Source organism: Bicyclus anynana, chromosome 7 (genome assembly GCF_947172395.1).
Source record: "Bicyclus anynana chromosome 7, ilBicAnyn1.1, whole genome shotgun sequence".
In the NCBI taxonomy this organism is placed as follows: Eukaryota; Metazoa; Arthropoda; class Insecta; order Lepidoptera; family Nymphalidae; genus Bicyclus; species Bicyclus anynana.
In genome coordinates this window covers 14,341,112-14,463,007 of record NC_069089.1, presented here as the reverse complement: position 1 = coordinate 14,463,007, position 121,896 = coordinate 14,341,112, and the positions used below count along the sequence as shown (strand labels likewise).

The following is a 121,896-nucleotide window of genomic DNA, read 5'->3' as shown; positions in this document are numbered from 1 at the left end:
AAAGAAAATAATAAATTCTGGTTGTAGCAGAAGAACCTCACTTGCAAAATCTAGGCCGTAACGCCGTAACGTAGGTATTTTACTGAATTGGTGATAACTTTATAAAGGAGGGTAAACCGTTCCTTATCGTAACGCGTTACACTGTTTCTTTGTATGGCTTCACTTTCTCTCACGCACGCGTTAAGTTACGGCGTCCTGAGACGCAAACATTTTTATAATTTTTGGCCGGTAATCTTCATCTAACTATCCTTTCTTTTTGTTCAAAATATGTAGGTACCTAAGTGAATTAAATCTATTTTTTTTATTCCAGTTAAAATTGCAGATTCATGGTTTTCGGTCATAAAACTTAAAATCGATAAAGTTATACGATACCTACTTTCAAAAAAGTCTATGTACGGGTGAAAAAATAATTCCTTTTCTATGCTGTTAGAATACGCAGAGGGGTTTATTTGTTTAATAAAGGTTTAATACTATTATATGGTTATGATTTTTAACGCAAAAATTAAATAAATACGATTAGTTTTGAAATTACTAAACGAAATTGCAAGAAAATTGCTGTCAATGTCAAGTCAAGTGTCAAACTGTCAACTGTCAAAGTGAGAAATCGGTGAAAACAAAACAAATAGAGTTTTAATATTTATTTTTTAAATTCTTATAATAGAAAGAAATTATGTGATTTCAAGGATAAAAAATAATATAAAAAGAACGTTCTGTGGTGGGTTAAAATGAAGGGGCTGACCAAATACAACTATAGCTATTCACCTTTGAATTCCGAGCCCGGGTAAGTAGTACATAAAATAGTTTTCTTTTAGATTTATTATATTATGTAGTTAAAGGATAATTTCAAAAACATATAAATATAGTATGTACTTAGTTATTAATATCAACCAAATATGAGAAACAGTGAGACGCGCAAACGTTTCTATACCATATTGTACAATTTATAACACCAGTTTTTTAATAACATTGTAGGTAAATAAATTGTAATATCAAACATCTAGTATTATATTACCTATTATATTCAAAGATATAGCTTTAGATAGAATTGCAAGCAGGTAAGTAACTCTTTAAATGCTTACTAATTTTGAACAGAGACAGGCAGTATTAAGGCAAACTAAAAAAATACCAATTAGAATAATGAATCTTCTCTCCACCACACTGTTACAATGTGGATTGGCAGATTTCACACATTGAGTATTAAACGAGGAACGAGAGGAAATAGGTTTCTTGTGTACACAGGTTCCCACAAGATATTTTTGTTTCATAATTTCATTCATTTGATATTTAATTTCTTAGGTTCTGTAGGTTCTAGGACCATCATGTGTGGTAGTCAATTTACAAATTATAAAAAAAAATAATAACAAGCCCTTTATTCTAAATTTGAACTATTGAGATGTTATTAGCATAGGCCTACTCCAGCCTTTTCCACTCTGTTCAATAAAGGGCTATTGGTAATAATAATATCTAAATTATTATTATATTTTCATGGCCTCCATAGCGCAGTGGTATGCCCGGTGGATTTACAAGATGGAGGTCCAAAGTTTTGAACCCTGGCTGAGCTGATAGAGATTTTCTTAATTGGTGCAGGTCTGGCTGGTGGGAGGCTTCGGCCGTGGCTAGTACTCACACCCTACCGGCAAAGACTTACCGCCGAGCAATTTAGTGTTCTGGTATAATGTTATGTAGAAACTGAAAGGGATGTGGATTTTCGTCCTCCTTCTAACAAGTCAGCCTGCTTTCATCGTAAATTGCATCATCACTTATCATCAGGTGAGAATGTAGTCAAGGTTCAACTTTTTCAACAAACAAAAAACCCTTTTTTGTAAAAAAAAAAATAGGACTCCAGTCCTTTGCTGTTCTGTCCAGGGTCCCTACCAGTTATAAAGTAAGTATAAAAGTAGTTGGGAATAATATGCTATCCATTACAGTTTGTGTGCTGTAGCATGGTGCGGGTGACTGTTGCCTGTATGAAGTTAATAATTATGTACTATTAACGTGAATTGTGGCAACTTTCAAGAGTGAAATGTACTACCCGCACCATGCTACAGGGCACAAACTGTAGTGTAACAGATTTCTCCAAGCTTATTCTCATCAGTATCTCTCTATTTTAATCATTAATTGGCTAACAGGGCACAGACTTTCTTTTATACCCTTTTATAGAGCATCATACTCAAACAGTATTTGACATCTCGCAGCCATCTTAGTTTTATAATTCTGTGTTATTTTTTTTTTATTCTTTACAAGTTAGACTACAATCTCACCTGATGGTAAGTGATGATGCAGTCTAAGATAGAAGCGGGCTAACTTGTTAGGAGGAGGATGAAAATCCACCCGGCATTGTACCGGAACGCTAAATTGCTTGGAAATATGTATTTGGTATGGACTGCATCCATAGAGTTGTTTTTTTACTTATTACCCTATCAGGCCTTAAAACAAACAACATAAATATGCACTTCATGGATGCAAAATTGCACTGCCTACCCTACCAACAGTGCAAAATTTTATTAAGTACTTAAAAATCTTGTACACACTCTTTGTGCACTTTTCAACCTAGTCCAAAAAAAGGAGGAGGTTCTCAATATGACGCGTGTTTTTTTAAAATGTTTGTTACCTCATAACTTTGTCTTTCATTAACCAATTTTGAAAATTCTTTTTTTACTTTTATTAAGTATACTTGTAGATTGGTCCCATTTAATTTTCAAGAATATTGGTTAGTTATTTTTGCATTAAAATCAAAATAAATAAATCTTTGAAATTGGTTCTATTTTTATGTTAAAAAGATTATAACCGAACAGTTTGATTATTCACTTAAAATGCATGTCTGGCATGGGTAAGTGAGTTCATAAAGATAAATAGTAGGTATTTTTTTTACTTTCCATATATGGCATACAGACATTCTGCACACAGCTTATAATATAAGAAAACTAAACATGTCACTGCCAACTCATAAATTATATTGCCATCATGGTGTTGCTCTTTGGGATTGTTGCAAAAGTAATCAAACCAATATAAGGCCTTGTTTACATGGAACTAGTAAGTTACCCACTTCTTATGAACATTTTATTTGGTAAAAACTTGCGGCTAAATTTTAAAGCAGTTCTGTCCAAAAAATTTAGATCTTTATTTCATTACTTTATTATAAGCAATTTATTTTTAATTTAATTTCTTTAACTTTGTTTAAAAATATCAATATTAAATATTTTTAGCTACACTAATACCAAACAATATGCGCCAAACTTCGAATCTGCTCTGAAAACTCGGCGTTTAACTGTGCTGTGTACTAAGGGCTAAAACATCCCTGTTGGTTTATAATGAATGCGCTTTCAACGTGTTGCAATTTAAGAGCGAACAAAAGCCGTGATAGCCCAGTGGATATGACCTCTGCCTTCGATTCCGGAGGATGTGGGTTCGAATCCGGTAAGGGGCATGCACCTCCAACTTTTCAGTTGTGTGTATTTTAAGAAATAAAATATCACGTGTCTCAATCGGTGAAGGAAAACATCGTGAGGAAACCTGCATACCAGAGAATTATCTTAATTCTCTGCGTGTGTGAAGTCTGCCAATCCGCATTGGGCCAGCGTGGTTGGGCCAACTATTGGCCTAACCTCTCTCATTCTGAGAGGAGACTCGAGCTCAACAGTGAGCCAAATATGGGTTGATAGCGGCGACATTTTACTGTCACCATTCTGTTTGGTCTGAACCTTTGAAACTTGGTACTTCCCAAATCCTCCACAGTCCAAACTTTATACTCGTAGTTACCTTCTACGGTCTGGCCTTCGCAGTATTTTAAACTGAAATCAAATAAAAAGGAGGTTCTCAGTTCATTAGAATCTCTTCGTAAAAGCTTTGTAGTAATGAAATTTTTTAGTAGAAAAATGTATGTAAATTGAAAACTCGTCCAGTATGTACGCAGCCTAAGGTCATTCGATATCAGGGTTTGATCGTTTTCATTATTAGAAAGCCATAGTATGTAATACGCTATCAACAATGCTTGTTTGCCTTAGTGGGGGTACTCAGTGTATGCGTGAGCGGTTAGTTTAGTGAGAGGCGCGGGCGTCGCAAGGCTTGCCGGCCTTTGAATTCCAGTGACATTCCAACTTGAACTAGAATAAACTCTGTGTCATATAGTTTAAAGTTTATTTTCCGTTGATATTGTTTAGAATTTTTGTGAAACTTTTGCTAAACAGTGACCCCGGTGTAGTGTGACAATGCACGAGGAAAATTCAGTTAGTGATGATTTGAAAAGGCAGGCTGCTTTGTTTTATAATTCGACAGAAAGGTTTGTGTTTTTTAACGTTTTTTTTTTTAAAAACGGCGTAGTTTTTACCGGCAATTGCTTGGTGGATTTTGCAAATATTAGCTAATAGAAGACTCACGGTTTCACCCGCATAGTTCCCATTCTCGTGGAAATACGGACAGTCACACTCACAATGATATTTTTATACTAGAGACAGGGCACTAGCTCATTAAAACTGAGGCGGACAAATGTGCATAATTGTCTTAATTTCATTTAGTCGCTTATTAGACAACGAAAGTTATTTAAAAACGTGTTACCTACAGCCTTTCTTGATAGGTACTGTTTACCAACAAATAAAATAGAAATGAAGGTAGAAAACACCTGTCATTTCATAACTTATTTATTTTAAAAAATGTATGGTTTGTTTTTACAATGTTATATAAAATACATTAACCATATCTAATTGTTTAAGCTTATTAATCAAATTTATTTTCATTAATTTACGAACAAGTTAATTTTAATTATTATTAGGTGTGAAATGACTAGTGATTTATACCCTCATTTTTAATTTGTTTGTTAGTAAACAGTACTCATCAAGAAAGGCTGTAGATAAATATTGTCTACAATGTCGAGTTGTGTTTTTAGGAAGTGTAAAAACTATATATACATAAATAATGATAAATAAATGTAAGTAAACACATAATTGTGCATGTGTGCGCTTAGTGGAGACGCTAAATTCGGATCACTTTCTGTGGTGATTTGTAGACTCTGTAACATTCTTCATTCATCTATAGTATAAAATAAACATTACACACTCACACATAACGTAGATAGGTATATATTGGTAAAATAATTTCCAAAAAATGTCAATAAGATCCAGTGATTACCTCCTCCTACTATTTCACAAACATTACCTCTTTATACGAGAACTATATACTCGTAGGGTCTAGGAAACGGGATAATGGATATTTCCGAAGTGGTTTTCCGTTTACTGGTGGGCGTATGATTATGTGAGTGTACTGTTATAATTTTGACGATAACTATTATTGTAGATAACTTAAATAGATTGGTATGCCTCCTCTAACACTACAGCGTCTTTATCGATTGAGTCTAGTTGATACAAAAAGTCGTATACAAAAGACCTATGCCTTTTGTATACGACTTCTTTTATCTATGTTTCCTTTTATATTTACCATTATGTCTTGTTAATATTGAAGCGCCTGCGTAATTTCATCATCATCTTCAAAAGAAACTAGGCATCAGGCCTATAAAAAATCTATAAAAGAGGGATTTGTAGCTTAGACCCGCCATGTTAGTTTAGTGCAGATCGGCGGGAAAAATAATAAAAAAAATTATATTCAGAGATACCAGTTTTATGGGGATGTACGTTCGTCTCTATTGCTTTCATAATAAAAACTTGCGCATTTTTTTTTTGGTGACATATTCTTAAAAACGTGAATTTTAGTATCGTTTTCATAATACAAAAACTTGTTTGAAGTTCTTAAAACGTGGTGTGGTAATGTTTCGAATGAAACTTGTTTCATAGCTGCTTTTTAAAATCATATAACTTCCAGGAAACAGAAGCAGTTTGAATATCATACATATCTACGTTTTAATTGATACCTATATCAGTAGTAGAGACGTGATAGCCCAGTGGATATGATCTTTGCCTTCGATTCGGAAGGCGTAGGTTCGAATCCGGTCTGGAGTATACACCTCCAACTTTTCAGCTATGTGCGTTTTAGGAAATTAAAGAGACTCGTGCTCAACAATGAGCTAATGATATCGGTTAAAAAAGACGCCCGCGAATTCGCACTTTCGTATTCACACTCAGTAAATTAGCGGACGCTCCGCGGTTTCCCTCGCGTAATTCCTGTTTCCTTGAAAATACGGAGATAAAATATATCCTGATTAATTGCTAATAATGTAGTCTTCAATTGGTGAAAAAAATTTCAAAATCGGCTTAGTAGTTTCGGAGCATATTCATTACAAACAAAAACAAAGTGAATGGAAATGTGGATGTATTATCAAATTAACGAAAATTATAAAAAAATAAATGCATCCATTGTGCTTTGAAGTGCTATTAATATGCAGAATCCACAAGCAAAAAGACTATTAAAATACAAAGTATACGCTTTTGTACAAGTCTTGTTACACAATTCATGATAATTTTAACGATAAAACAGCTTCGCAGAATGTTTAATAACATACCAGCAATACAATACACAACTGAATGCATCGATGCATCCAGTTTTTTGAACATTATTTTTTTACCGCTTAATTAAATGTAATATGCAGAATGCAGAGACCAATTAATTAATTACAAATGCAACATAAAAGTGACAATTTTTCATCCGTTATTTAATTCTGGTAATTCGGGCATCTGCAAAGGGATATCCCCTTAGCAGATGCCCGAAAAATTATTATAATTATAACTCTATGAGTTTCCTAGGTTGATCCTAGTACGTAAGATACCCGGAGAACGTGCTCCAGGAAGACAGCGAAGAAAGTGGATAGATGATGTCAAAAAGTGGACCAAGTTAACTTACACACAGCTTAATAATATTGCAACAGACCGAAAGAGTTTTCAAACACATGACTACCAAACTTCAGTTGGAAGAAGGCACTTAATGATTATGATTTAATTCTCAGTCAGACATCATGATGTGTTCAGTTTTCATCCCCTAGTGATCCCTTCTGTCTCGAACTACCTGATTGGTCCATTGGTTAGCCACTCAGCCTCGGATCACGAAGCTAGAAAATACTTAGCTTTTCTTCTAAGTGGTTTTCATTATACTTTCCAAGGTCGGTAGTGCCACGCGCCGTGCCTCGTTGGACCCAGACATTATCATTTACATCTGCCCGGCATTCTGTAAAGTGACAGCGATGTGACATCGCTCATTTCCATTGCAACGTTGTCGTTAGTGACATTTTATTTTCGGCATCCCATAGGAGTAAAGTTCAAATTCTAATAAAACTTGTTTAAGGCGAATATTACATCGACGAGTGTAAATTAGCGAAATCCCTGATCGTCAGAGGTTCAAACTATACCCCTAAACCCGCCAAGTCGCATTATAGCAGCCCCTTCTAGAATGCCCTCTAAGGCGAAATCCGAGTCTCAGAGGAGACGCCCTTATGGCAGTCCTTCCGCCTATCTCTTCTGCTTCTGCCTTCGGGCCCCATCAGGCGATGCATCTGCGCTCGCTCAAACCCCCAGTGACGTCCCTCTAAAGGAGCCTACACACTCAGAAAAAAAAATTGGAGCAGCGATTGAAATCGATCAGTCACCTATAAGTTACTTTTAGTTTTTCAGTTAAGTGGCTACATTTCGTGTTTTTGAAGTACGTACTTAGGTTAACTTGTTTTTTTTTTCATTTTATCATGCATAGGTTTAAAATGTAATACCTAATATGACACAATGTTCAACGAATGGATAATGTCACGCAGTCACGTTTCTCAGTCACACCTGGGTATGAAATACCTAACAACAAAGACCGGGGCTTTACATTTTTTTTATAAGATTCAATAAATAAAGTTTATTTTTATGTTTTCACAGTTAAATACTATTTGATGAATTTCAGTAGATAGACTACAAACCCGTGGAAAAAATTAACCTGTGAAATGAAATAAAAAGTAAATCGTACGAAGCTAAACTATATTCTACTATAAATTATAATAAATAATAATATCAGATCAGATCATATCAAATAATGAAATGAGGTATTATTTGATATCACTTAATAAATAAATAAATCACGAAGTCGTGAGGTGCAACTCATTTACGAGAATACGTGAGAAATGAGATTCTAAACAGGGACATAAAGAGAATACAAATGTAATTATATAATAACCAGCGGACGCCAGCGACTTCGTCCGCATGAAAATTTATGTATATATACACTTTTCCGCTATTTCACCTCCTTCTATTACTATTTTTGCGTGTTTTATATACTTAAAATAAATAATAACTCAACATGAAGTATGTATATTTAAAAAAAACTTCAATTTATTTTTTTCAAATTTCCTTTAACCCTAGTAAGAGTTCTTTAGGGAGAGAAATTTGGTAAATCTTGAATTACATAATTTTTAGGATTTTTCTGGTACGAGTTGTAGGTACACATACCGATTTACACAAAATATGTAACGTAACTTGAAAAATATAGGACTTTCCATACAAACTTTCATTTTCATATCCTATAGTTAACCAACCTTCTTTCGAGTTACAGAATAGCGCTAGAGATATTAATTTCCGTGCGAAATCGACGTCTAGATTCGTTCCGAGGTTTCTAATTCTGTTTTTTTCGATTCGAATTTATACAATGCAGTCTAATGCTAGCCATAGCTCCCTGCGTACATGTCTTGTATAGTATGCCGCGTGTGCCGTTTGCTTTTTAGAAACGTAAGAATAATTGACCGTCAATGGCGAATATTACGTTCGATCGACCCTAAAAGCACCTTTGTATTTCATTTTAGCAGACAGATTGTATTTAAGTACTAATGAATTGTATCTGATAATTAAAATTATTATTAGGTAGGTACCTACTCTCTTAAGAGTTCGTTCCTCTAACATTATTTTCGTTATTAAATACGAGGAAATGACAAGGTCACCGTGTTCTCCTGACGAATGTCATTTGAATACATACCTACGTATGTCAATACAAACATGATCTTTTTCATTGATGTCCTTGTCATATACGTACTCGTACTATAGTTTATATGTATTAAGTAGTCTGTACCATCGAATTCAAGTTATTTTACTTATTATTGATTCGGATAGGTACAATATGAATATGTATCAAGTATCATCAAATCCTCAACTTTTTATCATTGCGAAGGTTAATGATCTAGACTCTAGAGGCATACGGAGAAAATAACGGTTTTCGTTTTACGTACCTAGTAGACACCTACTTAGCTTTTGTTTAAGTAATAAATGATAATCGCATTTTTCTTTAGCTTATTTTTGTCTGTAAATAAGTTATGATTTACATAATCTTATACGTTTACATCTCGCTTGATCTATAAACGACTATAGCTTGGCAACTTCATTCATAATTATAACACTCCTGATGGTCCGTGCGGGGGGGGAGGTGTAGCGATGAATGAAAACCCCACGACTGATGCACCTCACTTCCCCGCACACAAGATTTCACACCCGCACAGTCTTTCCCCGCGTCACCCGCATATCATGGGTGTGTCATCACTCATCAACGAACTTGCTAGACTATAGGCACTTACACTAAACATTTTTGACATCACATCCAGGCCAAGACCCGCCAATGCTCCAACTCGGGTTGTCGGGCTTAAACCACAGAAAACATATGTACAAGTACTTAAACTTAATATTATTACTGTAAGAGCTAGGCCAGTGGATATGACTTTGCCTTCGATTAGGATGGTGTAGGTTCGAATCCGATCCGGGTATGCACCTCCAACTTTTGGCCTGACAATTATCCTGCCTGCCTGACAATCTTAATTCTTTACGTGTGTATGTCTGCCAAGACTAATAAAACATAAAAATGAAATTATTCTAGAACCATTTTTTTTATTACGTTTTTGTTAACTGTCTCGTTGGTCCAGTGCTTAGCCTGTGTGGATTCGGATCACGAGATCCTGGATTCGAATCCTAATTCGGGTCATGGAATCACTTTCTTCTAGGAAATTTGCAGTAAAATTTCTCAACCAGGAGTTGGAAGGTGGTGGCGTTACACCCACTTGTCTCAAAGAGCACATTAAGGAGCTGGTCCCGGTCATCTTCATCAAGGTCACCCCGCCAACCCGCATTGAAGCGCCATGGTGGGCTTAAACTCCATATTCCCTCTCCTCCAAGGAGGAAGGCCTGGCTGTGAATTGTATCATTCAAATAATAATGATGTTTTTGCGTATTTTTTTCAAATAATAATGACGTTTTTGCGTACATCTCTTAATTAATACGGCTTTATTAGCTTTACTTGTAACTAACTATGTATGTAAGAAAATCTTGGAATCGTAATTTGACCCACTTCCCGGTCTCCGATTAGGATGAAATTTTGCACACGCTCTGAGTTCTGATGACTTGCTAAGAAACGTCATTAGGAATCCAATATGGCGGACTGGCTGTTTGAATTCCACCCCCATGATATTATGGATATCAAATGTAAAAGCAATGGAATAAAATAACACAAGCTGGAATGTATAAACTGTATTTCAAATAACTTATTACTCATTCTTAAACAAATCGTTACTTTGGTAGATGGATAATACATTAATTAAATTTACTTCACGCCACTTAATCACATGTCCGCCTCTTTTTCATAGAGTATATACCACAATACCAAACCAACCTCAGAATAAAACCATAATCATTAATAAACAGTACAGATTAAAACATTTATCTGGAAGAAGGAGTTTTTATATGTTGTCTTATGTATTTATAATTATTTAAATAATTAAAAATCTAACATTCGGCCATACTGACTACACAAGTTTGTCCTCAAACTTTGTAAACACAAATAAATTCTAACATTACATTATTATAAAGATTCACTGAACTATGTCTCATAGTATTTAAAATTTTAATTTATGTTTATTACCACAACTCATTAATTCTCCAATAATTTCTAATTATAACAAAAGTGAGTCCCAATTAATCTATTATTATTACTACTTGCTAAATTCACTGATTTACAAGTAGTAAAATTCAATTTTGTCATTACAGATATTTTCTAATTTTAAACCTTGATTTAACAATATGTTGAAACACCCTACAATACATTTAATTATTCTTTAAGAATTAATATAATTATAGTTTAACAGATTTCTCATTCAATATTTACAAATTGTGAATACAGACCTATACAGATTTTGATAGTGATTCTATTGATAAAAATCCAAACACTTAAATTCAGTTAAACTGGTATGTTAATTCTTGTTTTTACAAATTTGAAATAAATTCAATCTTCAATCACTTCCAGACTCAGTCCAATTACCCAAATTCATGACAAAATTGTCTGTCATTTTGTCATTCCTAAACTAAACTAAAAGTTATGTTAATATAAAGTTATAACTATGAAACCTCGATTCTACAGAGACAGTTCTTATAATCGCATTAGATCATACAAGTAAATCATGTACTTTGACGAAAAAACAACATCTAGCGAGGTAGGTCTTATGTATGTCTGAGCTTCCAGATGACAAGAGGGAGCTTTACTCTAGACAGAGACTTATTAAATATTGTAATTAACTTAGACAGAGTAGTAGATTAATTTAAAGCATTAAGTACATAGACGATATGTAATATTTACAAATGTAATGTCTTTATCTTCTAATATTTGTCTGAGCTTCCAGATGACAAGAGGGAGCTTTACTCTAGACAGAGACTTATTAAATATTGTAATTAACTTAGACAGAGTAGTAGATTAATTTAAAGCATTAAGTACATAGACGATATGTAATATTTACAAATGTAATGTCTTTATCTTCTAATATTCGGCCATCCTTACTAAAAGTTTGTCCCCAAACAACACAAGAATATCATGAAATTATGACATTACTATAATATCAACTATAAATAGAACAATGTTAACAATAAAATTTTATAATTAATTATCACACAGCATTCCATAAGTTATTTAAAAGAATCCAATCAAACTATAATGAAATTCTTGATTTCTTCTATATACTTTTATCATAAAAATGTTAAATAAGAATAAGAGTGATACATATTATAAATAAACATAATGTTCATGTGAAGCTTTTGTCAATCAACTTATCTATTTTCATCATTTCAAAACATTATTTATATTTGTCAAATACGTCATCATCGATTCATGGCATCTGCACCGAACCCCTCACCACCCAGTCCAGAACTAGTAAAGTTACAGGACTTTGTGATCGTGTTAGACTTCCAGATGATGTGTGACATCTGCACCGAACCCCTCACCACCAAGTCAAGAACTAGTAAAGTTACAGGACTTTGTGATCGTGTTAGACTTCCAGATGATGTGTGACATCTGCACCGAACCCCTCACCACCAAGTCAAGAACTAGTAAAGTTACAGGACTTTGTGATCGTGTTAGACTTCCAGATGATGTGTGACATCTGCACCGAACCCCTCACCACCAAGTCCAGAACTAGTAAAGTTACAGGATTTCGTGATCGTGTTAGACTTCCAGATGATGTGTTGCATCTGCACCGAACCCCTCACCATCAAGTTCAGAACTAATATAGTTACAGGACTTCATGATCGTGTTAGACTTCCAGATGACATGTGATAGAAGATAATCAAAATATAAAATCAGATATAAATACATATACATACATTTTAAAACGACTTCAAAAAAAAGGAGTTTATCAATTCGTTGGAATCTTTTTATATTTATTTATTTATTTTATTTTGCTGTGTAAATAATCAATAGAGAAATTACTATACAACAAATATATCCATAATCATTCACAAAACAAATAACGGTATATTAGTCGTCATAACACTACTATACTATAATACTATCTAAAATATTATCGATAACACCGGCCGACAAATGAATACTTTTTGAACGTTGTTTTGATTTCAGTAAAAATTATCAGTAATTTATAGTATTTTGAACACAAAAATACCTGCACAATTACTCTATCACATCAATTTTTTTTTACAAACAGGAAAACAAATTTTACTTTAAAAGCTTCTAACATACAGCAAAAATAACAATATCTGTATGATTGTCTTGCTTTCACTATATCATAGGTAGTACCAAAAGGTAGAGATTGTCTTTTGCTGTATGTCCAGTGTCCACTGCCTTAATTGTTCAACACGATTAGTACAAACTGCAGAGTCCACGATTTTATTTGTATTTTGAAGTCAAAATAAGCTACATATTTATTATACATATTTTCCACAAATTTTTCAGTTTTTGCTTAGAATCATAAAGTTTCAACAAATGTAACAAAATATATCTGGACTATTGTGACACTTAGAGAAGACGTTATGTTTATCAGACGTTTTCCAACAACAAAAAAAAACCATTAACTAAAATATATATATATTTTTTTTTAAAACAAAGGCACTATAACAGCTTATTTCCACGAAACGCGTTATAAATAGGTGTGTCGTTGTTATAACTGAAGTAATTTCTCATGAGAGGTTGCTTAATTCAAAGAAAGAGTGCCAAAACTCGAAAATTTCACTGAAAAATCAAAACTAGCGAATATATTAATTTTACTAAAAATCTGATGTGATATGATAAAATTAGGTCTGATTTCGTAATCAGCACTACAAAATCAATAGAAAAAAAAATAATTATATCTTGGACAACGAAAATCGTGTCGGCCTGTGTAATACATCTATCCTTATATTAAAATTTTACCAAAACACAAATCGTCATCAGTAAGTCATAATTAATGAATAACATCATGGATGTGAGCAAATATTTAAAATATATGTATATATGATATCAAAACTAATAAATCTCAATATAATACATAATTATAATATCATCATATCATAAATAAAAATACTAAATTTAAATCGTGTGTTATCAATACATAGTGTAACTTCTCTCATCTTTGTGATTTGGGTCAACTGTCGAATAGGGCTGTGTTCAACCCGATGATTATCATGAGAATCTCATATATCCCATATTCATCAATCAATATCCATGCATCTCGGATCTGTAATCAAATATTTTCACACAGTATCACATAGCTCAGTCACTTAATCGTTCAGATAAATATCATACTTGTTTGACAAATAATTTAATTTAACATAACTAGCATACCTAGCATCCAAGAGAAAATCAGTCTATAATTGAATGAACCTTAGACCCGGTACATAAAATGAAATAAAATGTTAAACATGTGTTAATCTATCAATTTACTTTAATTCAGACAAAAGACTCTTTCTCTTAAAGAAATGCTTTTTTTTTAATGATAATAAAGACTTCTTGAAAATATTGCGATTTATGATTGTAATAATTTTAGTATGTAATCCAATCCTAGTAGTTATCACTAGATAAGAAAAGATGATATTTGACTATGTATTGTATAATTATCTTCAGACTACCCCCTTTTTTGTAATAATAGTAGCATAAACCTGTCTTAGACCAGACCACCCCCTTTGTTATATACCTCTAGTTTGCTATCAGAGGTTTTACCTATTCATTAATTTTAGTATATTCTTTTTTTTTTAATTCTGTTAAATTTCTTTTTTTTTTTTTTTTTGGCTATATCCATTAATTATTTTACTGATGTAATGATTTAAGTCTCTATATTGATTCATACTTGATGCAGACCACCCATCAGTTGCATGCAAGTACCAACAACTCGGTGGCGTGCACTTTGTAGATGCACAAATGTACTGACTACCTAAGGACCCAATACAAATCTATATTCAAAACCTATACCACTTAATATGTTGGCCAAGGAATTTTCTAATTTTTTTTCTTTTTTTTTTTTTACCTTTAGTGTACTAGTATACCCTAGTTAAAACCTTATGCACATATCATTGTAACCATCCGAATATATAATTCTAACCACAACCCCATAATAATTACTAATTTTCATAATTATACAAAATGTTGCAATCTAATAAAATGCTAGAAATAAACAAATGAGACATGGATTAAATACACTAGTGTATCTGCAAATAATAAACTGATTGATTGAATCTAAAACAACAGCAATAGTATGGTTAATTTACTTGTATGTAGAATCTATACATCTGCACATGACCATTAATGAAAAGAGAGCCCAACGTCACCCACCCACAAAACTGTCAAAATATGTCTTAGACAAATATTTTACAACCTATTTATGGCAATCTGTGTCTCTTTACTTGAAGTCCATACAGACTGGGCTCTAAGACAATTTGTGATCAATGATATTATTATAATTAATTATTTATTACTCAATTGTCACACAAGTAACTTTTTAATATCACCCTAAAAAAAATCTCCAATTTAATTAATTATAAGATTTCATTAAGATGAATATCATAATATCTCTTAGTACTCTTGTAGATAAGCCGAATATAATAATATTCATGGATAAGAATCATTTACTGTGTTGCTGCAGATTGTTAATAAATGTTCTATACTAAATAGACTGAAGGCATGTTGTCAACGCTTGAATAGTTAAATAGGTTTTCAAACATAACTACAAATTTATTTTTCAAGAAATCTATCAATCCAATTTCTTAAAAGATTTAAAAAAATTTATATTAAGTACATACAGTAATCTACATAATGATATATCTAAGCAAATCCTATCTGAAAATATTGTAATAGCTGTCTCAAAACTTGTTATCAGGTACCTACATCAAGGCCTAAAATAATACTTGAACCATTACATAAAACTTCATATATTTTTAATTTTTATGTTATTCAGTCATAAAAACTCACATATAACAAATGTATAGTTTGAAGTTACAGGCACAAAAAAAACAATATTTTAGTTAATTCATTTTAGTCCCATGTCAGCAACGGATGTAATGTAGTTCTATAATTAAGATTTCTCAATATTATATTATGTCAGTGTCCTACATCCTAACAACCCTAGAGTGGTCTGTCTTCATACGTTAATTTCTTGAGCAGTGTGTATGTGTGTGTGTGTGTGTGTGTGTACTTTTCACTTAAATGATTTTGGTTTCCTAGATATAGTTGAAAGGTTTGAAATTATACACGCTGGATTTCCGAGCAAATTATTTATATTAATTATTAATAGATTACAACGTTTTACATTTACAAACGAGTTACAAGCGAGACCAAGGTTGGAAGAAAAAAAAAGAACAAGTCATTTGTCATTGTCAACGAGTATAGAGCAAGTGAAAAGAGATCACAGACACATAATGCAGACTATATTGCCTATTGCATTCTATACACTAACACTCCCCCTAGAATGCAATCCTATACCTTTACTACAATACATATGTTTATCAAAAGGTGTACCTTTAGTAAGTATATCAGCTAACATTTCACTACTTGAACAGAACTCAAATTTAATTTTACATTTGTTAACATAATCTTTAAGAAAATGGAATCTTATGTCAATATGCCTCGTTCTCGGCTTGTAACAATCATTTACAGAAAGTTTGATGGCACTTTGATTGTCGCTGAAGATTAGGAGGGCGTTCTCTTCATCTTCTCCGAGTTCACTCTGCAGTTGACGTAGCCACAGTGCCTCTTGTGTTGCCGCTGCCATTGCCATGTACTCTGCCTCGGCTGTAGACAGTGCCACTGTTTGTTGTCTACGGGAGGACCAAGATATTGCTCCACCCTGAAACATAAAAATGTAACCCGTGCAGGATTTTCTATCCTGCGTATCATTTGCCCAATCAGCATCACAGTATCCTAACAGCTTAGAACCATCTTTGGTGTAAACCAGCTTGTAATTTTGAGTACCTTGCAGATATCTCATAACTCTTTTTATTCCTATCCAATGCTCCATACAAGGATTTTTTATTAAATCTGCTTAGAGTGTTTACTGCATAAGCAATGTCGGGTCTTGATGCTTGTGCAAGGTATAGCAGACAACCGACAGCCTGATGATAGGGAAATGTTTCATTAGTTTCCTCAGTGCATGGGTTAAATTTCTTACCCGGTTCAATGGGTGTTTTAACTGGTTTGCATTCCAACATATTAAATTTATTTAAAACTTCCAAAATATATTTTTGCTGATCAATCATTAATTTTCCAAATTTTCTTTCTCTTGTAATGTTCAAACCTATACACTGCTGTATTTCACCTAAATCCTTCATAGAAAATTTACTTCTTAACTTATCTTTTATTTTATTTTTTGTGTCATTATCAGCTGCAAACAAAATTAAGTCATCAACCCAAACTGCAATAAACATCATTATATTTATATTATAGTAGATACATGGGTCAACTTTTGACTGCTGAAATCCTATATCTTGTAGAACTCCATTCAATTTCTTATTCCACAATCTGCTTGCCTGTTTTAGGCCATATATTGATTTATGTAATAAGCATACTTGTGCACCTTTCTCATACAATGGAGGTTGGTGCATATATATCTCAGTATCTATGTCTCCCTGCAAGAAGGCAGAATTAGCATCCATTTGATCTATATCCAGATCATATTTAACAGCTAGTGCTAGTAGGAATCTCACAGATGTGTAGCGTACAACAGGGGAATAAATCTCATCATAGTCTATGCCCTTCCTTTGTTTGAAGCCTTTTATGACCAATCTGGCCTTATAACAAGCTATTCTACCATCCTGGTCCGTCTTGGATTTAAATACCCATTTACAAGGAATGACTTTCTTGTCCGGAGGGTGATCCACTAATGTCCAAGTTTTATTTTCACACAATGCAATGTATTCTTTGTCCATTGCTTCCTTCCAGTTGGTAGATTGATCGGTGGATAAAGCTTCTTCAACTGACTGTGGGTCGTTCAGGTTGCTATAGCAGAAATAACTAGAAGAACTATTCTCATTATCTTTATATATATTTCGTTTCCTACATGTTCTCAATGTAATATTGCGAACCTCTTCTTCTAAGGGTAAAAGTCTGTGAGGTACATACGTTTCATCAAGTTCCCCATAATCTGTCTCATATTCACTTGCTGATTCAGATTTATTCTGATCTATAGTGTCCTCACTGGGTTTGACAGGTGTTGATGATCCTGCAGAACAAGGAACAGGTACATCTGGTACACAAGATTGTTGACTGTCACAAAATGACTGATCTGTAAATTTAAGGTTAGTAATATTATCATTATGTTTACTATCTTGTTCCAAGAATGTGACGTCTCTGCTTTTAATCATTTTTCTAGTAGTTGAGTTCCAGAACCTATATCCTTTTGAGTCATCACAATATCCCAAGAATATTAACTTTGTTGATTTGGGATCCCACTTAGAACGCTTCTCTTTGGGAACTTGTACCATTGCCTCACAACCAAATATCTTCATATGAGAAATATCAGGCTTTTTGTTTGTCCACATTTCATATGGAGTTTTTCCACCTAATGATTGAGTAGGTGACCTATTTATGATATATGCTGCAGTAGCTATAGCTTCTGCCCAGAATCGCTTATCCAGTTTTGAATCAAATATCATACAACGTGCTCGCTCAACTAAAGTTCTATTCATACGTTCGGAGAGTCCATTTTGCTGTGGTGTATAAGGTATGCTTGTCTGGTGGACAATTCCAGAATCTGTAAGATATTTCTCAAAGTCTCTGTTACAGAATTCTGTACCATTGTCTGTACGGAGACATTTAATCTTCCTATCTAATTCATTTTCTACTTTATGTTTAAAATCTTTAAATATTTTCAATATATTCAATTTATCTTTCATAAAGTATACATAAACTTGTCTAGTGTAGTCATCTACAAAATTAATGAAATATTTCATACCTCCAAGTGATAAAGTCTCCATAGGGCCACATAAATCGGAATGTATGATTTCCAGCGGTTGTGTAGCTCTGGAACCCACATTTTTAAATGGCAGTCTGGATTGTTTACCTTCACTACATGTAGTACAAGTTATGTTGTTCTTATTTGTGTTAGTAGGCAGCGACACACCTTCGGTACAGCACGGCAGCTTGTTGACATCATTAAAGTTTAAATGTCCCATGCGGCGATGCCACAGGACTGACTCATCTGTAATTCCAGTATATATCAAATTAGCATTCACAACAGTGCTACAGTTTAATCTATACAAATTGTTTATGAGCGTTGCAGAACAGACAAAGTCACCTTTACTGTTATAAATATCACAGCCCTTACTGTGAAATATAATTTTACACCCACTTTTGCTCATTGCGCTAACTGAAAGTAGGTTCACAGCAATACCAGGTACATAAAGGACATTTCTCACCTGAATTTTATTTTTCTCATCTAGTATTATGTTAACATTACCCATACTTTCAACAGACAGTGGTGTCTTGTTCGCCACCGTGATGTTTGCTATCGAGGGTACCTTGACATCATACAGCCAGTCACACCTGTGTGTCATGTGCATAGCTGCACCGGAGTCAATGTACCACTGATCATCTGCTGTGGTAAAGGCTGAAAAAGCTGCAATAAAACCTGATGAGTTGTCCTGCTTATTGGCTTGGTCTTTATTTTGCTTCTTCTTCTTACAGAAACGGCTCAAATGACCATACATATTGCATGTGTAACAACGGGGTCCTTTTGGCTTTGAATTATCAAATTTCTTCTTGCCCGTATAAAATGCAGAGGGCTCGGAGCTCTTTACCTCTTGAATCAACTTTGTTTTAATAGAATCTGCACTTATTTGAATCCCTGAGCTTTCTAAAGCCATTATCATTGGTTTGTAAGACTCAGGTAGACCAGCAAGCATTAACGTACCAATCCATTCATCCTCTATATTGAAATTGATACTCCGGAGCTTGTGTGCAGTACTCATTATGCGGTTGACATACTCTTCAATGTTCCCGCAGTTCTCTAAAGTTGTCGTGACCAAATCTTTTAACAATCCCACCTTTCTCGTTAAGCCATTATCGTCGAAGGCCTTTTCTAGATTCTTCCACACTTCCCGCGCCGACGTCGCGTCTTGAACGTGTACGTAGTTGACAGGATCTATTAACAGAATTATTTTGGCTCGTGCTTTGGTATCTTTGTCTTTACTTTTGTTTACCTCTGTATCGTCCAGCGGCTCCACGCACTCCCAAAGGCCTTCGTGTTGCAGATATGTCTTTACGCCGAACTTCCACGTGGCGTAGTTGGACCGACCGGTAAGTTTTTCTAAATTGAAAGAATGCGTCGAAGACATTTTTTATTTAACCACGCTCTGCTACCATGAAAGGTTTGAAATTATACACGCTGGATTTCCGAGCAAATTATTTATATTAATTATTAATAGATTACAACGTTTTACATTTACAAACGAGTTACAAGCGAGACCAAGGTTGGAAGAAAAAAAAAGAACAAGTCATTTGTCATTGTCAACGAGTATAGAGCAAGTGAAAAGAGATCACAGACACATAATGCAGACTATATTGCCTATTGCATTCTATACACTAACAATAGTCATCTAACAAAAATGTTTTGACAATAAGCCAGACAAACTGACAACCTATCAACCATACTTAGTTTCACCTAGTGATTAGTTATTCTTTGTAATTTTATTTCATATTAGTCACAACTGAATAATTTATGAGGCTGTTTAATCAAAATAATAAAACTCACCAGACACCTAGTTTAATATATTTAGACATCATTGGTATTTCTCATCCATCAAACCAACAGGATTCCATCTCATATAACTCTGCAGCTAACACCACACATGCATCTTTGTATTTTGTTATTAATTTACACGTTCTTCTCTGTTCTCTCGCAGTTTTTCAAATAATATCCTCTTATGAGTGCTGTTGGACTGTTTGACTGTTTTGCTCATAAATATCGTCAACATGGTATAAGTGTGTTACGTTTACGTTTCTTCATTCTTGTTAGATATTGTAAGCATCGACAACCGACATCTCATAAATACTTTTACCGGGACCAGTGCGGCGTGCGTCCCATAGCCGTCAGTGGTATACATACTTAATGGTTGTACACACGTATGATTTTTATCGCATTTCTCGTAATGTAAACCACTGTTTCCCAAATTCACACTTCATTTAAATGCCGTTACATTTTCTTTCTGTAGATCGACTTTAATGTAGGTAATGACATCGTGTTCGTAGGTACTCTCACTTCTGATAAAAGCAATGGAATAAAATAACACAAGCTGGAATGTATAAACTGTATTTCAAATAACTTATTACTCATTCTTAAACAAATCGTTACTTTGGTAGATGGATAATACATTAATTAAATTTACTTCACGCCACTTAATCACATGTCCGCCTCTTTTTCATAGAGTATATACCACAATACCAAACCAACCTCAGAATAAAACCATAATCATTAATAAACAGTACAGATTAAAACATTTATCTGGAAGAAGGAGTTTTTATATGTTGTCTTATGTATTTATAATTATTTAAATAATTAAAAATCTAACAAATGTAAAGGTTTTTTGTCAGGAAAACGAAAATTAGTGTGTCTTAAAAATTGTGTTTTTTAGTTTTTTAAACTGTTATATTGTTTATTTCTATAAAGGCTTACTGTACTTCAATGACATTTAAGTTTAAATAGTGAATTCTACTGCAGGAAAATATTAATCCGATGTCCTGAACAGAGCCTTCGCTTAGCTAGGTGCTCAATTAATACCGACAATCGCTTTTTGATCAACTGCTGATGGCTTTTCGATCCCAACTTGGCAGATTCATTTTGAGAATACTCCAGATGTACCTACCAACGGATTTTATCTCATTCTACGCGGAATTTATCTAATCTATTCGTCACATTGCTCTGATAACTATATAATAATATTATTACTTACTATTCCTCGACCTACATTTTAAAAGTAGCCATTAAGTAGTTAATCAAGTAGGATAATTGAAACGAAACATGCTTACATTATGTGTTTGTTTGTGCATGTCGCATATGTATGATTAAAAAAAGAAAAGTAAGTATCTACCTTGCAGCGGCGAAGAGTCCATATAAGTCGATTCCCGCCGGGTTACCGTTTAAAAAACCGTACACATTCATTATCTAATATATAAAATTCTCGTGTCACAGTTTTCGTTGCCATACTCCTCCGAAACGGCTTGACCGATTTTTATGAAATTTTTTGTGCGTATCTATGAGAATAGGCCAACATCTATTTTTTATACCCCTAAGGGTAGGGTAGAGGTAGTTGAAAGTTTACAGCGAGTTTCACGCGGAGGAAGTCGCGTTCGTCCGCTAGTTGTATTATAAGAAACCATATCACGCGGTATGAATTTCCTTTAATTTGGGTTACCTTCGACAGTATTCCAAACTTCGCCACTGGTACCTAGGCATATAAAACAACATTCTTAATACAAAGGAATGCAACATTCACAAAAGTATTTTCTTAGTAAATACAATTGATATTTTCATGTTTCTACCTAATAAACCTTACAAAGCTCCCTACAACTATTAACAACAAATAAACCACTTAATCGATTACAAGTTTTTCCCGTATTTCCATGGGAAAGAACCTCGGTTTCACCCGCGTATAGTTCCCGTCTCCTGGTATATAAATATAAGTATAGGTTAATAATGTTATCTAATCTTGAAAAATATTTGATAAGTAGGTAAATAAAAGGCAAGACGATACAGTCAATTAAACTTTTCAGTTGATCGTCAACGGATGCACATCCGTTATAAGGTATTCGTATGATGCCGCGAACAAAAGATACAGCGAATTTATTGGTAGTTGGTAGGTACTCTCATTCTGAGAGGAGACTTGTGCTCAACAGTGAGCCGAATATGGGTTGTTAAATAATGACTTGCGAATTATATATCGTTTCAGAATAGCTCTCCAGAAATCACGAATTAAAACAGAAGCTACAACGTGTACCAAGAGTAAAGCCGGATTTATATTTGTCTGACGTGTAGTGTCGTGACGCATCAAAACAGAATCGGTATCACACATTTTGTATGGCAACGTTTACACTTCTGTGTTGTGACATGTCATGATGGCTTCTGATGTGCCACATACAAAATGTATGATACTGATTCTGTTCTGATGCGTCACAACACGTCAGACAAATATAAATCCGGCTTAAACCTCTTTCAGGACGACTAAGTTTAGGAAACAATTACAAACTACGAGTGTAATGTGTGTTTCGAGTAGGTAGGTACTTAACTAGTTAGCTTGTGTAAATATTGACTACTGGGTTAACTGCTACTGCTAATTTTGTCCGATAAATGTGTCTCATTTAGTGTTAAATATATATGTCTTGTGTAAATGTGATGTGCGCATTGCTCCTCAAATATTGGTTTGTTCTGCGTCAGCACTTGTTATGTTATACTTTCCTAACACATATTTCGATAAGGAAAGATGTGATTCTTCCAGTGTGTATCGAGGCTTGTGTTTATTACTTGTAATGTCACAATTTCAATGAAATACATAGAATTAACCGACTTCCAAAAAGGAAGAGGTTCTACGTTCGGCTGTATGTATGTTGTTTTTTATTATATTTTCGTCATTTGTGGACCGATTTTGAAAATTCTTTTTTTGTTTGGAAGGGTGGGTGGTCCCATTTTTTTCATGTCAGGATCTGAAGATGGCATCCTGGAGAAACCGGAGGAAACTTTCGAAAATCGTGCTACGAAAGGCGGTGCCAATCCAGTGTCCTGTTTTTATTGAAGAAACCGCAGAAATTTTGTAATTTAAACGGTAAAAGGTAGCACATAGGTAAGATGTAATTTTTTTGTTGGTTTAGAATAATTTTTGTGTTGGAAGTACGCTTGTTATTTTTGCTTTTTAATTTAGGTTAATTTTTGTGTTGGAAGTCGGTTGCAAGCTTGTACAGTAATGAATTTCCGAAACTGAATCATGTAGAAGTGCAATAAAAATAACTAGTCCGCCATCTTAGATATGCCGCCATGTTGAATTTAGGATGACGTCACAAAAATACCATATATTGTCATCCAAATTGAACTTGTACACAAATCAGCTCAATCGGTTCAAGATATCTGCTTCAAAATTGAGTTGCAAGATTCCGCCCGAACAAATACCAACATACATTCCAAGTTAAATAAAAGCTCACAAGTTGTATCGTAGTTTAGCGTTATGTAAACACGTCCAAAATATTTTGGGCATTAATCCCCTAAGCAATATTTATTTGCCGTCATTACACCCACGATTGGCATACAAAAAGGGGATACCATTCTGTCGGTCCCTTTTCCCCCGTTTAATCCTGCCATAACTCTCCGAGACGTTTCTTATCCACAATAGAAGAGAAATTAGGTCAACAATCATGACGCGGTGTGATCAGTTTTTATGGTTCATATCAATTTTCCCGGCAAAAGCATTGAGAGTGCCCCAGAGACTACTTAGTGAAATGGTAGGTAACTTTAAGATAAGAAAGAAAAAGTAATGGTGACTATAAGTTTTGCTAACAATATGAGTTTTGAAAGAGTTAATTATTATCATTGTGGGTGGGCTCTATATTTTTTTTTTTTTTTTTTATTCTTTACAAGTTAGCCCTTGACTACAATCTCACCTGATGGTAAGTGATGATGCAGTCTAAGATGGAATCGGGCTAACTTGTTAGGAGGAGGATGAAAATCCACACCCCTTTCGGTTTCTACACGGCATCGTACCGGAACGCTAAATCGCTTGGCGGTACGTCTTTGCCGGTAGGGTGGTAACTAGCCACGGCCGAAGCCTCCCACCAGCCAGACCTGGACAAATTAAGAAAATCTCAATCTGCCCAGCCGGGGATCGAACCCAGGACCTCCGTCTTGTAAATCCACCGCGCATACCACTGCGCCACGGAGGCCGTCAAAAACGGGGCTCTATATCCTCTCTCCAGTAAGGATGGAAGGGCTAGCCTAAACTCGTAGGCCTTTTAAATAAGCTAAAAGTTTTGCATCCCACTTCTGATTTTCAATAGTAAAATAAATAACCTTAATATTCATCATTAAAGCCGATGGACGTCCACTGCTGGACATAGGCCTCATGCATGAACTTCCAAACACCACGGTCTCGTGTCGCCAGCATCCAGCAGTTTCCTGCAATCCGCTTGAAGTCCTCGGTCCATCTAGTGGGGGGTTGACAAACAATGCGATTTCCTGTGCGGGGTCGCCTTAACATTACAATTACTTTACTCGAATATAATTGATAATTCATGCTTTAATATATAATAAGTACCTAAAAAAACTCAACTGCAAGGTAATCTATAAATAATTAATAACAAATACTGACACAGTTAATTTTTTGTCCCATCGACTTACAAAAGTGTTTTAAAACATATTACTGCGGAACAATTGTCTTTTCCGCATTTCAAAATGTACAAACTGGTATTATCTCAATACATTATTGCGCTAACTGCTACATGTATGTATTGTAGCCTTGAATAGAGACGGTACTGCTTTATAACTGTTATATTGAACAAGGATCCAACGTACAACTGCCTATCAATGTTATCATTGTTGTGAACTTAAACCGGCTAATGTATAATACAAAAATGTTATACTATTAGATATACTAATACACTAACACGAAGTTGAGGCGAACAAAAGTGGCTAATTGTCTTAATTTCATTTAGTCACATAGTAAACAATGAAAGTTGTTTAAACAAATAATACCTGAACATTGTTTACAATGTCGAATTGTGCGTTCAGAAACTGAAAAAGCTATATAAATATATAACGTAAGTAAATACGAAATTGTGCATGTGTGTGATCAGTTGAGTAGCTAAATTCGGATCACTTTTTGCGGTGATTTTATAGGCACGTAACATATCTATTGTAGGTATAAAATATCGTTGGTGTAACGTAATGAATTTTTGATCATCGGCAAAAAGTACAGAAATCTTTTGTGGGGCTGAGTTACGTTTTTATGATGTTGACCCGAAGGTTACAAAATACATATTAAAGTCTCATCAACAAAAACGTAAAAAGTTGAAATGTTTAAGTTTAGTTTTGTAGGTATGGGTAGATAAGTTACAAGTATTAGTTCTATAACAGAAACTAGAAAGAAATTATTGAAATAATTAAGATTATTACTACGTAAGTGTAGGTGTTCATATTACGAAAACACGATTCACGTTGACTGAAACTCATTTAAGATTGACTCAATTGGGTGAATGGTTTACCAACGAATAGAGGAAAACTATTTACAACAGAAAATCACAAAGAACAAATATTATGCACAGTAGGTAAAACATTGAGATAAAAATTCACAAGATTCGACATAAACCAGAACAGAAAGCAGTTCTCTTATACTTCCTGCAAATATATTACAAGTTTATCTTAAGAAAAGAAACCACTCATTTATCAATCGATCAATCAGTGAAATTGAATGATTCCGCGGTGTACCTATTTAAAAAGTAATTGGGTCACAACCTAATTAGGTCGCTTGACACCATCCACTGGCTTCTTATGGCTGCCATTGCCATAATGGTACCACCGGGAATTTAGTTAACGACGTATTAAAACCGGCCAATTATTCCACGATATCTTTGACAGACCACGAATTTTTAATGACCATTTTAGTCCGTTAAACACGATTTTTGTATTGATCATGGAAATGTTTTATGTCCTTGTAGCGTGGAGTTAATTGAATTTGGTAAAGGGTGTATGAATGCGCTATAACAATTTAATACTTTCATTACTATGGGCCTATTAGAAGACTTAAATTCACTCAGCGAGCGATGAAGCGAGTTATGCTTGCAGTTTCTCTGCGTGATCGAATCAGAAATGAGGAGATCCGCAGACGAACCCAAGTCACTGACATAACTCAGCAAGTCGCGAAGCTGAAGTGCCAATGGGCAGGCCACATAGTTCGAAGAGTCGATGGACGTTGGGGTCCCAAGGTGCTAAAATAGCGACCCCGCATCGGAAAGCGCAGTGTTAGTCGACTAGGATGACCACGAACACGTGGTTACCTAGTGGACTAACAAGTCCACTAGGTAAACCAAGGATGCTGGCGGCTAGAGACCGTTGTGCTTGGAAGTCCATGCAAGAGGCCTATGTCCAGCAGTGGATGTCCATCGTCTATTAATGATGATGAATGATGATTACTAAATTGTTTCTTAGATCTGTTTGGATTGAATAAATAATAAGTTTTGGTGCTTCGTGATAGATTGCTTAGCATAAAAGTGTCTCGTATCAATATCATGTCAATACGTTGCTTAAACGTTAGTAGAATCGCTACACACAGACGAACTAGACGTGTTTGTAAACTATGACTTGGTACTTAAAATAAACGATTTTTAAATACAACACGCAATTCAACTACAAGACAACGTTTTAACGTTCTCAGTTTTCACATACTTTAGTTACAAACGGTAGTTCAATATGACCTTGGTATGTTGTTACGATAAATAATTAAGTAGAGCAACCACTAATATTGACAGTGTAATAAATTATATGATTTTCAAGTCATTCCTTATTTATAACAACACTAACTACATACGGTGAGGACAAGAGACAACTAAAACTTTTTGACAATGTATGGTGGAACAAAGGTCTAAGTAAATTGCTTGTGTTTTAAAAGAAGACGACAAATATTGGACGGTTTTTTTGCGTTTTGGTTAAAAGTAAAGGTATTATTGTCAACATCGCTTAGCGTTTCTATCCCCTACAATACCACAATATTAGCCTCAGTAATATTAGGGTAAATTGCATTTTTATATAAATACGTGCGTGTGTGTTTCACAGTTGAAGGAGTTTTATACTAAAAAAATGTATTGTTTGTTTTGGTTTTTTGTGGTATATTTATTAGACATTAAAAACACAAACAGGATCATCATTAACAACTCCTCTCAGAATGAGAATGGTTAGGCCTTAGTCCACCATGCTGGCCAAATGCGGATTGGCAGACTTCACAGACCTAGAGAATTAAGAAAATTCTGAAAAAACCGTTTAGAGACACGTGATATTTAATTTCTAACAGGATGCGGGTATAAAATTCGGTAAATGTGAAAAAAATTTCGTTTTAAATCTTATCGTGCAGATGTTTTTTGAATGTGGTTTTACAACTTTTTGTCAGGCTTCATATCGCCAGTGTATTCCAACCGCAAGCAACAATAGCTGGAATTAAATGCAAGAACGGCCGTCATAATGAAGATTATTTATTGCGATAACGCCAAATGGCATAGGTAAAAGCCATATTGGATTTATTGCCTGTCCACTGCGTACAACTGTAGTTCCATCAGCATACGATAGTAATGTAAGTACTACTAAATAAACTTATGTATGAAGTTAGCACTATAAATTATTGATTAATCTTGATAAACAGACAAACCTCACACACAAACGACAAAACTCTACGTAGTTACCGAAGCATGCTTTAGTGCTGCGCAATATTTAAATGTAAAAGTAAACAGCCGACGGACATCCACTGCAGGACGGTGGATGTAGCCTTTGGAAGGGACCAATCTCCTTAGTCCTGAACCGTTTGAATCCAGAGACTTAGGTAAAATTGAATATTGTGGCCTTAGTGTTTTCCTAGTGAAATAACTTACTTACTAGGTACCTTAACCTTTTAACGGTGAGACGTTATTACTTATTGCATAACTACATCTTTGTAAGATAAAATAAAATGTAATGTTACTTGCAAATAGGTATATAATCCAGAATGATTATTCTGCCTATCAGACCGAAAGTCCATTAAGTGCCAGGTTAACAGAGCTGGAAAAAGTATTGTATGCCACTGCACGTAATTAGCCATTGTAGCACTCTATTGTACAATTCGGCTTCGCCTCGCCTACCTGGTGGTCTGACAAACTTTCAGCTTTTATAAAATGACGGAAGTCTGACCATCACAGGCTATAGACACGGTGCACAAATACCGTAAATCATCGCTCATATGCCAGGGCAGGAAGACAAAATGATTTTCAAAGCGCGATGTTAATTGATGTGTAATTATGTATGGAATGTGTCACAGCTAATGGTCTCGAATCGAACAAAAGAATTGGCGGAATAAAGCATTACGAGAACAATCCACAACAATAAGCCATACACATACCTACTCGTAGAGTGCGCGCAAGATAAGTCTGCGCGCGACTGGCGGCGCAGTAGGGATGATGACAGTTTTTTAAATTGTATATAAATTAGGAGTATGCTAATAGTAAAGCAATTTTGTGGTAGGGTATCTGCGATCATTACTTTCTGAGCTACAGGGATTTAAGGGGTCAGATTTGCGACGCTGCCGCCTATCGCTGATAAACGCCCCATACAAAATGGTACGATTTAATGACGTCGTAGGTTATATAATGATTTATTTATTTTGCTATCATCCGCGAAAATTCGGCGAACCCATGCGACAACGTCACCCAGGTCCGACAAAATACTCTCTACGTACGTTTCACCCCGAAACCGGAGCATCCTCAGGAGATGTTGACTCTACAACGTGCAATTGCAAAGTGTCGTTTTCGACGAGAGATCATCCACGCAGACCCTCACGGGTCTCGGGGTTACCGGCTCGGCGATGGCCTCTTACGGTGGTTGCAAACGCCGCCTGCGACTACAGGCGGGTCACTGGGTGGGACCACTGTCGCGGTCCATGGTGCCAGAATGGATGTGTCATATCCGGTGTGTTACGCATCGCTGCGATCGAGCCTGCGCAGGTCGCCGGCGATCTGCGGAGCTGCGGCGTGATGGTCTTCTGTGTGGGGCTTCTCTCACTGCTCGGCGAGGTGGAGCCCACCAGATGTGTGCTGGAGTGCGCCCGTCAGCCAGCAGCGAGGGAGCGGTCGTGTCTGGGGGGTTCATGAGATCAGGTCTCGTGGCAGGCCTCGTACGTCCGGTGGTCGTCGATGGTATGGCGCGATCCCTCGCAGGTGCTGGGATTGCGCTCCGTCGGCGCGTGCGAACATTGAGGTGCTCAGGCGGCGAATGTGATCGTCCAGGCTCTCGATGTTCAGGTCTCTGGAGATGACCTGGTTGCGTACGTGTCGTTTTCGACCTTTGCTTCGTCTTTTATAGACCAAAAAGTAGGTGGAGCAAGAGGTGGGCGTTGCCAAGATACTCATAATATAAGCGATTTATCTCGCATCGCATTCAAACATTTTTATTAGACGTCGTAGGTCCTTGATGAGATTTCTATGGGCGGTCAAACAAAATTACTAATATCTTTGTTATTTGTGCGTTTATGTTTATAGTGCATGTATTTAAAAATATCACATTTAATGTAAGGAAGCTAAAACTGTATGAATTTTCATTTTATTACGATAAAAGATTTTTAATAGATTTTGAAATTTTATAATCTTATTTATTTTGCAAATATCAAGTCAATCTTTGCTTTATATGTATAAATGAGTTAACATTGATCTTATTTACCCGAATGTATCATAAAAATCAATATATTCAAACCCCAACGTCTGTAATGATGACTAGCATCATCCCTATTATGTTGCCAGCGTTAGTGATCTCTTTTACCCGCCAAGAGATAGACAGAGGTAGATGACAAGCTGCCGGCACCTTTCATTAGTGCACGTAGCACGATTTTGGCCACGCGCAATCTTATCGTGCGCGGACTCTAGTAGTGGCCACTTCATAGATGCAAAATGCTACCCTACCATTATTAGCGAAGGAAATTTCCATTCAGGTGATACAATTTGTGTGTATAATGCCTAGTTAAAAGCCCAAATGAGACGCGAAGTAGGTATACCAAATCTGTGCCCGGAAGTCAGGAATAGCTTCCAACATTTAACTTACACAAGACAAGTTAAATAAACGTATTTCAAAAAGCAAAGCTTTACACGGTTAGTTAAGTTTACAAAGATACGGTTGTATAACTTACAAAGGACATCATTATGTTGACAATTAAAAACATTAATTGTACAACATTTATTATATTCGCCTTGAACACGAAAAACGAAAAAAAAATTCTTATTAAGAATATTTACTCGTCCCAAATACTACGCTCTGATAGCTAATTTTTTTCTCATTTAAGATAATTAATTAAGTATCTGTAAATATAGCTCTCGATGTTATGAATCTGTCTTAATATGATAAAGATATTGTTTTGGAAAGAAGGTGTGGTTTTTTATTTTTGTATGTAAAAGGTTCAAGTAACTGCTAAAATTACAGGCAATGTAAATAATTAAAGAATAAAAGACTTTTTGGACTTTTAAATACTGAAACACGTTAACTACATTTACTATTTATTTTAACTTATTTAATTAACGTTAATTACATTAACGATTTATTTCAAATGATATTCTGGAAATAGCTGCTGGCAAGCTGAAGTGGCAATAGGTATGCCACATACTTTGAAGAGCCGATGTGCGTTGCAAGGTGCTGGAATAGTGACCCCGTACCGGAAAGCGCAGTGGTCGTCCCCCTACTAGGTGGACCGAGGATATCAAGCAGGTTGCAGGGAGCCGCTGGATGTTGGCGGCTCGAGACTTTTGTGTTTGGAATTCCACGCAAGAGGCCTATGTCCAGCTGTGGATGTTTATCGGCTAATGATAACGATGATGATTCTGGCATGAAGCTTTTAAAAACAAACTAAAATAAAACCCTATCAGAAAGTAGTCAGTAACTATTCAGATACGTTTCTTTTATCATTGTATATATCATATGTAATATGTTCATATTTTCATGGCTTCACATGTTGTATTACCTATTATTGGCAGAATATTGACAGAGCAATATTGCATCTTATTTGCATGCATATAACTCGGGAACGGAAACCATTCCTAGATCGATTTCAAATGGATATTATGTAAAACGTTATTTTACGTTTCTAAAGTGTTCGAAATTCAACCTTGTTAAAGGACAATGGTCTATTTCCAAACAAATTTTTGCTGACATTTTTTTTAAGCGTCTATGAATGAAAAAAATATAAAATGATAGATAATTATTTTCTTAACAACTAATTCTTATGGTTTAATATTATGTGAAGTCTGGAATTCGAGATATTTATGTTTGAAGTTTTAGAGGTTATGTTTTGTCAACAACGAATAGAGACCTACTTTTTAAATTGAAGTCTTAATTATTCCATGATTATGAAGCCGGGTATTTGGGTTCGATCGAAGAACATAAAAAGTAGGTTTGATCCCCATTTTCTCTTAGACATGGATAATATACATACTTTATAAAAATGAACCTTCCTAATTATATATAAAAACCAACGTGGAATTTAATACAATAGTTTTTTAAGTCAGTAGTTTAGCGGGAGAATCGGTGTCCATAAACATAAGCGGTCGTTAAAAAAGAATGTAGGTACAGAAAATCATTTGATAAGTATCGGAAAAATGCAACAAGATTTACAAGACGCTTAAGTACGCAAACAACGAAATTACGACCCGATGTGACAACTGACTGACAGTTCACAGTTGAATTGTTAATGACTTGTCATAGGAACACGTAAAAGTATCGATACTTTATAGTATCGATTAATGATTATCGATCTCCTTTCGATACTGTTATTTTTGTAATCAATAAGTAATCTTCAGGAAATTACTTACTATTTTTACTTACGTTTTACCTTAACCTTACCTTATTAAAAATCATGTCGAACATATTTAAACAATAAATACGTTTGTAAACACTTGTTCCTTTCCTTTGATTATTAAAATATATCATATGGCTTACCGTTGTTAATAATTATTATTAACATGTTTGACTGTTACATTTTGGTTATTTTATTACTTAAATGTAAATTGCAGCCAATTTAATTTAATTTAAATTGCACCTATTTAATTTAATTTAAATTAAATAGGTGTACCTATTGCATTTAAATTAATTACTATTACTTGTTTGAAAAACAAAATATTTTATATATATTTCAAAATAATTATATTAATTCGTCATGAATATTAGTTTAAATGTTTGTTCTACTGAAATTAAACTGATGTCATTGAATACGTGTTCAATGACGATATTTTATTCGATTCGATACTGGCTTTTCGGTATCGTGCGCGTCCCTAGTTGTCCGATATATGCAATATTCTTATAAATAGTATGGTGCCATACTCAATTATTTAAATGTAATTGATGTGAATATATTTTAGTTTTTGGACTTAATTAGACCTTTTGCTCTGTTTCAAAAAATTAAATTATTTTTATTAAAAAGAAACGACTTTACTGAATTTAATTACGGATCTTTATTACTCACACACTGGTTACAAGTTACAACTTACAATGGCGGACACCGGAAGAAGCAGAAAGAATGAAGATTGACAATAGACTTAAGCATAGATTATATATACTCGGAGGATACATAATTTAGTGAGAGTGTTTATTTTGGTGATACCAATTTCTAACACCCCAACTTCAGCAAATAAACTAAACTCATAATTAAACAAATTCAAATCTGACATAGTCCTAAACCCCCCATACATTTATAGTGTTTATCTATACTTAAAGCCTTTGTAAGAAAATCAGCAGGCATGGCTGTTGTTGGCAAATATTCCAATTTTATAATTTTTTCACAAACTGCATTCTTAATGAAATGATATTTAATATCAATATGTTTACTTTTTCTATGATATGAATGATTATTTGCCACCAACTTCTGAGCACTCTGGCTATCATTATATAAAATTACAGAACTTGAATTTCCAGTTAATTCATACAACAAAGATCTTAAATACATAGCCTCTTTGCATGCCTCTGCTATAGACATATATTCAGCCTCTATACTTGATAAAGCAACAGTCTTTTGTTTCTTACACTCCCAGGAAATAGCCGAGCCTGACATCACAAAACAATAGCCAGTATAGGATTTGCGGTCTATGATATTACTAGCCCAATCAGCATCAACAAATCCTACAAGATCAGCTTTTTCCTTAACATATTTTAAACAATAATTTTTAGTTTTCTTTAAATATCTTAGTACTCTCTTTGCATAATTCCAATGAACACTAGTATAACACTTATTAAATTGACTGAGAAAACTTATACAATAAGTTATGTCAGGTCTTGTAAGGACTGACAAGTACATGAGACTACCTATTAACTGTTGAAATGGAATATTACTATCAAAACTTTCTGATTTATTGATATTTAACTTACATTCCATCGGAGTACTAGCATCTTTACAGTTAATCATGTTAAATCTCTCTAACAACTGCTCAACATATAGCTCTTGGTCTAAGGTAATAGAATTAGAATTTTTATCAATTTTAACTCTCATGCCTAAGCATTGCTGAACCTGTCCTAAATTTTTAATCTTAAAGTTAGAACACAATACAGAAATTAAATTATCAGTCTCTTGTTTGTTATTAGAATAAACAAAAAAATCATCCACATACAATGCAATAATAATTTTACATTTATCATTCATTTTTGTGAAAACACATGGCTCTAAATTACTCTTTTTAAACCCCAATTCACATAAACATTGCTCTACTCTCTCATACCAGGCTCTAGAGGACTGCTTTAACCCATAAATTGCTTTATTTAATTTTACAATATTTACTTTTTTATCAATATCACAATTTATGTTTGGTTGAACCATATAGATATCCTCTTTGAGATAACCATTTAAGAAAGCTGTTTTCACATCTAAATGAGTGATTTCTAAACTTAATTGTACAGATAAAGCAAATAACAATTTCAGGGTAGAGTGTCTTACCACTGGTGAAAAAGTTTCATCATAATCAATACCTGGCCTCTGTGTGAAGCCTTTAGCCACTAAACGTGCCCTGTAACGCACACTGTTATCACTATCAACTTTTCTTTTAAACACCCATTTACACTTCACTAAGGTTTTATCACTGGGTAATGAGTCCACGGGGACCCATGCATCATTTTCCTCGAATGCCTGTAAATCCTCCTTCATTGCATCAATCCAATAGTCTCTGTCAGGTCCTTTTAAAGCCTCCTGAACACTAATGGGATCACAACTCATAACTGGAGGTGATGTGGTAGCTAGGTTTGTATAACCGTAGCGCTCTGGTATTTTTCTTGTACGCTTTTCAACTTCAGGGCCTTTATCTTCTGCTTGCTCATCAAGCTTCTGAGATTGCTCTAAGGTGGTATCCAAATCAGTCATAGCGTTAAGATATTCTGACTCCGAAGAAATATTAAGATCTGGATTCAACGTAGATTCCTTCTTAATTTCTATGTCTATACTCTTAACATCACTGCTCGACTCTTCTGTTTGGATAATATCCCCAACTGAAACTGGTATGTATGAGTCCTGCTGATTTTCTATATTCTCATGAATAATTACATCTCGACTCGTAGTAATACATCTTTTACTAGGATCATACACCCGGTAACCTTTGACATTATCAGCAAATCCAACTAAAATTTGCTTTTTGGACTTGGTATCCCACTTTAGCCGCTTCTCTTTTGGCACGTGAACCATCACCTGGCTGCCAAATATTCTTACATGACTTAAATCTGGTTTTGTATTTGTCCATAGCTCATATGGCGTTTTATTATTTAAGCCTGATGCAACTGACCTGTTTCTAAGATAGACGGCAGTATTGGCTGCCTCTGCCCAAAACTTCTTATCTAGACCTGCATCAAATAATAAACAGCGAGCCCTCTCAACAATGGTTCTGTTAATACGTTCACTTAAACCATTTTGCTCAGGAGTATATGCATTAGTCTTCTGATGAAGAATGCCGGCCTGCTTCAAATAGTTCTCAAATTCATTGCTACAAAACTCTAAGCCATTATCTGTTCTAAAAATTTTATTTTTTTGGTTTTGTTGGTTTTCTACCATCGCCTTATATTCTTTAAAATATTTAAATGACTCACTTTTCGTCTTAAGGAAATAAATATGAACCATACGGGTATAATCATCAACAAAAATTAGGAAATACCTTGCTCCACCAATCGAGATGGTCTCCATCGGCCCACACACATCTGCATGAATGATATTTAAAGATGCACTGCTCCTTGTTCCTGTATGGCCAAATGGTAAGCGAGATTGTTTTCCTTTACAACACACTGCACATGTATTCATATTTATATCTGACTTGTCTGTATATGACATACCTGTCACTGCTCCGTCTTTCATTTTGTTCAGATCGTTTATATTCAAGTGACCCAGTCTCCTATGCCAAACTTGACTACTGACTGCTGGAGTTGATGTAAACAAACATTGTTTATGTTCTATGGCTAACTTGTATACACCATCTATCTCATTTGCTATGGCCACCAAATTGTTGAGTTTGTTGTAAATATAGCAGCACTTTTCTTTGAATTCCACTCTGTTGCCATTTTTGATAAGTTGACTTACTGATATTAAGTTCGTAGTGAGGTTAGGTACACATAGAACGTCTTTTAAAATCACTTCATATTTACATTGTGGAGTCAAAGTAACTATTGCAACGTCACCCGAACACAACACTGGCATAATACTTTGATTTGCTGTAATTATCTCTTTTGTGCTAGGTGTAAAACACTCATTCTGCACGATGTTTACATCCGTGGTCATATGCGTACTCGCACCGCTGTCTAAATAATAATCATATTTACTATAGTTTCCATTTAAAAACACTGCGGAAAACGCGTTCGTTTTCTTTATTGGTTGTTTCCTGCACTGTGATTTATAATGTCCAGGCGATTTACACCGAAAGCAAATGATATTACTTTTATCGGATTTCATAGATAATCCGGCATCTCCGGCGCCATGACGGTTTGACATTTCATTGCCTTGTCTGACAAATTTTTTATTATGTTGTCGGCCATGTTGTCCTATATTTTTATTATAGAATGCACTTCCGGCCACACTACTTTCATTGTCTATGTCGATTAACTTGGTTTTAATGACATCGGCACTAATGGTGATTCCAGAATGTTCTATCGCCATTATCATGGGAAAGTATTTTTCAGGTAGCCCTGCCAACATCAAACATCCTATCCACTCCTCGTTAACAGTAAAACCGGTTCCGGACAATTTCTGAGCTGTTTCCATTATTTTTGTAATGTAATTTGTCATTGAATCAGAGTCATCCAGGCGTATTGAAATTAAATTCCGTAATAATGTTATTCTTCTTGAAAATCCTGAATCGTCAAACATGGTTTTCAGCTTCATCCATAGGTGCCTTGTGCTGGAAGCGTCCTTAATATGGCCATATAAAGATGGATCTATTGTTAAAATTAACTTAGCTTTCGCTTTTGCATCTTCTGCGGCTACTAATTCTGGACTCTCTTCTTTAATGCACTTATCCATGCTCTCCAGAACAAGAAGATTCTCCGCTGCAAACGCCCATTCGTGATAATTCTCGCGTCCCTTCAGCTTGGGCACGCTAGTCAGGAATGAACTGGAACTCGAACTAGCCATCACTGTTAATTTGTATTCAATTACTTTATACGTTTTACTTTAATATTAATTTCGGGCTTACTGTGCCCATAACCTATTAAAAAGAAACGGCTTTACTGAATTTAATTACGGATCTTTATTACTCACACACTGGTTACAAGTTACAACTTACAATGGCGGACACCGGAAGAAGCAGAAAGAATGAAGATTGACAATAGACTTAAGCATAGATTATATATACTCGGAGGATACATAATTTAGTGAGAGTGTTTATTTTGGTGATACCAATTGTAATAGTTTACATTAGTAGACGCTTATGAATTCTATCAACAAACACCAGACCATTGTCCTTTGTATGCTTGTATCATTTTGAATGTGTACCCATCTAGATTCTTTTTTTAAATGCCATCGAGCGTAATAACCTATCTACTACCATTTTACGGTAAATAAGAACATTAACGGAATAAAAGTGGATGTAACTAGTGAGCGGTGACCAAAATTGAGATCAAGGTTTGAGCACTGAGAGAGGATGAATTGAAGGAGAATAACAAAAGACCATCGGCTGATAATGATGATGATGATGAACAAAAGGGATCTATCTGGAGTTTGAATGGAAATGTTAGAAAACAAGAACAAAGCGAACGTTCCTAGACCAAATCCAGGACATTCTCAAAAATGGCTATGCCAAAACCGATGAACTTGTATGAAAGGATTGATGAGAATACAAGAATCAAAGGGAATAATAGAATTCCAAATAATTCATTAGGGTATGCAAGTAGCAAGTGAAAGGACTCTGTATACCCCTATGGCCTACAGGAACGAGGCGTGACATATTTGTATGTATGTATGAAAGATGAATTAAGATCTGAATGATTTGATGTAATGATAATAACATTGCCTTTGCCTCTAATTACTCAACACAAAGAAAGGAGAAGGTCTTATTTACTTAACAGATATCATAGTCGTTTTCGCTTAAAATTGTACTTCAACTCCATTTGTATTACAAGAAGGGTACCCGAAGAACCGGGATAAGAAAATTATTGCATCTTTGACGTTAGTAATTTTTAAATGTATTTTGGTGTGTTTTGGTAGTAAAAAAAAAATAATTTTCATACCAATGTTTGTAACATGTATATTGTATGCGATACAAGTAGGTATTTAAATTCCTACGATATATTGAAACTATAAAATTTTAATTGTTACAAGTTGTATCTCATATTTGCATTTAAATTAATGACTGAGGATAATACAAATTACAATATGAATCTTTACATTTACAGCTCGTGCTGATTAAATTCACACCTGGCTCGAATGATGTTTGTACCTACTGTATTTGTCTGGATGTGTTTGCTGGCCAGGTGTCAAATTAATACGCACGAGTTATACGAGCGGTCGCATTGAAATTGATTTTATCGCATACCATTATGAAATGATGAAATTTTTCACCCATTGGGGGTTCCATCCAGTGGTCAAACAGATTTTCAAAAAAACTTTATAAACAGTTACGCCTCGTATTTAAACGTTAATCTAATATTCTTTATGAATATAAGTAAGGACTATAGTCCACAACTTTAGGCTTTTTACACAACAATATCACTCCTACAAAAGGTTCTTTTAGGCGACACTTTTCGTTTCGATTCACATACATTTTATTTTTAATAATAAGTTTTACGGCTCTGGGTTCTAGCCCTTTTGAGCCCGGATTCACATACAATTAATTAATTATCTTGGACTAATTATAGAAGAACCTACCTCGCAAGACGTTACCTCTCTGTCAATCAATCAACGATCTAACGCGTGTATACTTATATCGTATCGATGTTTCATTGTTGTAATCGTTTTCGTCGACTGAAAAAACTCCCTAATCATTCCGGTTTGTGTAGTAAGTAGTTCAATGGCATGAAAAATGGTCAACAACTTCTAATTCACTAAAAGATGACGTGACGTTCGATTTCAGTTTCACCTGATGGTAAGCGATGATGCAATCTAAGATTTTTTTTTTTTATTGTTTACAAGTTAGCCCTTGACTACAATCTCACCTGATGGTAAGTGATGATGTAGTCTTAGATGGAAGCGGGCTAACTTGTAAGGAGGAGGATGAAAATCCACACCCCTTTCGGTTACGGCATCGTACCGGAACGCTAAATCGCTCGGCGGTACGTCTTTGCCGGTAGGGTGGTAACTAGCCACGGCCGAAGCCTTCCACCAGCCAGACCTAGTCCAATTAAGAAAACCTCAATCAGCCCAGTCGGGAATCCAACCCAGGACCTCCTTCTTGTAAATCCACCGCGCATACCATTGCGCCACGGAGGTCATCAAAAACATAATTATAATAAATAATAAAAATAGATACTATTCTTCTAACGAACGAACAAACAGCAAAACATCGATTCATTAATTTAATATTCTGTGTACAGATTATATTATTCTTGTTAAATATTTTATTATTTATTTTTGTTAAATATTATCGATGACTGAGTTTACCTCGTACCCTTCAAAAAACGACAGACAATTTTGTTGCTGCATTTGGGTGCGATCCATTTCCATTTCTAATTCGTCTATGTTAAATATATAGACTTTGCACAAAAACAATACAAACGACATAAAAAGAACCCAAGCAGACATGAGTCACAAACCATTATGAAAAATAAAGATATTGAGTTTTATGGGTATTAAATGTGCATTTATAAAATTAAATTATAACTTTAATTATTTTATAAATGTCGTATTTTCATATCAAAAGAAGAAAGAAGTTGTAATTAAAACGATGATTTCTTTTATTTTAATGTGAATTTAACCTTTCATTTATTGCAGAATTACCATATACTATGATAATTTTTTTGATTTTGTATTAATAAGTGAAAGAAGATTTGACATTTGACAGTTCACACTTCACAGCACAGAACACTACTTTATTTGCTGTCTATGACTAATACTCCTACTTATATATCAGTATTCGTTAATGATTCGTTAACTAAATCCAGTCTGTCGTGCGTATTTTCTTCCCTTGTAATTTTTGTTATTTCGTTTTGTTCTCGTTTCGTTGTTATTGTTAATTATAGTGTATTTGTTGTTTGTTTACTGTTTTTACCCGACTGCAAGAAGGGTTATGTTTTCGCGCGTATCTTGTATGTATGTATGTAATATTCTTTATTACCTCATATCTTCCAAACCGTTGAACGGATTTACGTAATTCAGATAACGTTAGATTTGTTTTAATAACCCAAGTGTTCTTAGATAGGTGAAATTAGAAAAAAAAAAACCAACAAGACGACTGTGAGACGCTATAGAATCGGGGTGAAGTTTTTTTTTTTGTGAATATTGCAACATGCGAATCAAATTCAAGGGATTTTTGTGAGAATTTCAAAATAGTATATCATGGCCATGTTAAAAAAACTATAATTAGGAAAACGTTATTTATTAATTCTAATATTAATTAAGTCTATACATAATACGCGAGGCGGACGACTATAAGGTGCGAGGTTTATGAAGTGTAGTTATAAAACACCTAAAATAGACTAAAAGAAATATATTGATTATAAAAATCGGACAAGTGCGAGTCGGATTCGGCCACCAAGGGTTGCGTAGATTTTTTGAATATTTACTTAATTTCGGTTGGACTTAGGTATACATTATCGTACTTTGTAACAAACGTAACCAATAAATCCGAAATTCACCATCTATCGTAACTAAAAAGTGTGAAATAAATTAATTAATTAAACAAATATAAAAACCCGGCATAAATGATATAAAAATTGATCAAACTAAAGTCGGGACCTCATAAAAAATGTAGACGAAAATCATTCTATTCAATATAATAGGTCCCGACTGTTTTCTAATTGTTTTCTACACTTCTGGACTGAGCTTTTTTTCTTTTCAGTTTTTTTATCATTTATGCAGTCGGGTTTTTTATCAGTTTAATTAATTAATTTTATTTAGTTTAGTACGAAAATTAGTGAACCGGAGCCTGGTACTAGCCGGAGCAGTTATTCCGCGTTGCTATTGTTTCCGTCACCAAAAAAGAAACGTACGAATCAATCACCCTTATCGTCCTCCGAGAAAACCGTTTTGATTAATGTATTTAAATATGTCGAGGAAACCTTATGCTTGCTTCTACATAATAAAGAAACAAAACTATATGAGTTCTTTATTGCCTAAATAATCTACTTTTGAATGCCAAGAAAACTAAATGTATTGAGTTTTCATTGCCAAATGTTAAAAAATTAGATAAGTCTATAATGATCGATGGTGAAACACTGGAAATGGAGAGTTCCACAGTTTTCCTGGGAGTGACCTTGGATTGTAAACTTCAGTGGGGTGCTCATATAGAAAAACTGTCTGGTAAACTTAGCTCAGCGGCATTTGCCGTGAGAAAAATAAGACAGTTTACTGATGTTGATACAGCTAGGCTTGTTTATTTTGCGTACTTTCACAGCGTAATGTCTTACGGTATTTTATTGTGGGGCAAGGCTGCCGATATACAATCTATATTTGTTCTTCAAAAAAGAGCAATTCGAGCAATATATCAATTAAAATCACGCGAGTCCCTTCGTCAAAAGTTTAAAGAAATAGGTATACTAACAGTAGCCTGTCAATATATATATAACAGTATAGTATATGTAAGACAAAATATTAATTTGTACAAACGAAAAGGAGATTTAAACCCACGTCTTACTAGACACGGGCATAAGTTAGTTATTTCTGCATATCGTCTCCAAAGAGTTAAAAAATCTTTTGTAGGTTTGGGTGTACTCTTCTATAATAAGATCCCCAAGACTGTGATGGACCTGCCAATGCATAGCTTTAAGCAATGTGTTAAAAAACATCTACTTAGTCGAGGGTACTACAACATTGATGAGTTCCTTAATGATAAAGATGCTTGGAGGTCGTTGGATCAGCTTCCACCTTCACACAGAAAGTAAAACTATAAAAAATGTAAACAGTAATTGTTATTAATTGTAAATTATAATACTGTATGACTTTTTCAAAAGAGCAACTGTTGAGTTTCTTGCCGGTATCTTCTCAGCAGAACCTGCCTTCCGAACCGGTGGTAGAATCTTTACAAATAGTCAACTGACGTGTCAAAAGTGCTTGTAAACTGAGCCTACTTGAAATAAATGATTTTTGATTTGATTTGATTTGATACGGAACCCTTAATATAAGTGAAGCATTATCTGTTTGATAAATAACAGAATATATTATATAGGAATATAGAATTAAAAAAATATTTGTTTATCACAGGAAGTTTTATTTCATGATAATATTCGTAAATAATGATAAAATGTTGAGCACCCCTGAGTCAGCTGTTTTTGTTTGTTTACATAGTTTAAAATACCTACTCAATTTGACTATAGAGATACAGTTTCATTTAATATGCCACCCTCTTTGAGTTTTTATTTTGACTATAGTAGACTCTATCTCTATGTACCAAAATTTATCAAAATTGCTTTAGGGTTTTAAACGTGAAAATTGTATCGAAAGACAGATTTACTCACGCATTTAAATATTAGTTATGATTATTAGGGCTATAAATATGTTATATATATATATATATATACAGGAAGAAAATTTTTTTAGTGCGGATATTTTTATATTTTGTACATAAACAAAATTTAATGATCACGTATTTTTTCTTTTTTTTTTTAACTCAAAAATAACAAAACTATCGTTAGCTAAAGTTATTTACTTTTGAACAGAATTTTAGGGTCACCCTATTGTGCGTTTATTTTATTTTCGTTTGATACCTAAAGGACGTCACCAGATCACTTTTAAGCTGAATATATCTTGTTTAGTAATAATATGTACATTATTTTGTTATTTTAGAGACATAAATTAAAAAAAAAATTACATAAAATGTATCGAACTGTTTGTAGATTTATATTCTATTAATGATACAGAACCACGAAAAAAAATATCCGCACTAAAGACCGAATCACCCTGTATACAACATTGATGAGTTCCTTAATGATAAAGATGCTTGGAGGTCGTTGGATCAGCTTCCACCTTCACACAGAAAGTAAAACTATAAAAAATGTAAACAGTAATTGTTTAATACTGTATGACTTTTTCAAAAGAGCAACTGTTGATTTTCTTGCCGGTATCTTCTCAGCAGAACCTGCCTTCCGAACCGGTGGTAGAATCTTTACAAATAGTCAACTGACGTGTCAAAAGTGCTTGTAAACTGAGCCTACTTGAAATAAATGATTTTTGATTTTTGATTTTGATTTTGATATATATTATTTGTTTACTTACAGGACAAAGTCTTATAATAATTATTACAAGTGAACATAACTTTTATTGCAGTATACTCAGCTCAGCTCAGTTAATAACTTTGTAAAATTATTATTAGCAAAGACTACATTAATTAAAACTTATGTATGCAAGAGTAGGTATGCACGATCCAAAACACGAGTCAATGACTTGTAGATATTTGAAGCGGCAGTACCTATTTTTTTTTAAGTATGTGGGTCTCACTGGCTGAAACCAGAATACCTTTTGACGGCCTCCGTGGCGCAGTGGTATACGCGGTGGATTTACAATACGGAGGTCATGGGTTCGATCCCCAGCTGGGCAGATTGAGATTTTCTTAATTGGTCCAGGTCCGGCTGGTGGGAGGCTTCGGCCGAGAGCTAGTAGCCACCCTATCGGCAAGGACGTACCGCCCAGCGATTTAGCGTTCCGGTACAATATCGTGTAGAAACCGAAAGGAGTGTGGATTTTCATCCTCCTTCTAACAAGTTAGCCCGCTTCCATCTTAGACTGCATCATCACTTACCATCAGGTGAGATTGTAGTCAAAGGCTAAGTTGTCAAGAATAAAAAAAAATACCCATTAAAACCCTGCGGAGCCACGTACGTTATATTTGGAAACTCATCACTAACCTCTATAATACATTATCTTCTTTAACATACTCATACCATCTCTTCATTGGCCTTCCTATCTTGTTGTGTACTTACCTACTTCCAGTTCCACTTGCAGTTTTAACACTCTTCTTGTAATGTGACTTATATCCCTCCGCATTTCGCCCATAGCATGACAACCTGTTACCCCTCAACTTTACTATCATTGGCGCCACTTTCAGACTTCCTCTTGTATCATTAAATTATCCACTTATAATTTATAGTAATTCGGTTGACTGCTGAGAACGAGTCTCCTCAGAATGAGACTGTCCCCTTGTATACTCAATCCTTATTATCCGACTGTGTGTATTATATTGACGTGACAACGTCTTATAAATTGGTTTGCCGGGTGACACTTCAAGAAACTGCGTTACGCTCCGCTCACGTTATGCGCTCACAATGAGAGCGAGTGAATAAAATTTTGTTAATATGAAATTCAGTGCGAGATTCTTTGTATAAATTAATGTTTTAAATATAATTCTTTGTATAAATAAATGTTTTAAATTGTTACTATTATTTCATCCTTCTTCCTACTATACGAATGAATATTCACATTAAAATTATTTTACCACTCAAAGTCGTTGTCACGTAAAACTTTCGCCCGTATACCGACTTTATAGGCAACCAATTTTTTTTTTATTATCCATTCTTGTCACACATCAACCGAATGTCTTACACTGCTATAGTATAATAGTGAACGTAACGGTAAGAGGTCGAATTACCTACTCCCTCATTTCATCCCTTGCTATCAAGAGTTTCTACAATTTAATTAAGTTCGGAATTGGCATGTTTCTCATGTACATCTCAATCAACACTGTACCGAATGGATTGTATTACTGATGTATTTGGTGGCATATGCCGTGATTAAATTAGTGATCCTCGTCGAATGCACGCCGCACACTGAAATGACATTTGCAATTGAACTGTATTGGACTTATAGCACAGAATACATATACATACAGGTATAGATAAGTTATTACGTCCACTGTTTAAGTTGACCAACACGTCGGTCAGTACGTTGGCCAATACGAATGGTTGTATATAATGTTGTGCGTGTGTATCGTAATAACCACAATATTCGCCACAATGTTGGCCAACTTGAAGAGCGCATTGGCCATCTTACTGGCCAATACATTGATCAAACGTAAAAAGGAGGCATTAGCTCACGGCTTGTAGCTATACAAATACATAAAGCTACACTTTGTATTTGTATAGCTACAATATATAAATATAACAGCAGATAGTATTTCAACATACTCGTATAAACATTAATCTATTAGAAATTTAAAAAAGATGTACCGATATTATTCACGTGTATTATTATAATTTTATTTTAGTTCTATATTTCTTACTTTTAATAGGACGATAGCAGAAGCCCCACGGTTTCACAGGCGTAGTATTGGAAAAACTAGAGCCCATGTTACTCGGTGAATCTGCAGCTTTCCAATGATGAAAGAATTTATATAATCGCTCGAATAGTTATGGATTTAAATCGTAACAAACAAATGAAAAATGAAATATTAACTCTTTATAATCAACCTAAGAAGCTCACGAATCTCAACCAAACAAGTCATGTACTGAGTACAATAGAAAATTGATTAAAATCTGCTACAGAACCAATTTTATTTGATCCAGACTCCAATTTATTACATTATTTGCAACCAAATGGAATGCCACATATAAAAATTATGAGAGCGTAGCGCGAAACATAGCCATGACATTTTAAGCTATTATATTACTTCAGTTATAAGGAATTTAAGTTTTATTGCAAAGAAATAAAGTGCAAGTTAGTTTAATTAATTTATTGGGTTTCAATCAACTTGCGCATTGGCCTTATTTTCACTGATTTTCTCTTAGTTGTAATAACACGTATATCGTGTTATATCTAGTGTTAAAATCTTATAATTAGTTAAAATTAATGTGGGGTTCTTTTTTTTATTTTTTTAACGTTTTCAGTAAATAAAATATTGATATTACAAAGACTTACACATTATCAACATAATGGAAACTTATGTAACATCTGAAAGCGTTAAAATGTCTAACTTTTTACTAGAAAGGTTTGTTGATTGTTCAAGTTTTTTAGTTTCTTTCTTTTGATTATGTTAAAGAGACGCATTCTGACTCTATGTATTGACGTAGGTTGTTGGTGGTTGGTATGTTCCTTTGTAACGCTTAAACTATTTATTTATTAAACTTAAACTATTTATTAAACCCCCCACAAGTTGGTGATGTCACATCCGTGCACGAAGAGCAAGTTAAGCCGTCAATCCCGGTCATTATCATTAATATCTGTTAGTGGTCGTTAACCCACCAAGTCCCACTGGAGCATCATCAGTAGTGGGTGTAAGCTCCATATACCCTGTTCTAAAAGGAAGGAGACAAGGCCACATAGTGGACGATTAAAATAGGTTGTTGAAATTGAATATACCTACCAAGTTAGTTAAATGCAGATACTTGAAAAGCAAATCCTACGAGGAAAAATAAATCGCTCAGTAACTTGATGCGTCGTGGAGTCTATAAATTACCGTCCGCAGGGATAACTAAAACTGTCAGCGATGCCGAAAATCCGCTCTAGATGCACAATGTAGGTGCTGCCACGGTTTGACAATCATGCAGTTCGAATTCTAACCGTACCATCTGGATAATTAATTATGGCCAAGTTGTCTAAGTATCAGTCTATTTGCTTGACAGTCTAAGGAGGGTTTTGTTTTGCGAGCGTACTATTTTGTACAAAAATAAATCGCGCAGTAACTTGATGCGTCTTTTTTTTCTGAATGTGTAAGTGCCGTAGGCTCTTTAATGGGATCTCAGCGGCGTCACCGGAGGTTTTGGGTGAGCTTAGAAGCCACGTTTGATGAGGCCGAAGGCAGTTAATGCTTCGTGGAGGCGACAAATTACTGTCTGCAGAATAACTACCCGATTGCAAACAAAAGTTTTTTTATTTTTTAAAATCGGTTACAACTATCATGATGTGATCCTAAAAGAGTCTCCACTCAGCATTTTGCTGTATCCATGAGGATACCGCACTTAACTTCCGTGGAGCCAAATTTTTCCCAAATTAAAAAAGTGTAGTTTTTCTAGTATAACCACCATTTGGGTGGTTCATCATCCTGTTTTTACTCGTTTACTGAAAGAGCAATATGTTTTTGAACACATGTGTGTCCCTACTCGTTCTTTGGCTTGTTCTACGCTTAAACGTTTAACGGATATATACAGTTGAGATGTCATTCGATTGGTCTCACTTGTGGTTTGAGCGTACTTAAAATTATGACTTTTTAATTAATTTAACTTTTACATGTTAATGATTAAATTAAATGAACCATTTACAGGAGTATAAATACGTTGCTCAACTGTAGATTTGCTAAGTTGTGATAGATACTAGGAAGTTAATTTTAATGTGGTTTCTTATTACGTATGTAGGTCGCATAACCTTTTTTGGTGGGTCATGGAAAGCTTTGCTGTGTAACTTTTGTGATACAGGGGAATACCTTTTGTGAATCCCCAATAAAAAAAGTAATAAAAGCTGTTTCGCTAGCGTGAAATCGGAAGGGTTCTTTTATTTAAAAGTTACGTTAATCCATATTAAAATGCGGGCCTTGAATGAAAGCGATCGAAATTAGGTATATATTTATAACATACTAGTGGGTACCCGCGACTTCGTCTGCGTGGACACCCTTGACTTCTTCTGAAATCTTAAAAGATAGACTTTATAGTAGGAGAGCGCGGGATGCTAAATTTGCAGTTACTAAAGCGTTATGAGAATCGATTAGATTTGGTAGACTAGATGATATAAAGAATAAATGGTTATATACTTTTTCGCTTTCAACCGCACTCGATAACAGAAATATAAGGGTTTTATTTTGCAACTTTGGAAAATGCACACATTTTAGCTATCAACTCACCTACTATAACTTAATCTGACGTGCTGGCTGAGTATTTCTTACTATTATATATGTCTATCTTTTAAGATTTAATAGAAAGTCTGCGATACCTTGATAGACATATCAAGAGTATCACAGACTTTCTATTAAACTTTTAAACAATTTCAAGTGCGTTTAACTGTTTAGGTACGCAGCGCACACAACAGAAGAAGGTTTCCAATTTTTTGCCACATTATTCATTCATACTTCGTTCGTATTGGTCGTAGACCAACGGCCTATGTGGCGAAGTGGTATGCGCGGTGGATTTACAAAACTGAAGTCCTGGGTTCGATCCTCGGCTGGGCCGATGGAGATTTCCTAAATTAGTCCAGGTCTGGCTGGTGGGAGGTCGGCCGTGGCTAGTTACCATCCTACCAGCAAAGACGTACCGCCAAGCGATTTAGAGTTCCAGTACGATGTCGTGTAGAAGCCGAAAGGGGTGTGGATTTTCATCCTCTTCCTAACAAGTTAGCCGTTTCCATCTTAGACTGCATCAACTTACTATCAGGTGAGATTAAAGTCAAGTCTAACTTGTAAAGAATAAAAAAAGACCCATGCAGCCTCAATTGTTAGGCTATCCAACTCTGAAAGAATTTTCCAATTCGAACCAGTAGTTCCTCAAAGGAATTTGGGATTGTATACTAACCAGACGCTTACGCAAAAAGTAAAACTAATTAATTACGCAAAAAGTAAAACTAATTAGTAATTGTAATTTTATCAACAATTGTAAATTATAATATTGTATGATTTTTTTAAAAAGAGCAACTTATGAGTTTTTTGCCGGTTTCTTCTCAGCAGAACCTTACGAACCAAACACAAATAGTCAACTGACGTGTCAAAAGTGCTTGTAAAGTGAGCCTACTTACTTGAAATAAATGATTTTTGATTTTGATTTTTTGATTTTTGATTGTTGCAGGGAAAGAGTAAACGAAGTCAGGAGTAGCAGCACAACATGGCGGTTCTGGGAGAAGCGGCGGCTGGTGGTGTCATTGCTGGCGTTCTTTGGCTTCTTCAATGTATACGCGCTCAGGGTCAACCTGTCGGTGGCCGTGGTCGCCATGACGGAGCCTGTAGAGGTCGAGCTGGACAATGGGACTATTATTTACGTACGTATCTAATAAGTAATCTATACACTTAATATTATAAAGCTGAAGGGTTTGTATGTTTGCTTGAACGCGCCAATCTCAGGAACTAGTGGAAAAAATATTTCAGTGTTAGATAGCCCATTTATTCAGAAAGGCTATAAGCTACATATTATCACGCTAAGACGAAGACTAGAGAATTAAAAAAATTCTCAGGTATGCAGGTTTCCTTACGATGTTTTTCCTTCACCACGTGATATTTAATTTCTAATTCAAACTGAAAAGTTGAAGGTGCATGTCCCAGACTAAATTCGAACCTACAGCCTCCGGAATCGGAGGCAGAGGTCATATCCACTGGGCTATTACGGGCTTTAAATCTTATGTGCCTGTAATTACACTGTATTTATACATTACAGTTAGCGTGATAGTGGTGTTAATATTAGCCTTTGTAAGTTGTAACTCTTTTAACTTACTTTTTTTTATTCCTTACAAGTTAGCCCTTGATTGCAATCTCACCTGATGGTAAGTGACGATGCAATCTTAGATGGAAGCGGGTTAATTTGATAGGAGGAGGATGAAAGTCCACACCCCTTTCAGTTTCTACACGACATGGTATCGGAACGCTAAATCGCTTGGCGGTACGTCGTTGTCGGTAGGGCCAACTAGCCACGGCCAAAGCCTCCCACCAGCCAAAACTATCAGGTTTTAAAGATGTGAATGAGTCCGGAACCATTTAACGTACTTTCCGAGGCAAAGAAGTGTGACACCACCAACTTCCCAACTATTACAACATCAATTTATATTAACTGTAGCATTTAAATGGCAAAAAATATCCACTTAAGAATTCTGAGGATGCCTTTCTTGTTTTTATACAGTATCTGCGGACGCTAAAAAACCTTCCAAGACATCTTTAACGTAGGTCATGAAACAAGGAACAAAAAATGCCAGGGGGGAAAACATAGATACTTCGCAAGATAAGACCGACTTAATATATTCAACCAAACCAATATGTTAAAATGCGATAAACAGAAATGATATTAAAGGCGCTTTTACACGTTAGGATGCGAGGCGAAATTTGTTTATAGGCAACCGAACTGGAGTAGTTCGTCCAGTGATTAGCCTATATGGGTTGAGAACATTTTAGGTTTAAGTCTTAAGGTAATAGCTCATTGGAGCCACTCAGCACCGCCTTGCTTCGAGCTGTTAATATTCGTAGAATGAATTGCTATGGATATACTCGCTACGTCAAATGTTGAGTTTATTTCCGGCTATTCATAGCAGATCATGCCTTCCGAACCAGTGGTAGAGTCACTACGAACGGACAGACCTGACGTTTTAAAAGTGATTGTAAAGAAATAAAATAAATAAATTATTAATCAACTCCGGAGCGCCTGCGCGCGGTCGGCTAGTGGACCACTCGGTTCGCACGCTTATATTAGTCGCGATGTGCTTGAAATAATGCAGATAACGACCGACAGATATGAAAGTGGTTTATAAAGTTAGACATAACGATAGACTCATGTAGTCACATAGAGAATGAAATAGAGAGTGTAAATCTGGTGACGATTCCTGATAAACTACTAATTTACTAACTTACTATGTAATGTCTACTCGTTGAATACACGATGTTTACTGGTTAACAACAATGCGACGTAGACCACTAGACTTGCACTTGTTGTCACGCAGCATTCACCTGTGGACAGCGTGTCGAGTGTCTACGAGTAGCCACCCAGCGAAATAGTAGTGCTAACAGCTTATCAGGTGTCGAGTCGGTCTAATAAGTTCTGACCCTTATAATATACAACTATGGCTTGCATCGCGTTTTATGTGCGCATGACCTAACTTTTATATGATCCATCGTAATAAATGAAAATGAGCGTAACGTAATACGCCTATAAATACTTACAGTAAAGCCAGCGTTGTATGAAATCTCACGCATAACATTATCCGGGATTAACTTTACGAACCGAACAGCTTTTATCGCGATCCAATAAAAAGCGTACGAACGAATTAGCATTTATTCAGAAAAAAACGCGACTAGTGCGATTTGAACCCGCGTGAAGAGGGTTCCGTAATGTATTTTAGTACGTTCAATATTTTAGTGATTTAAAATATTACTTTTAACTTTCATTCATGCGCCCAAAAGTGCTCTCATATTCAGATTTCGTCAATGCACGTCACATCTCTGCATTTTGGTCACAGGAATTACTATTCATATGTACATATCAATTTTCAACTTAATCTGTCTAGTAGATTTGGAGAAAATTTACTGTGCCGGACGGACAAGATACACGAGTGATCCTATAAGGATGCCGTTTTTTTTATTTGGACGTACGGAACCCTAATAAGTAAGGGTATACACAGCATTTTTTAAATAAGGATATCATTCGCTTGTTTGAATAAATAGGTCATTCTATTTACATTACGAAAATGAAATAATTTTGTCTTTTTATAAACTACTAGCTCATTATCTTTAATTAGAATTTTAGTTGGTTTCATAGATAATTTTCAGTTTTAAAAACGCCGTTCTTGAATGGATATTTTTATTTCAATTTCAATATCAAAGGAAATTTATCTTTTAGCGTTCTTTCACTACAGAACTTGAAATGTGTTGCCAATTTATTTCTATTTTAGGGGATGGTTCCTATGCTGATTTACAACCATCAAATTTAAATTCATTTAAATATTATGTACCTACGTACTAATATTATAAAGAGGTAAAGTTTGTAATGTCGTAGGGGGTAATCTCGGGTTCTGCTGAAACGATTTTGAAAATTGTTTTAACAATATAAAGGCCACGTTAAATGATCGTACTATCAGATATTAATAATAATGACACGATCGAAACTCACGAGCGACGGGGTGCTGTCACATCCCCATATTTCCCAATTACAGACTGCGAATTAAAAAAAAACTGAATATTTCAATTCTTGACCTAAGACTATCTACTCGTATCTTTATGCCTAATTAACAAATAGGCTACTTTTTCATCCGGAAAAATCCATAGTTCCCGCGGATTTTGTGAAAATCAGAATTTCACATGAGCAGAGTCACGAGCGACCGTTAGTTTCACATCTATACTAATATAATAAAGCTGAAGAGTTTGTTTGTTTGTTTGTTTGATAGAACGCGCTCTGGAACTACTGGTCCGATTTGAAAAATTCTTTCAGTGTTAGATAGCCCATTTATCGAGGAAGGCTATAGGCTATATATTATTCCTACGGGAACGGGAACCACGCGGGTGAAACCGCGCGACGTCAGCTAGTGTAAAAATAAACCTATGTATTGACGCATCTACCTTTGTATTTTATATTTGAATAAACAAATAATGTTAATTTTGGATCGTGCCGCGTTGCAAGAACCAGCTCATGACTAAGGGCCCCGTGTGAATTCGAAACTAGTCGGGCATACTCCAACGTTGTGTATCACGTGAGTGTTTCATAATTAATTGATTACGATAGTTTAAATTCTATAAAACAAATTGATGACTTTGACTTTCAAAATTCAATTAAATATTTCCAGGTGCCAGAATTCGACTGGTCATCCACGACAAAGGGGTGGGTGCTGAGCTCCTTCTTCTACGGGTACCTCGTGACTCAGTTACCGGGCGGGTGGCTGGCTGCTAAAATAGGAGGTAACAGGTTCGTTCCTTCTTGAAGAATAATTACAATATGGTTACTGAACTTGAGCTATTCGATTTACAAAAAATCACTAAATGCCAATGGTCCTAGTACAGAGTCAGATCTCCTTCTTTATAGAAAAGGGTATGTGATCCTACCACGTTGTTACAGTCTGAATTAGTAAGCTCAAGGTGATAGATATGAGCATATAACGCTCAGTATACTTACTAATGATACTATCAGAAATTTTAAAAATAATGATGGCTGGCGTGCTCTTTAGAGCGCGGGGGTAAAGTAGAAGTCAAAATTCATTTTGAAATCAAATGAATTTTGACTTCGATTTTATCCCAGCGCTTTTCTTAGTGTATAAGCACTTTTGAAATGTTAAAACAACATCGCTGATTTCCCCAACACGAGAATGTTACTGAAAAGATGACGCCTGAAATTGGGCCCACTTTACATCGATACAGAAATGAAAAAAATGCTTTTATAGCTTGGAAAATTCATTCGTAACACTCCCGAAGGAACGCGCGGGTCGGGAGAGGGGCACCGATGCCCCGCGAAAAAAGTCCCCTCTGCATACCTCTGCATTAGACCAATGATATTATAGTAATGTAATATACGTCACATTATGTCAACAGAATGTTCGGGATAGGCCTCGGCGCTACATCGCTACTGACTCTATTCACCCCGCCGCTGGCTCACATCAGCACGGGACTCCTGATCGCTGTTAGAGTCGTAGAAGGACTTTTTGAGGTACGTAGGTACCTAATTTTCGGATACTTGATTCTGATGTATGCTTCCTAATTTTGTTAGCTCACTTGCTCTTACACTTTTATCGTTCTCTTCGATCTTTTGTAACTAGTTTTATCGAAGCGAGGCGGTTTGTTTTACTGCTTTTACCATCCTAAAGTTTCCAATTAGTTCTTAATTAAATGAATGTTGGAATGTTACAGGGTGTAACGTATCCCTGCATACACGCGGTGTGGTCCCGCTGGGCGCCGAGCAATGAGCGAGCCCGCCTCGCCACGTTCGCGTTCAGCGGCAGCTACGTCGGCACCGTGGTGTCCATGCCCGTGTGCTCGCTGCTGGCGCACTACACCGGCTGGCCGGGGATATTCTATGTGTTCGGTGAGTTGTGAACTTGTGAAGGACTGAACTCGCCACGTTCGCGTTCAGCGGCAGCTACGTCGGCACCGTGGTGTCCATGCCCGTGTGCTCGCTGCTGGCGCACTACACCGGCTGGCCGGGGATATTCTATGTGTTCGGTGAGTTGTGAACTTGTGAAGGACTGAACTCGCCACGTTCGCGTTCAGCGGCAGCTACGTCGGCACCGTGGTGTCCATGCCCGTGTGCTCGCTGCTGGCGCACTACACCGGCTGGCCGGGGATATTCTATGTGTTCGGTGAGTTGTGAACTTGTGAAGGACTGAACTCGCCAGGTTCGCGTTCAGCGGCAACTACGTAGCTAGTAAACGACGATGAATATCTTAGCATTCCATGGGTTCGTCATGAGGGTGCGGAGTCCACTGTACGGCAGAGAGCAAAAAGCCTCACAGACCCCGGGACTTGTGTTTCAGGTATAAGGTTATGGAGTGCCTTTATAACATGCTAACCGTCGCTGCTCGTATACCCGTACTAATATAAAATTTGATGCAGTTACATTGTAAAAGATGAATGGCTTACTCATTTTAGTTTCATTTTTCTTTTCCAGGAATTGTCGGGTTAGTTTGGACTACAATATGGTGGTTGGTAGTCAAGGAGTCACCGGAGAAAGATCCCCACATTACTGCAGCTGAATTGAAATATATACAGGTACGTATACACTTCATATAATTTTATGAATATGGCTGCCCCTATGGAAATATAAATAATTACTGCATAACAATGACAAGCAATTGTTAACCTTATTATATTATACGTAAGGTTAATTGTAACAATCTGATAGCGTTCGTTGTTGTGTCAAAAAAGACGAGGGTAGACTACACGACTGAAGTAAATCTTCTTTAAAAAATAACAAAGCGCCTTAAGTCTAAGGCAACTAACAAATAACTGCATCGCACTTGAAGTTTTAAAAAAAGGATTGTTTCAAAGTTCTCTAAAAACGCCATCTGTTGGTAGTTTAAAATAACAATTATTATTTCACTATGCCTGTAGATGGGAGCACGCATTGTCCGATTACAATTTTCGTAACGTAACCAACTTACGTACCCTTTAGTCAACTTTGACTTGGAGGTCATTTTCTTAGTTCCCTTTTCCCTAATATTAACTAATATTATAAAGAGGTAAAGTTTGTAGTATTGTAAGGGGTAATATTTGAATCTACTGGACCGATTTATAAAATTCTTTTACCACTAAAAAGCCATGTCATTTGTGAATTTTATAGTGAAACCACGTGGCGTCGACTTCTAATACTAGCCAACGCACCACGGTTTAACCCGCGTAGTTCTCGTTCTTGTGACAATGTGGAGATAAATATACACTCACAATTATTAATGTATCTTTCTAGAGGCAAAAGAATTTCCAAAATCGGTTCTGTAGATTCAGAGATTACCCTCTTTGCACCACAAAATAATATTGCTTTACCTTACCTCATTGTAATATTAGTATTGTAAGGATAGAGGCTTGGCTTTATGGGTCAAAAAAATGGGATGACGCTGATGATGATGTTATATCAATGTTGCAGGAGTCTCGAGGGGCGATAGCGGTGGACGGGTCGCAGATTCGACACCCGTGGCGCGCCATGCTGACGTCAGGGCCTGTGTGGGCGATCGTCATGGCGCACTTCAGCGAGAACTGGGGCTTCTACACCCTGCTCACCTTCCTGCCAACATTTATGCAAGGTCTCTGAGAATATCTAATGATTTTGTTATATATTATCGCCATGCGATTTAGCGTCCCGGTACAATGTGGTGTAAAAACCGAAAGGGGTGTGGATTTAAAGAGATGGTAATATATTATGCTAAACATTAAATCACTACATATTATTTTTTAAATTAAATTTTAACTGTTAGTCCTGTGGTAAGCTTGTGTGGTTTTCTGGTTTCGGGGCTTAGATTGGGCCTAGTAATGTAAAACTTTTCTTTCTTCCAAGTAATTGTTATTATTGAGAACTTCTCAGCCCGGAATTATGAAGTTGGTGGTGTTGTTCTCATTAGAATGTTATATATAATATTCTAATGAGAACAACTGGTACAAAAAGGATAAAATGATTTCCACTAGGGATGGAACACCACCAACTTCATAATTCCGGGCTGAGAAGTTCTCAATTATAAGAATTACTTGGAAAAACTTTACATTATTAAGCCCAATGTAAGCCTCGAACCCAGGAAACATTACATAACCACATTCGTTGCACAACTCAGACTAATAACATAAGGACTAGCATCGCACCCAAATTCACGAACAATATTGTCTGTCATTTTGTGAGGAAAACAAGCTTAGATTTAATTGTGTCCGTCGGCACGATTACAATGAAACGTCGACTCTATAGACAGTTTTTATAATCGCATAAGATCATTGATCATATGCTATGACAGTAAACAAGTAATTTCTAGCGAGGCAGGTCCTAATGTAATTAGTCTGAATTGCACAGTCAAACATTATTCACCCTAACCTAGCTGACTAACAAAACAGCTGCCAATAAAAATTGATTAATTTTATTACTATAAATTCTGTCTTTTAAACTTACTTTTATTTCTTCCTTTTATCCAATGATAATAAAATTGTGTTTAACATAAATTGCATAATTTTCTAGATGTGTTCAAGTTCCAAACGTCAGCAACCGGTTTGCTGTCCGCTGTGCCATACTTGGCAATGGCCGTGGTTCTCCAAGTGTCGGGTCACATGGCCGATTGGATGCTACACATGCAGCTGATGTCACGAACTAACATACGGAAACTGTTCAACTGCGGCGCTTTCCTCGCCCAGGTGAGCTTGATTGATCATACTTGGCCATAATCGTAATGACGCTTGGCAAGAATCACATGAGTAATTAATAGCTACAAAGTGAAATTAATGTCACGCAATAATTTAGAGCCGTCATAGCCCAATGGATATGACCTCTGCCTCCGATTCAGTTGTATGCATTTTAAGAAATTAAATATCACGTGTCTCAAACGGTGAAAGAAAACATCGTGAGAAAACCTGCACGTCAGAGAATTTTCTTAATTCTCTGCGTGTGTGAAGTCCGCATTAGGCCAGCGTGGTGGACTGTTGGCCTAACCCCTCTCATCCTGAGAGGAGACTCGAGATCAGCAGTGAGCCGAATATGGGTTGATAACGATGATGATGAATAATTTGCGGAAGTTGTTCAACTGCGGCGTTTTCCTCACCGAAGTGAGCTTGGCTAAAATCATAATCAAAAATCATTTATTTTAAGTAAGCTTAGTGTACAGGCATTATTGAAACGTCAAGTTATTTTATTTGTAAAGACTACCACCGGATCGAAGAGCCGGTTGTGCTGAAAAGAGCTGGCAAGAAACCCAACAGTTGCTTGGCTATAATTGCATGTCCCACTTGGCTACTTAGCCAGGTAAGCGCCGCAGGCTATCTGACATAATGTATATCTACATTGCTTATAGCTTGCAGTTCTTTCCTGGCTCAGGTGAGATTTATTGTTACTTACTTGATTTGTTGATTGATTGAATGTACTTGGCTTGCGTAAGTTGTACAACTGTGGCGATTTCATGGCCTATATATAACTAGTTGAAGAAAGATAGAAGCGAATCGAAGATATTGACATTTTTTGCTGACCCCAACTATGTGGGATAAGGAAAACGAGATTAGACAAGTTATTATTATTATCCTATTAAAGCTAACAAATTGTGTAATTCCAGACAATCTTCATGATAGCGGCTGCGTACTCGACGTCTATCGTTGGTTGTGTCGTTTGCCTCACCATAGCGGTTGGACTCGGAGGATTCGCTTGGTCTGGATTTAGGTAATCATCACTTAACCTATTTTATTGGAATACTAAGGACTTCGTTCGCGTGAATATCAGTTTATCACAAATCCCGCTGGAACCATGGATTTTTCCGGGATAAAAACTCCTCTATTTTCTAGAGAAAGTCTCAATGAAAGTTCAGCCGTTCCGGTGATCAGAGAAACAGACAAAAATTATAAAAGCATTTGTTTGTAATTTATAAATATGTACAAGTACTTGAGAACGCACAGTAATTTTGAAACCAATTAACTTTAATTATATTAAAGTATTGATTACAAAAAGATAGTGTACAGTGGACAAAAAAAATATGCTCTTTATGTTTACAATACTGGACGCCCGTGACTCTGTTCGCTTAAAATTCTGCTTTTGACCATTCTCGAGGTAATCATGGATTATCAGAATCAAAAGTAGCCTATTTATTAATGTAAGTTGTATTCTATCTTGTTCCAAAATTTCGGCCAAATCGGATTAATAATAATAGTTTAGTAGTAGTAGTATTGTAAAGGAGTAACACACACTAACAAACACACATACACTAAGCTTGAAGTAAGCCAGCTGTCGTCGTCTTAAACCGAAATCTCACATAATCTACCCAATGTATATGTTATTTAAAAAAAAAACAAAGAACAATTCAAGGAGTTCGATTATTTTAAATCATCTTGTATTTTCAAAAACTTACCTATTACCTTTAAGGTAAAAGGTACGGCTTATACTAAATCTAAGTTTAATGACTTCATACTTACTAAACATAATTAAACAGGATCTTTGATTTTTTTCACAAATTAAAAAGTTATTTTCGCTAGCGCTTGAATTGACCTTGAGGTCATTTCTAATAATGTTAAAGGATTTCTTGTATTGGACTAATGAATGTCGGGGCGGCTTACAGACGGTGACACTAGCACGGTGTATAATTGCATTTGAATCTTTAAGTTCGTCAAGATTGTTAAAAAAAAATATGTTTTCTCTTTATTCCAGCGTGAACCACCTGGATATAGCTTCGCCACACGCCAGTGTCCTGATGGGCCTGTCGAACACCATCGCAACGCTGCCCGGGATCATAAGTCCGCCTCTTGCGGGCTTCATAGTCACTGACAAGGTATCATCATATAGTCTAAGATCCGGCTTTCAAAATATATACCCCTCATCTGTTATATAGTACTGTAAAATAAATGATAGATAATGTTCAAAAAGGTTGCCAGGTTAAATTGCGGCCAAACACATTTTTCATACAAAATCTAGGGAAACATGAAATAGATCGAAGTTAACTTAATACAGTTAAGTTAAGCCTAAAACAAGCTTACATTTGACATATTTGACGACTAAATAACTGATGACGGTATATAAATAACCTTACTTAACTGTTTATATTTGGCAACTAATTGGCGGCAAAGTGAATTATTGTTATAATATTATTTTTATAAAAAAAAACGAGTTTGCACGACTACACGACTAAAGTAAATTTTCTTTAAAAAACATAATAAAAGTTTCCGACAGATTTATAACCTCCGTTTTTAAAGTTGGTTTAAAAAAAATAACGCGCCATCTATGAGCCTAAGTCATAATTGCTTTGCACTAGGTTTTGAAGTCTACAAAAAGGGATTGTTTCAATGTTCTCTAAGAACGCCATCTACCGGTATTTTAAAATAACAAACACTTTCACTATGCCTGTAGATAGCAGCACGCATCGTCCGATTATAAAACGTAACGCGCTCACCAAGTTCAAGCTCAAGTCAAGCGTAAAGAAGTTTTACTTCAACAATTCACAGTTTTTTTTTTAATTTCCAGACAGCAGAGCAATGGCGTCTCGTGTTCTTCATATCTAGCGCCATCTATCTGCTGGGCGCGATAGTGTACGGCATATTCTGTTCCGCGGAGAGACAGCCATGGGTGGTGGAGGTGGACTGCGACGCCAGCTTCGACACAGACGCCGCCTCCGTCACCACTGCACGAGGATACGACAACAAGGCCATGGACAATAGCTCCGAGATGTAGATGTTTATTTTAAAATACCAGACATCAATGGCGAGCTTTGACTATTTAGACTATGGACCTGTTTCGCACCCGAAATCACCAACAAAAAAGTCTGTCATTTTTGAGGGGGACGAGGTAAACTCACACATCGAAAATGTTTAACACCATTAAATATATTCAGTGTCCATACACTACACACAACTATAAATTTGTCTCGTATACACACACGTGTAATTTTTACACAGAGTAACAAACACATTGCTTAGACTATCCACAGAATTTATACATAGAATATTCGATTACTTGATTGTTTTTTGTTGTTCCGTCAAAAGAATCGATTCTTTTTAGAAATTGTTTTTTGTTACAAATTTGATAAAATTAAGATAGAAATATTTACAAATGAAATGTTACTTCATCTTTTATTAAATTACAAGTTTTTGGCCTTTTTAATGCCATTCAACTACAGAAACCGGCATTTTTAGGGAGCTCTTTACACGACGAAAACGATTACAACAATGAAACATCGATTTTATATCAACAGTTTTTATTAACGCGTTAGATCATTGATTTTTGATCTTTGCCAGAGGGGTGACGGTTAGCGAGGCAGGTCCTGTTATTAATGGTCGAAGATGACGTGTAGTATTCAACGCCATCTATTGGCTAAGTGTGATAGTATACGGCCTAAACTGTTCCGCGGAAAGCAGTCCAGCAGGCTAATTCACTAACTTTGACGTATGTTAGTTGACATTTGAAATTCTATGTAACAAATGTCATTAGGTAAATGACAATTCTCAGTTGATTTGATGTTTATTTTAATAGGTCGTTAATTAAGACCAAATTAGTGAATAGCACTCAAATAAGACAACAAGACCATGGGCAGGAGCTCAGAGATGTAAGAGTATTTATGGTTTATTTTTTTTAAATGTTTGCTACAGCTTTGGGTTCTAGCTCTTTTAGGCGTGTCTATAGTCTGTGATGATCACTCAATTTGTCATTGTAACCAGACTTAAAAACCTTTTTAGTAGTTATTATTTTCTTCAAGATTTTACATTAATATGAGTTTTTATCAAATAACAGCGAATTTATTTGTCGTTTTGACGTATACTATAAGATGCCATTATTTGTTTAATTTTTTATGGTATAGACGTACATTGTACATACTCGTATACCTGGCACAAAATGGACCATCTCCGTTCAAAATGTAAACTCTTAAGTAATAATTGTATTTATTTAGTTATTAAAATATTATTTCTACTCTAAGATTATTGTAATATTGGAAGTGCAGATCTGTATTGTTATATTCATAAAAAAATATTTAGTATGGATTGTTGAAGACTAGCGAACACCTGCGGCTTCGTCCGCGAAAAAACCATTGTAAGCTTTCATCCCCTTTTGGTACCTTTAAGGGCATCAAATGCAGTGATTATTTATTTCCATATTAGTTAGTGTTACATCCATCTGTTTGTTACCTTTTCACGGCTAAACCGCTGAACCGATTTTGATGAACTTTGGTATAGTTGGATGCAATCTCCAAGACGTCTTCTAAAATTCACTATCCTCGGGTGTTATAGGCTATATTTTACCCCCGTATTCCTACGGGAACAGGCACTACGATGAAACTGCGCGGCGTCTGCTAATGGTACATATTATTGAATATTCCCTTTAAAAAAAATCCAAATTGGCTCACCCGTTTCTGAGATCTCGAAATACTATATTAACATATTATATTATTAAAATACTTACATATTATCAATATACTTATATGCGGTTTAGCTCTGGATGTATTATTCAGTGGCGTGCAATTCATAGATGCTAAAATGCACTGCCTACCTTGGGAGCTTAATTTGTATGTATTATGCATACCCTCATCATCATCATAATATCAGCCGATGGACGTCCACTGCAGGACATAGGCCTTTTGTATGCATACTCTAGTTAATATTATTATGCACGCCACTGGTAGTAGTGAGGTGTGGACATAAGCATTTGACAGACGCGTTGGTGTGTAAAACTGAAGGAGCGTCAGCAATCCAAAAACATTACAGTTCGTGCAGATAACCTTGAGAACTGGCTCAAATGATGTTTGTACCGTGTTTTTTTGGTTATGCTTGGTAGCCAGGTTTCAAGTTAATGCGCACGAGTTATACTAAATGAACATCCATCTGTGAGTGGTTGCTACACAACGGTTTTTTAACAGTTTTCCATGTCATACGTCACCCTTTGTACTCTAATAGTTATTTATATTTTATGCCCCCTGTCATGTAACGAGGGCCATTGTAGTACCATTCATCGGGCCATCGGGCCGCATTGCAAGAAACAGCTCATGACTAAGGGCCCCGTATGGGTTCTAAACTATTCGTGTATACTCTGAAGTTGTATCACATGAGTCTCAATAATGAACAATACCAAACGACCTGTACGAATGAAAATCTTTGTGATAACGTTTGAGATTTTATATTGAGTACATTACGTAATGGGAGTATAAAGATAATTTAACAAAACTTTTCTGTTGTGTTGACCTTTCTTTATGTTACCCATATATTCAAGACAACCCCCCTCCCTAGGATATAACTATACCTATCGTATAGATATAATGTTTTATATATTTAGTTAAGTAAAGATATATTATATTGCTGTTTTGTGTATATTTTGTAAGTAATTGCTGTGATCAATAAATTCTTATAAAAGTAACATGTTTTCTTTTTATTAAATCCTGGTACCGAATTACAACATGACTTGGACTGAGTGAAATTCAGTTTTATATAAATCCCAGAGCAATCATGGATTTTTCAGGGTGAAATCCTCCATTCCAAATTTCAGCTAAATCCGTTTAGTAGATTTTGCGTGAAAGTGATAAGTCATGCATTTATACAAACTTTTGCGCTTAGAATATTAGTGTAATGCCTCACCAAGCATCATGAGCTCAACGGTAAGAGTCGGACTCGTCACCGAGATTTGGTGGTTCGATCCCCGCCCCGTTGGTCTATTGTCGTACCCACTCCTAATACAGTCTTTCCCGAATAGTTGGAGGTGAATGGGAATATTGGTGATATATAAAAGAGATGGCAAATATTCTTTTTTTTTTAAATAAACGAAATCTTAAATAAACTGCAACCCTGCTAAGTTAAAATATCATTTTATAAGCAGAACCTCGCGATTTCACCGGCGTAGGTCCCTTTGCCGTGGGAATACAAAGTAAAAATACGCCTATGGGACTCACAAATAACTAACCTATCCTAACAAGTTAGCCCGCTTCCATCTTAGACTGCATCATCACTTACCATCAGGTGAGATTGTAGTCAAGGGCTAACTTGTAAAGATTAAAAAAAAAAAAAAAAAATTATAACGTGGCTTTCTATTGGTATATATAATAATTTTCAAAATCGGTTCATTAGATCCAGAAATTACCCCTTACAATACCACAAACTTTACTCCTATAACATATTAGTATAGCTTAACTCTGTGCTTGTGCGTGGTTAATGCTATGGTTTTCAATAGTAAGGGGTTCGATTTCCAGCTCGGGTAAATGTAAGATTTAATAATTTCTAAATTGGCTCAACTCTGATCTGATGGCAGGGTTTGGCCATGGCTAGTTACCAACCTACCGGCAAGTCGCCTACCTCAAAGTGGTTTAGCATTCCGTTATGCCTTGTAGAAACCGTCAGTATGTTTATGTAGAATAAAAAATAAAAACACCTCAAGTAGGCACGCTGTCATTGTAGACTACGTTCAGATGAGATCGCAGTAACTTGCCATAAAATTAAAAAAATAAAATTAACTTGTCGATAAGTGAGAAAACGATTGTCGATAAAATTACAAACACGAGTTAAAATGGGAACCCAGGACCTAGCAGGCAGTTACGCCTGAAAAGACGCCTGATTTATTTATAGCAGCAAAGTACGCGCCTATTAAAATTGATATTTTTTCCGTCTACTTAATACTATTAAATTTTATTATACATAAAAAAAACATACAGCCAAAATACTAGGTACCTCATCATTTGAGAAGTGGGTAATTTAGGTAACAATATTTCTACAAGAAATCGTGTCAAAGACCCACAATTTTTGAATATAGAACGAAACTATTGTAGCGCCTTCTAGCTGTGAATTTTTGAATTATTAACGTGAAACCTTGTCAAATTAAGAACTTTCAAAGTTTATTGAATTTCTAATTAAGCTTATTATAACCTAATATTTTATTTCTAATTTTAAAATAAATCAAATTTAATTAAATAATACATTATTAATCAATTATTGTGTGATGAATTAGTATTTCGAAAGTCAAATGAAAGGCTAATTATTTATTCATAGAAATAGATACGGTGCTTAAGTTTAATTTAAAACTTTAACTTAAAAGGTTTAATTAAACTTATATGCAATTAAACACGTTGAAATCCTTTATAGAATAATCTAATAGAAGATTGATTTTATAACAACTTTTATGCGATACTTCCTTACTTTTAAATTAAAAATTACTTTTTATTTATAAACTAAAGGAAAATTGAGATTTAGTAAATTTAATAAATATTTTAATTCAAATCTATTTTCAAGAAATTAATACTTTATATTCTAACAGAATTTAAGTATTTTGACAAAATAAAAAGTTCGTATGTTGTCGATAATGTTCAAAATTATTTCCGCCGGTGTCGGCAAGTATAAAGACAAAGGTTTGTTTGTGCCGCCGCGCCAGTGCTGTTTTGAATTGCGGCTAGTGTTTGTGATTATTATTTCGTTTGCTATCGTCGTGTTGATCGTTGCGCTAGTGGTTTTATAGAGTAAATATGGTGGATCATAATCAAAACAATCTGTTGACGTTAAAATTGCTGGAGCTTATAAAGAAAACCGGCTACCCCATAGTACAACATAATGGGCAGCGAAGGACTGGACCACCCCCTGATTGGACCGGACCGCCGCCTCAAAAAGGCTGCGAAGTATTCATCGGGAAGCTGCCTCGGGACATTTTTGAAGATGAGCTCTTCAATCTCTTCTCGACTGTTGGTAAAATCTATGAAATGCGCCTGATGATGGACTTCTCTGGTTCCAACCGTGGCTACGCGTTTGTTACATACGCGATGCGAGACCAGGCCGCCGCCGCGGTCAAACAGCTCAATGGGTACGAGATAAAACCCCAAAGGTACATCGGCGTCGTCAAATCCGTGGACAACAGTAGACTTTTCATTGGTAAAATACCGAAAAACAAGACCAAGGAAGACTTGTTGGAGGAGCTCTCTAAATACGTAAAAGACATAGTGAATGTGATTATGTATAGGCATAGCTTCGATCGTAATTTGAATCGCGGGTTTGCTTTCGTGGAGTTCAAGTCTCATAAAGCCGCGGCGTTGGCGCGACGAGAGTTGGTGCCGGGATGCACAAAATTGTGGGACCAGGAGATTTCTGTGGACTGGGCAGAACCTGAGCCCGAAATTGATGACGAGAAAATGAAGAAGGTATGTGGTTTTCATTTTTGCTGGCGTTAATTATACTGTTAATATGTATCTACCTACACTTGAAATTCTTTTTGATTTTTTATTTTTTTCTTTGTTTCATTATGTCTAAGTTACCTTTCAAGCAGTGGCGTGCATAAGGTTGTCGATCAGGGTATGCACTCTGGAAAAATCTGTATTTAATAAGAGACAACTTTTAGGGTATGCAGTACTTTAATGCATGTATGAAGTGCACGCCACTGCTTTCAAGAAGTCTGAAAAATTCTCTTACGAATTGAGATTTTTTCAGCCTTTTCTTTGGAGTTCATCTCATCTTTGACTACTCACTTCGTAAACTTACTGTCTCTGCCAATGCTACTGCGGCTTTTCAAACTGACTTAAATTAAACATAGACCATTTAATTCAATAGTAGATTTCCTTACTAAGTAGATTCGTAATTATCAGATATTTGAATAGAGTAGACTATTTCTACAAAGAGCGGGTGTTCAACAAATGAACAAGTAGATTTTTCTTTTACATTACAGGTGAAAGTCCTATATGCGAGAAATTTCGCAATATGGACAACTCCAGATGTCATTAAAAAGATGTTTGAAGACGCAATAGCTCACAAAATTGAGCGTGTCAAAAAAATTTATGACTATGCTTTTATACATTTCTTTGATCGGAAACACGCCGAAGTAGCAATGGCAAAGTTGCAAAATGCAGTAATTGACGGAAGTAATATTGAAATACGCTGGTCGAAGCCTGTCGATCGCGATTTGTACCGCATACAGAAGCTAAGTAGAGGCAATGCGAAATTTAATAACACTTCTGATTTGGCTCAAACACTTATGCTTTACACACAGCATATCAGGAAGAAGGAGTATGCAAAGCATGTTGACTACAGCCCTAACGTGGAATCTGGAATCGGATCTGCGAATCACGGAGACAGCCCATGTGTCTCTCCATTTGATGTAAAACCAACATATGGCTTATGCGCTCCACCAAATGCATACTCCCCTGTACCAGTGGAACCATTTATGTGGCCTCCGACTAAACTAGAGTCAATATGTAAAAGGTAATTTTTTTTACATATCTATTTTATTTCTTTTTTTTTACTTTTATCTTCGGTAATTTTATATTTTAGGTGTTAAATTGACAGGGCTTACAGATAAAATTTGATAGTCGTAGCTTATAGTTAGACCAAGACCAATGTGGATAGATTTTGCTGGATGGCCCATTTTATAGGTCTTGTCCACTAGTACATAGAAAATAAAAGTAATTAAAGTGTTTTCAGATAGCATGGATATGGTGACAGTTACCTTGACGTTCATAATATACTCAAAGGCACAATTATCCACCCACTTATATATGATGCGAGTATATTAAAGTGGCCTCTGAGTATTTGTACTATTGTTGTGAAACGTGGCACTTTAACCAATAATATTATCTTGTTATGGGGTATGTACAGTGTTATGTATAGCACTGTAACTGATTGAGAAAAGCCTTTATATACCAAACTTAGCTTCTACATGTTAGGACTTGTTTTGTTGGACATCCTTCCTTCTATACTAACCTGGAAAATCTTTTCTAGATACATGTGGGCACCTCCGGTATACAAATACCAAAAGTGTTTGGACCATACTACTGGATTAGAGCTGTGGATGTGTTCTGTGGAGCTGCCACAGGTAGGGCCGCCGCTGTTGAGAGTACCTCGGCCCTTGGGACCTCTTTTTAGCAGAACCAGTCACTCCCTTGAGCAAGCTCATGTCGAGGCAGCGAATATCGCTCTGGACTTTTTAAATGTATGTATATTTTTTGTGAATTATTACTTGTATAGCTTGCTTAGTTATAATAGAGCTTTCCATTAGTTGAAAGAAATTTTTAAAAATCTGTTTATTAGCATATAAATGAATCTTTAGGATTTCTGTACCCAAAAGGTAAAATGGGTCTGCCTGTCAGTTCTATCTAAATATTACTATAAACTTGATTGAAATTTCAAGATGTTGCTGCTAAGAGAACAAATACGTGTGACTTGGCTTGTTTTTTATTTCTAATGGTGTTTTTATTTTACAGGTGCTGAAATTGGACTTCATTCAACCCCCATCGCAGCCAGTGCCGCCAGTATATGCTCAAATACCGTATGGTATTGACTACTCACAGATGTTCCCTCCAATGCAACCTCTACTACCATTGAACATTCAATCAGTATGGCCAACCTTTTAAATTCAAGTAGTATGTATGTACTTATTAGTGTTTTAATAACTAGATATTAATAGAATTCTATTTTTATATTGTTGAACAATATAACTAGATTTCCAAAATTTTACTAGTTTTTTTTTAAACAGAGTATAAACTTTACTCTAACTTTGTTGACTTTAGAATCATTTATCCTTATTGGTGACCAAAAAGATAAGATTTTTTTATTCACTTTGTAATTTATTTTCTTATTTTTATAGTATTTTAAGAATTCCAACAATAGCTATGATACAATAATTACTTATTGTGCTAGAGCTATTGATTATTTTTGTTAAAGTTAACCAATTAATTTGTTAAAGTTGACTATTTTAAAGGTACCTTTTTTGTTGACTTTATGCAGACCTATGACCAACTATTAACACAATTAACTTCATTGACCAAGTATAGTATTTTGTTACAATATATTTTGACCAAAAATAAATAAGTTTTGACCATAGGTGGTAAGGTACTGACAGTTGTTTTGCGTAAATTTGATTCTAAACTAATAATTTCTATTTTAATTTGTAAGTAGTGCAAATAACTGTATAAGAATTTGTAAACTGATTAGATGTTTCTATTTTTATTATTTTAAGTAGGTACATACAAAAAATGATTGTACAACAAACTATACTCAGAGGCACAATTATCCACCCACATTAATATGATGCGAGTATATTAAAGTAAGCGCATAAATGTGCCTCAAGAGTATATAACCTAATTAGTTATTCCTGTTTTAATTTGTAAGTAGAGAAAATAATTGTATTAAGAATTTTTTGTATAAGTAATTGTTTAAGAATATTTCGTTGATTTTAAAACTTAAAATAGATGATTTATATTATCTGGTTGTGTGACTTTGCTCTGCTATTAGTACAGAGTTAAAAGCACACCTTGTGCTAACTTGTGAATATATTATGTATATTCAGAGATGATGCACTTATAAAGTTTTGGTACATATTTACTTTGGTTGTGACAAATTATTCAATAAACATGTTGAATTTATACTTCTGTTGTTTCCTTTGGTTAACATTTTCCAGATTTATTTATGTAGGTATTTTTCCAAAATGGGTGCCAACCCAACGATATTTTATACTAGAGATATGGCACTAGTGCCTAATTTATATAATTGCTTTGTAAAAACTTGTATATACATAAAACATAGACAGGTAATTAGAAATTCAGATCACTTTTTGCGGTTTTTATAGTACAAAAGAGTACAAAATATCGTTGTGACAATTATCAGAGTACTTACTGTACTTATTACTACTTACCTACCTAAAAAATGTAGGTACTTCTACATTGTTTGAATTTAACAGTTGGTATTGTGCGAGTATACATTGTCTACTCTATGGTACGACTCAAGAGTAGAAAATAAATGAGGGCGCTGTAGTCATTTATAGATCAGTCTCAAATCTTAAGGAAACCCTGTGTAGACACCCACTTGGTACTGCAACTACCTTGATACTTGACATTAATGACATATATTCTTATTATGTATGAGATGATTCATTGAAAATAATAACATTATAATATAAATATTAAAATATTTTAATATTAATAACATTCTTCATGGTTTATTAAATTATATATTTTATTGTAATTATCCGAATTTCCACTATGATTATAATAAGAATAAGCTGTTAAAAACTATCAATATTGGTTGGTTGCTCTTTAATGACAGTAAAAGTGTTGTTGCCAAAGCGAATATTTTAGTTCCATTTTTATTCATTTCTACTCTTAAGTAGCACTATAGGTTGGTAGAGTTTGGCTAATGAAAGTAGAGACTGAAATCACCCGCCAAATTTCAAAAAAATCTGAGTAAATTCTTAAAATTATAGTGTAATTATTGGAATAACGGAGTTTAATATATACATTCTAAGGAGTAATTTATTTACAAATAAAAAAATAATTTAAACAAATCGTAAAACGCATGTTTATTGAATGATTTTTTAAATTAGGCGGGCGATTTCAGTCTGTACTTTCATTAGCCAAACTCTAGCTTCTGATATCTTCTATTTTTTCGTTAATTTTGTGGAATACTCAGACCAACTATAAAAGGACCTGACTCGCTAGACGTTACCCCGTTGTCAAAGTCTGACGTGCACAAGGTTATTGACTAGGGTAGACACTCTATTTACAAAATTGGAAAGTAGACTATTGCAGGCTTTGCAAAAATGGTCAAAAACTTGGGTTCCTAAGTAAACTTATACCTTACCTTCATACAATGAAGTTACCGTCATGTCTGCAACGCGTTTAGGGTATCTCGTTTAAGACGCTGACCGGTTGTGTGCCGGTTATGATTAGGTACCGAATACAATCTAATCTACAAGTAGAGGTATCTCATATTGTGACATATGAATATATATATATCGTTGGAAAGAGGAAATCAGACAAATATTTGATTTTATAATATTTAATTGCTATAAATTTAGGTACATACAAGCTAGAGGGGTTTAGTTGAAATCAGGTGAGTTAGCCAATTCTGGGCAATGTCTCATCGGCATACATGGTGACTTATCCTTCGCTCGTAAAAAGCCTGATTTGCAAACGCAACCAGGCTCGCACGGGGGGTCACTGATGCATTTGAACCTTGCAACTAGTGATATGCACTGATCCGGTGGACATGTTTTTTTGCATTGTTGATAATCTTCGTTGGGGCCGCATAAAATACTTGAAGTGTGGTCTTTATGTTCATATGCTGCTCTTCCTGGAATTGAAAATTGTATTGAACATTTGATTTATACAAATGTATATTAATATTCTAGAGAGATAGCTTGTGGGCTCTCTAGATCTACTAAACCGATTTTGAAAATTCTTTTACCAATAAGCTACGTTATTTGTGAGGTTCATAGGCTATTTATAAATTATTCAAGTAGGTGAACGGGAACGGGAACTATGCGGGCGAAATCGCGGAGCGTCTGCTATATAGTTGAATATAATTATCAAGTTTGGAGGAAAAGACAAAGAACGAGAAAAATAAACATTGAATGTTTCATCTGCCTACTCATGCAGATGGCTTAGCGGATTCTCATAGGTACGACTTTCACGAATAGAAATGTGTGATCCCCCGGAAAAATCTGGTATTGTTCAGTGTATAGTATACAGAATTACTGTAGAAATTTAACTGCAGTAGGTACCAATCTATAATAATGAACTAAAACAATGAATACCTGATCTAACTACATTCCCATAGCTCGCCTGGTTACTGTTGGGTTCTGCAAGAAATATAAAATATGTAATAATAGTTATATTTTTAAACATTTTTTTTTTAATTTTAAACATTAAAACTGGAGCTCAGGGCCTTGAGAACCCAAGCAACCGGCGGTCAAGGCTCCAGAGTGAGGAATCTCTGCTTTCAAGGATTACATTTCGATCCAAACATTATGATTCAAGATTGCCAATCAATCCACATTGTAATATTGTCGTGGGTGACCGGGTGTAAGCTCCATCCCCTCTGCTATAAAGAGAGGTCTAGCCCTGTAACAGGCCAATAAAATAACTTGAAAATGATGAAGCACTTACTGCAGTCATTGATGGGAATACAGACATCGTTATCGTTTCTAGCGTAGCCTTGCCTACAATAGCATTTCTCGTTGCATTTTATATTTTTAATCGGGCAGGTTTGGTTCAGTGTAGCACATGTGGTGTCGCAAGCACTGCCACAATTGAAAACTTCGTTTAATGCAAGACATCGATCTGTAAAGAGTAAAGATAAAAATATTGGCTAATAACTACTAGGTTGATATAGTTAGGTTAGGCCCATAGGTATAGATATACCTATGGGCCTAACTTCGAGTTAGCTATGACAACACTGAACTGCGCGGCTTTAGGTATAATGGAATAACCCCGGCGAGATATAAGACTAAGCCTTGTACTCAAAGCAGAATTTCAGTTCAAGTCGATTCGTTTGTTTAATTATCATGTAATTAATACTATAATACTTTTATTAATTTACTAGCGGACCCCGGCGGTATGGCCCGTCCCCGCGGGAATACGAAATATGGAGATAAAATATATCCCATCTTACTAGCTGATAATATAGCTTTCCTGTGGTGACAGAACCTTTGTTTAGTGGTTTAGGTGTGAAAGCATAACAGAAAACCAAACTCACATTCGCTTTTGTTAATTAGTTATGGATGTATGAGACTAGCCCTTACATCTACCTTTTTAAACAAAGAAATATCCTTAGAAGCAAAGAATTCCAACGAAATTTTATAATAATATTTTTTTTTAATAATTGAAGAAAATATCAATATCGATTAGATTACCTACGCTGACCACATACGGTCGCACGCGTAATTTTTAATTTAACCCATATAGAGTTAAAAAGGGGATGAAGTTTTCTAAATATAACTTCATTTTTCATGTTTTGAGTTTTGTAAAATGGACTATTCATTAAATAGAAAACATGCGAAAACATAAGAAGAAGGGGATGAAAAAGGAGTTATATCGAATTCCACGGTCGTCCGCTGTAATATATTATAATAATATAATTAATATTCGTATTGCTTCTTTTTTTAAAGTACTCGTTTAACACTTACCACACGCTTCGCTGGGCACACAGTCATCATCATAGTTTCTATAGAAGCCCTCCTTACAGACACATTTTATTTGACATCTTTTATTATTATTTAAGCAACTAAATTTTATGTCCTTATTCTGACAAGATTTTTCTGGAGGACATTCACTTACGCATCTTTGAATTTCGTTTTGGTGGGAGGAACACTGCAAGGCTAAAAATAAAACGTTTTAGATTAAGTAAATTAATGAAATAGTCAGTCTATTCGGCACATTTGGAACTATTGGGGTTACACTGTTTAGTATCTGGACTTTTTATTACACCTATGCGAGTATACTCATACACTATGACAGTATAAAAAAAGTTTAACCTCTTTCATTCAACGAATCCGTTATATATTCTAACCTTTGGACTTGTATTGTACTCAAAAAATCGTAATACACACATGTAATTTGAACACAATGAAATATCGTGTATTTAGTATAGACGCAGTTTTTATAAGGACGTTAGATTGTGATCATATACTTTTGATAGAGAAGTAACTTCTAGCGAGGCAGGTCCTAAGGTAATTGGTCTGAGGCTGTATCATAATAATCTATGAACGAATGATTGTATTTTTCGAATGGGCAACTGAATTTCTAAACGTTACTGTGAGTGTGAAATGTCATTGTCATGGCAGCTGTCATTTGCTATCCTATTTTGACAATTAACTTTTTGATTCAATTTCTAATTCGAAATGCTTTACAAAATAATTAATTTAAGCTTGCTAAAATAATTGTAAATAGTAGAATATTTACAATTATGAATGACCATTAAATCAAATAAGTTGATTATTAAGTTTATGGAACTTTTACATTCCTAACAATGTTGGGAAGAAGCATTAAATGTACAGGACTTATAAACAATTTATATAACATAAATAATAGTTTAAAGGTGCGAAATACTTTACAAACTATATTGAGGAACAATCAAGTTTTAAAATACCAACGTGCGTTAAGCACCCAGCGTTTAGAAATTAATACTAAAGAAACTAATCAAAAACCAGCTGATAGTAGTACATTTACGTATAGAACACATACTTGCGGGGAGTTAAGGTCAGAGCACATTGGTCAGGATGTAATACTCTGCGGCTGGGTACAGTATACCCGGCTATCGAAGTTCCTACTAATCCGAGACTCTTATGGACTCACTCAATGCATTATCAACAATACACTCATTGACATCAGTTCTCTACCCCTAGAAACTATAGTGAAAGTTAAAGGAACAGTTGCACCACGACCTAAAGATATGTACAACCATGAAATGGCAACAGGTGAGGTTGAAATTGTCATCAACAAATTGGAGATACTAAACAATGTCACCAAATTGCCGTTCAATTTACGAAACTATCAGAAACCTAAAGAGCAGTTGAGACTTCAGCATAGATATATTGATTTGAGGTTTCCCGAGATGCAGAGTGTTTTGAGACAGAGATCAAGTATGCTGCATAGGATGAGGAGGTTTTTGGTAGAAGAACATAATTTTGTTGAGGTTGAAACACCAACATTATTCTGCAGGACTCCAGGTGGGGCCAGGGAGTTTGTTGTTCCCACTCATCACTCTGGATTGTTTTACTCTTTAGTCCAAAGTCCACAGCAATTCAAGCAAATGCTGATGGCAGGTGGTGTAGATAGATACTTTCAGATAGCGAGATGTTACAGAGATGAGTCCACAAGACCTGACCGACAGCCAGAGTTTACCCAACTCGATATTGAATTATCCTTTACAAGTTTGGAAGGTATTATTAATTTAATTGAATTGCTACTAAGGAAAACGTTTGATGGTAAACTTCCAAAGTCACCTTTTAAGACTATAACTTACAAAGAAGCATTAGAAAATTATGGCACAGATAAACCTAATTTGAAATATGACATCAAGTTAAAAAATGTAAGCAATTTATTCAGTCATCCTTCTACTGACTTTGGTGCATTTGTGTTGCCATATAATAATAAATTGGGAAAACTTTCAGCTAAAAATAGAGAAAAGATTAATGAGGTAAGAAAAAAATATAATGTCAAAGTAGTTTTAAATGAAAAAATAACTAAAGAAGTTGGCCATGATATTAGTAATGAGATAAGAATTATTGCTGGTGAAACAAATGATAATATTTTGAGTATGGGTGATAAAGAAAATGTTTGTTTATGTTTGGGTGAAATTAGAGATTTTTTGGCTACAGACTTGAAGCTCAAAGGTCTTATAAATGTAAATGAAAATCTAGAGCCCCTTTGGATTATAGATTTTCCACTATTTGTTAAGGGAGAAGATGGTTTAGAAACTTGTCACCATCCATTCACTGCACCTCATCCAGACGATTTGCATTTATTAGATTCTGAACCCTTGAATGTTAGGTCACTAGCTTATGATATTGTCCTAAACGGCCATGAAATAGGTGGTGGATCTGTTCGCATACATAATTCTGCACTTCAAGAGAAAATATTAAACATGTTAAATATTGATTCAAGTAAGTTGTCCCACTTTATCAATGCTTTACAAAGTGGATGTCCTCCCCATGCTGGGATAGCTCTGGGCATTGATAGATTGATGGCAGTATTGTGTGATGCAGAATCAATAAGAGATGTGATAGCATTTCCTAAAAGTCATGACGGTAGAGATCCTTTATCTGGAGCCCCTAACAAAATAAGCAGTGACGACCAAAAGTATTACCACATAAAATGTTTGGAAACATAATTAAGATATTTTACAATAAAAATGGGTACCTACATGATTGTTTTATTTTTTAATTGACTTTTTATTTTACCTAACCAAACTATTGTACTGGGTGATTATAATTTTTTCTTTATAGGTAGACTAGTATTTGTTGACAGTAATATTACATAAACAATCTACAATTGTCTATTCAAAATTAGATCTTTAGTTTGAGTTCCAATAAGCCTTAATAGCTCTGCAGTAAATTAGTACATCACCGGTGTTTGTGGTCAGATCCCCGACCACTGGACTTTTGTTGTACCCACTACTTACTGTCTTTTCTAACTAGCTGGAGGGAAATAGAAATATTGGTCATATTTATTAACCAATACCAAAAAAAAGGAGGAGGTTCTTAATTCGTCTAAAACTTTTATTTTTAAAAGCTAAAACATGGAGCCAGTTTCCTTATAGTAAAAAAGTTATTTCCTTTAGGGAGACTTGCTCCCCTCACTAAGGGGTTAAAAGAAGATGCCAGAGTTTAATGCCTATTTAAGTTTGTAAGTAGGTATAACTGTTTGTTTATATAGGTATAACTTACTTCCAAATGACTGCTCCACAAACAGGAAAACAAATAAAAAAACAGACAACACTAGACGACCCATGACGACCGAGAAATAAACGTGTTTTGTTCTACGTGATGATATTTATATACTTACAGTCAAGATATTTATGTAAGTAGGTAGGTAGGTATCTACGTACTCGTAAAACGTGCTTTTGGTAGGGGTAATAGGAAAATACATTGTACAGTGTTTCCATTGTACTTATGTAGGAAGTGTAGGTACTTTTTACCCTAGGCTTAGTAAACGGGGATTTACTAAATTGTGTCAGCAACGTCAGTGCAGTGTCTGACTATATAGGCACAGTAGATATAATAAGGTATAGCCTGTATACAGTCAAATAATACGTAGGTACCTTTTATAATATTGTGTAGGTATACCTATATCTAACAATGTAACAATCCAAATATATTAAGAAATTAAATATAACGTGTCTCAACGCTGAAGGAAATCCGCATACCAGAGAATTTTCCTAGTTCTCTGCGTGTGTGATTGTGAAGTCTGCCAATCCGCATTGGGCCAGCGTGGTGGACTATTGGCCTAACTCCTTTTACTAAGAGGAGGTTCGCGCTCAGCAGTGAGTCGAATATGGGTTGATAACTAATGAACCTATACCTACCTTTATAAAGGAAACAGCCCGTTGGTTATACGAAAATCGAAATGATAACTACCACATGTAGGTAAAATGATATCAGTGTATAAGGACGATTTGAATGCCGTGGCAACTTTAAGTCCTTAGCTAGAAGGTACAGTTACGCAAGCAACCAATAAGCTATTAGCGACAAACAGAAACTTAAGCAGCTTTTAATAAGATTTTTATTTTTTATAAATAAGAAAGTAAGTATACCTAAATGATTTCTCTCGCATTTTTCTCATGTTTTTCTCATGTGAAAGAAAAATAAAATTAAAAAGCGAGAATTTAAAAAACAATTGGCGTGAATAATTCACACTTGATTTTTTTAAGAAATTCATTGTAAATTTGTGACCGTAACTTACATATTTTAAAACATTAATTGTTATTGTTGTCTTCTCGTGAGAATGGTGATGGTGGTTTGGAGATGGATGAAATTTTCAATCTGTTACCATCAAAGTCGAGACGCATTTACTTAAATACCTACCTAGGTAAAGTGGAGAAAACAACAACGAATGGATTCACTTACAAAAGAAGTTTTTTAAAATATTATCTCCCACGTGTACCTCACATACTCATTATTCATCTTCACAGTAGGTAGTCGGAAATTATGTTACCGGGTAAAAGCATCTCCCTTAATATCCAAAATTGTAGACTTTGTACATTTAATTTTCAATTAAAATAAATCATTGAATAGTGTACTAAACTATTCTATTTTCTCGCAATCGTAGTTAAAAGCAGAGTGTAACGCGTGGGGCTTAACCCATTATAAACTCGGTTTCTATTTAGCGGTCCTCGCCTTACGTCTCGGGCCCCGAAAATACCTCGTATATAATGGGTCTTTTTAGCCCCTTGTTTACTAACCTACTATTTTTTAATTTTGTCATTTCTGAAGTGAAACTCTATCTCTATTTTTAATATGATTTTTCCGGGAAATACCAGATTAAGTGGATTACATTTTGCCAATTTTTGTTTTTACATAAGGGTACCCCTGAAGCCCGGGGGCCCCATAAGATTGATACGATTGATATGGCGGTAGCTAGGCCCCCTGTATCTATGGTTACAGTGATTACTTGACTACTTGTTCATCTTGTTGCATTGCTATTCGATTTGAGAACCATTGATTTATTCGAAGAAGAATAAAAAATTCTTTGTTTAGTTTTACTTATATTTATCCTCGAATGAAAGTGGTTGAACTAACTTTACTTTGGTAGAACCTTAATAGCGTAGTAATAATGACAATTGACACTAGATGGCGTTTTAACAAATATATATTTTTTTCATTAATACCGTGTTAATGCCGTTATTCCTAGGATTAGAATATTAATAATTATTTTTTATTTAATTTCTAGTGTAATTGAAGAAAATTCTTTCTCCAATCACATATTTATATTGCAAACTCAAAGTGCAAGTTTTTCGTTCGTGTGAGTTCGCAAAGCCGCACTAGGTGGCGCCCATAGTGTGCCCAACAAAACGGGAGCATGTTAAGACGTGCTCCCGTTTTGTTCTTGGCGTAAAACACTTAACAAAACTAAGTCTACTATCATTCAATAGGGATGATGACAGTTTTTTAAATTGTATATAAATTAAGAGTATACTACTAATTACTAATAGTAAAGCAATTTTGTAAAAGGAACAGGGTATCTGCGATCATTACTTTCGGAGCTACAGGGATTTAAAGAGTCAGATTTGCGGCGCTGCCGCGGATCCCTAAAAAAAGCCCCATACAAAATGGAACGAACTAAATGACGTCGTAGACAATGTAATGATCTTTAGATTTGTATGTGCGTTCAAACAAAATTACTAATATCTTTGTTATTTGTGCGTTTATGTCTATAGTCAGGGCCGGCCCGTCCATACGGCGAACGGAGCAGTCGCTCCAGGCGCCAAATCTTAGAGGGCGCCGAAATGATAATCCTACTCAACCGTAGACAATACTGCGCCTGATTTTCAATTGGTCACCCCAGAGTATGGTCGAGATGCGTTCCATTCTTGCTTCACACTCATAATTTGGTATAGGTATCTACATATTATTAGGAACAAACAGGAGAGGCGCCATAATTGGATCTCGCTCCATTTTAAAATTTACTTCGGGCCGGCGCTGTCTATAGTTCATTTATTAAAAGAATTAAATTAGGCATAAGGTACAAGCACTTTTGAAAAGTCAAGTTATATTAAGATTACCATCTTACACAAATCGTAACTATACATATACGTAAATATATTATAAACGCTAATAAATATTAGTCTTTAGTCGTCGACTGGTGGACATAGGCCTATATTGAGGAAATCCAAACAACACGGCTTCGAATAGCCTGTATCCAGCGGGTACCTGCAACCTGTTTACTATCTTCGGTTCACCTGAACCCCCGACGTCCATCGTTTCTTCTAACTATATGCCCCGCCCATCTTCATTTCAGTTTTGCTACTTGTAGAGCTATGTCGGTAACTTTGGTTCTTTTGCGGGTCACCTTATTCGATCACGCAGACACTCCTAGCATAGCTCGCTCCACCGCTCGCTGAGTGACTCTGAGCCTTTAGGAGGCCTATATTTAGTGACCAAGTCTCAGATCCGTAGGTCATCACTTTTGAGTAGTACGTACCTCATATTTTACCTACCTAGTACCTACCTACTTTTTAGTAACCTAAATTAGGTAAGACGGTGCAAATTGAAAGTGAAAGCCCACGTATGTGGCCGAATGTAAGGGTAAGGTAAAGTTGAAGGGACAACACACAGGTAAGGAATGACGTAAACTGATAGCGATATGAATCCGTTTGGGCCCGGAGCCCTAATATTTGATGTGACCGTTATGTACGTTGTAAAAGTAAAGGATATTTTTGGATTAAGGTGACCAGACATTTGGATATTTTTAGAGTTTACTACTTATTTATTTACACACCTTTCACTATGAGATAATTTTGCGATAAAGACAATAAATAAGTTGAACTAAAATGATAGTTATCCACGCAGGTACAATTATAAACAGAAGTGCTATACTCGTGCATATTGGTTGCCTGGTACATTACAGCTGACGGAAAAAATTGTACGCGATTGTACCTAATGTCGTCAACGTGTTGCTAAAATATGTTACTGCGAATAGTTCAACTTACAGGCCGCTTATAGGATCATCATCATCATCATTAACAGGATGGACTATGGACTTCCAAAACAAACAGTTTCCAGCCGCCAGCATCCAGCGGCTCCCTGCAACCCACTTGATGTCCTCAGTCTACCTAGTGGGGGGTCGACCAACACTGCGCTTTCCAGTGCGGGGTCGCCATTCCAGCACCTTGGGGCCACAACGGCCATCGGCTCTTTGAACTATCTGAACTAGCTGAAGTGGCAATGGGCAGGACACATCCAGGATATAGGCATTACTGCGATATCACCGGGTTTTATGAAGGTCCTAAATAGTTAAAGCGATGCGTAGCGGCAAAAGGGCGAATCTCTGTCGGGAAAGAAAATACTATATCCTAATCTATAAATAGTATAACTAAATAAAATTGTTTCTATTTATCATTAATAAGAAGCTATGATAATAAGCTATGATAATAATAAGAGCTGTGATAGCCCAGTGGATATGACCTCTGCCTCCGATTCCGGAGGGTGTGGGTTCGAATCCGGTCTGGGGCATGCACCTCCAACTTTTCAGTTGTGTGCATTTTAAGAAATTAAATATCACGTGTCTCAATCGGTGAAGGAAAACATCGTGAGGAAACCTGCATACCAGAGAATTTTCTTAATTCTCTGCGTGTGTGAAGTCTGCCAATCCGCATTGGGCCAGCGTGGTGGACTATTGGCCTAACCCCTCTCATTCTGAGAGGAGACTCGAGCTCAGCAGTGAGCCGAATATGGGTTGATGACGTGTATCATTAATATACCTATCTCCTTATTCTCTTTTCTCAGATTCAAACAGTCAAATGGGATGGTATTATGCCAAAGGCTAGAGATGAGATAAAAGAAATACAGTTTCACGTTATTTACCGAGGTATATTTTTTTTTTTTTTTTTTTCTTTTTAAAAAGAATATTTGCCATATCTTTTAAATATGACCAATATTCCCATTCCCTTCCAACTAGTCGGGTAAGACTGTGCTAGGAGTGGGTACGACAATAGACCAACGGGGCGGGGATCGAACCACCACCCCTCGGTGATGAGTCCGACCGCTCTTACCGTTGAGCTATTGAGGCTTATATATATATATATATATATAATATATTTAATATGAGGTAGTTGAATGATAACAAATTCAAGATTCCAACTCCAAGCAATTATAGAGATTTTATTCAATTAAAAAACAGTTGCACAACAATTTAAGGTTTTACCTATCATATTTGAAAACTTCGTTAAGATTTAAAATATAGGACACTCAGGACATGGTATTCCTACATTCCACCAGTAGGCAATATAGTCGTCCCTTCTGCAAAACGATAAAATGGAAATGAAAATGTTCGCAAAACGGCAAAATTCAAACAATACGCCGCCGTAAAGTAAACCCCTTTTTATAATTGCGTAAGATACTAATTTTAGAATGGTGCCTCTAGAATCGTACATTTTTTAATACCTATACATAGAATTACTAATTGTGTAAATGAGAAACGATAGCCCGGGATCCGTAGAACATTTTGTACAACTGATTACTATCAAGTTAATTTTTCGTGAGCTTCAATCTCGATGATACGATCAACTTTACAATAACCTCGTTATTGATACAAGTTGGGAGGAGTGTACTTTATCGAAAGTTGTTACTGACCAGATTTTTTGTTACTGTTGATTAATTTATACTTATACAACTTAACAGCCACAATGTCCTACAAATTGCGTGGTACATTATCCCGTTAAGAAATTTTCATTTATTGGTAATTCAGTGTACCAGAATCAAGTATTTTGGTTAATAAAAAAGTGAATCGTCTCATCGAGATAAAGCTTCCTCGCGACAAAATTAACTTGATAGTAATCAGTTGTACAAAATGTTCTACGGATCCCTGATTATTATTAATGTTTTTGTCAAAGATGATTTTTAGCCTATGTGGCTTAGGATCACGAGGTTCGAGTCCTGGGTGGAATCGAGCTATAAAATACTGAACTAATTCTTTAAAGAAGTTTTCAGTGAAATTTCTTAGCTCTTAGTTGGGAAGTTGGTAAAGTTTGTTGGCCTAGTAGATCACGTCAAGCCGTCGGTCCCAGTCACTCTTAATAGTATAAAAGTGATTGTTAAAGAATTTAACATTTCATCATTAGGTATCAACCCATATTCGGGCTCACTGTTGAGCTCGAGTCTCCTCTCAGAATTTTCTTCTGAATTTTTTTTTTGATTTAACATTTAACATAATATAATAGATGAAATATCACATTACTCGAACGGTGAAGAAAACATCATGAGGTAACCTGCATACCTGAGAATTTTCTTAATTCTCTACGTGTGTGAATTCTGCCATTCCGCATTGGGCAAGCGTGGTGGACTATTGGCCTAACCCCTCTCATTCTAAATGGAAACTCGTGCTTAACAGTGAGCCGAATATGGGTTGTTAATGATCAGACCATAAAAATAGGTTGAAATGATGTAATTTCTATACGAGTAGCTAAATTCAAGGAGATAGTGTTCCTAAGTACTCGACCTATAAACTATCTTGCGAGGCATCAGTCGAGGCATCAGTCGAGCCTTTATAGTTACCTACACTTTGATAGTACATTACAAGAGACGCCCGTACGTCCTGACGAGTTTTTAATGATCCCACTTTAGTTTTATCACAAACTTTAAACTGTGAAAAACTTCATGCATTTTCATCCCGTAATACTTACCCACGGGAAAATATTTGTAGGTACTTTTAGTAACACCATAAGTAGGTACATAACATTATCATTAATTTGGTGTCGGAATTAATATAGGTAATTAGCGGACCCGGTCAAGCTTCGCTTTGACTTATGTGCACTTCTTTCCTATCCCTACTCTACACTACTCTACCCCTTCCCTACCCCTACCCTACCCCTACCTTACCCTACCTTACCCCTACCCTACCCCTACACTGCCCCTACCTTACCCCTACCCTTTCCCTACCCTACCCCTACACTGCCCCTACCTTACCCCTACCCTGCCTCAACCCTGCCCCTACCCTGCCTCTACCCTACCCTACCCTAAAACTACTACCCTGGTTACTCTTAGTTTGTATTTTTTTTAATATGAAAATTCGTCTCTTAAGTTGTAATTTTTTATTTATAAAAATATTTACAATATTTACAACATATGTATACTAAAAAACCGTTTAGTCTAACGTGGCTCTAGTCGTGTGCTCTACATCAACAAATTGGAGTAGCGAGCATTTGGTCTGGACCGTTACACGTTTTATTACCTTCCCACAGGAACAGATTAGATTATACCTATCAAACGGGAAACTCTGGGAGTTAGTACCCATGTAACTTCGATATGAATAATATAGGTAGGTACCTACTATCAGAGACGGGTTGATATCAAAAGCGGATTTAAAGGGCATAACACAATTCATCATCATCATCATCATGCCGACATAAACAGCCGATGGACGTCCACTGCTGGACATAGGCCTCTTGCATGGACTTCCAAACAAAACGATCTCGATCCGCGAGCATCCAGCGGCTCCCTGCAACCCTCCCAGAAGCTTAAAGATGTCTTCCATTGCAACGGTAAATAGCTTCGGGGAGATAACATCTCCCTGTCGCACTCCTCAACTCCAATTGGATTGGTCTCGTACCTAGTCTGATCCTGTATACGGACTGACATAGTAGCATTTTCGTACAAACACTTTGACACTTGAATGTACCTATAGTCGGATTTTATCTACCGTTAAATTAAAAATCCGTTTGATGCGATACTCTCGATACGTACCATGCGGATCAGTGGGCGCCTACCTTAAGATAGAAGCGGGCTTACTTAAAAGATACAATTTCATTCTATCGTATCTTCTTACGGTATCACAGAGTGTTAGCCACCTCGGATGCGTGCTTGAGTCAATTTATAAAAACAATTGACCCGAGTTTGAAATAGCACCGGACGTCTATTGAAAACAACATTACCAACTGCGCCAGAGAGGCCGTAGTTCTTTTCAATAAATATAAAAGTAGCATATACTAAGATAGCGAGAGCCTCCATAATATAAATTCTTGGCATTTCAAGTTATTTACTAGTCCTTTCGGAACAATTCGCGCACTCGTTAACGTAATGGCCCTAACGTAGACGCAAATATATTCCGGCGCGGCAAAACTAACTTTCCTCGAAATTGGAAAAATGGCCGACAGTAAACGTAAGAGGTGAGCGGGCTTGTGGAAATTTTTCTTTGTTCAACAGTCGCATTTCGCAAGAATTGAAAAGCTTAGATGAAAATCTATTTTCTCACTGACTCTTGGAAAAGTAGGAGCTCTCTGAAAATGAAATAAATTAGGTAGTGTTGCTGCATCGAAGACATTAATAATGATAATATCATACTTTAGAGGAATTGGAATTACTAAATCGTTTATTTTAAGTAGGTTTAGTCTAGCACTATTGAAGCATACAGCTTATCTATTTGTAAAGACACTACCACCGGTACGGAAGGCGGGTTCTGCTGAGAATAAACATAAAAATTGCTGCAAATTAATGCGATGCGTCCGATACTTACGATGCGGATATGAGGAAGCCTATTTTAATACATGTATGCATACCGGCAATATTGTAACCATCAAAATTCAATTTAAGTCTCTACGACACATTAATGTGATATTCATTCAATATCATATTAATATTTAATACCTCCAGTTATCATCATAAATGACATTTCAATGACCATTAAATAACACTCAGTCAAAGGCGTTTTGTGGACGCCGCCACTTCCAAATATGCTCTCAGTTACTCAAAGCCAGGTTAAATGAGAATTTATTTAATTCTACCTATTTCTTTTACATCTAGGAGGGAGACGTGTTCTGGAATGATGATCTTCTTTGTAATGATGAACTGCCTCGTCCAGTGGTCTCCCTCTGTAGCCTCTGTAGCTTAAGCTATCCGATCCTGGGTTCAAACCCTGGATCGGGCTTCAACAAATTGAGCCTTATTCTTTTTAATTATTTCTTGAGAGACAACTATTTTATGACCACTTGGACGTATTCCTGTGGCCATTCATCCAACCACTAGACCAAGTAGAACAATCGAAACAATACGAACCATATTAAACGTGCAACTCCAGTTCACGAACTCGGAATCTTTACGACTCAGTCAGTCGGAAATGTTATTTGGAGCGTTGTAAAGTGCACCGAGGGGCGTCCCGACTGAGACTGGCTGTATTTTAGCGTCCCTGCAACCGGAACGTTATCGGATATCTGCGCGCTTGCATTGTTTATGTTTATTTTATCAATTCCATAAAGTAGGCTGATTCACTGCGCCAGGAAGACTGGAATTTCATTGTATACGTAAACGGAAATGTAACGTCTCATGTAAATGCAGTGTGCTTTAGTAACTAGCGGACACCCGCAACTTTGTCTGCGTTATATCCTACCCCTACCCTGCCCTACTCTTAACCTACACCTACCCTACTCCTATCCTTCCTCTAACCTACCCTATCCCCATCTTACTCTACCCCTATCCATCACCGTACTGCTCGTTGGTCCGTTGTGCAATTTCGGACGACGAGGTCCTGGGTTCGAACTCTGGGTGGGTCTATCAAAAATGAACCCTTTCTTTGAATGATATTAACTGCTTCTTATTTTAGCGTACCTGCAACCGGAATGTTATCGGATATCTGCGCGCTTGCATTATGTATATTTTATCAATTCCATAAAATTGGCTGATTCACTGCACCAGGAAGACTTCAATTTCTTTGTATATGTAAACGGAAATGTAACGTCTCATGTAAATGCATTATGCTCTGTAATTTGTAGTTTTACAAGCAAGTAATTATCTTACACCATAGATTATAGAGCCGTGATAGCCCAGTGGATATGTCCATATCCACTGGGCTATCCGATCTGCCTCCGATTTCGGAGGGTGTGGGTTCGAATCCGGTCCGGGGCATGTACCACCAACTTTTCAGTTGTGTGCATTTTAAGAGCAGTTAAGTAAAAACATAGTTAAGTATCAACAGTGAAGGAAAACATCGTGAGGAAACCTGCATACCAGAGAATTTTCTTAATTCTATACGTGTGTGAAGTCTGCCATTCCGCATTGGGCTAGCGTGGTGGACTATTGGCCTAACCCCTCTCATTTTGAGAGGAGATTCGAGCTCAGCAGTGAGCCGAATATGGGTTGATAGTGATGATGATGTGACATCTTATACATCGTTCTGCTCTTTGTATAGGTCCATTGTGTGACTATGGACCACGAAGTTCGAGTTGGAGTATCTTTTTTAGAGAAAGAAACAATGTAAAGAAAGTGTCTATAAACAAACTATGAACAGTACGCCTACAATTAAAACAACAATGATTTCTTTTAACTGCAAATCGATTAAAAGGTCGATTCAATGTATACGTGATTTATGTCGTGAGGCAGATATACTAGCCTTGCAGGAGACATGGTTGTTGCCCCACGACTTAGACTACGTACACAGCATAGACGACGACTTTGCTTGTGCCGCGACATCCTCGGTGGACCTTTCCACGGGTGTATTACGCGGGCGGCCGTATGGCGGTCTTGCTATCTTGTGGAAAAAAAGTAAATTCTCTGACGTCTCTGTAATTAATTGTTTTTCAGACAGAATTATGGCTATTCGGGTCACTTTAAACTTAAGATCCTTTTTAGTGTTTAATGTGTACATGCCAAACGATGAGTTTATTAACTTACCGGACTTTACAAACTGCTTGGCGAGGATTAGTGCTATCGCGGAGGAGTGTGACGTAGCAGCAGTCTATGCATTAGGGGACTTCAATGCACACCCGAGTGCTGCTTTTGGTACGGAATTAGGAAATTTCTGCGAAGAGCAGAAGTGGATATGGGCAGACGTAGTTAAGTTAGGCATTACCTCAGACACATACACCTACTTAAGTGAGGCACATGGAAGTCGTCGGTGGTTGGACCACTGCATCACGACCGAAGCGGCCTGGTCAACTATACTAACTGCAAACGTTCTTTATGACGTCTCTTGGTCGGACCACTTTCCACTGCGCGTGACTTGCAACCTCAACGAAGTCACAGAAGGTCTTACAACCGACGACATCCAAGTCAACAAAACGGGTATTCGTTGGGGTATAAAAAATAATAATCAAATTGAAAAGTACTTCAATTATTGTGATACGCATTTAGTTAAAGTAAAAGATAGTTTTATATGTAAATATTGTGATAATTATAAAGTCTGTGATAGTATTAAGGATCATTATATCTTAATAGACAAATTATACAGTGACATTATTAATGTTATGCAATTAGGTTCAATAAATTCATCTTATCGGTATTATGTACGTGACAATAAACGTAAACAAGTAGTTGGTTGGAATCTTCATGTACAGGAAAGCCATCAAATGTATAGACAACACTTTGAAACGTGGGTATTAGCGGGGAAGCCCTCCTCGGGTCATATATACATAGAAATGACAAAGTCTCGAACTTTTTTTAAAAATAGACTGCGTTGGTGTCAAAAACATGAAGAATCCATAAGACTAGACATTCTAGCCCTCTACCGTAGACAATCAAATTTTTCAAAATTTTGGAAAGAAACCAAAAAATTTAATTTTAAGCCACGTCTGCCCATTAAAGTTGATGGTCTGCAAAATCCGGTACAGATAGCTAATATGTTTAGTAATAGGTTCAGGGTACATCCGCGTCCTGTAGACTCGAGTTTAGGAGTTAACACACAGTTAAACTGTCGTTCCTCAGGTACATTCGACCACCCGCCTATACAGTTTACTCCTGATCAGGTCACGAAAGTGGTCCGTGAGATGAAAAGAGGTAAATCGCCGGGTCATGATGAGCTTAGTATAGAGCATGTCTTATATGGAGGTCATAGATTGCACAGTAAATTGTGTAGTTTTTATAATCTATGCTTAAGGTTTTCTTACCTCCCGCAAGACCTAATGAAGACTATAGTTGTCCCAATTGCTAAGAATAAGACTGGAGATCTAGGCTCAGCAGATAACTACCGTCCAATCTCGTTGGGAACTATTACAGGTAAAATTCTAGAACGTTTGATACAACCCGAACTGCTGAAGAATGTAGTCATTGAAGATGCACAGTTTGGTTTTCGTCCTGGTCTTTCAACGGACTCGGCTATTGTTGCTTTAAAGCACGCTGTAAGCTATTACACGAGTCGTGAAACATCGGTATACGCGTGTTTTCTGGATTTAAGCAAGGCATTCGATCTAGTGAATTATGAAATTCTCTGGGCGAAGATGTACGAATCCCGTGTACCCAATGAATTAGTGGGTCTGTTGAGATTCTGGTATGGAAATCAAATTAATAGCGTAAAATGGGGCGACGCGACGTCTAATAATTATAAATTAGAATGCGGTGTTCGCCAGGGTGGTATTACCTCTCCGGATCTTTTTAATATTTACATCAACTGTTTGATACAGGAGCTGAGAGCTGCCAAAGTCGGATGTCACGTTGGAGGTACTTGTTTTAACAGCCTTAGTTATGCGGATGACATGGTAGTTCTCAGCCCCTCTATCAACGGCCTAAGGAGACTAATTTCAGTGTGTGAGCATTATTCTAATGGCCATGGACTGAAATATAATGTTAAAAAGTCGGAAATGATGGTATTTCGCGCAGGTAAAGGTCCGGAGAGGATACCTGAAGTAAGACTGAATGCAACAGCGGTTAGGGTTGTATCAAAATTTAAATATCTGGGACACATACTCGATGAACGTCTGAGGGATGACTATGACATTGAGAGGGAAAGGAGGGCACTTTCGATTCGATGTAATATGCTAGCACGCAGATTTGGCAAAAGTAGCAGACCCGTCAAGCAAACATTGTTTAACGCGTATTGCCAGTGTTTTTATACCTGTCAACTGTGGACAAACTTCCGCAGAAAGTCCTACACAGCAATACGCGTGCAATACAATGATGCATTTCGCATCTTGATGGGTCTGCCTAGGTATTGCAGTGCCTCAGGCATGTTTGCAGAATCGGGAGTGCCTGACTTTTATGCTATTATAAGAACACGCGTAGCCTCCTTCTGGGAGAGACTTAGAACAGCGCGTAATAGCATTCTACAGACTGTTTGTGACGGGATGCCCAGCCCTTTGTTTACATATTGGCTATCTGTGCATCAAGACCATAATAGAAAATAGTCTTTACTCCGGACTAGGATGACGCCTGGGAAGAGTCTTTTAACCTTCCCAGTTAGCACGTAAGTTTTTAATTGTAAAAATTAAATTGTATTATATATTATTTTTTGCACTATTTTATTTTATAATTTTTATGTAATATGTATATTGTATACTGGGTGTTTTTGCCTTTATTAAAAATCATTATTATTATTATTATTATTATTATTATTTTCGGGTTTTGCCTTTCTGCCTTCGAAGAAATTCTCTGCACGCAATTAGGAAGTTGGTGGTGTTATACTCCTGGCTGTATTTTAGCATCTTTGGGATAGGAACTCCTCTTAATCTGAAGACTCGTGCTTATATGGAAGCTGATGGAGTCCTATGTGGAATGTTTATGATGATATCTTACACCTCGTACTGTTCGTTTGTCTATTAGGCTTTGGATTATGAGGTCTGGGTTCGAATCTTTGGTTAGCTTATGAAATATCGAGATTTTCATTTCATTTTAAATTCTCAGCAAAAATTTCAACCCAGAGTTGAGAAGTTGTTAGTAATCATTTCACCCTGGTATCTCAGAGAGCTCGTTAAGCATTCAGTGCCAATCATCATCATCATCATCTTTATTCTTACATTATTTTATTTCGAGGAGGAAAATTCCCTGCTGCACTTTAGGCATGGTAAGTCCAAATCGCATGAACATCATAATTTTTTTATATGCAATAAAGAATATATCTATCTATGCTCCGAATACATAATCTTGATTTCAATCTGGTATTTCAATTTCGCATTTTTTGTATGTGGAATCAAGATGAAATGTGGCGAGTTATTACCAAATGTTAAAATGTTAAATGAAATTTATTTAAGATTTTCATTCGCATCCTTTGCGTCGTAAGTCCGAGTGTAGAACAAAGGGTGGCATTTTATATTAAAAATACATTTTTATGTTGCATCCTAGATGCACTGCGAAGAGAGATTTGTGTCTCTCTTTTGTCGCGGAAAATAAATATTTCTCCATTGTTATGAAAACTCGTTTTCCGAGTCTCGTTACGAAATAAAGTGGCCGGTGTCACCAACCCCTTTATATTTATTATGTTGTGTGGAAATTTATGCTCAATGTTACTTAGTAACTCAGTAGTTTCTCAGTAGTCTTTTCAGATATAGAATATTTAGTTTAGTAAGTAGTAAGTATATTTTTTTTGAATATTTATCGTATCTTATAGATATTACTAATTTTCCCATTCCCCTCCAACTAGTCGGAAAAGACTGTATTAGGAGTGGGTACGACAATAGACCAACGGGGCGAGGATCGAACCACCATCTCGGTGATGAGTCCGACCGCTTTACCGTTGAGTATTGAGGCTCTTGATTTCAGGATTGGAAAAAAAGTTTTTTTTTATTCTTTACAAGTTAGCCGTTGACTACAATCTCACCTGATGTAATGTAAGTGATGATGTAATCTAAGATGGGAGTGGGCTAACTTATTAGTAGGAGGTTGAAAATCCACACTCCTAAATCCGGCACTCTAAATCTCTTGGCGGTAAGCCTTTGCCGGTAGGGTGGTAACTATCCACGGCGGAAACCTCCCGCCAGCCAGACTGGATCAATTAAGGAAACCTCAATCGGCCCAGCCGGGGATTGAACCCAGGACCTCCGTTCTGTAAATCCCCCGTGCATACCACTGCGCCACGGAGGCTGTCAAATTATATTATTTCTCTTCATTCAACAAATTCTTGAAACAGGGCTTTTGGTGGTTAGCTAACTTAACCTCTCTAAGCCCGCCAAATCATATTGGAATAGCGTGGTGGGTCCGAGGTCGAGTCGAGCGACTTTCCAAAATATGAAAAAAGTCAATTGTTAAAAGAATGTTTTATCCTAAAACTATGTGTAAGTACATATAATGCGAAGGAAGGACAACAGGTGGTCTACAGAAATTAATGCTTGGTGCCCAAGATATAACCAGAGAAGAAGAGGAAGACCATTATGTAGATGGAGAGACGACCTAGTAGAGTACATGGGCCCTACATGGCACCAAAAGATAAATCAAAAACTGTGGAGGAGTTTAGGGGAGGCCTTTGCCCGGAAATGGGATGGGTTATAAATTAAAAAATATATATATATTATAAATATGCATATATAATAATAGTAATAATAAATAATTAACCAGGCTATAATAAATAAATAAAAATAAATGTGTAAGTACAGTGGAATTAATAGACGTTGTGGGGGCGCCCCCACGTTCACCCACTGGGTGTCGAATTTAAACTCTATGCGTATGAGAATTCGACAATTAGCGGGTGAATGGTCCTCTGGGGTTGCCCCTTCAACGTCTACGAATTTCACTGTTGATGTTGCTGTTTTTTATATTTTTCCACTCGAGAAATATTAACAAGCATAGCCATGAATATCGACTTAAGTCATTAAATTATCTCGGGAAAGTTAAACTGAACTTCATAGCTTTAATAGCGGCATGCAATTTCCAATATAAATTCCTTAAAGAGCCACATAGTTGATGTGGCAAACGAACCGCAACGTTTCGTAATAGCATATTTTATTTCTTACCATCACAACAGGCGATGGACGTCCACTACAAGACAATATTTTAAGAAGTTTCATGTTGTTTCAGATGATGAGGTCCAGGCTAATTCAATAACTTTGACTATGTTAGTTGACATATACGAAATTGAGATTCTGTGTAAGAACTGTCATCTACTGACAACCATTCGTGGCTATCATACAGTATATTAATAGACCGTTAATAAATACCAAATTAGTGAATAGGCCAGCTGGGTTGAGCTGTGAGCTCTTCTTCTAAATACTGAGCTTTTCTTCTAAGAAATTTTAAGTAAAAAATTAAGGTAGGGAAGGAATTTGCCTTGGCGGGTGACAAAAGAGCTAGCTTATTTTACCCGTAAAGGATGAACCTGGCGTCCGTACCCTATAACGTAGCCAGTTCATGCCACCAGTCCACGTGGGTAAGATTTTGTGTAGCTATTAAGGATGTTAGCTTTAGTTTATTATTATATTCTTTTTTCTTTCAATAAAAAAAACTTCAACTTTAAGTTATTATGTTTTTACTATCGACACATAGTTCGACGCCATGTCATGTGACAACACTCCGTGCCCCCGATATGCCAGAAGCGTTTTGTTCTGGTCCGTCGAACGCAGGCTGTTAAATACCCTCATGCTGTCGTTAAACGAGACCGCTAAGGCAGACGCATCAATTATGTTAGTATGTTTGTTCAGATAGTGTTAACTGCTTGTTTTGTACAGGCATTTTTGTTTGCTACTGAGGTGATAACTACATACACTCCGGGCTTTCAAAAAGCAATTTCAAAGCAATTTAGCAAAAATCTATTTATTCTAACTTATATTAATTAGTACTTAACTAGCAACGCCTGTGACTTGATCCGCGTGGAATTCTTTTTTTTTTTTTTTTTTTTTTTTAAAGTGCCTCTCCGACTAGCGAAGGTTGGCAGTCAGATTCTTGAACTCGTCTCTATCTTTCGCGAGGCGAAATAATTGTGCGGCGCTCGCGATCCCGGTCCACTCTCTGATGTTTCTCAGCCAAGATTTCTTTCTGCGACCAACGCCTCTTCTACCAGCAACCTTTCCCATCAAGATGAGCTGTAGAAGCTCGTATCTCTCGTGTCGTAGCACGTGCCCTAGATACGCGACTTTTCTCGTCTTGACGGTCTGCAAAAGTTCACGCTTCTGATTGACGCGTTGCAGAACTTCGGCATTCGTCACTTTGTGAGTCCAACTGATAGCCAGCATGCGTCTAAAAGCCCACATTTCGAACGCTTCTATACGTTTCCTGATGTCCTCTTTTACTGTCCAGGCTTCACATCCGTATAGAAGTATGGGCCAGATGTAACAACGCAGGAGTCGAATGCGCAGAGGAATCTTAAGACTGCGATTGCAGAGAACTTTTCTCATTTTGTTAAAAGTACTTCGTGCTATTTCAATGCGAGTCTTAACTTCCTGATCACTACTCCAGGTTTCATTAAGCCACGTACCCAAATATTTGTATTTGCGCACTCTCTCCACTTTTTGGCCGGCTACGTCGATTTCAAGGTTATCAATATGTCTTTTTGATATAACCATGAATTTTGTCTTTGAGATGTTCATCCTAAGACCAGCTTGCTCACTGAAATCATTTACACTGGTTACAAGTTTTTGAAGTTCTTCCAGAGTTCTTCCAGCGTGGAATTCAGTTTTTCACAAATTCAGCGGGAACCATGGATTTTTGAAAAGTAGCCATGTGTTTTTCAATTCAGAGTAAAATCTATTTCCATTCCAAATATCACCCAAATCGCTTCAGTAGACGCATCGTACAGGAGGAAATAACATACTTGGCTACTTCGACGTACGAATGCCCCTGGGTAGAGTGGTAGTTTACTCTACCAAGAGGGTAGGATTATGAAGAAGATGTTTCCCTAAAAAAACATAAATTTATGTATTCTTGAAATTAAATCAATGGCCTTAAATTAATGTTTTCCAAGCAATCGTCGGTCGCCCTGAAATTAAACTCATAAATGTCGAGGGGAGCTAAAATGAAATTGTCCTCAGAGGGTCTCCTCTTTATACTGCCCTCTATCTATTTATACTTGCAAAATAGGTTTCCATATAAAAACTCGTTTTTGCTCTTAGAAAACAGGAAGAAAGCCACAGGTTTTTTTTTTATTCTTTACAAGTTAGCCCTTGACTACAATCTCACCTGATGGTAAGTGATGATGCAATCTAAGACGGAAGCGGGCTAACTTGTTAGGAGGGGGATGAAAATCCACACCGCTTTTGGTTTCTACACGACATCGTACCGGAACGCTAAATCGCTTGGCGGTACGTCTTTGTCGGTAGGGTGGTAACTAGCTTCGGCTGAAGCCTCCCACCAGCCAGACCTGGACCAATTAAGAAAATCTGAATCGGTTCAGTCGGGGATCGAACTTCTTGTAAATCCAGCGCGCATACCACTGCGCTACGGAAGCCGTCGAAAATTCTCGTTTATTTTTATTTTTTTTCATTGGCTACTTGTTTTGGAGCACAAGGGCCATCCATGTCACCCTTCTTACAGAAGAGGTTTGGAGATTAGACCCACCACGCTTATCCAATGCAGATTGGCGGGTGTGGGGTTAGGGTGATTTTTGTAAATGATCAATCATCATCATTATCAACCCATATTCAGCTCACTGCTGAGCTAGTGGCTAGTTACCACCCTACCGACAAAGACGTACCGCCAAACGATTTAGCGTTCTGGTACGATGTCGTGTAGAAACCGAAAGGGGTGTGGATTTTCATCCTCCTAACAAGTTATGCCGCTTCCATCTTAGATTGCATCATCACTTACCATCAGGTGAGATTGTAGTCACGGGCAACTTGTAGAGAATAAAAAAAGAATATTGTTTAAGTAAAAAAAAACATGGGTAAAAAAGATAGTTTATTGAAAACGCCATCCAGCTGACGCAGCAGAATTCACTCACTCTGGTGTCATTGTAGTAGTAAGCTCTGAAAAGGGTCCCAGTAACTTTAATATAAATGAATCTTTCCGTGCATTTATGAAAGGCTTTTCAGCAGGAGCTTAGTCTACATTTGGCATGTAATATGGAAAATCTCTTGTAATTTTATCTGCCCAAAGAAAATTTTATTTAAATCAATGTATGATTTGCTCTAAATAAAATTAAAAGAAAACTAAACTAATATAATATACAACCACTTTCCACAAGCCTAATGAGGCAGTCAAAAACCTACCTACTAATTATAAAAATATATAGAGATGAAATATTAATTAATTTAAATATTGTATATTATTACAATTACCTACTTACATTAAAATAATATAAATAATATAAAAAAAACAAATAATATTGTAATGATTAAATATTAATAATAGGCAGTTAAAAACCTACCTACTATTTATAAACAAAAATATAAATACTTTAGCTTTTATTAGCATGTAGAACATCTGAACAATTTTTTTCCATTTTTAATGAATTGCTTTTAAATCTGATACTAAAGTAAACAACAAAAGTTGCAACATTGTAGACACGAGCTTTTTTTTAATCTAAAACGCAATATAAATTTATTATTTCCGGTTTTTTTCCTTCATTCGAAGGAATTTTCTTTAGAATTCGTATTCCAAATACATATATTTTTCATCAATTTGACTTTGTGTGTAGGTACATTACCATAAATCAATTTAATTACAATAAATTGGCCATGACAAAATGTTAAACTAATTAGAGGTAAACGCCGCATACAAATGAAGCGCTAAATTATAGACTATACAAATGAGATGGGTACAGGTAAAAAAATAATCATTTTCATCAGCTTCTCTCTCACATGAGTGCAGGATAAGCCAAGCTACTACAATACGCTTTGTCAAAAGATAATTTTTGACTTTGTAACGATAACTCATGTTTTTTAGGGCTCAGCCCCCATTTTGTGTGACATCGCTCATTTCCATGGCAATTTCGTCGTTAGCGGCATTTTATTTTTGGCATCCCATAAAAAAAAAGTTAAATACTTGTTATAGGCGAATATTACATCGACGAGTATAAAATAGCGGAATCGCACCCAGGACAACATACGTCATCGCTGTCTACCCCCATGTAAGCGTAGTATGTATTATGGTTAGGATAGCTGATTACATCCTGTGCATTTATTTACTACAGTAAAAACTCCTTCACGCTTCCTTTATTCACGTTTTCACTATTCGCGGATAAAAAATTGCGTTCCAATTCCTATATTCGCGGCTAAATATTTCGTTATGACTGACGAAACTGACGTAAAATCTGCAAATTTAAACTTTAACTTGCAAATAACTATTGCCGAAATTGCGCATGGATGGTTTAACAATGCCACTGCTTAAAATCACTCTGAATAGAAGTTTTTAAAAAATTCTTCAAACCACTGTCTAAGACTGAAGATAGCTAATTAATAACTTCAATTAATTGTTTGTTTTTATATATTTGTTTTTTATTTTGTCACCCAACAACGTATCCCATATAATCTCATATAAAATATCATTCCATATTAACGGTTTCTGTATTCGCGACACAGTTGGAGAACATATCACCCGCGAATAATCAGCTTTGTTTGTACTTATAAATAAAGACACACAGACACTAGCAACACCTATGATCATCACACAAAATATTTTTCAGTTGTCGGAATCACTCTCACTATACGATCCTCCCAGCAGTTAATATATCTAGTAAGTAGGTACATCTTTGGAGTGTTATATATGTACTTACCGCTTTCTCGTGAATCACTATTTTGGTGAAAAACGCATGAAAATCTGTTCTGTAGATTAGAAATAATCCGTGAAAGAAGCCGCGTGCAACAGCTAGTGATTAAAGAAGCTGAGCCTACAAAAGTCATTAAGTCTGAAAGGATTTGTTAGCAGCGACGTCCTTTGTTCCCGTAATAAACTGTCAGCGTACAAAAGAATTTTACGGCAGAGGATGTGACTGAAATTTAGAGCTCTCGCATTGACCCCAGCGACTCGTTGTGTTTAATGTTTTATATTAGGACAAATTAAGGACGTCTTACAGCGACGGTGGATGTAAAGGGTAAGTATATAAAAAGAAATCCTGGACAGCCACACCTAATATACGTAGCAAACCAGGTTAGCTATGCTTGTATCTAGATTGTGGCGTATTCAAGCTCCTTATGTAACATGGTGTTGCTTCTTAACGACAAAGTAAGCCAATTCATAAATAAACGTCATCTATTTGACGTCGTTATCAACCCATATTCAGCTCACAACTGAGCTTGAGTCTCGTCTCAGAATGAGAGGGGTTAGGCCAATAGTCCACCACACTGGCCCAATGCGCATTGGCAGAATACACACACTCAGAGAATTAAGAAAATTCCCTGGTATGCAGGTTTCCTCACGATGTTTGAGACACGTGATGTTTAATTTCTTAAAATGCACACAACTGAAAAGTTGGAGGTGCATGCCTCGGACCGGATTCGAACCCACACCCTGGAATCGGAGTATTCAGTTTGTTTCAGTTTTTCACAAATCCCATGGGAATGATGGATTTTTCAGAGACAAAAAGTAGCATATTTGTTGATCCAGTGTAAAATCTATCTCCATTCATAATTTCAGCTAAATCTATTGAGTAATTTTTGCGTAAAAGAGTAAAAAAAACATCCATACATCCATCCATATAAAGTTTCACTCTTATAATATTATAGTGGGACGGATTACTAAATGGGATCAAAAACTAAACCGTTTAAGAGCACCATTAACAAAACATGTAATTTGCCGCTTATTTCACATAGAAGTAGAACCATCATGAAAGAGAGCGAAGGTCAATTTGCCGGATCAACTCAGTTTACGAACCATAAAGAGCCATACCCTCTTTATATTTGCGAGAATTCAAAGGCTCCTGCGTTATTTATATGGCTACTGGCGTTATATAAAGCCCTCTTTACGTATATTTTGTTGCGAAACTTTTTCCGTAAATAACAAATAAATATGAATTATAAAAACCTAATAATACGGCTTTAGTAACTCAACGGTGAAAGGCCAAAAGGTTTCCCGCAAGTTTTTATTACACGTTGTAAATACGGTTATTAAAAGAAAATTATTTTTATGGTTTACCTTTAGATTTTTTTCAAGCATCTTTTTGCTTGCTTGCGACTAAAAAGTAGGTACAGTCATATTCCATAAGTTAATTTAAACTGAAGTCACCTCAGAATATCGTCAAGATTTTCGCGTTCATTCTTACTTTACACTCATAATTTGGTATATAGGTATCTGCATATAGGAGAGGCGCCATAATTGGATCTCGCTCCATTTGAAAATTTACTTCGGGCCGGCGCTGCGTCGGAGTCTCGCGCTGTGGTGTGATGACGTAAAGTGTGTCCACTCCGTTGTCCGCGTCCGCGGCCATGATCTAAATAGGATGAATTTCTCCACGGTGAGCGTCCGGTGTCGTAGATTCCGACGTATTTCGGAGCTCCTGTGTCCAAAAAAATATTTAGCTTTAATGTAAGGCATTCATAGATGACGCCACACAAAAATATAGCCCTTATCATCGATATAAATCGTTAGATGGGCCCCTTCATACTAAAGAACGCACAATTTTATCTTAGTACGTAACAAGCGCATGCTGTGAGTGGACGTGGACTTAAAAAAAAATCATTTTGGAAGTGTAAAAACACAAGCCACAACATGAATAAAAAGAAATGTGTTACGAGTGATGACGTACTCAATATGCAAAACCAATGACAATTCCGCTTTGAGGTCCATCTAACCACGATCGATGGCCCTTATAATGTTTAGTTTAATGTTATTCTTTTGGCCTTAAAGGGAACCGCTGGATGCAGTTGGCTCGAGATCGTGATGTTTGGAAGTCCATACAAGAGACCATGTCCATCAGCTGATAATGATGATGATTATAAATTTATTTATATAGATGCATGCATATAGTCTTACATGCATCAATGTAATAAGAGCCTCTTTTATGTATGAATGGTTAGTTTTTCAAAAATGTTGCAATAGCGGACAATACATGGCAAACATTTCAATGCCCCAATGTAATGTTTTTCAAGCAATTGGCTTTCAATTGAACTGAAATTTGGCATACCTATGTAGTTTTGGTGACAATATGGTCTAATGATATAGCTGGACGGTGGCCAAAGGAGTTCCTCTACTAGACAGTGAACGTCGTATAGAAGCTCGTCGGGTTTTTGGCAAGTAATTAACAGTTTGTTTTTACCCCGTAATATTAAAGGTGTGATAAGTTTGACATGTCTGCGCCTGTGTGTGTGTCTGTGATATCGTAGCTTCCAAATGGATTTTTTAAAGCTAACGTAATGGTTCTTAGCTGTGCATGTCATCATCATCATATCAGCCGATGGACGTCAAACAAAATATAGTACCTAACCATTGCTTAAATAAAATATAGTATTTTATGGAATAAGCAAAAACTACATTTATTTACAAAAAATAATATTTATCGACTCTTGTTGTATTTTTCAAGATTCATTTGTCTGAAATTACAGTGTCATATAATGCTTTATCACATCTGATTTATTCATAACTAAATGCTATTTTTTTCATTTGTTTGTTTAATGTTCTCTGTAAGATAGACATGTTCGAATAGGTTAGACGCTATTGCATCTGTCGAAATGTTCATAAATATTTAAAATGAAAATTTCGTTTGTTAGACATCAGTGTTGAAAATATAGTATTTATGCGTACTATATATTTATTCAACAATTTAGTACGCAGAGCCGAAATATAAGTACAATACTTTATATTAAAGTACGGTTGGCAACCCTAGTTACAACCCGTGCCTCGGAGAGTACGTCCGTTGGGTGACGTGATATAAAAGTAGATCGTTATAGAGTCAAGCAATCGAAGCCCGCTAAACTGCTTTAGAGCACCGTGGTGGGCCTTTTACTGGTAGAGAGAGAGAGAGAGAGAGGAGATCTTGCCCTGCCGTGGCCATTCAAAATAACATACTAAAAAGTGTTGCAAAGTAATTTTTTCAGAACTGAAATACATAGAGTATCTATAAATAGAACGTACAATAATGTAATCTGTTTTATGCATTTTAAATATCCTAGTAAAGCCCACTTAAAAATAAACGGGGTTTCATTATATCAGCAAAACGTGCCAAGTTTGTATTGTGAGCAAGCAAATAACGTGAAATATCCCACTCGTATTATTTGCATAAAGTTTTCTGCCAAAACAGATAAGTAGGTTCTTTGAATGGGAATATGGAATTGGAAAAGGCTTTGATTTGTTAATAATAATAGTTTGAATATTTATGTCTAGACTTTACAATTTATTATTTTAAAATTATTTTAAAAAAATTATTTATCTATAATATAAAAATAAATCTTAAATTCTTCCTTCTCGCAAATCTCGCTAATTATTTTTTAGTGTATTCCTTGAAGTAGAAGGATGGTTCTTACAGAGAGAAAAAAATTTGAAAAATAGTTATAGTATACCTTTCATCACGCTACGATCAACAGGAGCAGAGGAGTGAAGGGAAATGTTTGGAAAACGGGACAAGTTACTCCATACTACTACAGCGATGCTACTGTAAGGGCTGGATTAAAGAGGTCTATGGGCGGACGAAGTCGCGGGCGTCCGCTAGTATAGAATAAACTTGCAAATCTTCATATTTACTCGCTACCATCTTAGACTGCATTATCACCGAAAATCAGGTGAAATCGCTAAAATAAGCTATTCTTTTAATGATGTAGTCACATCGAATGTCTAATTTATAGAAATACGCAGACAAAGACGTGAAATTTAACATTCCAACCACGTATAGGAAATTGTAAGCCCCTTTACAGGGTTGAATTATGTTCGCCTTTATTCTTTCACAGTCTCGCTGCCTCGGCGACGAAATCTGATAAAACTAAACAATATTAACGTTTGCCATAATTTATAGCCAATGTTTATAACCCTTATTTTGTGTTGAATTAGTTTCGACGGCAAATTCATCGACGAACACATCGTTGATTAAAAACATTGTTTATTATTCGAGATAGATTATAAACTCTGAAGTTCAAGGTAAATAAAAATAATTATCACAGAATACTCACTGTAATCAATCTGTGGATATGACCTCTGCCTCCGATTTCGGAGGGTGTGGGTTCGAATCCAGTCCGGGCATGCATCTCCAACTTTTCAGTTGGGTGCATTTTAAGAAATTAAATATTACGTGACTCAAACGGTGAAGGAAAAACATCGTGAGGAAACCTGCATACCAGAGAATTTTCATAATTCTCTGTGTATGTGAAGTCTGCCAATCCGCATTGGGCCAGCGTAAGGCCTAACTTCTCTCATTCTGAGAGAAGACTCGAGCTCAGCAGTGAGCCGAATATGGATTGATAACGAATCTACCTACTCCTATAGGTTCAACTCGCACAAGATTCTTATAAAAGGTAGGCACTATAGATACGTACAAATTAAACAAAATGGAAATTCTTTTTCCAATACTGCTTCGTAATAGGTCCCCAGGGTAGGCAGTACATTTTAGTTTTATCATGGTAGCTCATAGACATAGTAGGTAGTCAAGCTCAAGCCCAATTAGAGTAGAAAAATAAATAGTAGTTGTAGTTTCCAGAAAAACTCAGTCACAAAGATTACTCTTACTTGTGAGCAAGTTAGTAGGTATTTCGATTTCTTTTTTACGCAGCAAACATTTAGTACGTGCATATACAACATTAAAGTCTATTTAATCATATTGAATATTCTGAGTAAGGCTCAGAATAGTCAATAAGATTATACAGATTATAAAGCTCATATCACACTGGCGTAATATATCGAGGGGAACTTTATATGCCACTCTGTCATGCTTGCACGATGATATTGCTGTGAATAATGCCTCTCTTGATTATGTTGCTCCTGACTTTAGTTTATTGCTGCTCAAGATGAAATTTCTAAGAGATCACTGAGATTTGAGTCTGAAAAATTGTTATTTATTTATTTTATTGTAGTATTTAGTTTATTGTATACAATAAAATAAATTAATATTTTTTAATACAACTTTGTAATTATTCAAATCGGCACTATTATGAAACTATACATCTTATTTAAAATATTTCTATAGTATGTTTATAAATAGCAGAAACAAAATTGAAGTTTCATGTGTTGTCTGTTTTTTATGTCTATATCGTATATTACCGATAAATAACCGATAAAAGTAACTGATTTTTATTATTTATCGGTTATTTATAATATAGTGTCAAGGGTGACAGTCGTATCAAAATTGGCTTAGCTCTTCACCGACAATCAAAGAAATAATGAAATCGTGTGTTTTCTGTTCGTTTTTAATAAATTATAACATGAACACAGAATGTATTTTACGAAATAACATTTATGTATTTGATTTTACTAATACATATTATTTATTTTGTGTAGTACACAATATACATTAATATGTAGAGCAAATTAGTAAATCCATTTAGTAGATTGGGTACATTAATAGAAGCTTTCATGCACTATTACAGTTGCATAGTAATTATGTATACCAATTATATAATAGTAATGATACGTCGTCAATCGATTGATTAATTACTAGCGAATGCTCGCGACTTCGTCCGCGTGGAATTCAGTTTTTCACAAATCCTGCGGGAACCATGGATTATTCCGGGATAAAAATTAGTCTATGTGTTAATTCAGGGTATTACATATTTTCGTTTCAAATTTCAGCCAAATCAGTTCAGTAGTTGCGGCGTTAAAGAGTAAGAAACATTCAAACAAACATCCATACAAATTTTCGCCCGCTTCCATCTTAGATTGCATCATCACTTACCATCAGGTGAGATTGTAGTCAAGGGCTAACTTGTAAACAATAAAAAAAAAGTTTGATTTGTTAATTAAGTTGTCCTAACAAATGTTGTAAACCACTTCTGAGTCTGCTAAAACTATATTATTTTGCGGCATTCCCACCAATTTACTCACATCGCCGGGATTTTTCAATTAATTTTTTCACTCATCGTGTGTGCGATCGTCGCTTGATAATACGAACATGCCACAGTATATGACACCTGTATGTGAAAACTCCGTAATCACTTCCCCAAATCTTGCTACATTGTTCGGTGTTTATTAAATTTTACGCTTTCCAATAAAGCCTACGCGTGTCGGGATTGAAATTGGACGGATACTTCGCTCGGATGTGTGTACGATGTTTACTGTTTACATAATACGCACTTTGTTTATTCTATTCTTTCCCCGACGTATTCGCTTGTGAGCTTAATTTGGGATTTGTGCTGTTTTTTTACTTCAATACGAAAAAATTCAATTTTGGACGTACGTGTTTTGGTGTGTGTCATTTCTTTGTTCCTTTTTCATTTATTTCAGGCCTTTGATAGATCTATTGATTACTAGCTGGCAGCTCGTGGATTCACCCTCGTATTTACCGTTCTCGTGGAAATCTATATCTATACTAATATTATAAAACTGAAGAGTTTGTTTGTTTGATTGAACGTGTTAATCTCAGGAACTACTGGTCCGATTTGTAAAATTCTTTCAGTGTTAGATAGCCCATATACCGAGGAAGGCTATAAATTATCCCCGTATTCCTACGGGAACGGGAACCACGCGGGTGAAACCGCGCGGCTTAAGCAAGTACTAGAATAAAATACGCTTATATCAAGCCTAGGCTATGTTGTTATTTATGACATCAGCTATCTGTCAGTGAAATTTCAAAAATGGAGTTCATCATCATCATTAAAAAAGCCCACATAAGGCTCTCTGCTGAGCTCGAGTCTCCTCTCAGAATGAGAGGGGTTAGGCCAATATTCCAACACGCTGGCCCAATGCGGCCTGGCAGACTTCACAAACGTAAAGAATTAAGAAAATTCTCAGGTATGCAGGTTTCCTCACGATGTTTTCCTTCACCGTTTAAGACATATTTAGTTTCTTAATTTTTAATTTATCATGGAGTTATTGAGCCTTATATAAAAAGGTTAATATGGTCTAGAGCTGTAGCGTCCCTCAAGCCACCTTTGGAGACTCTCGACCTCTCATTAGTGATCCCAAGTGAGACTCACAACTTTATACATTTCCAACAATCCGCAGACCTACTCGGTTTTATAACTTTGCGTTCTCGTGCCGATATTTTGCTCAAATCCGATTTAACGACTTTGATCAGTATGGATTTTATGTTGGAAAACTTATGTATGCCCCTGGAAAGCCATCTGTTTTATCAACTGACTTCAAAAAAGGAGTTCTCAATTCGAAGCGTATGTTTTTTTGAATTTTAATAAGATTATCTAAAACTTGAATTTTTCTTTCCCATTTTTGTAATGTTTATTACACTATCACTATAATATTATTAAACAGTTAATGGTAAACAATGGCTTAATGTCTATGTAATTCAAATCAAATCAAAAATCACTTATTTCAAGTAGGCTCAGTTTACAAGCGCTTTTGACTCGTCAGTTGACTATTTGTAAAGATTTCCACCGGTTCGGAAGGAAGAAACCCAACAGTTGCTCTTTAAAAAGAAACTCAACAGTTGCTCTTTAAAAAAAAATCATATCATACAGTATTATAATTTACAATTGATGACAACATAACAATTTCTTATAGTTTTACTTCCTGTTTGAAGGTGGAAGCTGATCCTAATGACCTCCAAGCGCCTTTATCTTTAAGGAAATCAACAATGGTGTAGTAACCTCGACTAAGTAAATGTTTTTTATCACATTGCTTAAAGCTATGCATTTGCAAGTGCATCACAGTCTTAGGGATCTTGTTATAGAAATTCTTCTTCTTATTATAAGTATTGTGAGCATACCTTTGAAATAACATTTCTGATGTTATGATTACGATCGGAAATAAAAGCATCGATATTAAACTTTTTGCATAGTTAAGCGGGGATACACAGTCTATTTTCATCGTGATTGTAAGGTTTATATCACGATCACAGATCAAGCGATTGCGACACAACAGTTATTTTGTGATCAAATCCATCAATCTACAGCATGATAATCTAGATCGAGATCCACTATCTTGATTGCTTGTCTCTGTCGAGTTTGACTGTGTACTGCTGCCCTTATATTTTGTTTAAAAACTATTCCCACGTCAAGCTCACCTAATATAATATTAATAATAATAGCCTTTTTGTTTCCATAAAGAACGTAACAGATTATGTGCATGCATAATAATAAATGAATTTACAGAAGTACAATTTTCTTCTTCTTTCTTTTCTATTTCTTTCTTCCTTAATCATTATGGACCCCTCTACGGGTGAAGGCCTCCTCCATTTCCACCCATATCTGTCTGTCTTTCGCTTTAGTGATCCAATTTTCACCGGCTTTTTTTTAACCTAATATAATGTAAAAAAAAGAGTGTTGTAATACCTTTATGCTAAATCCATAACTGAGTATCAATATTGTAGTAGTAGCTACGAGTATGTATAAAACTAATTTCATATCTAAGTGTCAGTTCCAGTTGTTAACCCTATCGCTATTTGTAACAATAACTAATTCCTAATCGGCAATAACCAAAACTAAAAGTTCGTAGTTCACTAACAGTCGGGCGGTCGAAAGGTTAAATAAATAACAAATCCTATTTTCTGACCGGGTAAGTTTTATGAGCTACAGTTTAGAAAATTACCAGACTACGTTATTTTGGATAGATATTTCATAGATCCTCCGTTTATTTGAAAGCTTTATAAATAAAGGGCTAGAATAACAAAAATAAGAAAATAATTTTATAGACTTAGGCAGTGGTAATTTATCTACATAATTTATTTCGTCCGGAAAGGTATTGTACCATGCCTATTTGGGCCGTAAAGCCTAGGCTTTTCTAGAAAGGTAGTAAGTAAGGTAGGGACTCTGATTATAGCAAAGCACGATTCACCCAAAGAACCAAAGTTACTGACATAGCTCAACGTGGCAATGGTCGGGGCCTATAGTTCAAATAGCCGATGGACGTTGGGGTCCCAAGGTGCTGGAATGACGACCCCGCACTAAAAAGCGCAGTGTGGGTCGACCTCCCACCAGGTCGACTGACATCAAGCGTGTCGTAGGGATTCGCTGGATGCAGGCGGCCCCTGATGTTTGGAAGTCCGTATAAAAGGCCTATGACCTGCAGTGGACGTTTATCGGCTGATATGATGATGATGATGATGATGATGATGACGATATATACGATAATTCCTAGTAGTAGGAATATGTGTATAATTTATAGCCTTTATTACTGGGTGAAGATAAAGCTTTTTAAATGCTGAAATAATTTTTTAAATCAGTCAAGTAGCTTTTGATTTAAACCGTTACAAACTAACAAATGAAAAATCTAATCTTAGTTAGCTCTTTAAAATATTAGTTTAGATAGTTTTAGTCCTTCCAGTTACCTAATTAAAAAGTTAATTTACCATTTGATTTTGAATAAAAACATAAAAACTCACATTTGTTTCCCAAAAGTGTTATTATTAAGAAAATAACCCAGTAAATATAAATGGGTACGTTTAATGTAATCTAATGTAAACAGAGCTCGTTTGTTTTACCAGACTCACATTATAAGTGGGGGGCGTTAAGATACATCAAATATTCAGGCGCGAACATAGTCCACCTGTGCTCTGTACGAAGAGTGCCGTGCGATAGGGTGACCAAATAGCTGTTATACTACGGGAAAAATCCTAAGCTAGAGTCTGTTATTATTTTTTTTAGTATTTAAGTTGTTAATTTCTGTGTGTTTTAAAAGTTAAATGTTTACGCACACCTGACTTGGGGAAAAAGCTGGTAGCTGGACGTTGCGAGGGAGAACTAAAAAAGTTTATACTTTAGTCGTGTGATCTAAGCTACGCTCGTTCTTATAAGACTACGATTTTCCGAACTTCGAAAATGCCATAATATTGCTGATTACATCCATTCAACTATACAGATACTTTGTTACTTTGTTTTAAATTTATTATCATGATCATGTTAGGTTATAAAACTGTTTTTTAAGAAACTTTAGCGGAACCAGAAAAAGAGAAATGAGAAGATTCGGAAGATAATATCTAAAAATTGTTGTATATTTTTTTGTCACGATTTTAAAAGCGTTATATTATATAAATTCAAAAAGTCAAATATTATCTAAACACTAAATAGTCTCACTCGTTTTTCATAATCTCAATATGTTCATTTAAATATGTAAGTAATATGAGAATTCCTTGTCTATATTTATTAGATTTTATTTATCTTTTATTTATTGACCGTTTGTTTTTATTTGTTTATTTTGATATAGCAGACAAATGTTTTTTCTATGAGACATTTATTAATACAATTAGAAAACTTTTTAATTTGTCAACTAACGGGATTCGGAGCCAAAAATAAAAGTTCTGTTGATATTTGCAGGCCTGCCCGAGTGCCGCGTCGAGCAAGCGAGATATGCACATTTTGAATATTTTAAATATAAAGGTCGAGTGTGAAGGGTTAATTAAAACTGTGTAAATATCAAACCAAAAATATTTGCAAATAAAGTAGGATTTTGTATGTATTGATGAGTTTTTTCAGTCCCACGTTTTGTGGCAAGAATTTGGTCACCATATAAGAGGTATGCCATTACATGTACCCTCTTTTAACAAAGCCGTAAATATTGACTATACCCTTCAAAATAATGGAACTTTGGGCGTACGTAAATGTTTCGTAAACTTTTAGCGTGGAAACTTTAAGATACGAGGAGCAAGGTTTTTTTTTAAAGATTAGGCTTTATGCGTAACTTTTTAGGGGAAGCTGATTTTTAAATAACAAGAAGTAAGAACTTGCCTGTGATCTTATTTGACTTTGTGTCGATGCATTCAGCAATGCGATAATTTGGAAATAATTTTTCATTTTACTCTTGACTTGTTTTAAATCAAAATGTATTAATAAATAATGAGGTTTTAAATTGATTTTACTGGGAATACGACTTATAAAGAATCATAATTGTCATTTGTCAACCCATATTCGGCTCACTGCTGAGCTCGAGTCTACTCTCAGAATAAGAGGAGTTAGGCCATTAGTCCACAACGCTGGCCCAATGCAGATTGGCAGGCTTCACACACGCAGAGAATTAAGATAATTCTTTGGTATGCAGGTTTCCTCACGATGTTTTTCCTTCATCGTTTCAGACACGTGTTATTTAATTTCTTAATATGCACACAACTGAAAAGTTGGAGGTGCATGCCCCGGACCGGATTCGAACCCACACCCTCCGGAATCAGAAGCAGGGGTCATATCCACTGGGCTATCACGGCTCTTAGATAGAAATATAATGCATGCGAATGAATATTCCACAAAACTTGTACCGTACATCGTTGCAGCAACGTTGAAAGCTTCGATTCCAGAATAGCGCCGCTAGACATTTTCAGCCATTACAGTCTCGAATCTGGAACAAAGCGCCAACATCGAATAATATCTATTGTCAGTTTCAATACGAAATTGTAATGAAATACAAAGCGCTTCATTATTTGTTATCTGTGATCGCCATTACAATGGTAGCTGGGAAATGTGTAGCGATATTTGCTCGTGTATTGGATTCCACGCTACATGTTTGCGATTGTAGAAGCGAACTATTCTGATGTGTAATGTAATTTGCTTGTTTGTTTACTATCATAATATGACCTGCTGAACTTCAAATAATTTACAATCATACTTAATATTATAAACGCGAAAGTTTGTATGGATGTTTGGATGTTTGTTACTCTTTAACGCCGCTGCTACTGAAGAAGCGATTTGGCTTTTTATCCCGAAAAAATCCATGGTTTCCCGAGATTTGCGAAAACTGATGATTTTGATGATATGAATGTTTGTTACTCTTTCACGGCTCGACTACTGAACCGAATTAGCTAAAATTTGGTGTTGAGATATATTATAGCATGGATTAACACATAGGCTACTTTTTATCCCGGAAAAGTCCATGGTTCCCGAGGGATTTGTAAAAAAAAAAATTCCACGCGGACGAAGTCGGCGGGCGTCCGCTAGTATCTCATAGATTTGATTGTAATTGATAAGCGTTACTGCCGCGGTGATCCAATGGTTAGCCTATACTGCTTTGGATGATGAGGTCCTGAGTTTGAATCCTCGGTCAGGACATAGTAATGGGAGGCAAATATTATCACTCTAAATTGCCAACCAGCATTGGAGAATCTACTGCACTCTAAGTTGAAAACAATTTCTCTATCACTCAATTATTTATGTTATTACTTATCTTATCATCTTTCATAACTTATTGACGGCCACCGTGGCGCAGTGCTATGCGCAATGAATTTACAGGTCTGGCTAGAGGGAGGCTTCGGCCGTGGCTAGTTACCACCCTACCGGCAAAGACGTACCGCCAAGCGATTTAGCGTTCCGGTACGATGCCGTGTAGAAACCGAAATGGTGTGGATTTTCATTCTCCTTTTAACAAAGTTAGCCCGCCTTCATCTTAGACTGCATCATCACTTACCATCATGCGAGATTAGATAGAGATCATCAAGGGGTAACTTGTAAAGAATTAAAAAAAAATTATCAGTTTCAATATTACACAAAACGTGCTTTTCATCTTTGGTTTTAAGCAACAAAAGCACCCGTTTTGTGCCACAGAAGTAAAAAAAAATGTATTAGTGACGAAATCATACTGTAATACTTATATTTTCGTAGTATGTGATATATGTGATATAAAATTGGAAAAAAATATTTCTTTACGGCCAAGCACAAAGAACTCGGCCATGAATTGCTTTATTTCCGGCCTCAAAAACGATTATATACTTTTTAAAAGAAATTAATATTTTATATAACCAATTCTTTCTTATACCGTACAAAATAAATGAATGGAAACAAGTAAAACGCAGAGTGAGTAACCTACAAAAAAATCCGCGTCTCGCCATTTTACTTGGCCATTGTCAGTAGAAAAATACGTACCTACTTCGGCTAGACAATACAAAACTCTTTAGGCTCCATTGTAAGAAACAGTATAGCAGTAAGCCTTCTTAGGAGGCTCAGCTTTGTCTAAAAAAAGCCATTACATTCACAACAGCGCTGCTAGGTATTGTGGAGTTATGGACATGCATTTGGATTGACGTAGTTATGAACAGTTATAAGTTTTGAAACTTTTTTGAAGTGGTCTGAAAGCCTGCAAACGCTATATCTTCGTTATTTTATAATAGTTAAAAGTTTGGCAGCCCTAGCTCGTACTACTTATCCATCCGTTTAGTGTAACAAACATAAGAACATAATCTGTATTGTTTTGTTTTTATTTATATTTTGAAATAATTATAACCAATACCCGAATTAATCTAATAAAGTCAAAGTCAAAGTCAAAAGTCAAAATTCATTTATTTCAAATAGGCTTAGTTTAGAAGCTCTTTCGAAAAGTCATGTAATAATATTAAACTTAAGATAATGGTGATAATAATCATTCGAACTTAAAATTAAAGTTACGAGGGTTCCAAACGCGCCTTGGTCCGAGAAAAGCCCACAACAAACTCAGCCAAGGTTTTTTTTTATTTATCACCATTTTACAAACTTATTTAAAACACAGTCGTGTTTTACAGTTTAACACCAAGCTTTTTTATCATTTAAATGCTCATACTCATACTTTAATAAACAGGAAAGACTGTTAGGAGTGGGTGCAATAGCCTAGTCAGCGGGGTTAGATCACCTCTGGACTTAGGGTTCATTTATATGAGCAGCACTTGTCAATGGCAGCTGGCAACTGCTATCGACGACTGCAGTCGACTGCAGTCCAAAGATTACAGTGCTGCAGTCAGCGACAGTCAACGGCAGTCGACGACGTTGACGGTAGCAGTTGCTGCTTGTGTGAATGAACCCTTAGGCTCCCTTTATGGTTGAGGTATGAGATTTTAATCTATCTGAATTGACAATTATGATTATCAACGGCTAAACGCATGTCTAATGCAAAACCTCCGACGGCCTCCGTGGCGCAGTGGTATGCGCGGTGGATTTACAAGACGGAGGTCCTGGGTTCGATTCCTGGCTGGGCAGATTGAGATTTTCTTAATTTGTCCAGGTCTGGCTGGTGGGAGGCTTCGGCCGTGGCTAGTTACCACCCTACCGGCAAAGACGTACCGCCAAGCGATTTAGCGTTCCGGTACGATGCCGTGTAGAAACCGAAAGGGGTGTGGATTTTCATCCTCCTCCTAACAAGTTAGCCCGCTTCCATCTTAGACTGCATCATCACTTACCATCAGGTGAGATTGTAGTCAAGGGCTAACTTAAAGAATAAAAAAAAAAAAAAACCTGTTACACATTTATTACAGTTAAACATATAAATAGGATATGACTGAACGGATTATATCGGTAACCGCTAATTTGGGGTTGCAACTGCAATTTTGCTATTCATCAAATTACAATATTGTAAAGTCATTTATTCAGGTGGAAATCTAATTATTGTTTACTAATTTACGTAATGATAAAAGGTGTAATAATTATGGCATAGTTCCTAATTACCTATATGTCCTTTTTTAGTTTTTTTTTTATAACTTTACTAGAATTATAAATTTCTGTGTGTCAGTTTGTCTCCGTACCCGCTTACCTTTATATTTCTCTATCTATTTTGTTGAATTTTGGTATTTGGATCACTTGAACTCTTGATTAGAACAGGTTCTTATCATGCTGATAAAATCTATGGTAAATGGTATGCTAAAGTACGAGGTAGGGAAATAAAAATTTTAATCTTTCTTAAAAAATAATTTTCTAATTAAAACTCCCACTAAACAATGTAGATAACCTCCATGTTATCTATCATAGTCATGACGGGAGTATACGAACTATTGACAATCACAGTTCTAAACCTAAAATGCCTAGTTGAACGCAAATATAGAGTATTATCCAATTTCATTTATAGTAAGATATGTGTACGGTTATTTGCGCAGCAAGGCAAATCCGCTGAAACCTGGGATTTGTTTGCAGTAATATACGTTTCCAGTAACACAGTAAGTTACTGCGAGTACGGATTCAGACGAGCTCGCGAGCAGGTGGCCTATTCTGTAACGACGTTTTGTATAACTCGCAAGTGAGAGTTTCGAATTCACATCTATCTGTCTCGTTCGTCGTTCGTCATAGTATGCCGTTCGACAGAGAGAGTTAGAGGTTAGGTCAAAACATCGTTACAGAATAGTACTGCGAATGAGCCTACGGCTACAAGGCTTCTGACTATGAAATCTTTAATAAATTTCCAACAGTTTTTACCATTCTTTCAAAATATCTCATTAAAATTTACATGTATTACTTAACTACGCCCGAGGTAGTGACTCTATAACGTTAAATATTTTTTATTTTTTTTACGTCTATTAACGTGAAATATATTTTAATTTCTTTAACCGACTTTAAAAAGTTTAATAACTTGAAATCATTCTCCTCATGCATAATACAGACAGTGACAAATTTAAAGTCATAGTCAATATCTATACTAATATTATAAAGCTGAAGAGTTTGTTTGTTTTTTTGATCAAACGCGCTAATCTCAGGAACTACTGGTCCGATTTGAAAAATTTTGTCAGTGTTAGATAGCCCATTCACCGAGGAAGGATATGGAATATATTATCTCCGTATTCCTACGGGAGCGGAAACCACGCGGGTGAAACCGCGTGGCGTCAGCTAGTACTTTTATAAAACTGAAAAACAACACTGAGCTGAGTTCTCAATGAATAGCTATACTGTTCAGATATTAGCTATTTATTGAGAACATTTAGATACCATCAGATATATGATTTATCACAGACCACAGCAACATAAATCTCCAGTTTACACGTAAACAAACGCAGCCCTGAGGCAGTCAATCAACGAAATAAAAAAAACAACGTCACAGCTCGCGCATATTTCTGTTTCCAACTCAAACAAACAGCGCCTGTTAAAACACTGTGGCGTTTCACAAAACAATTTCCACCGCACATTTTTTTTGTTACTAAATAGACTTGCGCTTCAGTACAATCGTGCCTGATGGGAAGGGATAATGAAGTCTAAGTGTCGCCGCACACGCGATAGCCACAAACGCCACAAGAAGCAAGAAGAGGCCACAAAAGTAGCTGAAGCACGCGACTGGCTGGTGGGAGGCTTCTGCCGTGGCTAGTTACCACCCTACCGACAAAGACGTACCGCCAAGTGATTTAACCGACTTTAGATCCGACTTTATTTTGTGTAGAAACCGAAAGGAGTGTGGATTTCATCCTACTCCTAACAAGTTAGCCCGTTTCCATCTTAGATTGCATCATCACTTACCATCAGGTGAGATTGTAGTCAAGGGCTAACTTGTAGAGAATAAAAAAAAAAAGACAGCCACTTGTGGCCGATGGTTGACACTTGCGGTCGGTAGCTGCCACTTTTCAACTCTAACAGGTTTACTGAGATAAGGGAGAAAGGAAGGGGTGCGGAATCGCGGGAGTAGCTTGTAGCAGCGTTTAGTGGCCGGTGCGGGCCACAAGAAGCAAGCAGCGACGATTGTAGCGTGTGGCAGCCACCGGCGTCAACCGTGTGCGGCGAGTCCATATAAAATGTATGAAACCTACAGGAAATATGCCGGTAGTGGCGTTTTGTGGTTGTGGCCGGTGGTCCGACTGCGGGAGTCCTAGGCTAGAACGGTCTTGTCTAGCAGATGCCTGCCCCCCTACCCAAGTGACACGTCGATTCTCTTTCTACGATCTCACAATGAGAGGGGTTAGGCCAATGGCCAATGCGGATTGGCAGACTTCACACACGCAGATAATTAAGAAAATTCTCTGGTATGCAGGTTTCCTCACGATGTTTTTTCTTCACCGTTTGAGACACGTGATATTTAATTTCTTAAAATGCACACAACTGAAAAGTTGGAGGTGCATGCCCCGGAACGGATTCGAACCCACACCCTCCGGAATCGGAGACCGAGGCCATATCCACTGGGCTATTACGGCTCTACGAAAAATATAATTGAATTCAATTAGATGATTCAGGTTAGGGGTATTTAAATACATTTTTTACGACCTTCATGAATCTTTTATAAAGTCTGTAAACAATGTAGTTTTTGAATATTGGATAGAAGCAGGCGTTACTTTGCGGAAGTTCATCATGATTATATAATGATTTATTTAGTTTGCTATCATCTGCGAAAAGTCGACGAACCCACGCGACAACGTCACCCAGGTCCGACAAAATACTCTCTACGTACGTTTCACCCCGAAACCGGAGCATCCTCAGGAGATGTTGACTCTACAACGTGCAATTTTCGTTTCGTGCAAATATCGCTTTTCGCGGATGATAGCAAAATAAATAAATCATTATATAATGTACTTTTTATTGACTATTTTAATTTGTTTAGTATTTCTTATTTTTGTTGAAGTAAAACCACAAATTTAGAGAAACTAAAACAATCAGTGCGACAATGCGACGTTTGCGAAGTAATAACTGTATACTTACTGGAAGGTTTTGCATTTCTCGCAAAGACAACTAAATCTAAGCAATGGTCGAGCAGTATTCTTTTATAAGTACTAAGTTTCCACGAAGACCTAATGAGTTCGTTGACCCCTCTGAAATGGAGAGTTCAGTATCTTTTTACTCGTAATTGCAGTTGCGTACTTCTTTTGTCTTGTTTTCTTGTATTGCGTTGGGATTTTCCGATGCCAAGAAAATACACTACAATCAAATTGTTTCAAAATGATAAACCATTTTATTTTCAATCAGTTTTATGTTGGTGGTTTTTTTATACTGATATTTTCGTCTTGTGGATTGTGTCTTTGAGTCGTTGAAACATAACTTTTTTAAGAAAACTTTCTCTTGGGTAAGAACTTATTTTAAGAAAATTTCTTTGGAAAACTCATTTTTCCAGCAGGGTGATGATTTGAAATTATATCTGCGAAAGTTATTCCAATCAGCTTTTATAATTTATTTTCCAATTTAAATTTCTTACTACAGACCATATGGCCGATCCAAAAACATCGTAGATAAGTAAGCCTTGTACTTGCGAGTAATATGTATTAAATAAATTGATTAATCTTAATCAAAGTATGTTTTAATGTTCTAAACAGCTGTCCTGTATCTGCTAGAGGGTTATATCTATACAAATGTTGTAAAGATAAAGACTTTGTTTGTTTGCTTGAACGCGCTAATCTCAGGAACTACTGGTCCGATTTGAAAAAATCTTAGCCTGAAATATAGCCCATTTAACGAAGAAGGCTATATATTTTATCCCCGTATTCTTACAGCAACGGGAACCACGCGGGTGAAACCACGTGGCGTCAGCTAGTTTTACCATATAGTCCAAGTTAGTTAAGAAATAACGGAGATTATTAGACCTAGAAAATGGTTTACGTAGAACAAGGGTAAAAGAATAGAATAAAAATACATAAAGCTTTATTCAAGTCGGTTTCCCGGTAGAGAAATACGTTTATCTTTCGTCCGCCATTATTCCTTTTCTAACGAGCGTACAAATAGGCGAAGGAATAATGCAATAAAGGACATGTAATTAGCCCCACATACAATGGCGTAAAAAGAGGTAGATAATTTAGTACTAGTTCTAACAGAAGAAGGTTATAACTGGGCTTATTAGCTAACGCCTCTCGAGCTTAGTCTCGTGAGTAGTTTGTAAAAGTTGAAGGTACAATTTCATAGTCTTTTTGTATAATTATTATTCGTTTGTTCATCTTTCTGAATAGCTGGACTATTTTGGATGAAATTGTGTTTATATTCAATTTTGAATGGGTGATTTGAAGGTGTAATCGCATTTTCATCGTAATTCATATTTGCCAAAGTTATGTTACTTATACCGAGTACAGTATAAAGCTTGTATTTCTTTCTACCCCTGTAGATACCACAGAGTGCATCGACGAGCACATCAGGGTTTAGTGATACGGATTAGTGATTGTTTTCGTGATCCTTTGTTGTCCTTTATATGACGTAGACGCAAATGAATCTGGTTGATTCTTATGCGGAATCTGCGTAGTTCTATCTACGCATTCTCTGTTCGGAAGTTAGAGAGCGATGGTTCTAGAAAAGTAGTTGAATTGCACAGTGTAGACTACACTCTATACTTCTAGATTCTGCACTTTTTACTTCTTGTACCATATAATCTTAACTTGATTTATTGTGTTTATATTGCTATGTTAAACAGATATAGTTCATGTGGAAATCAATTACATTAACTCAATGTTGCAAGATATATTTTGCTTTGCCATCTGTATGTTTGCTAAACTGAGTTACCGTCCTGATAAATACAGTGAACTTTGCGAATCATGCCTGTCGTTGTGACCCTTTTCTCAAAGCCGCCATTATTTTCTGGGCTTCCTTTCTTTTATCTGTTTATCTTTTATATACGACTTCTGACTACTCACAGTTATCTATTATGTGATGGAATAAACATTCTTTAGTTTTAGCTAAGTTATTTTGGAATACCAAATGCTTCCTTTCTTTTTGCTTCCTTTGTGCATTTTCCTTAAGCTTTTGTATTCGAAACTTGACATGGATGAGTCCGCCATTTTCATTCAATGAAAGTATTAATCAGTTTGATGGTTTTCTGATTAATAATATATTTTCTACATTACAAATTGTATATTCCTGTCACAGTCTATTCTCAACAACAGTAAGACAACTTAGTATTACCTATTGATCTTAGAGACAGAGCATTACTGCAGCAGTTACCACCACGTTAGTTCCTGCAGCCAAGCAGCTTGCTGTGTATTGTTTTGAAGAGTATACTTGCCAACTTACTAATGGATCATAAGGTCAACTACTTTTCGCATCCATCTGTAAAGTTCATTATATTCAACCACAGAACATGAAAAACGCTAAAGTTGACGCTTTAAATCGTTAAAAGTGCCCGGAAAGGTTTGTTACACACACACACACAGAAACACACACACACACTCACACATACACAAACAAATAATAGTTTGTATTCTGCACGGCCGCTTCGACATGTTTCAGGTTGGCAAAGTGAATTAACGGAAAAGGATGCCAATGTTTTTCCACAAAATGATATATATCTGTATCAGTACGTTGTGTGTGTGTGTGTAGTGCTTCAATTACACTTGATTTAAGCAAACTTTAGTTACCTCCAATGATATACCTATTTTTTGATTCCACAGATAATAACATAGGAATGAAAATAGATTACAAAAATATTAAAATCAACCATGACGTTATGTTTTTAATTTACTTTTTTAATTGAAAAATATTTTACTGTACAATAATAATCCTTGTTCTTGATTATTCAGTAAATTAATATATTTTTTTACATGAATGTAAAGTAATGATGATTATCTCTGAAAGATCGTTGATTTTGATGGGAATTTTACTGGCAGATAACTGATACTATAAGAAGTAACTTGATCTTCTTATCCTGCAACTACTGTTGCGTTTTCTACTTTCTGTGGTTTCCAATGTTTTACTGGAATACGATCTACGATGATGAAACCACTGGGCAAACTGTAGTTTATTTACTTTATTATATTTTTTTTAAATAACGCTCATCGTTTATACTGCATTTACTGGAGTTTAATAATTATCTAGTTTATTATATTTTTTAAAAAAAATAACGCTCATTATTTGTACTGGCTACTGCATTTACTGGAGTTTAACAGGTAATTAGTCTGCCGTTAATTGAGAACATCTCCAGCATCCCTTATTTTTTATTGGGGCACAAAACGTAGCATTGTGACCTACTAAAGTTGGATCTCGTTTCTCTTAATTGCACGTTCTATCGCTTTGCATTAGGTGTAATGATAACTGTTAACTTTCATTAGTTTGATTGCTTTTTGCATTAACGTGTGTGAAGTTCGATGTTGTCTCACACTTAGCACGTTCACAAAAGCGCTGATTCATCTGCATTTCCGTTTATGCGAGGCGTTTTTGACCCCGTACTTATAACTTTATTGTGAAGACATGGGGTCTTTTTGACCTCGTGACTTTGAACTTTAGTGCGGTACTAGGTCAAGTTAAGGTAGGTATACCACAAAACCCTCGATTCTTCTCATTCGATGTTGTCTCACACTTAGCACGTTCACAAGGGCGCTGATTTATCTGTAATTTCCGTTTATGCGAGGCATTTTGACCTCTTACTTATAATTTTATTGTAATGGCTTGGGGTATTTTTGACCCCATAACTTTTAACTTAACTTTGAACTTTAGTGCGGTACTAGGTCAAGTAAAGGTAGGTATACCACAAAACCTTCGCTTAATAGCACAAATTGGAAATACTATATCGTCTCTTTCCAATACTAATCCAACATTGAACTTATGCTCTTTGTACGATAGATAAGTCTACGTTTTTTCAGCCGGTAAGTGATACATACGTGGGGCTATTTAGACCCAGTGTGCCTAATGGGAGTTTTTAATATTTTCATACTGTTACTATCGCGTTGACCTAGGTAACGCGAATCTATATGGAAATAAAACAGTTGCGCAGTGGCGCCACTAGATGGCGCTGTTTCAATTTCTTAGAAATTCGCGTTTACGTTAACGCGATAGTAACAGTATCAAACTGCCACTAAGCCCTCAGTATGACAAACATAAAATCTACTTTTTAGTAATACAAAGATTTATGAGAAGGCATTACAAAATGCTTAAAACAAAATATTTTCCCTCTTTTGTTTCCCTTTTTTGTAAAACCCGAAACCTTGGAATATAATTTGTTCCAAACAGTCGAACTTTTCCAAGATCACGAAATATTATACAAGAATCGCTCGTTTATTATATTATGTTCGATAAAGTTTACATCATTTTCTGTTAGAACATTTATTTCAGAACAAATATTGAGCATTATGTAAGAAAATATAAAATTTACATAGAAAAAGTAGTAATAATAAAAAGAAAAAGAAAGAAAAATCTTACCTTTTCTTCTTATATTTTCATTTTAATTTTTATAGTGAACATATTTTTCTATCCACTGTTGAAAACACATTTCTAAAGATTATATAAAGATTCATTGGCTGCGGATTTCGAGGTTTTACCATTTTTAAGTCAAACGGCACTCAAACCTTAACTGTAGGTGTGGCACAATTTTTGAAATAAAAAATAAATAAATTTTCTTTCTTTCTTCTAAAAAAAAATAAAGAAGACTACCGCTTGCTGATGATGGAAAATTTCATAAAAGTAATAAAGCTACTAAAGCTTGATGTAATTTTACTCGTGTGTGTTTCAGTCTAAGGTAGTTTCCGAAAAGACTATTTTGTACAATTTTTAATATCTAACACAAGTTTTTTGTTGAGCTAAGCAGATCCTGCCTTTACCGGTGGTCAATAGTATAAACATACTGACAAGACAAGCCTGTCGTTTCAAAAGTGCCTGTAAACTAAACCTACTTGAAATAAATGAATTTTGAATTTGAATTAGGATTTTCCAAGATTTAATGTAGACTTTGATACCTTTACTTAAAATCTAATGAATTAAAATGCAAATGAAGTGGGGAAAAGTACTTAAATAAATGGATTTTTTTCATCGATCAATGTCAGGTTCCGGGTCTTTTCGGATTTGTCACATTGTTGACAGTTTAGGCACCTTACAAACGCAGACACTTTATCTACAGAGACTTTGTTGCTACACTTGAATTCTCTCCGGTCGTAACTAGTCGTGTACACAAGGTTTGAAAGTAGTTTAAGCGCTTTGTACAAATTATACAAAATGAAAAAAATATTTCCGAAAATACGTTCATAAAATCCTCAGGGTAAGAGCATTTTGGCATCTAAGAAGTGCTCAACACAGGTCGTATTAGTGACAAGTTTGACGTCCCTTCAGACTATGGGAATGAAGAAATAGAGAGTGTACCTGAACTTGTGCTCATTAACATTCTGTAGGTACTATCATAATTATCTTTTGCTAGCTGTCTTGTTTCAGTGATTAGCTTATGTGGCTATAGGTTACAAGATCACGTAATCCTAGCATGCCACCAACACCATTGCTCGTGTAGAAAAATGGACAAACGTCTACCAACGGCGGCGGAGTTGTCCTAGTCCCATCTCTTTCGTCTCAAAGCAGAGAAAGAGAAAGCTGTATTTCCGGTTACTATTGGTTGAAATTTGTCTATTTGTCACGAGGTATGTCGTTGGTCGCATTTTCGGTCTACAGATCACGAGTCCTGGGTTAGGCAGTGAAATATTAAGCGTTCTTTTTTAATTTTATGTAACAAGCCCTTAGTAAGGGAAGTTGTGGTGTTTTATGCCCATTACTCGAACATCACGTTAGGATTCGTTAACATTATCAGACGTTAAAGAGTTGATACAAATAATGTTTTAATAGAGAAGTTTTCCCGTTTGTGCAAGACCTTAATCGGATTCTTTCTTAGGAGAAGGAAAACCACTTTAAATTAAAGAGATTCACGAACAGGTACTTTGCTAATTTGCTATTCTTTTGTATGGAGAATTCTTTCAATTATTTCATTTAGTAACGAAAGAATTTTTGAAGTAGGATTACGTCGATGAAGTCTCTTCGGATTTGAATGTAGTAGTAAGGCGTGTCTCTAACACCTAAGTCTTTAATAATCATCATTAATTATCAGTACTTTAGATAAGAAAATAGCAATGCTATGCTTCTCCGGACGATCTATATCACAAAGAGCGCTAGTACTGTTCTTACCAGCCATAATTAGTTTGGTAACTGGTTTGGTTTTAGTTCGAAACTACAAAATCAACCTACGAGTATTCGTATATATAGTTGTGGGCGTCCACTGGACTGGACGTAGGCCTCTTGCATGGACTTCCAAACAAAACAATCTCCATCATCCAAACATCCATATTAAACATTAGTTTCTAAGTGTTATTATAAGTTATTGTTTATTTTTGTTTTTAATGTACAATAAAGTATATTCCTTCTTCTTCTTCTTCTTCATCCAGCAACCCAACCAGCATCCCTGCAACCCGCTTGATGTCCTCAGTCGAGGTAGACTGAGCTCGCTCCATCGCCCGCTGTGTGACTTGGAGCCTTTTTATAAGAGTTGAGTTTATTTTCCTTTATTAAATACAAGCGGAACTTTATGATATGTAGGCTTATGTCACGTAAATTGCTTCTCTCTTTGAACTGACGGGGTGCTTTCAAGCGGAAATACAATGAAGTCAATTTGCTTTCAAAGTTTTTATGTTTGCTTTACCGAGCTTTTATTTACGCGTGTGTACTTTTACGAAACAGAAAGTTGTATTAACAACATAACATGTTGAGGCTTTATCCGGTATTTTTGTATTCAACGACAATTTACCATTTTACTGCGATCTTACCTGAAGACTAAAAGTGGTTTCTTCTAGCGGATATACTTAGAAGAGGTACGAGCTTAATCTACCTACTCCTCAGATACCCATGTATCTCTTGGCAGTACGTCTTTGCCAGTAGGATGATAACCTCGCCGATACCTACCACTAGACTTGAGCCAATTTAGAAGATCATCATCATCATCATTACCAACCCATCTTCAGCTCACTGCTGAGCACGATTCCCCTCTCAGAATGAGAGGGTTTAGGCCAATAGTCCGCCACGCTGGCCCAATGCGGATTGGCAGGCTTCACACACGCAGAGAATTAAGAAAAATCTCAGGTATGCAGGTTTCCTCATGATGTTCTCCTTCACCGTTTGAGACACGTGATATTTAATTTCTTGAAATGCAGGTGCATGCCCCGGACCAGATTCGAACCTACGCCCTCCGAATCGAAACCAGGGGTCATATCGACTGGGCTATCACGGCTCTCTCTTAATTTAGAAGATATGAAATACTAAACTGACTTTTCTGTTGCCATTATTAACATTAGAACAACTACTTAAGCATAATCCACTTTATCAGTGTAGGTAGATAATATAAAAAAATCTATTTTTATGAAAATAATCCAGCCCTCCCGTTACGGGACTTACCCTTCTTACGCCTTCCTGCACGTCACGATTAATACCTGTAACCTTGCCAAGACAGGCAAGGATGGTCACTTACCATCAAACAAAATGGCATTCGAGCGCCAATTTGTCGTTGAAATGATACAGGAGTTACTTGAGGGTATATGGATAAATTTTCAGAATAACCTCGTTCATCATATTGGATGACATATTTACAGGACAGATACGATTTTGGATACCAATAAATCACAAGCGACTTTTAAATATGTAATACTACAATTTTGAGTGTGACTGAGCTTTTTTCAAGGTTTAATTTTTAAAAATAAGAACTAACCGTATCATTTTGAATACGAGTAGAGGTAAGACTCTCGCTCTCATTAAAAAAGGTTATTTTTGAAATTTCTGAAGAGTAGATATAACTCTAGTCAAAAGTTTGCTTAAGAAATACTTTTAGACAATCTTTTTCAGAAATTATGGAAATCGATTTGCAACAGCATGATTTTTTTTTATTCTTTACAAGTTAGCTCTTGACTACAATCTCACGGAAAGTGAGAGGATGAAAATCCACACCACTTCGGTTTCTACACGGTATCGTACCGGAACGCTAAATCGCTTGCCGGTAGGTTGGTAACTAGCCACGACTGAAGCCTCCCACCAGCCAGACCTGGACCAATTAAGAAAACCTCAATCGGTCCAGCCGGGGATCGAACCCACCACGGAGGCCGTCAAATTTGCAACAGCATATTGTGTGTAACTATAAAAAGTAGTGCCACATGCAAAAAATGTAAAAGTTAACCGAAGAAGATAAATTAATTTTAAATTGAAATCTGAATTATACCTAATGTTTTTTTTTATTTATTGACTATAAAAATGCAGTGGCAAGTTTAATTTCTATGATTTTGTAGTATCGAAAACGCACCACATATAACGCACCATACTTACGAGGTACAAGAAGTTAAAGCTGAGTAGCCCTTAGTCTTCCTTTTTTGTAGTCGGTAAAGAAAGTGCAGATATTACGTGAAAAGAGGTCATAATGTTATTTGTTTCGGTGTTTCGATTTTACTGCCAAATACTTTCCCAATTTCACGAGAGTTGGTTTTATGGCATTGTAATGTATAACGGCTGTGCGGGCGCCATTACATTAACGAGCTAAATAGTTCCAAAGGGACTAAAGTAATGCGCAAAAATAGGGATATTACTTACGGAAGGTCACCAGGGCCTGTAGCTGGCACGTCGATTCTATGTCTACGATTGCAAAAGCTTCGTAAATTAAAAAAAAATCGTTATTATTATCGACATTGGTTATCGACAGGTCACGTGATCAAGTTATCAATCGGTTTTGTCATTCTCGTACTTTTTTAGTTTTCGAAGCGTTAGGGTTTGTAGAAAGAGAATCGACATAAATGGCTACACGCCCAGGTTACCTATGGGGCGAGACGTTATAATAATCCGAGTTCCATTTTATACTAGTGGATCGCCTGCGGGATCACTCGCGTAGTGCCAGTTCCCGTGGGAATTACGTAACTAAACTACAGCCTATGTTACTCTTATATTATGTAGCTTTTCTCAACTTTTTCTAGAAAAGCTTGTATTAGCAAGTGATAAGACAATTATCCAATGACGTCAGATCAAACCTAAAACCACTAGGGTGCACTTAGGATTTCAACTAAAAACTTACAGTATTCTTACAGTAACTTACAGTATTTAATCTTAAAGTATTCTTCTGCCAGAAATATCTATTGCAGATAAATAATAGCTTAGAATTTTGGTATTTATCTACAAACTGAATACAAAAACTAGTTTCAAATATTAGGAATGGGGTCAAAAAATGCATACAAAAACTAAACAGAATGTTGTCAGGTTCCACCGAGATTTGAACTCGGATCGCTGGATTCAAAGTCCAGAGTGCTAACCATTACACCATGGAACCACGAGAATACGTGACGATAAAATGCTATATGTATCTCGTGTTATCCATAT

General features: G+C 35.9%; 4 protein-coding genes and 1 non-coding gene across 7 annotated transcripts; 3 read left to right on the top strand and 2 right to left on the bottom strand.

Moving 5' to 3' along the window:
* Nucleotides 1-4,028: 4,028 nt before the first annotated feature.
* Nucleotides 4,029-62,077, top strand: LOC112051977 (vesicular glutamate transporter 1). The gene is made up of 11 exons (XM_024090851.2): nt 4,029-4,279; nt 48,686-48,875; nt 52,374-52,492; nt 53,113-53,227; nt 53,428-53,602; nt 54,185-54,285; nt 55,157-55,313; nt 56,228-56,400; nt 57,309-57,412; nt 58,391-58,511; nt 59,201-62,077. Exons 1-11 carry the CDS (start codon nt 4,209-4,211, stop codon nt 59,405-59,407), a joined length of 1,533 nt encoding a protein of 510 aa, XP_023946619.2. The 5' UTR covers nt 4,029-4,208; the 3' UTR covers nt 59,408-62,077.
* A 1,964-nt stretch (nt 62,078-64,041) lies between these two features.
* Nucleotides 64,042-68,047, top strand: LOC112051975 (probable RNA-binding protein 46). Of its 2 annotated transcripts, none has more exons than XM_024090847.2 (4): nt 64,042-64,832; nt 65,354-65,886; nt 66,403-66,613; nt 66,885-68,047. In XM_024090847.2, exons 1-4 carry the CDS (start codon nt 64,167-64,169, stop codon nt 67,032-67,034), a joined length of 1,560 nt encoding a protein of 519 aa, XP_023946615.2. In that variant the 5' UTR covers nt 64,042-64,166; the 3' UTR covers nt 67,035-68,047. The 2 variants fall into 2 exon arrangements, with proteins under 2 accessions (XP_023946615.2, XP_023946616.2); XM_024090848.2 differs by having other exon boundaries at nt 64,044-64,832; nt 65,675-65,886.
* Nucleotides 68,048-69,440: 1,393 nt separating this feature from the next.
* LOC112051972 (inducible metalloproteinase inhibitor protein) lies at nt 69,441-75,001 on the bottom strand. Of its 2 annotated transcripts, XM_052882710.1 has the most exons (5): nt 74,846-75,001; nt 71,585-71,776; nt 70,566-70,739; nt 70,214-70,258; nt 69,441-69,750 (listed from the first exon to the last, which is right to left on the bottom strand). In XM_052882710.1, exons 1-5 carry the CDS (start codon nt 74,907-74,909, stop codon nt 69,497-69,499), a joined length of 729 nt encoding a protein of 242 aa, XP_052738670.1. In that variant the 5' UTR covers nt 74,910-75,001; the 3' UTR covers nt 69,441-69,496. The 2 variants fall into 2 exon arrangements, with proteins under 2 accessions (XP_052738670.1, XP_052738671.1); XM_052882711.1 differs by lacking the exon at nt 70,214-70,258.
* On the top strand, nt 72,242-74,321 carry LOC112057480 (aspartate--tRNA ligase, mitochondrial). The gene has a single exon (XM_024097953.2). It carries the CDS (start codon nt 72,427-72,429, stop codon nt 74,287-74,289), a length of 1,863 nt encoding a protein of 620 aa, XP_023953721.2. The 5' UTR covers nt 72,242-72,426; the 3' UTR covers nt 74,290-74,321.
* A 46,773-nt stretch (nt 75,002-121,774) lies between the features above and the next one.
* Nucleotides 121,775-121,846, bottom strand: Trnaq-uug (transfer RNA glutamine (anticodon UUG)). Its single transcript has one exon. It is a non-coding gene; the product is annotated as a tRNA-Gln (tRNA).
* Nucleotides 121,847-121,896: the final 50 nt, after the last annotated feature.

Bases quoted from the DNA above. Each gene is read 5' to 3' on its own strand.
- LOC112051977 (XM_024090851.2), top strand. From the start codon at position 4,209: ATGCACGAGGAAAATTCAGTTAGTGATGATTTGAAAAGGCAGGCTGCT. The intron at 52,493-53,112 runs GTTCGTTCCTTC...TTATGTCAACAG, and splicing joins GCTAAAATAGGAGGTAACAG to AATGTTCGGGATAGGCCTCG. The intron at 56,401-57,308 runs GTGAGCTTGATT...GTGTAATTCCAG, and splicing joins GCGGCGCTTTCCTCGCCCAG to ACAATCTTCATGATAGCGGC.
- LOC112051975 (XM_024090847.2), top strand. From the start codon at position 64,167: ATGGTGGATCATAATCAAAACAATCTGTTGACGTTAAAATTGCTGGAG. The intron at 64,833-65,353 runs GTATGTGGTTTT...TTTACATTACAG, and splicing joins ATGACGAGAAAATGAAGAAG to GTGAAAGTCCTATATGCGAG. The intron at 65,887-66,402 runs GTAATTTTTTTT...AATCTTTTCTAG, and splicing joins CTAGAGTCAATATGTAAAAG to ATACATGTGGGCACCTCCGG.
- LOC112057480 (XM_024097953.2), top strand. From the start codon at position 72,427: ATGTTGGGAAGAAGCATTAAATGTACAGGACTTATAAACAATTTATAT.
- LOC112051972 (XM_052882710.1), bottom strand. From the start codon at position 74,909: ATGGGTCGTCTAGTGTTGTCTGTTTTTTTATTTGTTTTCCTGTTTGTG. The intron at 70,259-70,565 runs GTAAGTGCTTCA...TATTTCTTGCAG, and splicing joins TATTCCCATCAATGACTGCA to AACCCAACAGTAACCAGGCG. The intron at 69,751-70,213 runs GTATTCATTGTT...TTTCAATTCCAG, and splicing joins TGGGAATGTAGTTAGATCAG to GAAGAGCAGCATATGAACAT.